Source organism: Bubalus bubalis, chromosome 18 (genome assembly GCF_019923935.1).
Source record: "Bubalus bubalis isolate 160015118507 breed Murrah chromosome 18, NDDB_SH_1, whole genome shotgun sequence".
Classification (NCBI taxonomy): domain Eukaryota; kingdom Metazoa; phylum Chordata; class Mammalia; order Artiodactyla; family Bovidae; genus Bubalus; species Bubalus bubalis.
This window is the reverse complement of record NC_059174.1, coordinates 60,292,903-60,414,798: the sequence shown is the minus strand read 5'-3', so window position 1 is coordinate 60,414,798 and position 121,896 is coordinate 60,292,903. Positions and strand designations below refer to the sequence as shown.

The 121,896-nt window shown below is 42.1% G+C and overlaps 3 protein-coding genes and 1 pseudogene across 18 annotated transcripts in view; all 4 read left to right on the top strand.

Moving 5' to 3' along the window:
* The first annotated feature begins 4,064 nt into the window (after window positions 1-4,064).
* LOC123327518 (zinc finger protein 519-like) lies at window positions 4,065-39,877 on the top strand. Of its 4 annotated transcripts, none has more exons than XM_044931549.2 (4): window positions 4,065-4,926; window positions 5,076-5,200; window positions 13,706-13,832; window positions 20,180-23,647. In XM_044931549.2, the coding sequence occupies exons 2-4, from the start codon at window positions 5,186-5,188 to the stop codon at window positions 21,928-21,930; spliced, it is 1,893 nt and encodes a 630-aa protein (XP_044787484.2). In that variant the 5' UTR covers window positions 4,065-4,926; window positions 5,076-5,185; the 3' UTR covers window positions 21,931-23,647. The 4 variants fall into 4 exon arrangements, with proteins under 4 accessions (XP_044787484.2, XP_044787488.2, XP_044787485.2 ...); XM_044931553.2 differs by lacking the exon at window positions 20,180-23,647 and adding an exon at window positions 39,631-39,877 and having other exon boundaries at window positions 4,073-4,926; XM_044931550.2 differs by lacking the exons at window positions 4,065-4,926; window positions 13,706-13,832.
* Window positions 39,878-51,986: 12,109 nt separating this feature from the next.
* Window positions 51,987-108,966, top strand: LOC102402095 (zinc finger protein 724). Of its 11 annotated transcripts, XM_045163327.1 has the most exons (6): window positions 66,353-66,386; window positions 66,985-67,068; window positions 70,192-70,277; window positions 81,159-81,285; window positions 81,772-81,864; window positions 87,687-90,523. In XM_045163327.1, exons 3-6 carry the CDS (start codon window positions 70,263-70,265, stop codon window positions 89,504-89,506), a joined length of 2,055 nt encoding a protein of 684 aa, XP_045019262.1. In that variant the 5' UTR covers window positions 66,353-66,386; window positions 66,985-67,068; window positions 70,192-70,262; the 3' UTR covers window positions 89,507-90,523. The 11 variants fall into 11 exon arrangements, with proteins under 11 accessions (XP_045019265.1, XP_045019263.1, XP_045019260.1 ...); XM_045163325.1 differs by lacking the exon at window positions 70,192-70,277 and having other exon boundaries at window positions 66,249-66,386; XM_045163326.1 differs by lacking the exons at window positions 66,353-66,386; window positions 70,192-70,277 and adding an exon at window positions 66,415-66,696.
* Window positions 108,967-109,889: 923 nt separating this feature from the next.
* LOC123465119 lies at window positions 109,890-111,842 on the top strand (annotated as a pseudogene).
* Window positions 111,843-121,878: 10,036 nt separating this feature from the next.
* Window positions 121,879-121,896, top strand: part of LOC112580428 (zinc finger protein 345-like) — a 36,824-nt gene continuing 36,806 nt past the window's right edge. For 2 of the 3 annotated variants that reach the window (XM_045163308.1, XM_044930952.2), the window contains exon 1: window positions 121,879-121,896. This exon is cut by the window's right edge and continues 136 nt beyond it. The gene's annotated coding sequence lies outside the window, so the exon portion shown is untranslated. The other variant, XM_045163309.1, reaches the window with a different exon arrangement.

Sequence of the window (121,896 nt, the reverse complement as noted above, 5' to 3'; positions counted from 1 at the left end):
CACAGTGGGCCCCGAGTCGAGCTTTATGGCCCTTATGGAACCAGAATTGCCTCCATCCTCGAGATATACCAAGGAAGAAGATCAATGGGCTGTAAATGAAAGAAGAATAAAAGAAAAGGAGGGCCGCTGGAAGCTCCCAGACCAAAGACTCTTTGTCTCCAGTAATTCAGAAATCTAGCTGGTAAAACAACATCATGAGAAAACTTGTTTCCGAAAAAAGTGCGCTGGGGAGCTTTCTGGGCCGCTACTATTTCGTTTCTAAGCTCCCAGCCCTGTGTGTTCAGATCAGTCCTAGCTGTGTGACTTGTGCCCAGAACAACGCCAGCCAAGGATGAAGACCCAACCCAGGCATGCTGACCGTTGGGACACTGCCCTTTGAACATCTGGAAGTGGACTTTAATGATGTCAAGCCCTTTAGGGCCTGTAAGTATTTCCTTGAGGTAGTGTACACCTACTCGGGATGGGCTGAAGCCTACCCCACGTGCACTGAACAGGTACGAGAACTGGCCAAGGCCCTGTGAAGAGACATGATCCTGAGTTATGGCTGCCTCTCTCCATAGGGTCTGACGATGGGCCAGCTTTTGTGTCTCAGATAATCCAAACTTTATCCTGCACACTGGGACTCAAATGGAAGCTTGACACGTCTTACAGGCCTCAGAGCTCAGGAAAAGTTGAAAACATGAATTGTACCCTCAGCCCTACATTAGCTAAAGTCTGTCAGGAGACCAGTTATCTTGGGTCGACATGTTACCCCCAAGCTTTACTCCAAGCCCGTTGCACCCTAAGTCCTTAGGCTATTCTCCCTTTGAGATCTTATATGGGTGAAACCCCCAGTGACAGGAAAACTCAAGGGAAGCCCCCAGCAACTAGCTCACCTGGAGATGTCCCAACACCTTCAGATCCTGGGGAAAGTCTTCCACCATATCGCCTGAGAAACCCTAGAAAGGGCACCCATTCTTTTGGGCAATTGGGTTCATGCCTACCATCCAGGAGATGAGGTAAGGGTTGAGTATTGGGGAAAAGGGCCAAGTCAGCCAGTTGGGACAGGCCCTCACATGGTTGTCCGGGCAACCCTAGTGTTGTTAAAGTTACAGGCATCATCCCTTAGATCCACCTCACCAGAGTCAAGAAGGCAGCAACTTCCTGTAATGAGGACAGCTGGAAAACAGTTCAGGACCCCGGAAATCCCGTCAAGGTCTGGTTCCAAAAACAAGAGCCTCCACTCACCAAAGAGGCTGAGCCCTGCTGTCGTCGCTCCAGAAACTGACTAGTCCACGCACGGCAGACACTTGAGGATTCCTCAGCCTTGCTCCAGCCACACTGCGGCAGCTCGCTGGTCAAAGCTCAGCAGAAGCTTGAGGATCTGGCTATTCAGATATTAATGGATTTCTATTGTCAACCCTGGCCTCTATCCCTGATTGGTATTACTGCTGTGCTTTTCACTACAGGACTAGCTTCAGTCACAGTGCAAGTGTAGGATTTGGGTCAGAAGCTGCGGTTAGCTGTGTGTTACCTCACTGTAGTGGCAAGCTTCATTCTAGTCAGATGCTTCTTATGATCCATTCTCCCTACTGTCTAAATTGCTCACAGTATAGCTGACCCCCCTTCACGATAGGCTCCGCTGCTGTAGTGCTGACCACCCAAAGATGGGGAGAAAACCTTTTGCTAGGGCCAGTCACCTGCTTTGTGCAGGCTGCTTTGGAGCCCTTTGCTGTCCCTTGGCGTAACAAATGGAGCCGTTCCTTATCCATCAGGCACCTGTCAACATTACAGTCCACCCTTGGAAAATCGCCTATTCAACCATCAGCTAGAACAATGTATAGATAGCCTATCCTATAGGCTGATCACGTACTGCCTTTCTGATCAGGTGATGTATATCCAGGGTTCTGGTGCCAAAAATGTTTCTCAGTTATGTCCGCCACTGCCGCTGCCTTTTCCCCACCAGAGGATCCAAACCCCAGGTGGCATCCCTACACCATGGCATTGCCATCATGCTCCTGGGCCTCCGTCTACCCCAAATGCCCCGTAGATGTTACAACACAGAACAGCTGTCTGTCGGACAAATAAATGGAAAAACCTACTGGACAGGGACAATAATGCAGACAAATGAAACACGAACCAACTTTGCCCTTAAAAATCAGCCTCTGCCTGTTGGCAGTATGACCGAGGTTACAGAGTTAACTCCCCCTTAGACCTTCTTCTGTACCAGGTTCTCAACGCAACTCATCATCTTCTGAAGGACACCAACCCCCAGCTGGCAGGGATTGCAGGCTTTGCTTATCCTTAGGAGCTCCACAGTATTTAGCTACAGCAGTACCATGAAATTTTGCAACAGCCATGGGAACTCTTATAGATCCACCCTTACAAGGGCTAGTCTTAAGGGCCATTGAGTTAACTCAAAAGGCTCCAGATAATTTACAAATGATGAAGAACTGAAGCTGTAATCAATTTAGCCAGGGACGAAAGTAATCGAACTGTAAAAGGTGAGTGGCCCACTCATCTTCCCACAGACACAATATGGTGCCGCCCCCATCAAGGCCTTTTCTTGGTTTGTGGGACAGATGCTTACTTATGTCTACCAATCAATGGATGGGTATCTGCACCTTAGCTTTCCTCACTCCCCAGATGAATATTGGCCCTAACAACCAGACTCTCACCGTACCTCTGACAGCACACGTGCGGTCAAAAAGACCCATCCAGTTTATCCCCTAGTTTGGTTCCAAAATTTTGGCTGGGATAAGTATTGGAACAGGAGGATTGCTTCATCACTCACCTTCTCCCATATACTATCCAAGGACTTCACATGAAGGAGGAAACAGAACACGCTCTATCTTGAAAGCAGGACTCCATCTTGGGCTGGACTGTGGACCTTGAGCTATATGCCCAGTATCTATGGAAATGAAATATCCACTAGAAAACCAGGCCCCCTGGAAGGAAGAGGCCCAGGGCTCTCTGTGGCCTAAAAGAATGTCCTAATTTTCTGTGTAACTGAATAGAATCATACATTCTATTATCCTTACTGGGCTATGACCACAGGCTTACTGATAATTGTTGACTGTTAACTACCTAGGCTTAAGGCATATGATTGCGGGTTAACTTTGATTGTATCTTTCTTTTTCCTTTGTTCAAACTAGTTTCAGGGAACCTTATACACGTAGGGTATGTAAGGCTTTCACAAAAACTGGTCGGGGTGCTTGGCTAAGAGGAGACTCTGCCTTGAGCCTTCCGGTGTAATAAACTGCACTACACTATCTGCATTGTCTTTCTGAGTGAGTTCATTTCCCAGAATGCATGGCGACAACGCACAGACGACACTGAGAGAGCAGCCACATCTTTAGTGGCCTTACAGGACCAGCGAGATTATTTGGCTAAGGTGGCTTTACAGAATAGGAGAGGGCTAGACCTATTGACAGCTGAAAAGGCAGGCCTCTGCCTCTTCTTGAATGAAGAATGCTGCTTTTATATAAACCAATTAAGAATAGTAAGAGACATGGCCTAACAACTAAGGGAATGAATCATGAAAAGCAGAGAGGAACTAGAAAATTCCTGAAGTAATTGGAACAATATCTGGAGCTGGGCATTGTGGCTTCTCCCTTTAACCTGTCCTCTCTTCATGTTCTTAGAGGTGCTTTTGTTTGCCCCTTGTATTCTCAGAGATATTACCAGTTCATAACCTCTCGAATCCAGAAAGTTGCAAATGTTAATAGCTGAATATAGTCTCCTAACTGACCTGGAGCTCTGAATATCCTATCGAACATGAGATGATGCTTTCTGCAATGAGTGATAGAAGCATCAAGAGAGGGCAATGAAGAGGAAAATGTCAAATTTTTACATAACTTCCTGCTCCTTCTGCCTCTGTAACTCAGTTTGCTCTTTGCAAAGTCTTAATCACGTAGGTCTCAAAAAGTGGGGACTCAGAATACTAGGAACTGGAATTTATCTCACTCACCCTAGTCCTGTTCTTTGCAATTGCCCTAGCCCCTGCAAATCTCAAACTCTCTTAATCATGCCTGTCGAAGTATAAAAACTCTGTAACCCCTTTGTTTGGGGCTCAGAGCTGGGACTGTTAAGTTCTCGGGGCCCGCCCGCATAATAAACCTGAGTCCTCCAACTCTCGGAGTGAGGTGTTTGGTTTTGGCAACAATGGAAACACTTTCAGCCTCCTGGTCTCTGAAGTTGGAGGTCCCTTGCCTGCAGACAGGTGGTCACAGTGCAAATCATTTTGTGAAAACATGTTTCCTCAGGCTGCAGAGTGTAGTGAAAAACCCTAATTATTCAGGGCATCCTGTGGCTTCCAAAGTGGCACTAGCAGTCAAGAACCGCTTGGCAATGCAGGATACACCAGAGTGGTGAGTTCAATTCCTGGATCAGGAAGATCTCCCAGAGGAAGGCATGGAACCCATTCCTGTATTCTTTCCTGGAGAATCTCCATTGGCAAAAGAGCCAGGCGGGCTACAGTTTATGGGGTGGCAAAGAGTCAGACTTGGCACGCTAAAGGCAAGGAATCTTTGGCAAGAGTTCTGAGAACAAAGCTTTGCAGGAACCCAAGGCCCCCAGGTGATTCCCGCCAAGCACGCATTCCCCACCACCCCTCCCCCAAGGGCACAGGCAGAGGCGGTGGTGGGCCACACCCATCCTAGAAAGAGCCCTTCCCCAGGCAAGCAGCGCAGCAACCTTTCTTTCTCCAAGTTCCCGCCCTAATCCTCAGCTCCAGAAAGGTCTCAGGAGTGCGGAGTGTGAGGCTGCAGCGCAGGGCTCCTAAATGCGGTTCTTCACCCGCCAGGTTTCAAAACCCCTCATAATGTGTGTCAGCTAGCCCAGTGGTCAGGTCCAAAGTCTCCCGTGAATTGTACTGTGACCTGTTCTCTGTAATGCAAAAAGAAAGGAGAGCTCTCGGGGGTGGTCTGCAAAGAGAAATCACCACAGGTAAGCACCAAACACAAAATGTGATTAGCATATCAGATTAGTCTTGATTGCGGCCTACAGATCAGGAACAGGGGAAGCCAAAAAAAGGCTCCGAAAACGGCGGGGGAAACAAGAAGCTTCTTTCTCCAGTTTCACTTTATCGGTTGCAGGTGAAACAGCTGTGTGGATGCCTTCGAAGGTGTTTTCTCAACCTGTGGATGTGCGTTTTTGAAATAACATCCCCAGGAAAGACTCACGGCAGCAGGAAGAAGGGGAGGAAATGGCAGCTTCTCAGGTAAATGTCCTGTCCCGGGTCTGGGAATGTGTCTGCTTTTCCTCCTGAAATGCCTGGACTGAGAACCTGCAAACCTTTAGTTCTCTGAGTCTAAGTTTTCTCCCTGGGGGATTGGGTGTGGCCTTCTTCTTATTTTTCCCTTTTTTTCTTAAAATAGTGAAGAACTGGTCTTTAGATTGACTTCTCTGTTAAATCCCAGAGCCTGCTATCCATTGTCTGTATCCCAGCTTTCTCTAGAGCATGATGAATTCTCAAAATGAAATAGTGACGTTGAGTTGTTCACTATAAGCCGTTTGTGTGAGATCAACACGGGGAAGCACTGGTACCAGAGATTCCCACTGGGATGTGGTCTGGTGTTAGGATCATGGTGAAGTAGGGGAAATGCTGTGATGAGTTTACATATGGATGCAGCTTCAGCTCATTAGAACCGGAGTTACAGATTGTCCTTATCGAGTGAACTCAGTGGTCCACAGTTCTTCAGAAAAGTTTCAGAAATGAAAACGTTGCAGAGACTGCGCTCTATCGATAAGGGAAACTAGCTACTTAAATGTAGTTCAGTTCACTTGAGTGCAGTTCAGTCGCTCAGTCGAGTCGGACTCTTTGCGACGCCATGAATCTAAGCACGCCAGGCCTCCCTGTCCATCACCAACTCCCGGAATTCACCCAAACTCATGTCCATGGAGCTGGTGATGTCATCCAGCCATCTCATCCTCTGTTGTCCCCTTCTCCTCCTGCCCCCAATCCCTCCCAGCATCAGTCTTTTCCAATGATTCAACTCTTCACATGCGGTGGCCAAACTACTGGAATTTCAGCTTTAGCATCAGCCCTTCCAAAATTAGGCCACAGATCGGGAAAGGCATATATGAAGTGAAATTTGCTTATGACACATTTTAAAAATCTTTATTTATTCGGCTGCACTGGGCCTTCGTTGTGGGAGGTAGGATCTTCAGTCATCCTCGTAATTTTCAGGTTCTTTGATTGTGACATGTAAACTCTTAGCTACAACGTGTGGGATCCAGTTTCCTGATCAGGGAAAGAACCAGAGCTCTGTGCATCGGGATCTCAGAGTCTTAGTCACTGGATCATCACGAACTGCCCATACTAATATGTTTTAATGATAGATTGAGATCATAGTTTCCATAATAGTGCCAAAATACTCATGCAATGATAATGCATTCTTCCATGTACTTCTTACTCCATGACTCATGTTCATCGGTTTAGGTGTTTCTGTGAGATTCCCATGCTATGAATTTGTTTTTCTCCATTTGATTTGAACACTCACATGTGTTTAGCAGAGATACTGGTTTGGGGAGTGGCGGTTTTCATCCCAAGCCCAGGCCTGGTCTTTTCCAGTACACTCCATGCTCACATCACAGAGTCTCATCACAGCTTTGTATTTTCCAAAATGTTTACAAGAATCTTATTAGTCCTAATCTATGCTCAACTGTATTAAAATTTAAAATAGAGCTCATTGCTGTATTTTAAAATGTATTAAAACTACAGCACATTTTTAATCCATTCATAATTACGTGAGTTTAGTGACAGGAAACTTTTTTCTCTCTTCCTCCTAATGAGTATATACCCCTATTTGAGTGTATGTCTGTACTCAGTGGAGATGAGTTTGACTAGGCTCCAGGAGTTGGTGATTGACAGGGAAGCCTGGCATGCTATGGTCTGTGGGATCCTGAAGAGGTGACACGATTGAGCGACTGAACTGAACTGGACTGTATGTATCAAAATATTAGCATGACTTGATCAATTTTCTTTTCTTCTTCTTCTTCATCTTTTTTTTTTTTTTTTTTTTTGGTTAGTTTTTTTGAAGAACTCTGTGGAAGGCAATGACTACCCTGTCCAGTATTACTGCTTGGGAATTTCTTGGACAAAGGAACCTGGCAAGTTAGAATCTATGGGGTCACAAGAATTGGACATGACTGAGTGAATGCAACTTTTCTTGTCTTTAGTATTCTTTACAGTTACAAAATCTTCTCTCACCTTTTCTTAGAGCTGTCTCTGTGAATCTGTCATTAGTTAAAATTTTATTAGTTAAAAGCTAAAGTAAATAAACTGAAGTAAAGTTTAAGCTCTGCTATTTAATGGCTGTTTGATAAAATATGTGCCAAAAGGTATGAGAGCACCATTACTGATTTTGAGTTGTTTCAAGGGCATCCACCCCCAGCATGACAACTTCCGTCCACCGTGTCAGGAACATAGTAGTTGAGGCAAAACAGAGACCATTGTCACCTGGCCACCGCCTCCCGGATATATTCTACAGCCGATTCCTCAGCCTTCTTCCCTGTCGCTTTCACTTCTTTCCCTTTTGGTCCGGACTGATTTACAGGAGCCTGGGTGTTGCCTCTGAGCCATCCCAAGAGTGCCTTCTCTTTTCAGGGAATCACCAAATGGTGAGTCACCTGGTTGCTGCAGGGAATCTCTGTCTTTATCTGCCCGTGTCACCTGGTGGCTTAGCTGCAGGGTTCTCAGCGGTCACCTTTCACTGTGGGACTCGACTGTTGGGTCACTCGACCATTCTGTGCCATCAGTCGCTCGGAGAGACCACTGGGGAGAAAGGCACGCCTTTCTGTCAGCCAGTGCCTCTCAGTACTCCCATTCTATGGTAGGTAGGCGAAGAGTGGTTTCTGTTATATCCCAGGAGGCTCTCTCATACTCAAGCCTTGGCTACATTGTCAGAAACTGGAAAATTTTGACCCTCCAAAAGGCCTGGCTCCAATACAAATGGGGGACCCCCAAAAATGGCCTCTGAGTGGCACACTAGGTTTTGCCAAAAGATGGGAAAGGACTCAGAATTTCCTTCCGTTCTGTTGCCTCCCTGTCTCCTGTCCCTCTCTGTGTCTCTCCATCAGATTTCCTAGATGACCCCTACTCGGCCTTTCATATCCACAGGATCTCTGGGAAAGGATTCTGAGGTTCCCTTTGGTCCAGCTCTTTCTTCTACATTCAAAAGCCTGAAGGATCAAAAACTGCCCTAACATTCTAAAGAATCCCCTTCTAAGGAAGCTGATCTCTCAGGTGGAGAGGGAACCAAGCTTCCCCCACTCCTGAACATCCTAAAAAATTCCCTTCTGACTACTCCTGTTTCTCAGGCCTGGGAAGGACCAAGCTTCCCCCACTCCTGCAAATTCCCTTAACCCTTCAGATTCTTCTGATGGGCCAAAGACATCACTTCCCACCAGAGGGGCAGTCCAAAATTTTATCAGCTGAAAGATCAGAGACAATTGGAGCATTCGTTGGTCTATATTTTAGCTATAAAACTAAGACTACAGAAAGGGAAGATGTCTTTTTGACACAAGATGGCCCTGATAGTCTTTAGACTGGAGAAAACTGGTTAAAATGAAATTTTCTTTCCCTTGGAAACTGCAAAACTGGCTCTTTTTGCATATGCATTTACAAACAACTAGCTTGTTAAAAGGCCTGCCTAGGGAAAAGCTTGAAGTTAACCCCTTTCCATTGAAAAACACTGCCCACTTTGCCTTAGACCTGACTCACCCTTGGGCAAATCAGAACTTCAAGCCAAGCAAACAAACAAGCAAACAAAAAAGAGGGTCAAAGAGACATTTTAAATCTCAGGCAGGAAACTATGAGATCTCTGTCTATTGTCTGAATTTATGTATATCACAGTATGCACTCTTTTTTTTTTTTAATGCTGAAGTTGTAAATGAGTTCTAATTTAATTGGCCTAAAAGAAAGGAAACACTTAGAAATCAGACAATTCTAACTACAAGAGAAATTAAACTAAATGAATTTCATATTCTCGTGAACTGGGAAATATTCAATATTAAATATCCAGTATTAGTGTTTGTTTGCTAATCTGATGTAGATATGTCTAAGAGTCATTAGGCACAGTATTTTCATTGTGCCTAGGTTTATTATAAGTTAAATATATTTTAATATTTTTTATATCTGTTACAAGTTTGTCAACCAGCAAAGTACCTCTCGGAGAAGGCAATGGCACCCCACTCCAGTATACTTGCCTGGAAAATCCCATGGATGGAGGAGCCTGGTAGGCTGCCGTCCATGGGGTCTCTAAAAGTCAGACACGACTGAGCGACTTCACTTTCACTTTTCACCTTCCTGCATTGGCGAAGGAAATGGCAACCCACTCCAGTGTTCTTGCCTGGAGAATCCCAGGGACGGGTGACCGTGGTGGGCTGCCGTCTATGGGGTCGCACAGAGTTGGACAGGACTGAAGTGACTTAGAAGCAAAGTACCTCTAGTAAAGGAAAAGAAAAAAAGAGAAAAAACCTCAACGGAAATGTAAAAAAGATACGAGCTTTCAGAGAAACTCTTTTAAGAATAATTATATTTAAAAATGTCTGTCTAAAACATTCTCTAAATTTTGGTAACCTGAATTTCTGGGGCTGTGCTACACTAAGTGATGGAAGTTTATTTACTAGCTAGGTCATTTCCAAATAAAATAAGATCCTGAAACATTCATCACTGAGGATTAACTTCCTCTTACAGAGAAAGTAGAGATTTTGGACTATTCATGAATAATGCTTGATGCCATCCTGAGATGTTCTCTAGAAATGTTTTTATAAAAATTATCACGGGTATTTATGTTCACCAATCTATAGAATGCTTAAGTTCTTGGTTGCTTAAAGAAAGTAGGATGTGTATTTTCACTAAAGAAGGTATGAGGGATGAAATTACATTTTATGAAGGGAAAAGGAAATAGATCTGACTTACAGATGGCTGTTTCAGGATAGGAGAACAAAGTCATGGGTACAGAAAGTGATAAGAATATTTTATGGAAAGTGGACGCCAAGGGAAGAGTTTTGTGCATAAATACAAGTTTTCTTGAGATGTTGAGCTGCCTTTGATACTGGATTTTAAGTTTCTTTACCTCTGAAGGGATGTGTTCTGTTTACCTTTGAATCTTCATTACTTTGGCTAAGTGAATATAGTCTCCCAGTGATCTATATGATTGTATCTGACTGAGTGTTATAACCCCTTTTGAAATTTGTCCACAAAACTTCCTAAATAACTTGATTTCTAGCTGGCTTTGGAATGCTTCAGAGGGCCCCTGAGACATCCCAGGGAACTATTAAACTACCTGGGTTCATTGGACATGTTAAATTACATGGGAAGTACTGTTGAAGGGGTGATAAATCTCAGATTATGCTGTATGGTGGATGTTACTAATATAGACATCTTAAAATTATGTGAGTTCATATAGATCTGTGAAGTGAAGTGAAGTCGCCCAGTCATGTCCAACTCTTTGCGACCCCATGGGGTGTAGCCTATCAGGCTCCTCCGTGCATGGGATTTTCCAGGCAAGAGTTCTAGAATGGATTGCCATTTCCTTCCCCAGGCGACCTTCCCAACCCAGGAATCGAACCCAGGTCTCCCTCATGGCGGGCAGATGCTTTACCATCTGAACCACCAGGGAAGCCCAAATATTTATTTATTTGGCCGCGCCAGATCTTAGTTGCAGCATGCAGGATCTAGTTGCCCAACCAGGGTTCGAACCTGGGTCCCCTGCCTTGGGAGTTCAGAGTCTTAGCTGCTGGGCCACCAGGGAAGTCACCATAGATCTGATATGCCCTAATAAAATGTGGTCAACTATAATTCTACTTATCCTGTGAACGTGTTACAAGTCACAGCAGTGACCAGGTACACTGTCAACTGCAGTTTAATCAGATTTAAACATGCCTTCTATGGTTTCACTCTGGTGCCTTTGTAAGAATACTGCGACTTCATGATTTACGGAAAAGATTTTTCTAAGGTCAACCAATAAACAAGTCAGACTGGAATTTAGTTGAATCTCTATGTTAATAGAACAAAGTTTTCTTAGAATGCAGCTTTCAATAAGAGATTATGAATTTCTTTCCCTTTAAGGGATTTATATTCATTTTTAAAATCTTTTTTTTTACTTTGGTAAAGTGAATAAGCGTTCCTTAAGATTATGGTACATGTAGACAAAGCTGATTCTTCTTCTACAAAAATAACCCCTCATGCTTAGACGTTTGCCATCCTGATGTCCTTAAAACATGGCCATGGTCTGCTTGTCAATCAGGGAATTAAAAATGGGTGAACAATAGCTGTAAATCAAAGAGTCAGGGCTATGGGAAATCCAACATGGCTGCCTGGCTTTTCCCGGCTCCCTGACAAACCTCATTTCTATATGATGGGTTAAAGCCTTCCCGGGCTACAGGGTTAATGCCCTCATAATGAAAAAATTATGTTTCACTGAATATTAACTTTTTTTTCATTGCTAAAGTCAGTTTCTAGTTTTGTTAACTAAAGTCTAGTGTTCACTATGATTCACTTCTGAGATAGTTCCTTCTTCTGTTATATTTCTAAAAGATTTAATTGTGTTATTAAAAAGGATACTCTAAATTTGTTTCTAAAGCTAATCTCAGTAAGCAATCTTCAGATAAAGAATAGATGCTCCGTGATATACAACCAGGAGATTACCATCTGGCTAGTCATTTAACAAGAAAAGTCAGATGACCTGGAGTATACTGGGCTCTACCTAATGAAAGTTCTTGATCTTTCCTTCTTACTTAGTCCTGACTAATAATTGCTAGCTCTAGCTATATTATTTTCTATGTTGCTTGTTTCAGAGGATTGATTCTTATGTTACTCAATGTGTGGCTGAGCCTGTGATAAAATGCTGATATGCAGCTCCACATGCTCTCAATGATTGTAATAATGTAACTCTAGATATGGGAAGAAGGAAGAAAAGGGAATATTTTCCTGGACCAAGAGGCTACTTAGACAGGTATGGTCCAGAGATTTTGCTACTCACAAGGCCCGCTCTAGAAACAGCACATTGAGTGGCCTATCAATGGATCCTTCCCTAGACTTGGGAATGAGCCTACCCAGTGCCGCAGGACACAATGGCCAAGAAATGCCCCCAGAGCATGGTCAAATATGTGGCTATGAAGGGACTCTGCTGACTGGACTCTGCCAGCTGTCTCTACAAAGCTGACATCATGATTACTGTAAGCTCCTGACATTCAACACCCTGCAAAAGGAGTTCAGAGTAGAGATCAGAAATAAGGCACTCTGCTCTGGGAAAAACCCAGAACTGGCCTTCCGAGAGGGAGATGTTTTTAGGTAAAGATTTTCTGAGCCCCAGTGCAGGCTTCTCATACCTAGAGAAACACTAATGTCACGAACCAATGTCCAGTCCTGGTTTTCCTGGCTAGCCACTGAGCAGCTTTTCTACTTCTCTTCATCTTTGGGCCATGTACCTTTAACTTTCTTGTAAAGTTTGTTTCTTCTAAAATACAACAAGTTTCCAAGTGGTCCTGCAAGAATATTCCCTGACTAACACCTAGACAACGCTGAAACAAGTCACCTTATCATTCCATGGACTCTCATCTCCCTCCATAAATGCTCCCTGACAGAGTAGACAAAGGGAACCCAGAGCCCCATGGCCCTCTGTTCAGCCTGAAGAAGCCAGAGTGGTCTTTGCCCTCTTTTCCTGGAAACTGGATTCCCAAATGTGTGAGAAGGGAAATGGGTAGATAGTAAGACGTGACCAAGGTATCAACAAGGGCCAAAAAATTGGCCATAAAAAGAAAGAGGGAGATATATGGTGACACAGGGACTAAAGATCAGATAAAACAGAAGAGGGTCTTGGAATGCAGGAACGAAAAAACAAGACCCTTAGCATCGTTCCCTCCCCCATGTTGTAACTGTTGATGGATTTCAGGTCCTCCTGAGCAGTATAAACAGTCTCTCCTCCTACCCCATAAGCAGAAATTGTTTTTCTTACTCTTCCCCCACCCAGTATAGGTGCCTCATCCATTCAGCAAATGATCCGCAAGACCCCTATCCCATTCCTTGTACCCTGGCTATGAGTGGACTAAGGACCCCTGCCCAACATCCGTTCTCATTTGCGCTGGCCTGCTCTTCTAACAGCGTCCCCCATTCTAATAAATTTTACTTCCCTCTCATTTTGTCTCAAGTCTGGAAATTCTTTTCCAACACAACCCCAGACCACAAGAAAGGTTACTATCCTATTAGACCTGTTGAAGTGTGTAAAACAAAGTTCCAACTTAAGTATGAATTCTTACCTTAGTATTCTGTTTCATTGGGGTTCAAAATCCTCATTCATCGAGCAGAATTTTCAACATTACTAACTCAAATAACCTTGCTAAAAATGTGGCGATTTGGCCCCACTTCAGAACTCTTGGTTCAGAATACATTAAAAAAAAAAGTCCTATTTCTTTGATAAACATTTATACTGCGTTACACGAGTAGAACACTGAAGAATAAATATGCTCATACTGCCCTGATTATTCTATAATTGCTCTTTCAGATGAGAGTAGTTTCTCTAATGGCTTGTGGATCATCACTCATCCTCTTTTGTTCACATTAGAAATTGGGTAGAAAGGAGTACTGTGTAAAAAATATATTGTATAATACCAGCGAAGCCACTAAATCTCGACCAGGACTCTCAACTTGCCGTTTTCATCTTGGATCACATTAGGAAGACTTCCCACGGCCTATTGGTATCTGCACTTTGTATTTCAGGGATGGCTGACGTTCCAGGATGTGGCCATAGACTTCACTCAAGAGGAGTGGGAATGCCTGGACCTCGGTCAGCGGGAATTGTACAGAGATGTGATGTTAGAGAACTACGGGAACCTGGCCTCCTTGGGTGAGGACAACTGCCTTCCAGAATCCCTTATCTACCCACTGGGTTTTAGTTCCGTCATGTCAGGAATGTCTTCTGAAATTTTCTGCTTCCCACCGTAGTTTCAGATCTCTGCTTTCTAGGGCCAAAATGGGTATTTGTGAGTTTAGATAGAAAGGGGATGATTCATGATGATTCGTTATTCTGGTGACGTTTTTCTTCCTTGATATACTCTGCCTCCTTCCTTCCAGGTTCGTGGTAATTATGTAAGTTCTGTGGTATTAAATAGCTGCACCCTCTCTTAATTTCACACAAGGAGCAGCGAGGAACTCATCCTTCATCACATGGTTTTGGAAGATTTGCTTCAGTGAAAATGGTTTTCAGAAACCTGGGTTTGTGTTTGCTACTGTGATAGAAATGTATCACCTGCCCCATTCTGTCTCTTAAATCATTCGTGAATTTATCTCCAGTGATTGCTTTTTCCATCACAGTGTGAACTACAAGTCTCCTCTTGGCTTGTGACAAACTGCATTCATTCATTGTTTTTCGATTTCTTGGGGGCCCTAGGAAAACTCTGCCAATTTCTGAGTAACTGTATGAGAGTCCTTTTAAAGTTTCCTTCTACCTCTAGACAGAAATGTGTGTGGATTGGTAGACAAACTGCCAAACTTCTAGCGATACTGGGGATGGGTTTTTGTTCTCTGGTTTATAATTTCCTATCCACTGGGAGCGACACATCAGATCAGATCAGATCAGATCAGTCGCTCAGTCATGTTCGACCCTTTGCGACCCCATGAATCGCAGCATGCCAGGCCTCCCTGTCCACGACCAACTCCCAGTGTTCACTCAGACTCACATCCATCGAGTCAGTGATCCCATTCAGCCATCTCACCCTCTGTCGTCCCCTTCTCCTCTTGCCCTCAATCCTTCCCAGCATCAGAGTCTTTTTCAATGTGTCAACTCTTCGCATGAGGTGGCCAAAGTACTGGAGTTTCAGCTTTAGCATCATTCCTTCCAAAGAAATTCCAGGGCTGGTCTCTTTCAGAATGGACTGGTTGGATCTCTTTGCAGTCCAAGGGACTCTCAAGAGTCTTCTCCAACACCACAGTTCAAAAGCATCAATTCTTCAGCGCTCAGCCTTCTTCACAGTCCAACTCTGACATCCATACGTGACCACAGGAAAAACCATAGCCTTAACTAGACGAACCTTTGTTGGCAAAGTAATGTCTCTGCTTTTGAATATGCTATCTAGGTTGGCCAGAGAAGGCAGTGGCAACCCACTCCAGTACTCTTGCCTGGAAAATCCCATGGACGGAGAAGCCTGGTAGGCTGCAGTCCATGGGGTCGCTAGAGTCAGACACGACTGAGCAACTTCACTTCAATTTTCACTTTATGCATTGGTGAAGGAAATGGCAACCCACTCCAGTGTTCTTGCCCGGGGAATCCCAGGGACGGGGAAGTCTGGTGGGCTGCCGTCTATGGGGTCGCACAGAATCGGACACGACTGAAGCGACTTAGCAGCAGCGGCAGCATCTAGGTTGGTCATAACTTTCCTTCCAAGGAGTAAGCGTCTTTTAATGTCATGGCTGCAATCACCATCTGCAGTGATTTTGGAGCCCAGAAAAATCAATTTTGGAGCGACACATTGGACCTTCTAAATACATTTCAAATTCAAGTAATTTTTCACTGCTGAAAGCAAAACCTCGTGACAATGAAAGAATGCACATCTCAAGTTGACTTCAAAGTTTCTCTTTTCCTTATATGATCTCATATTAAATATCTGTAGTGTATTTGCCCCAATTCTAACATGTTAAAATACGTTATTCTTTTATTTTATTTTATTTTATTTTTAAACTTTACAATATTGAATTGGTTTTGCCAAATATCGAAATGAATCCGCCACAGGTATACATGTGTTCCCCATCCTGAACCCTCCTCCCTCCTCCCTCCCCATACCATCCCTCTGGGTCATCCCAGTGCACCAGCCCCAAGCATCCAGTATCCTGCATCGAACCTGGACTGGCGACTCTTTTCATATATGATATTATACGTATTTAAATGACATTCTCCCAAATCATCCCACCCTCTCCCTCTCCCACAGAGTCCAAAACACTGTTCTATACATCAGTGTCTCTTTTGCTGTCTCCTATACAGGGTTATTGTTACCATCTTTCTAAATTCCATATATATGCATTAGTATACCCTATTGGTGTTTTTCTTTCTAGCTTACTTCACTCTGTATAATAGGCTCCAGTTTCATCCACCTCATTAGAACTGATTTAAATGTATTAAATATGTTATTCTGTTAAGTCAAGAATTTTAAAATAAATTGACATAAAATCTTAGCACATTTTCCACTATATTGTTCTCGGTTGATTCAAACTATGACAATTTTTAAATTATATAAAGACATCGTTTTTAAAAGTTCTAATTGGAATATAGCTGTTTTCCAATTTTGTACTCCTATACAGCAAAGAGAATCAATTATACATATCCGTTCAGTTGCGTCGCTCAGTCGATTCTGAGTCTGCAATCATGATCTGCAGCAAGTCAGGCTTCCCTGTCCATCACCAACTCCCAGAGCCTGCTCAAACTCATGTCCATCGAGTCCACGATACATCCAACCATCTCATCCTCTGTTGTCCCCTTCTCTTCTCATCTTCAATCTTTGCTAGCATCAGGGTCTTTCTCAGTGGATCAGTTCTTCACATCAGGTGGCCAGAGTATCGGAGCTTCAGCTTCACCGTGTCCTTCCAATGAATATTCAGGACTGATTTCCTTTAGGATGGAGTGGTGTGGTCTTCTTGCGGTCCAAGGGACTCTTAAGAGTCTTCTCCAACACCACAGTTCAAAAGCATCAATTCTTCGGTGCTCAGCTTTCTTCATGGTCCAGCTCTCACATCCATACATGACTACTGGAAAAACCATGGCTTTGACTAGATGGACCTTTGTCAGCAAAGTAATGTTTCTGCTTTTTAATATGCTGCCTAGCTTGGTCATAGCTTTTCTTCCAAGGAGGAAGGGTCTTTTACTTTCATGGCTGTAGTCACCATCTACAATGATTTAGGAAGCCCAAAAGATAAAGTCTCTCAGTGTGGAAACAGTGTTTCTCCCGCCAATTGCGATGAAACCGATCTGACCGGTGCCATGATCTTCGTTTTTTGAAGGTTGAGTTTGAAGCCACCTTTTTCACCCTCTTTCAGTTTCGTCAAGAGACTCCTCAACTCCTCTTCATTTTCTTCTATAAGGGTGGTATCATCTGTATATCTGAGTTTATGGACATTTCTCCCTGAAATCTTGATTCCAATTTGTGCTTCATCCAACCCGGTATGTCACATGATGTACTGTGCATATAAATTAAATAAGCAGGCTGACAATACACAGCCTTGACGTACTCCTTTCCCAATTAGGAATCAGTCCATTGTCACATGTCCAGTTCTCACTGTTGCTTCTTGACATGCATACAGGTTTCTCAGGAGGCAGGTAATGTAGTCTGGTGTTCCCACCTGTTTAAGAATTTTCCACAGTTTCTTGTGATCCACGCAATCAAAGGCTGTGGTGTAGTCAATACAGCAGATGTAGTTGTTTTTCCAGAACTCTCTTGCTTTTTATATGATCCAAGGGATGCTGGCAATTTGATCTCTGGTTCCTCTGCCATTTTTAAATCCAGCTTCAAGAGCTGGAAGCTCTCAGTTCACGTGCTGTTAAAGCCTGGCTTGGAGAATTTTGAGCCTTTGCTATTGTTTGAAACGAGGGAAATTGTGTAGTAGTTTGAGCGTTCTTTGGCATTGCCTTTCTTTGTGATTGGAATGAAAACTGACATTTTCCCGTCCTGAGGCCACTGCTGAGTTTTCCAAATTTGCTGGCTTATGGAGTGCAGAACGTTAGCACTATCATCGTTTAACTTCAAATAGCTCAGCTGGAGTTCCATCACCTGCACTAGCTTTGTTGGTCATCATGCCTTCTAAAGCCGACTTGACTTTGGACCCCAGGATGTCTGTTACTAGGTGAGTGACTGTATCATCGTGGTTATTTCGGTCATTAAGTTTTTTTTTTTTCCTATAGTTCTTCCGTGTATTCCTGCCACCTTCTCTTAATATCTTTTGCTTCTTTTAGGTCCATCCTGTTTCTGTCCTTTATTGTTCCCATCTTTGCATGAAATATTCCCAGTACCTCTATTTTTCTTAAAGAGATCTCTAGTCTTTATTGCTCTTTTGATCTCCTTCCCATTTAGGTCCCACAGAGCGATGAGTAGACTTCCCTGTTTCAATCATAGTTTTAAAGTCTCTCTTCTTTTTGAATTTCTTAAAACTAGTACTGTATTAAGTTTATCTTATTTGTTTTCAGTTTCCTCAGACATTTTGCTGTGTCCTCTGTTTCTGATTAGTTCTCTGTCACTATCATTTATGATTTTTAGGTTGAATCATCTAATAGACCATTCTCAGAAACATGTGTGGCAAGAAGTGGAATTAAAAATTACTGGCACCTAGGATTTCTGAAAGTGAGTGTTTGGTGTCTCCACTTAAGATGACTAAAAGCAAGAATTAATCATTAGATTGCCTATCACGTCTTAATTCAGTGGTCCTTGGGGGTTTTCATCTTGTTTCTTCCCCTATAACCTATTTCTTTGCCATGTCATTTTGTTCAGCGTTCTGTTTGTGGTCTCTGTTTTGACGGGTTCAGAAACCTAGTTAGTCTTCCTTCTGGTATCTGTCCCTTGGTGGGTGAGGTTGGTCCAGACGTTTGTGGCCTTATCCTCTCTTGATCTGTGCTTTGATTGCTGGTAACTGTGACCAGAGCCCGCCGGGGATATTCAGGGCTGTTGTCCCCTTGTTCTGTGGTTGTTACTGCCTTGTCTCTGGTGGTGCCTGCTGCCTGCGTGGTGGAATAGGGCCCCTAGATCGGATTCTTAGCTGTGATTCTGATCTGTGGTACCACGCTGCTGGGACTGGAGCACACCCACTGGGAAAGAAGTCACTAAGTATTACTCTTCTGGGGATGTTCACCTCAGGGTGTGCTCTGTTGTCCCGTCTCATGCATTCTGCCAGCTCTCATGTTATGTAGTGTTGGCACTGCTCTTGGCCCCACCCTAAGTGAGGGCATGATGGCCCGTGGCCCTGTTGTCTCTCAGATGTTGTTTTCACAAGGTCACCAGCATAGATTCAGTGAAGTCAGGTCCTGGGATTGCATTCAACATGGAGCTGGAGCCACTGTGGCGCTATGGGGCAGCTCAGGCTCTGTCCTGGTTCAGCCCCTTTGTGTGGGAGCCCACAGAGTGTACAGCTGCCAAAGCTACACCTGCCATGAATGAGAGAGCCCTGGTATTTGATTCAGATGCTCCGTAGGGGCTAAGGTTACAAAGCCGGTTGTGAGTATAAGACCATGGCTTGTGTCGCTGGGAGGAGAGGTTTCAGCTTTTCTTCTTAATCCCTGGGGTTCAGCTGTATTTTCAGCTCCATCTGTGCATTTGGCCAACTCACAGGTTCTGGTCCTGAGGCTGCCCCAGAGCACAGGGGACTGTTGATTGTCGAGGAGGTCGATGGGGGAGGCTACGGCTGGGGGATCAAATGACCTACATGGATGCAGTTTTTCATAGTCCCTGCTGAGCAGGGGCCAGTGTAAGGGACAAGGGATATAATGGGCTTCCTGTTTGGGCATCAGTCACCACTGGCGCTCAGCTCTCTGGTGGTTCAGGCTTCGACCACAAGCATCCCGTTTGCAGAGCTCCTCCCTCACTCCCATCACTTCAGGCTGTTTCCTCACAGCCAACAGCAGTCGTCTGCCTCAATCTGCTCTCCAAACCCCACCTTTCAGCACCCAGCTCTTGTCTGCATTGGTGGAAAAGCCTCTAAGGCTGGATGGGCAAGGCTGAGGTCAGTACCCAGTGTGCAGGTCTCACTCTGTCCTGCTGCCACACGCTGGTGGCTGTGTTCTCTTCCCACAGAGAATGAGGCTCTCCTTCTGTCCACACTGAGCTCCCCCAGTGAGGGGCTTCCCGGGATATGGAGACCTCGCCTCACTTTCATCTCCCCACAGGGTTGCAGCCACCAGCCCACTTCCACTTCTCTTCCTTTTCCTTCTTCCTGCTCTCCTCTTCCTTTTGTCCTACCTGGCTCAGCAGGAATCTTTCTTGTCTTTTCAGATTTCCAAGAGCCTCTGCTAGTGTTCAGCTGTGCTGTGTGAGAATTGTTCCATTTCTCATTCATTTGTGGAGACAGAGATGAGCTCCACATCTGCCTAAGCCTCTGGCATCTTGATCTTTCGGTCTCTATTTTATTTTTAAACTAGCTATGGTCATCAGTTTTCTCTATTCTTTAAAGATATTCAATGAGAATAGCAGGGAAAATGACTTGTTATTTGGTATCTTTCAGCTATGTCTCCACAAGATTCCCAGGATTTGATGCCGAAGAATCCAGCATTAGAAGGTGTATTCCTCAAAGCAAACCTAGGAATATGTCAAACATTTCACCTCGGAAAGTTAAATTTAATGAAAGACAGGGAATATACGAGGGTGAATGAAAGACAGAGAGGATGTTTATATGGACATAAACAAATGGAGACAGTTATAAATAATGCTAATATTACTGCAAAAAGAAATGAGCAACGTGCGTCAAATTGGGAAAAACACCAAGTTCAGTCTTCAACGTCCGCTGAGAAATGTAAGTGTTTAAGAAAAGATGTCCATCCTTTTTTGAAACATACATGTTCTCTAAAAGGGAACAAGGAAAATCTGAAAGGCAATCTAGTCTCTACTGCAAAAACTGATTCAGATAATTCAGAACCTAGGCTTCGACTAAACATGCATTCAAGCACGTCTGAATACCTACAACTTAACACTGAGAGGACAAACTCACAATTTAATCAATTTGAGGGATCCGTGAGCAGGGAGTCATTTTTCTTCCCACAAGAGATATTTTCTCTCCATTCCAAGGTGTATAACGTTGACAATAATGAAAGAGATGCCATCCAGCCATCATTGTTCAGTACATATCGTGATGTGGTTACTACACAGCAGCTTTGCATGTATAATAAAATGAGTCAGACCTTAAGTAAGAGCTCCAGCTCCAATAATTACCAGAGTATTTATGGTGGAGTGAGAAGATATTCAGGCAGTGAAACTGGGTATACGGTTGAAGGAGACTCAAAACTTATGAAACATCAGGAACCTAAATCTTCAAACAAGGATTCTAAAAGTAATACATTTAGAAATACCTTTGATAAAATGGCAGGTTTTTGTCAAGATAAAAGTACTTGTAGTGAAGAGAGGACTTGTGAATATGGTAAGGTTTCTAATCAGTCTTCAGAACTTATTCAACAGCAGACTGTTCAGAATCCACAGAAAGAAAACAAGTGTAATATATGTGGGAAAGTCTTTAGTAAAGCATCCAATCTAAGTAAACATAGGAAAATCCATACAGAAAGGAAATCTTTCAAATGTACAGATTGTAGCAAAGCGTTTAACCGTCGTTCACATCTTACTCAACATCAGCGAATTCACACTGGAGAGAAACCTTATAAATGTACAGAATGTGGCAAAGCCTTTCCTTACAGTTCAAGTCTTACTGAACATCAGCGAATTCATACTGGAGGGAGACCTTATAAATGTACAGAATGTAGTGTAGCCTTTTTCTGTTCCTCACATCTAACCTATCATCTGGGAACTCATACTGGAGAGAAGCCTTATATATGTAAAGAATGTAACAAAGCCTTTCTTAGTCGCTCACTTCTTACTCAACATCAGCGAGTTCATTCTGGGGAGAGACCTTATAAATGTAAAGAGTGTAACAAAGCCTTTATTCAGCGCTCATATCTTGCTAAACATCAGCAAATTCATACTGGAGAGAGACCTTATAAATGTAAAGAGTGTAACAAAGCCTTTATTCAGCGCTCACATCTTACTAAACATCAGCGAATTCATACTGGAGAGAGACCTTATAAATGTAAAGAGTGTAACAAAGCCTTTATTCAGCGCTCACATCTTACTAAGCATCAGCGAATTCATACTGGAGAGAGACCTTATTGCTGCTCCCGAAGGAGGCTCGGCATACACAAAGGCGGGATCGAGCCTCACCTTATAAATGTAAAGAGTGTAACAAAGCCTTTATTCAAAACTCAGATCTAACCTATCATCAGCGAATTCATACTGCAGAGAGGCCTTATAAATGTAAAGAACTTATGAAAACCTTTATCCTTAGCTCACATGTTACCCAACATCAGCAAATTCATACTGGAGAGAAAACTTATTATTGTACACAGTGTGGCCAAACCTTTATTTCTCATTCAAGGTTAATTGTACATCATCAAATCCATACTAGGGAGAAACCATACAAATATAAAAAATGTGGCAAAGCCTTTTTTACGAGTTCGGACCTTTGTCATCATCAGTAAATTTATACCGCCAATAGACGTTATCAATGTACAGAATGTGGCAAGGCTTTTATTATGCGTTCTTGGCTTACTAGACATCAGCGAATACATACTGGGGAGAGACCATATTCATGTGTTGAATGTGGCAAAGCCTTTGCTTGCAACTCGACACTTACTCAACACTGGCGAATTCATACTGGAGAGAGACCTCATAAATGTAAAGAATGTAACAAAGCCTTTCATCGTCGCTCATTGCTGACTCAACATCAGCGAGTGCACTCTGGAGAGAGACCTTATAAATGTACTGAATGTGGCAAAGCCTTTGCTCGCTACTCAACGCTTTCTACACACCAGCGAATTCATACTGGAGAGAGACCTTATAAATGTACAGCATGTGGCAAAGCCTTTAGTTGGAGTAATCATCTCACGGAACATCTGAGAACACACACTGGACAGAAACCCTAGTAATGGCACAAGTGATGGAAGAGATTTTCCCTAAATGTGTATCAGAAAACACAAGAGTTTATACGAGAAACCTATGGAGATGATGTAACGAATATGCAGAAAGGTATTTAATCAAAAGTTAAATCGAAGTAAATATCAGAGATTGCATAGTGGAAGGCATTTCATCATTCCTCTTTTCTGAAGTTTCTCTGAAGGAGAATGACTGTAGGGAGTACTCCATAGTTAAAACACATGGAAAGTGGATATATTAGCATAAATCGTGAGATGAAGGTTGATGGTTAGAAAGTTACAATTCTTAGTAATATATATATGCTTTTTAATATTGACGTGATTTGAGATTATTTGAAGTGAATGTTATTAAGCACTCAAACCATCCATACTATGCTTTGTTTCTAGTGTGTTTGCAGACATAGATTTTTGATGGTTTATTAAAGATTAGCCTTTTTATATTGTGTTGCAACCATTTCTATCTATCCTCCATTAGAAGATGAAGGATACCGTACTGTAAAATGGACAATGGCCATCTAAATGGACGTGTTTTTCATTGATGTGAAATATCTGGAGGTTGCCATGATGTAAGTGATCATTTAACCTTTCCATGTTGTAAAGTAAGCAGAAGTTGGTTGTAAGGGTTCAATAGTAATATCCCTGATTTTAAGAAGAACACAATGACAGTTCACTGCAATATTGATGTATCTTTATAATATCAACACATGTCATGATTATTACTTGACACTGTTGAAATAAACACAGCTTTTGTGATAACCTCGAAATATATTAGAAACTCTTCCTGGAAAAGGCATGAAATTAGTGTATACCATGCTTGCTAAGTGCTTCCTAGCCTTTGTTTGGTAATCCATAAAAATCACAAGTCTCACATCATTATAACAGAGAAATGAATATCTTTCTCTGTACTTTTGATCTGTACTTAATCATGGATCATGCCGTGGATTGTAAAAGGTTTTATTTGAACTATGTATGCAATTAATACATCAAATCAGATCAGATCAGTCACTCAGTCGTGTCCGACTCTTTGCGACCCCATGAATCGCAGCACGCCAGTCCTCCCTGTCCATCACCAACTCCCAGAGTTCACTGAGACTCACGTCCATCGAGTCAGTGATGCCATCCAGCCATCTCATCCTCTGTCGTCACTTCTCCTGCCCCCAATCCCTCCCACCATCAGAGTCTTTTCCAATGAGTCAACTCTTCACATGAGGTGGCCAAAGTACTGGAGTTTCAGCTTTAGCATCATTCCTTCCAAAGAAATCCCAGTGCTGATCTTCAGAATGGACTGGTTGGATCTCCTTGCAGTCCAAGGGAGTCTCAAGAGTATTCTCCAACACCACAGCTCAAAAGCATCAATTCTTTGGCGCTCAGCCTTCTTCACAGTCCAACTTTCACATCCATACACGGCCACAGGAAAATCCATAGCCTTGACTAGACGGACCTTTGTTGGCAAAGTAATGTCTCTGCTTTTGAATATGTTATCTCGGTTGGTCGTAACTTTCCTTCCAAGGAGTAAGTGTCTTTTAAATTCATGGCTGCAGTCACCATCTGTAGTGATTTTGGAGCCCATAAAATAAAGTCTGACACTCTTTCCACTGTTTCCCCATCCATTTCCCAAGAAGTGGTGGGACCAGATGCCATGATCTTCGTTTTCTGAATGTTGAGCTTTAAGCCAACTTTTTCACTCTCCTCTTTCACTTTCATCAAGAGGCTTTTGAGTTCCTCTCACTTTCTGCCATAAGGGTGGTGTCATCTGCATACCTGAGGTTATTGAAATTTCTCCCGGCAATCTTGATTCCAGTTTGTGGATTATTAATAAAACTGAATGGCTTTTCGTGTTTCGGTGATTGTAATGACTGAAATGTTAACCCACTACCAACAGTAACCTCTCCCACCTTATTTAAGGCTGTAGTGAAGAGGCCACAATGAACTGTTTGGTAGCACAGAGAGATGTCATATGTGGAAATTACTTGACTCACTGGCTTTAAACTTCTCACAACCTCATATATATTCCCTCACTTCTATGTTGTACCTCCTCTCCCATTTTGTAACTACTTGGACACTGTGACGATTCTAATAAGAAGGATGATACAGAGTATTGTTGACAGTTTCCCTAAACTGCTCCGTGCTGTTGCTGCCTCAGCATCTGTCTGGGAGCAGGCAGCCTGCAGTTCCCTGAGCTCAGAGCAGCAGTCCTATGAGCACCTGCACGAGATGACCACCTTACTTGGGACCAGCGGTGTTGCTGAACCCCAGGGTCTATTCACAGACCCCTTCCATCCCACCGAGAGTCAATTTCTAGGCAGGTTTTTAAGTCTGGGTGTCCCCTAGGAGAGAAGGATCTGGAATTCTCAAGGAGGAAGAAAGCAAAAAGGTTCCCCCCCCCCCCTACATTTCTGAGGATTATATAACAATCATATATCCTGTTTGAGGACAGTCTCAGGAAAAAAAAAAAATTCTGGCCAATCGTGTTGTCTTACAATGTAAATTATTGGAGTGGATCTAGTGAGGTCTTTACAACCTTCGGACATTGTTTTGATTCACTGTAATAACTAATTAAAAGTATATAACTCCATTGCTGACACTGGCGAGGGGGCATTCTTTCTGCCACCTTCTGATGTCTATGTCAAAAGCTTTCTCTTTATTTATTAAAGTATAAAAGTATTCCACAAAAGCTCTGAACTATTAAGCCTCGTCTCTGGCTCCGAATAGTATTCTTCGTCTCAGAAGGCCAAGAATCCAGATTTATTTCGTGGTTCAGCAACAGCCTTTCATCTTGGGGGCTCGTCCGGGACTCTTCAGGACTAGGTGAGGATGCTTGGAGCTGTAGTTCTTTGTACTAATAGTGAACATGTCTTTTGCTATACTTCACTAACTCTACAGTGTGCTCGTGTGAATGAAGGAGATACCCTGCGTGAATCAACTGAGGAGCCCTGCTCTGCATTTCCTCGGTGACCTCATATGGCTTATGGCAGAAACCTGTACCAACGTGCCAATGCCAAGAGGCACCCAGTGTCTCTTTCGGGCACTGACTAGAAATGGGCAAAGCGTGTGGATCGAACTCTCATTTCTTGGTCAAACTTTCCAGTCTCTGACCATTTCATGACTTCTTTGGAATTAGAAATATTATCCTATCTGCCAGATGCTAGATTTTCAAGGGGCTTGTGATCTATGCCGTTACTGTGTAGTGTTACTTAGTTCTCCAGCTTGGATTGGTAGTCAGGAAGCGCCTAGCCTCGCTAGGTATGGAAAGTCAGGAAGCTAGATGGAGCTCTAGCTCCATGAGTATCTGAAGTTAACGGTTACTCAGAATGGAAGTGCAATGGGTTTCTTCCTTTGGCAACACTAGCTGTTAGTGGACCAGAGGCGGCTTTCCAGTAGCTTTTGTCCCAACTCTATTCTTTCTGTGCAATCTGTGAGAATGAACTGGAAGGACTGGCCCTAATAACTCGAGAACAAAAATCAGTTTTTCCTCACTGGCGAGCCCTTGCCCAGCTCTTTTGCTATCTCTTATACTGGGGTGGTGATGCTTGGAAGGGACATCTCAGCTTTACGTTTGTATCGGTCTTATTGTGGTCAGGAATATACTCAGGGTTGTGCACACGCACTCAGGTGACGAATGTTTCCCAAGCGGTCTTAGCTTGGGAGGCATTCCTGAAGGTTACTCGGATTGCACCCCAGGTGGCATCAGAGGCAAGCAAGGTTTTAATGGTGAGGAACTGGACATAGTCTGAGATGCCATCAGGTCTACCCCTGGTGCATCTCCAGCCCGTCTCGGTGGTAGAACCGGTAGGGACAAGTACGGCTCCTGCATTGGTAGGGACAGACTAAGTCCAACCAGGGAAGGAAAGCTTTGGTGTAACGTCTGTCTGCACCCCTGTCTAGAGCAAGGAGGGATGCCTCCGGTAGAAAGATGGCGCTTGTTGGTTTTTTCTCTCTTACAGAAGGGAGCTAACAATTGCAGCCTCACTCCTTTGAACTGTATGCAGAAAAACTGGGATAGATTTGATCCCCAGAGCTTAAAGAAGACACGCGTGATCTTCCTATGTGATACTGCATGTCCACGGTATCGGTGGGAGGATGGCGAACGGTGACCGGTTGGAGGGTCTCTGAATTATAAAAGTGTTTCACAATTAGACCAGTTCTGTAGAAAACAGGGGACATGGGTAGAAGTAGCATATGCGTTGCCCTTTTTCTCTGCGAGGTATGCCGGACTTATGTCCTAAGAGTATAGATTTGACTGTGAAACCTTCAGCTCTCTCCTGTCCTCCTTTGTCCCCATACCCGGGACTCCCAACTGAACACACTGAGAGTCAGTGAACCGCCCCCCACCCCCACCCCAGGAAGGGTTGCCTTGGTCTCAGTAAAAACCCAAGCACAATCTGGAATCAAGATTACTGCAGGAAATATCAATAACCTGAGATATCCAGATGACTCCATCCTTATGGCAGAAAGTGAAGAGGAACTCAAAAGCCTCTTGATGAAAGTGAAAGAGGAGAGTGAAAAAGTTAGCTTAAAGCTCAACATTCAGAAAATGAAGATCATGGCATCTGGTCCCATCCATTCATAGGAAATAGATGAGGAAACAGTGGAAACTGTCAGACTTTATTTTTTGGGCTCCAAAACCACTGCAGATGGTGATTACAGCTATGAAATTAAAAGACGCTTACTCCTTTGAAGGAAAATTATGACCAACCTAGATAACATATTCAAAAGAAGAGACATTACTTTGCCAACAAAGGTCCGTCTAGTTAAGGCTCTGGTTTTTCCAGTGGTCATGTATGAATGTGAGAGTTGGACTTTGAAGAAGGCTGAGCTCCGAAGAATTGATGCTTTTGAACTGTGGTGTTGGAGAAGACTCTTGAGAGTCCCTTGGACTGCAAGGAGATCAGCGCTGGGTTTTCTTTGGAAGGAATGATGCTTAAGCTGAAACGCCAGTACTTTGGGCACGCCATGCGAAGAGTTGACTCATTGGAAAAGATGCTGATGCTGGGAGGGAGTGGGGGCAAGAGGAAAGGGGGACGACAGAGGATGAGATGGCTGGATGGCATCACTGACTCGATGGACGTGAGTCTGAGTGAACTCCGGGATATGGTGATGGACAGGGAGGCCTGGCGTGCTGCAATTCATTGGGTTGCAAAGAGTCGGACACGACTGAGCAACTGAACTGAACTGAACTGAACTGAGGAGCGTTCCATCGTTAGGGCTGCCAGATGAGACATGGGACTTGACCCTCTTTGTACATGAAAAAAATCACACTGTACTGGGGATCCTCACAGAAACAGTTGGGACATCAGCACCCAGTCGCATGCCTGTGCAAAGCACTGTATCCAGTGGTCTAGGGATGGCCACAATGCCTCCAGCCATTAGCTGCCACTGTGATTCTGGCCAGAGAAGCAGGTAAGCTTACACTAGAACCAACTGTAAATGCAGAGGTTCCCCATGCTGTTACTGCCCTGATGAAAAGGGCACACAAGTGGCTGGCCAACTCCAGGATGATTCACTATCAAGAACTGCTTTGCAAAAACCCACGGGTCCAACTCGAGACTGTGAGGACACTGAACCCCACCACTTTTTCCCTACAGAATAGGAACCCCTATCATAACTGTGAGGAGCTCATAGGTGAGATTTACTCGAGCGGGCTGCACCTGATGGGCATTCCTTTCTAGAACCCGGAACTGGAACTGTTCACTGACAGAAGCAGTTTCATCCAAGACGGGCAGCACAAAGCAGGCTCAGGCATAACAACAACTGATGAGATAGGAAGGCTGAGGCCTGGCCACAACGGTGGGCAGCACAGCGGGCGGAACTCTGTGCACTCTCCTAGGAACTAAGGCACACCGAAGGGAAACAAATCAACATCTATACCGAGGCAAGGATTGCCTTTGCTATTTACATGTACATGGAGCCATTTATCAAGAAAAGGGACTATTGAAAGCAGGAGGAAAGGAGATTAAAAAACAAAAATGAAATCCTTCGGCTGTTAGAAGCACTCAGGAAGTCTTTCCAAGTGGCAGTCATCCGTAGTAAAGGCCATCATCAAGGAACTGATCCAATCACCAAAGGGAATTAGGGGCTGACCAGGCTGCCAAGGAGGTGGCGACCCAAAGGAGCCCCACAGTGGGCCCCGAGTCGAGCTTTACGGTCCTTATGGAACCAGAATTGCCTCCATCCTCGAGATATACCAAGGAAGAAGATCAATGGGCTGTAAATGAAAGAAGAATAAAAGAAAAGGAGGGCTGCTGGAAGCTCCCAGACCAAAGACTCTTTGTCTCCAGTAATACAGAAATCTAGCTGGTAAAACAACATCATGAGAAAACTTGTTTCGGAAAAAGTGCGCTGGGAAGCTTTCTGGGCAGCTACTATTTCGTTTCTAAGCTCCCAGCCCTGTGTGTTCAGATCAGTCCTAGCTGTGTGACTTGTGCCCAGAACGCCAGCCAAGGATGAAGACCCAACCCAGGCATGCTGACCGTTGGGACACTGCCCTTTGAACATCTGGAAGTGGACTTTAATGATGTCAAGCCCTTTAGGGCCTGTAAGTATTTCCTTGAGGTAGTGTACACCTACTCGGGATGGGCTGAAGCCTACCCCACGTGCACTGAACAGGTACGAGAACTGGCCAAGGCCCTGTGAAGAGACATGATCCTGAGTTATGGCTGCCTCTGTCCATAGGGTCTGACAATGGGCCAGCTTTTGTGTCTCAGATAATCCAAACTTTATCCTGCACACTGGGACTCAAATGGAAGCTTGACACGTCTTACAGGCCTCAGAGCTCAGGAAAAGTTGAAAACATGAATTGTACCCTCAGCCCTACATTAGCTAAAGTCTGTCAGGAGACCAGTTATCTTGGGTCGACATGTTACCCCCAAGCTTTACTCCAAGCCCGTTGCACCTAAGTCCTTAGGCTATTCTTCCTTTCAGATCTTATATGGGGGAAACCCCCAGTGACAGGAAAACTCAAGGGAAGCCCCCAGCAACTAGCTCACCTGGAGATGTCCCAACACCTTCAGATCCTGGGGAAAGTATTCCACTATATCGCCTGAGAAACCCTAGAAAGGGCACCCATTCTTTTGGGCAATTGGGTTCATGCCTACCATCCAGGAGATGAGGTAAGGGTTGAGTATTGGGGAAAAGGACCAAGTCAGCCAGTTGGGACAGGCCCTCACATGGTTGTCCGGGCAACCCTACTGCTGTTAAAGTTACAGGCATCATCCCTTGGATCCAGCACACCAGGGTCAAGAAGGCAGCAACTTCCTGTGATGAGGACAGCTGGAAAACAGTTCAGGACCCCAGAAATCCCGTCAAGGTCTGGTTCCAAAAACAAGAGCCCTCACTCACCAAAGAGGCTGAGCCCTGCTGTCGTCGCTCCAGAAACTGACTAGTCCACGCACGGCAGACGCTTGAGGATTCCTCAGCCTTGCTCCAGCCACACTGCGGCAGCTCGCTGGTCAAAGCTCAGCAGAAGCTTGAGGATCTGGCTATTCAGATATTAATGGATTTCTATTGTCAACCCTGGCCTCTATCCCTGATTGGTATTACTGCTGTGCTTTTCACTACAGGACTAGCTTCAGTCACAGCGCAAGTGTAGGATTTGGGTCAGAAGCTGCGGTTAGCTGTGTGTTATCTCACTGTAGTGGCGAGCTTCATTCTAGTTAGATGCTTCTTATGATCCATTCTCCCTACTGTCTAAATTGCTCACAGTATAGCTGACCCCCCTTCACGATAGGCTCAGCTGCTGTAGTGCTGACAACCCAAAGATGGGGAGAAAACCTTTTGCTAGGGCCAGTCACCTGCTTTGTGCAGGCTGCTTTGGAGCCCTTTGCTGTCCCTTGGCGTAACAAATGGAGCCGTTCCTTATCCATCAGGCACCTGTCAACATTACAGTCCACCCTTGGAAAATCGCCTATTCAACCATCAGCTAGAACAATGTATAGATAGCCTATCCTATAGGCTGATCACGTACTGCCTTTCTGATCAGGTGATGTATATCCAGGGTCCTGGTGCCAAAAATGTTTCTCAGTTATGTCCGCCACTGCCACTACCTTTTCCCCACCAGCGGATCCAAACCCCAGGTGGCATCCCGACACCATGGCATTGCCATCATGCTCCTGGGCCTCCGTCTACCCCAAATGCCCCGTAGATGTTACAACACAGAACAGCTGTCTGTCGGACAAATAAATGGAAAAACCTACTGGACAGGGACAATAATGCAGACAAATGAAACACGGACCAACTTTGCCCTTAAAAATCAGCCTCTGCCTGTTGGCAGTATGACCGAGGTTACAGAGTTAACCCCCCCTTAGACCTTCTTCTGTACCAGGTTCTCAACGCAACTCATCACCTTCTGAAGGACACCAACCCCCAGCTGGCCAGGGATTGCAGGCTTTACTCATCCTTAGGAGCTCCACGGTATTTAGCTACAGCAGTACCATGAAATTTTGCAACAGCCATGGGAACTCTTATAGATCCACCCTTAAAAGGGCTAGTCTTAAGGGCAATTGAGTTAACTCAAAAGGCTCCAGATAATTTACAAATGATGAAGAACTGAAGCTGTAATCAATTTAGCCAGGGACGAAAGTAATCGAACTGTAAAAGGTGAGTGGCCCACTCATCTTCCCACAGACACAATATGGTGCCGCCCCCATGAAGGCCTTTTCTTGGTTTGTGGGACAGATGCTTACTTATGTCTACCAATCAATGGATGGGTATCTGCACCTTAGCTTTCCTCACTCCCCAGATGAATATTGGCCCTAACAACCAGACTCTCACCGTACCTCTGACAGCACACGTGCGGTCAAAAAGACCCATCCAGTTTATCCCCTAGTTTGGTTCCAAAATTTTGGCTGGCATAAGTATTGGAACAGGAGGATTGCTTTATCACTCACGTTCTCCCATATACTATCCAAGGACTTCACATGAAGGAGGAAACAGAACACGCTCTATCTTGAAAGCAGGACTCCATCTTGGGCTGGACTGTGGACCTTGAGCTATATGCCCAGTATCTATGGAAATGAAATATCCACTAGAAAACCAGGCCCCCTGGAAGGAAGAGGCCCAGGGCTCTCAGTGGCCTAAAAGAATGTCCTAATTTTCTGTGTAACTGAATAGAATCATACGTTCTATTATGCTTACTGGGGTATGACCACAGGCCTATTGATAATTGTTGACTGTTAACTACCTAGGCTTAAGGCATATGATTGTGGGTTAACTTTGATTGTATCTTTCTTTTTCCTTTGTTCAGACTAGTTTCAGGGAACCTTATACACGTAGGGTATGTAAGGCTTTCACAAAAACTGGTCGGGGTGCTTGGCTAAGAGGAGACTCTGCCTTGAGCCTTCCGGTGTAATAAACTGCACTACTATCTACATTGTCTTTCTGAGTGAGTTCATTTCCCAGAACATGTGGCTACAACACAGAGACGACATTGAGAGAGTAGCCACATCTTTAGTGGCCTTACAGGACCAGCGAGATTCTTTGGCTGAGGTGGTTTTACAGAATAGGAGAGGGCTAGACCTATTGAGAGCTGAAAAGGCAGGCCTCTGCCTCTTCTAGAATGAAGAATGCTGCTTTTATATAAACCAGTTAGGAATAGTAAGAGACATGGCCTAACAACTAAGGGAATGAATCATGAAAAGCAGAGAGGAACTAGAAAATTCCTGAAGTAATTGGAACAATATCTGAAGCTGGGCTTCGTGGCTTTTCCCTTTAACCTGTCCTCTCTTCATGTTCTTAGAGGTGCTTTTGTTTGTCCCTTGTGTTCTCAAAGACATTATCCAGTTCATAACCTCTCGGATTGAATCCAGAAAGTTACAAATGTTAATAGCTCAATATAGTCTCCTAACTGATCTGGAGCTCTGAATATCCTATCGAACATGAGATGATGCTTTCTACAATGAGTGATAGAAGCATCAAGAGGGGGCAATGAAGAGGGAAATGTCAAATTTTTGCATAACTTCCTGCTCCTTCTTCCTCTGTAACTCAGCTTGCTCTTCGCAAAGTCTTAATCACGTAGGTCTCAAAAAGTGGGGACTTAGAATACTAGGAACTGGAATTTATCTCACTCACCCTTGTCCTGTTCTTTGCAATTGCCCTAGCCCCTGCAAATCTGCAAACTCTCTTAATCATGCCTGTCGAAGTATAAAAACTCTGTAACCCCTTTGTTTTGGGCTCAGAGCTGGGACTGTTAGGTTCTTGGGGCCCGCCCGCATAATAAACCTGAGTTCTCCAACTCTCCTAGTGCGGTGCTTGGTTTCTGCAACAATGGAAACACTTTCAGCCTCCTGGTCTCTGAAGTTGGAGGTCCCTTGCCTGCAGACAGCTGGTCACAGTGCAAATCATTTTGTGAAAACATGTTTCCTCAGGCTGCAGAGGGTAGTGAAAAAACGCTAAGTACTCAGGGTATCCTGTGGCTTCCAAAGTGGCACTAGCGGTCAAGAACCGCTTGGCAATGCAGGATACATCAAGAGAGGTGAGTTCCATTCCTGGGTCATGAAGATCCCCCGGAGGAGGGCATGGAACCCATTCCTGTATTCTTCCTTGGAGCGTCCCCATTGGCAAAAGAGCCAGGTGGGCTACAGTTCATGGAGTGGCAAAAAGTCAGACTTCTCACGCTAAAGGCATGGCATCTTTGGGAAGAGTTCTGAGAACAAAGCTTTGCAGAAACCCAAGGCCCCCAAGTGATTTCTGCCAAGCACTCATTCCCCACCACCCCTACCCCAAGGGCACAGGCAGAGGCGGTGGTGGGCCACACCCATCCTAGAAAGAGCCCCTCCCCAGGCAAGCAGCCCAGCAACCTTTCTTTCTCCAAGTTCCCGCCCTAATCTTCAGCTCCAGAGAGGTCTCAGGAGTGCGGAGTGTGAGGCCGAAGCTCGGGGCTTCTAAATATTAGTCTTCACCCTCCATGTTTCAAAAACCCTCAAAATGTGTGTCAGCTAGCCCAGTAATTGGGTCCATCTTGTTCAGTCGCTCAGTCGTTTCCGACTCTTTGCGACCCCATGAATCGCAGCAAGCCAGGCCTCCCTGTCCATCACAAACTCCCAGAGTTCACTCAGACTCAAGTCCATCGAGTCAGTGATGCCATCCAGCCATCTCATCCTCTGGCGTCCCCTTCTCCTCTTGCCCCCAATCCCTCCCAGCATCAGAGTCTGTTCCAGTGAGTCAGCTCTTCACATGTGGTGGCCAAAGTATTGGAGTTTCATGTTTAGCATCAGTCCTTCCAAAATTAGGCCACAGATCAGGAAAGGCATATATGAAGTGAAATTCACATAAAACACTTTTAAAAATTATTTATTTATTTGGCTGCACTTGGTCTTCCTTGTGGCAAGTAGGATCTTCAGTCATCCTTGTTGTTTTCATGTTCTTTGGCTGTGACATGTAAATACTTAGCTACAGCATGTGGGATCTAGTTTGCTGATCAGGGAAAGAACCAGAGCTCCCTGCATTGGAAGCTCAGGGTCTTAGTCACTGGATCATCACAAAGTCCCCAAACTAACATTTTTAATGAAAGATTCAGATTATAGTTTCCATAATAGTGCCAAAATGCAGTGATTATGCATTCTTCCATGTACTTCTTACCCCATGACTCATGTTGACTGGTTTAAGTGTTTCTGTGAGATTCCCATGCTATGAATTTGTTTTTTTCCATTTGACTTGAACAAGTGTCTTGGAAAGAAAAAGTGAGGGATGTCTCTAAACTATCACAATTAACGGAGTGATTTCATGTCTTCTTTCTTTCTTTTGCTTTGTAAAATAAACACTCATGTGTGTTCAGTCAAGATACTGGGTTTTGGGAGTGGGGGTTTTCATTCCAAGCCCAGGTCTGATCTTTTCCTGTACAGTCCATGCTCACATCACAGAGTCTCACAACAGCTTTGTATTTTCCAAAATGTTTACAAGAATCTTATTAGTTCTAATCCATGCTCAATTGTATTAAAATTTAAAATACAGTCAGTGCAAATAAAGAATATCATCCTTAAACATTATATACATTTTTAATCCATTCAAAGTTTCCTGAGTTTAGTGACATGAAACTTACTCTTAATGAGCATATAGCCCCATTTGAGTGTATGTCTGTACTCAGTGGAGATTAGTTTGCATAGTCTCTGGGAGTTGGTGACGGACAAGGAGGTCTGGCATGCTGTGGTCCATGGGGTCACGAAGAATCAGACCTGACTGAGTGACTGAACTGAACTGGACTGTATGTGTGAAAATATTAGCATGACCTGATCAATTTCTTCTTCTTCTTCTTTTTTTTTTTTTTTCCTTATTCATTTTTTGGAAGAACTTCTGTGGAAGAGAATGACTAACCGCCCTGGTATTCCTGCTTGGGAATTTCTTGGATAGAGGAACCTGGCAAGTTAGAACCATGGGGTCACAAAAATTGGACGTGACTCAGTGACTAAAAGCTTTTGTCTTCAGTATTCGTTACAGTTACAGAAGCTTCTATCACCTTTTCGTAGTGTTGTCTCTGTGAATCTGTCTGTGTTTTATTAGTTAAAATCTGAACTACATAAACTGAAGTAAAGTTTCAGTTCAGTTCAGTCCCTCAGTCGTGTCCAACTCTTTGCGACCCCATGAATCGCAGCACGCCAGGCCTCCCTGTCCATCACCATCTCCCAGAGTCCACTCAGACTAACATCCATCAAGTCAGTGATCCCATCCAGCCATCTCATCCTCTGGCGTCCCCTTCTCCTCCTGCCCCCAATCCCTCCCAGCATCAGAGTCTTTTCCAATGAGTCAACTCTTCGCATGAGGTGGCCAAAGTACTGGAGTTTCAGCTTTAGCATCAGTCTTTACAAAGAAATCCCAGGGCTGATCTCCTTTAGAATGGACTGGTTGGATCTCCTTGCAGTCCACGGGACTCTCAAGAGTCTTTTCCAACACCACAGTTCAAAAGCATCAATTCTTCGGCACTCAGCCTTCTTCACAGTACAACTCTCACATCCATACATGACCACTGGAAAAACCATAGCCTTGAGTAGACGGACCTTTGTTGGCAAAGTAATGTCTCTGCTTTTCAATGTGGTATCTAGGTAGGTCATAACTTTCCTTCCAAGGAGTAAGGGTCTTTTCATTTCATGGCTGCAGTCACCATCTGCAGTGATTTTGGAGCCCAGAAAAATAAAGTCTGACACTGTTTCGACTGTTTCCCCATCTATTTTCCATGTAGCGATGGGACCAGATGCCATGATCTTCGTTTTCTGAATGTTGAGCTTTAAGCCAACTTTTTCACTCTCCACTTTCACTTTCATCGAGAGGCTTTTTAGTTCCTCTTCACTTTCTGCCATAAGGGTGGTGTCATCTGCATATCTGAGGTGATTGATATTTCTCCCGGCAATCTTGATTCCAGCTTGTGTTTCTTCCAGTCCAGCATTTCTCATGATGTATTCTGCATATAAGTTAAATAAACAGGGTGACAATATACAGCCTTGACGTACTCCTTTTCCTATTTGGAACCAGTGTGTTGCTCCATGTCCAGTTCTAACTGTTGCTTCCTGACCTGCATACAGATTTCTCAAGAGGCAGGTCAGGTGGTCTGGTATTCCCATCTCTTTCAGAATTTTCCACAGTTTATTGTGATCCACATAGTCAAAGGCTTTGGCATAGTCAATAAAGCAGAAATAGATGTTTTTCTGGAACTCTCTTGCTTTTTCCATGATCCAGCAGATGTTGGAAATTTGATCTCTGGTTCCTCTGCCTTTTCTAAAATCAGCTTGAACAGCAAGAAGTTCATGGTTCACGTATTGCTGAAGCCTGGCTTGAAGAATTTTGAGCATTACTTGACTAGCATGTGAGATGAGTGCAGCTGTGTGGTAGTCTGAGCATTCTTTGGCATTGCCTTTCTTTAGGATTGGAATGAAAACTGACCATTTCCTGTCCTGTGGCCACTGGTGAGTTTTCCAAATGTGCTGGCATATTGAGTGCAGCACTTTCACAGCATCATCTTTCAGGATTTGAAATAGCTCCACTGGAATTCCATCACCTCCACTAGCTTTGTTCATAGTGATGCTTTCTAAGGCCCACTTGACTTCACATTCCAGGATGTCTGGCTCTAGGTCAGTGATCACACCATCGTAATTATCTGGGTTGTGAAGATCTTTTTTGTACAGTTCTTCTGTGTATTCTTGCCACCTCTTCTTAATATCTTCTGCTTCTGTTAGGTCCATACCATTTCTGTCCTTTATCGAGCCCATCTTTGCATGAAATGTTCCCCTGGTATCTCTAATTTTCTTGAAGAGATCTCTAGTTTTTCCCATTCTGTTGTTTTTCTCTATTTCTTTGCATTGCTCGCTGAAGAAGGCTTTCTTATCTCTTCTTGCTATTCTTTGGAACTCTGTATTCAGATGCTTATATCTCTCCTTTTCTCCTTTGCTTTTCACTTCTCTTCTTTTCACAGCTATTTGTAAGGCCTCCTCAGACAGCCATTTTGCTTTTTTGTATTTCTTTTCCATGGGGATGGTCTTGATCCCTGTCTTCTGTACAATGTCACGAACCTCCATCCATAATTCATCGGGCACTCTATGTATCAGATCTAGGCCCTTAAATCTCTTTCTCACTTCCATTGTATAATCATAATGGATTTGATTTAGGTCATACCAGAATGGTCTAGTGATTTTCCCTGCTTTCTTCAATTTAGGTCTGAATTTGGCAATAAGGAGTTCTTGATCTGAGCCACAGTCATCTCCCAGTCTTGTTTTTCCTGACTGTCTAGACCTTCTCCATCTTTGGCTGTAAAAAATATAATCAATCTGATTTCGGTGTTGACCATCTGGTGATGTCCATGTGTAGAGTCTTCTCTTGTGTTGCTGGAAAAGGGTGTTTGCTATGACCAGTGTGTTCTCTTGGCAAAACTCTATTAGCCTTTGCCCTGCTTCATTCCGTATTCCAAGGCCAAATTTGCCTGTTAATCCAGGTGTTTCTTGACTTCCTACTTTTCCATTCCAGTCCCCTATAATGAAAAGGACATGTTTTTTTGGGTGTTAGTTCTAAAAGGTCTTGTAGGTCTTCATAGAACAGTTCAACTTCAGCTTCTTCAGTGTTACTGGTTGGGACATAGACTTGGATTACTGTGATATTGAATGGTTTGCCTTGGAAATGAACAGAGATCATTCTGTCGTTTTTGAGATTACATCCAAGTACTGCATTTTGGACTCTTGTTGACCATGATGGCTACTCCATTTCTTCTGAAGGATTCCTGCCTGCAGTAGTAGATATAATGGTGATCTGAGTTAAATTCACCCATTCCAGTCCATTTTAATTCGCTGATTCCTAGAATGTCGACATTCACTCTTGCCATCTCCTGTTTGACCACTTCCAATTTGCCTTGATTCATGGACCTGACATTCCAGGTTCCTATGCAATATTGCTTTTTACAGCATCGGACCTTGCTTCTATCACCAGTCACATCCACAACTGGGTATTGTTTTTCCTTTGGCTTCATCCCTTCATTCTTTCTGGAGTTATTTCTCCACTGATCTCCTGTAGCATATGGGCACCTACTGACCTGGGGAGTTCCTCTTTCATTATCCTATCATTTTGCCTTTTCATACTGTTCATGGGGTTCTCAAGGCAAGAATACTGAAGTGGTTTGCCATTCCCTTCTCCAGTGGACCACTTTCTGTTAGACCTCTCCACCATGACCCGTCTGTCTTGGGTGGCCCCGCCTAGCATTGCTTAGTTTCATTGAGTTAGACAAGGCTGTGGTCCGTGTGATCAGATTGACTAGTTTTCTGTGATTATGGTTTCAGTGTGTCTGCCCTCTGATGCCCTCTCATAACACCTACCGTCTTTCTTGGGTTTCTCTTACCTTGGACATGGGCTATCTCTTCACTGCCGCTCCAGCAGAGCGCAGCCGCTGCTCCTTACCTTGGACGAGGGGTATCTCCTCACCGATGCCCCTCCTGACCTTGAACGTGGAGTAGCTCCACTTGCCGCCACTCCTTGGATGTAGGGTTGCTCCTCTAGGCCACTGCCCCTCACCTCGGATATGTAATAGCTCTTCTTGGCCACTGCCTCTGACCTCGGACATGGGGTAGCTCCTCATGAAAAGTAAGCACTTACAAATCAGACAATTCTAACTACAAGAGAAATTAACCTAAATGAATTTCAGATTCACGTTAACTGGGAATTATTCAATATTAAATATCTAGTATTAATGTTTGTTTGCTAATCTAATATAGATATGTCTAAGAGTCATTAAGAATAGTATTTTCATTGTGCCTAGGTTTATTATAAGTTAAATATTGTTATAGTGTTTTATCTGTTGCAAGTGTGTCAACCAGCAAATTACGTCTAGTGGGGAAAAAAAAAAAAAAAAACCTTCAAAGAAAATGCAAAAGAGATATGAGCTTTTAGATACACTCTATTAAGAATAATTATACGTTAGAAATGTCTGTCTAAAACAGTCTCTAGATTGTGGTAACCTGAATTCCTAAGGCTGTGCTAAACTAAGTGATGGAAATTTATTAAACAGCTAGATGATTTCAAAATAAAATAAGATTCTGAAACATTCCTTACTGAGGACTAACTTCCTCTTGCAGAGAAACTAGAGATTTTGGACTATTCATGAATAATATTTGATGACATCCTGAGATGTTCTCTAGAATTATTTTTAGAAATTATCACTGGTATTTATGTTCACCAATTTATAGAATGCTTAAGTTCTTGATTGCTTAAGGAAAGTAGCATGTATATTTTCAGTAAAGAAGGTATGAGGAATGAAATTACACTTTATGAAGGAAAAAGGAAGTAAATCTCACTTATAGGTGGCTGTTTCAGGATGGGAGAAAAAAGTAATGGGTACAGAAAGTGATAAGAAGGTTTTATGGAAAGTGGACGCCAAGGGAAGAGTTTTGTGCATAAATACAAGTTTTCTTGATATGTTGAACTGCCTTTCATGATGAACTTTAAGTTTCTTTACCTCTAAAGTGATCTGTTCTATGCTTACCTTTGAAATCTTCGTTGGCCTTTTACCTCGTTGCAGCCGAGAAAGCAACAGGGGTCACCAGCAGCTGTACTGGAGCCATCCGAGAAAATTCCTCCAGGGTTCTCGCTCTTGTCGGGTCTGCTCAAACCGGCACAGTCTGATCCGGAAATAAGGCCTCAATATGTGCCGCCAGTGTTTCCGCCAGTATGCGAAGGACATCGGCTTCATTAAGTTGGACTAACCGAACTTCCTTAGATGGCTCATCCAGCACATCAACCTTAGGCGGAAATAATACTAGCTCTTTATATATAAAATAAAAGTTTTCAAAACTTAAAAAAGAAAAGAAAAGAAATCTTCTTTGTTACTTTGGTTAAGTGAATATATTGTTTCCCAGTGATCGATATGATTTATCTGACTGAGTGTTATAATCCCTTTTGACCTTTGTTGACACAACTTCCTAAATAACTTGACGTCTAGCTAACTTTGGAATGCTTCAGAGGGCCCCTGAGACATCCCAGGGAGCTATTAAACTACCTGGGTTCATTGGACATGTTAAATTACATGGGAAGTACTGTTGAAGGGGTGATACATCTTCTCAGATTGTGCTGTATGGTGGATGTTACTAATATAGATATCTTAAAATTATGTGGAGTTCATATAGATCTGATACGCCCTAATAAAATGTGGTCAACTATGATTCTACTTATTCTGTGAAAGTGTTACAAGTCACAGCAATGACCAGGCTACATTGTCAACTGCAGGTAATCAGAATTAAACATGGAAAAACAAGAGAGTTCCAGAAAAACATCTATTTCTGCTTTATTGACTATGCCAAAGCCTTTGACTGTGTGCATCACAATAAACTGTGGAAAATTCTGAAAGAGATGGGAATACCAGACCACCTGATCTGCCTCTTGAGAAATTTGATTGCAGGTCAAGAAGCAACAGTTAGAACTGGACATGGAACAACAGACTGGTTCCAAATAGGAAAAGGAGTATGTCAAGGCTGTATATTGTCACCCTGCTTATTTAACTTACATGCAGAGTACATCATGAGAAACGCTGGACTTGAAGAAACACAAGCTGGAATCAAGATTGCCGGGAGAAATATCAATCACCTCAGATATGCAGATGACACCACCCTTATAGCAGAAAGTGAAGAGGAACTAAAAAGCCTCTCGATGAAAGTGAAAGTGGAGAGTGAAAACGTTGGCTTAAAGCTCAACATTCAGAAAACGAAGATCATGGCATCCGGTCCCACCACTTCATGGGAAATAGATGGGGAAACAGTGGAAACAGTGTCAGACTTTATTTTTCTGGGCTCCAAAATCACTGCAGATGGTGACTGCAGCCATGAAATGAAAAGACGCTTACTCCTTGGAAGGAAAGTTATGACCTACCTAGATACCACATTGAAAAGCGAGACATTACTTTGCCAACAAAGGTCCGTCTACTCAAGGCTATGGTTTTTCCAGTGGTCATGTATGGATATGAGAGTTGTACTGTGAAGAAGGCTGAGTGCCGAAGAATTGATGCTTTTGAACTGTGGTGTTGGAGAAGACTCTTGAGAGTCCCTTGGCCTGCAAGGAGATCCAACCAGTCCATTCTGAAGGAGATCAGCCCTGGGATTTCTTTGGAAGGAATGATGCTAAAGCTGAAACTCCAGTACTTTGGCCACCTCATGCGAAGAGTTGACTCATTCGAAAAGACTCTGATGCTGGGAGGGATTGGGGGCAGGAAGAGAAGGGGACGCCAGAGGATGAGATGGCTGGATGGCATCACTGACTCGATGGACATGAGTCTGAGTGGACTCTGGGAGATGGTGATGGACAGGGAGGCCTGGCGTGCTGCGATTCATGGGGTCTCAAAGAGTCGGACTCGACTGAGGGACTGAACTGAACTGTATGGTTTCACTCTGATGCCTTTGCAAGAATACTGCTATTTCAAGATTTATGGAAAAGATTTTTCTTTTTACTTTTTTCCTGATAAACAATTTTGTCTGTTTCTTATCTGGTCGGCTGGTACCAGACTGAAATTTAGTCTAATCTCTATGTTAATAGAACACATTTTTTTATAATGCAGCTTTCAAGAAGACATTATGAATTTCTTTGCCTTTAAGTAATTTATGTTCATTTTTAAAATATTTTTTTTTTACTTTGGTAAAGTAAATAAGCATTAGTTAAGATTATGGTACATGTAGACCAAACTCATTCTTCTTCTACAAAAATAACCCCTCACGGTTAGATTTTGCTGTCCTGATGTCATTAAAACATGGCCTTGCTGCTGCTGCTGCTGCTGCTAAGTCGCTTCAGTTGTGTCTGACTCTGTGTGACCCCATAGATGGCAGCCCACCAGGCTCCCCCATCCCTGGGATTCTCCAGGGAAGAACACTGGAGTGGGTGCCATTTCCTTGTCCAATGCATGAAAGTGAAAAGTGAAAGTGAAGTTGCTCTGTCGTATCTGACTCTTTGCGACCCCATGGACTGCAGCCTACCAGGCTCCTCCATCCATGTGATTTTCCAGGCAAGAGTACTGGAGTGGGGTGCCACTGCCTTCTCCTAAATTGTGGATTTAAAAATGAGTGAACAATAGCTGTAAATCAAAGAGTCAGTGCTTTGGGAAATCCAAGATGGCTGCCTGGTTTTTCCCGGCTCCCTGACAAACTTCATTTCTATTTGATGGGTTAAAACCTTCCCTGGCTACAGGGTTAATGCCCTCATAATGAAAAAAATATGTTTTATTGAATATTAACGTTTTTTCATTGTTAAACTAAGTTTCTGGTTTTGTTAATTAAGGTCTAGTGTTTACCAAGACTCACTTCTGAGATAGTTCCTTGTTATGTTATATTTCTAAAACATTCAATAAGTTATTAAAAAAGGACCCTGTTTGTTTCTAAAGCTAATCTCAGGAAGCAATCTTCAGATAAGATGAGATGGTCCATGATGTACAAACAGGAGTGTAACACCAGGCTTTAGTGCTTTAACAAATGAAGTCAGATGACCTGGGGTATACTGCTATACCTAATGAAAGTTCTTGACTTATCATTCTTACTTATGACTTTCTAATAACTTAATAATAACTTACTAATAACTGCTAGCTATCGCTATATTATTTTCTATGTTCCTTCTTTCAGAAGATTGTTTCTTATGTTACTCAATGTGTGACTGAGCCTGTGGTAAAATGCTGACATGCAGTTCCAAATGCTATCAATGATTGTAATAATGTAACTTTAGATACAGGAAGAAGCAAGAAAAGGGAATATTTTCCTGAACCAAGAGGCTAATAAGACAGGTATGGTCCAGAGATTTTGCTACTCACAAGGCCCGCTCTAGAAACAGCACATTGAGTGGCCTATCAGTGGAACCTTTCCTAGACCTGGGAATGAGCCTTCCCAGTGCCTCAGGACACAATGGACAAGAAATGCCCCCAAAGCATGGTCAAATTTGTGGCTCTGAAGGGACCCTGCTGACTGGACTCTACCAGCTGTCTCTACAAAGATGACATCATGACCACTGCAAGCTGCTGACCTTCAACAGCCCCCGAAAGGAGTTCAGAGTAGAGATCAGAAATAAGGCACTCTGTGCCCTGGGAAAAAACCAGAACTGGCCTTCCGAGAGTGAGATGTTTTCAGGTAAAGATTTTATGAGCCCCAATTCAGGCTTCTCGTACCTAGAGAAACACTAACATCACAAACCAATGTCTGGTCCTGGTTCTCCTGGCTAGCCCCTGAGCAGCTTTTCTACTTCTCTTAATCTTTGGGCCATGTACCTTTAACTTTCTTGTACAGTTTGTTTCTTCTAAAATACAATAAGTTTCCAAGTGCTCGTGCAAGAATATTCCCTGACTAACACCTAGACAATGCTGAAACAAGTCACCTTATCATTCCATGGACTCTCATCTCTCTCCATAAATGCTCCCTGTCAGAGTAGACAAAGGGAACCCAGAGCCCCATGTGCCCCTGCTCAGCCTGAAGAAGCCAGAGTGGTCATCACCCCGTTTTCCTTGAAACTGGATTACCAAATGTGTGAGAAGTGAAATGCGTAGTTAGACATGACCAGGGTATCAACAAGGACCAAAGAATTGGCCCTAAAAATAAAGAGAAGGAGATATGTGGTGACCCAGGGACTAAAGAGCAGATAAAACCAAGGAGGGTCTTGGAGTGCAAGAACAGAAAAACAAGACTCTTAACATCTTTCCTTCCCCCATGTTGTAACTATTGATGGATTTCAGGTCCTCCTGAGCAGTATAAACTCTCTCCCCTCCTACCCCATAATGAGAAAGTATCTTTCTTACTCTTCCTCCACCCATTATATGTGCCTCATCCATTCAGCAAATAATCTGCAAGACCCCTATCCCACTCCTCATACTTTGGCTAGAAAGTGGACTAAGGACCCCTGTTCAACATCTGTTCTCCATTGAGCTGGCCTGATGTTCTAACAGCATCCCCCATTCTAATAAACTTTATTTCTCTCTCATTTCCAACACAAGCCCAGACCACATGAAAGGTTACTATCCTATTAGACCTGTTAAAATATGTAAAACAATTAAAGTTCCAACTTAAGTATGAATTCTTACCTTACTATTCTATTTCATTGTGGTCCAAAATTGTCATTCATCGAGCAGAATTTTCAACATTAGTAACTCAAATTAGAGTTGGACTGTGAAGAAAGCTGAGCACTGACGAATTGATGCTTTTGAACTGTAGTGTTGGAGAAGACTCTTGAGAGTCCCTCGGACTGCAAGGAGGTCCAACCAGTCCATCCTAAAGGAGATCAGCCATGGGTGTTCATTGGAAGGACTGATGCTAAAGCTGAAACTCCAGTACTTTGGCTACCTCATGTGAAAAGTTGACCCATTGGAAAAGACCCTGATGCTGGGAGGGATTGGGGCCAGGAGGAGAAGAGGACAACAGAGGATGAGATGGGTGGATGACATCACCGACTCGATGGACATGAGTTTGAGTGAACTCCAGGAGTTGGTGATGGACAGGGAGGCCTGGAGTGCTGCAATTCATGGGGTCGCAAAGAGTCAGACACGACTGAGCAACTGAACTGAACTGAACTCAGGTAGGTATGAATGGATGGAGATGATGATTCAGAGAGGTCCAAGGAGCAGCGAGGAATTCATCCTTCGTCACATGGTGTTGGAAGATTTGCTTCAATGGAAATAGTTTTCGAAAACCTGGATTTGTGTCTGCTACTGTCATAGAAATGTATCACCTGCCCTATTCTGTCTCTTAAATCATTCATGAATTTATCTCCAGTGATTAATTTTCTCCATCACAGTGTGAACTAAAAGTTTCCTCTTGCCTTGTTACAAGCTGCATTTTTTCATTGCTCTTGGATTTCTTGGGGGCCCTAGGAAAACTCTGCCCATTTCTAAGTAACTGTATGACAGTCCTTTTAAAGCTTCCCTCTACCTCTAGACAGAAATTTGTGAGTGGAGTGGTAGACAAACTGCCAGACTTCTAGGAATACTGGGGACAGATTTTTGTTCTCTGGTTTATAGTTTCCTATCCACTGGGAGCAACCCATAGGACCTTTTAAACAAATTTCAAATTCAAGTAATTTTTCACTACAGAAAGTAAAACCTGGTGAAAATGAAAGAATGGACATCTCAGGTTGAGTTCAAGCTTTCTCTTTTCCTTATAAGATCTCATATTAAATATCTTTAGTGTATTTGCCCCAATTCTAACATGCTAAAATACTTTATTTTATTGTTACCTCAGAGAATTTTAAAATAAATTGACATAAAGTCTTAGCACATTTTCCACTATATTATTAATCGTTGATTCAAACTATAACAATTTTTAGATTATATAAATAAATCTTTTTAAAAAGTTCTAATTGGAATATAGCTGTTTTCCAATTTTGAACTCCTATACAGCAAAGAGAATCAATTATACATATCAGTCAGTTCGGTTCCATCGCTCAGTCGCTTCTGAGTCTGCGATCCATGGTCTGCAGCAAGCCAGGCTTCCCTGTCCATCACCAACTCCCAGAGCCTGCTCAAACTCATGTCCATCGTGTCAGTGATGCCATCTAACCATCTCATCCTCTGTCATTCCCTTCTCCTCCCATTTTCAATCTTTCCCAGCATCAGGGTCTTTCTCATTACATCAGTTCTTCACATCAGGTGACAAAGAATCGGAGCTTCCACTTTAGCATCAGTCCTTCCAGTGAATATTCAGGACTGATTTCCTTTAGGATGGAGTGGTGTGATCTCCTTGCAGTCCAAGGGACTCTCAAGAGTCTTCTCCAACACCACAGTTCAAAAGCATCAGTTCTTCGCCACTCAGCTTACTTCATGGTCCAACTCTCACATCCATACATGACTACTGGAAAAACCTTAGCTTTGACTAGACGGACCTTTATCAGCCAAATAATGTTTCTGCTTTTTAATGTGCTGCCTAGGTTGGTCATACCTTTTCTTCCAAGGAGGAAGCATCTTTTACTTTCATGGCTGTAATAACCATCTGCAGTGATTATGGACCCCCAAAAATAAAGTCTTTCACTGTTTCCACTGTTTCTCCCACTGTTTGTCATGAAATGATCTGACCAGTGCCATGATCTTCGTTTTTTGAAGATTGAGTTTGAAGCCAGCTTTTTCTCCCTCTTTTCAGTTTCATCAAGAGACTCCTCAGTTTCTCTTCACTTTCTACTATAAGGGTGGTGTGCTTTCTGCTATAAGGGTGGTGTCATCTGTATATCTGAGATTATGGATACTTCTCCCTGAAATCTTGATTCCAATTTGTGCTTCATCCAACCTGTTATGTCTCATGATGTACTGTGCATATAAGTTAAATAAGCAGGGTGACAATATACAGCCTTTTCCCCACCTTAACCATGGGCATGATGGCATATGGCCCTGGTGTCTCTCAGATGTTGTTTTCACAAGGTCACCAGCATAGATTCAGTGAAGTGAAGTCCTGGGATTGCATTGAGTGTGGAGCTGGACCCACTGTGGTGCTACGATTCAGCTCATGCTCTGTCCTGGCCCAATTGCCATTTATAGGAGCCCACAGAGTCTATAGCTGCTAAAGCTATACATGCCATGACTGGGAGAGCCCTGGTTGTTGATTCAGATGCTGTGTAGGGGCTGAGGTTACAAAGCTGGTTGTGGGTGTAAGACCATGGCTTGTGTTGCTACAAGGAGAGGTTTCAGCTTTTCTTTATCCCTGGGGTTCAGCCGTCCTTTCAGCTCCATCTGTACATGCAGTCAACTCACAGGTGTCTTCTCCTGACGCTGCACCAGAGCACAGGAGTCTGCTGATTGCGGAGGAGGTGCATGGGGGGAGGCCATGGCTGGGGGCTCAAAAGACCTACGTGGGTGGAGTTCTTCGTAGTCCCTGCGGAGCAGGGGCTGGTACAAGGGACAAGAGATGAAATGGGCTTCTTCTTTGGGCATCACTCACCAATGGCACTCTGCTCTATAGTGGTTCAGGCTTCCACCTCAAGCATTGCCGTTTGCAGAGCTCCTCCCTCACTCCCATTCCTTCAGGATGTTTCCTTATAGCCAACTGCAGTCCTCTGCCTCAGTCTGCTTTCCAAACCCCATGTTTCAGCACCCAGCCCTTGTTTCATTGGTGGACGTGCCTCTAAGGCTCTATGGGCAGGGCAGCTGTCAGCAGCCTGTGTAAAGGTCTCACTCTGTCCTGCTGCCACAGGCTGGTTGCGCTTTTCTCTTCCCACGAGAATGAGGCTCTCCTTCTGTCCAAACTGAGCTCACCTAGTGAGGGGCTCCCCCAGATATGGAGACCTCTTCTCAGTTTCATCTCCCTGCAGGGTTGCAGGCCCCAACCCACTTCCTCTGCTCTTCCTTTTCCTTTTTCTTTCTCTTGCCCTACCTAGCTCAGCAGGAATCTTTCTTGTCCTTTCAGATTTCCAAGGGCCTCTACTAGTGTTCAGCTGGGCTCCGAGAGAATTGTTCCATTTCTCATTCATTTGTGGAGAGAGAGAGTATCTCCACATCTGCCTAATCCCCTGCATCTAGATCCTTCCGTCTCTATTTTATTTTTAAACTAGCTATGGTCATCAAACTTCTTTAAATCTTTAAAGATATTCACTGAAAATAGCAGGGAAAGTTAGTTGTTATTTGGTATCTTTCTGCTATGTCTCTACAAGACACCCAAGATTTGATGCTGAAGAATCCAGCATTAGAAGATGTATTCCCAAAAGCAAACCTAGGAATATATCAAACATTTCACCTCAGAAACTTAAATTTAATGAAAGACAGGGAATATACGGGGGTATATGAAAGACAGAGAAGATGTTTATATGGGCATAAAGAAATGGAGACAGTTACACATAATGCTAATATTACTGCAAAAAGAAATGTGCAACATGAGTCAAACTGGGAAAAATACCAATTTCAGCCTTCAACATCTGCCGAGAAGTATAAGAGTTTAAGAAAAGATTTCCATCTTTTTTTGAAACATACATGTTCTCTGAAAGGAAACATTGAAAATCTGAAAGATAATCTAGTCCCTACTGTAAATACTCATTTAGAAAATACTGAACGTATGCTTCGACCAAACATACATTCAAGCAAATCTGAACACCTAAAATTTAATAATGAGGGGGAAAACTCACAATATAATCAATTTGAGGGATCCATGAGCAGGGGATCATTATTCTTCCCCCAACAGATATTTTCTGTCCATTCCAAGATGTGTATTTTTGATAATAATGGAAGAGGTGTAATCCAACCATCATTGTTCAAAACATATTGTGATATGCTCAATACAAAACAACTTTCCATGTGTAATAAAATGAGTCAGACCTTAAGTAAGAGCTCCAGCTGCAATAATTACAAGAGTATTTATGGTGGAGTGAGAAGGTATTCAGGCAATGAAACTGGGTATACGGTTGAAGGAGACTCAAACCTTAAGAAACACCAGGGACCTGAATCTTCAAACAAGGACTCTAAAAGTAATAAATGTAGAAATATCTTTCATCAAATGTCAGGTTTTTCTCTAGATAAGAGTACATGTACTGGAGACAGGACTTATAGTGAATATGGTAAGGTTTCTAGTCAGTTTTCAGAACTTATTCAACAGCACACTATTCAGAATTCACAGAAAGAAAACAAGTGTAAGATATGTGGGAAAGTCTTTAGTAAGTCATCCAATCTAAGTAGACATAGGAAAATTCATACAGGAAGGAAACCTTTCAAATGTACAGAATGTAGCAAAGCATTTAACCATCGCTCACATCTTACTCAACATCACCGAATTCATACTGGAGAGAAACCTTATGAATGTATAGAATGTGGCAAAGCCTTTATTGGTTACTCATTTCTAACCTATCATCAGTGAATTCATACTGGAGAGAAGCCTTATAAATGTAAAGAATGTAACAAAGCCTTTAGCTTTTGCTCAGTTCTTACTCAACATCAGCGAATTCATTCTGGGCAGAGACCTTCTCATTGTACAGAGTGTGGCCTAAGCTTTATTTGTTGTTCAAAGTTAATTGTATATCAGCGAGTCCATACTGGGGAGAAACCGTACAAATGTAAAGAATGTGGCAAAGCCTTTATTTCGAGTTTGGCCCTTACTCACCATCACCGAATTCATACCAGGGATAGATGTTATAAATGTACAGAATGTGGCAAGGCCTTTATTAAGGGTTCTAGTCTTACTCAACATCAGTGAGTGCATACTGGAGAGAGGCCTTATAAACGTACTGAATGTGGCAAAGCCTTTAGTTATAGTGGTTATCTCACTAAACATCTGATAACACAGTGGAGAGAAACCCTAGTAATGGAACAAGTGATGGAAGAGGTTTGCCCTAAACATGCATCAGAAAACACAAGAGTTTATACAAAAACCTTTGGAGATGATGTCACATATATGTAGAAAAGTATTTAATCAAAAGTTAAATCCAAACAAATATCAGAGATTGCATACTAGAAGACATTTCATCAATCTTGTTTTCAGAAGTTTCTCTGAAGCAGAATGACTGTAGGGAGTACTCCATAGTTAAAACACATAGAAAATGGATATATTAGCATGAATTGTGAGATGAAGGTTGATAGTTACAAAGTTACAATTCTTAGCAATGTATGTATGCTTGTTAATAATGACATGATTTGAGATTCATTGAAGTGAATGTAATTCAGCACTCAAATAATCCATACTAAGCTTTCTTTCTAGTGTGTTTACAAACATTGGTTTTTGATGGTTTATTAAAGATTAGCCTTTTTATAATGTTTTGCAACCATTTCTATCTATTCTCCATTAGAAGATGAAGGATACCATAGTGTAAAATGTACAATGACCATCTAAGTGGAAGTGTTTGTCATTGATGTGAAATATCTTGAGCTTGCCATGATGTAAGTGATCATTTAATCTTTCCATGTATTAAAATAAGAGAGAAATTGGTTGTAAGGTTTCAATAGAAATATCCTTGATTTGCAAGAAGAACACAATGACAGTTCACTGCAATATTAATGTATCTTTATAATATCAACACAAGTCATGATTATTACTTGACAGTGTTGAAATAAAGACAGTGATAACCTAGAAAGGTATTAGAAACCCTTCCTGGAAAAGGCATGGAATTGGTGGATATCATGCTTGCTAACTGCTTCCTAGGCTTTGTTTGGTAAGCTGTAAAAGTCACAAATCTCACATCATTAATCAAAAAATGAATACAGTTCTCTGTACTTTTGATCTGTATTTAATCATGGACCATACCGTGGATTGCAAAAGGTTTTATTTCAACTATGTGTGAAATTAATACATGGTTATTAATAAAAGCGAATGGCTTTTAGTGTTTCAGTTGATTGTAATGAATGAAATGTTAACCTACCATCAACATCAACCTCATCCACCTTATTTAAGGTTGTAGTGGAGAGATCACAATGAACTATTTAAAGACAGAAGTTGGTTGTAAGGTTTCAATAGAAATATCCTTGATATGCCATAGAGATGGCATATGTGGAAATTAGTTTACTCACTAGCTTTAAATTTCTCATAACTTCAGATATATTCCATCATTTCTATGTTGTATCTTCTCTCCCATTTTGTAACTACTTAGACACTGGGATGGTTCTAATAAGAAAGATGATACAGAGTATTGTTGACAGTTTTCCTGAACTGCCGTGCTGTCGCTGCCTCAGCGTCTGTCTGGGAGCAGGCAGCCTGCAGGTCCTTGAACTCACACCAGCCAGTCCTGTGAGCACCTCCACTAGATGACCCCGTTCCTTGAGACCAGCAGTCTTGCTGAACCCCAGGGTCTACTGCACAGGCCCCGTTCAATCACACTGAGAGAGTCCATTTCTAGGCAGGTTGATAAGGGGTCCCCAAGGAGAGAGTGGTCTGATTCTCAAAGAAGAAGAAAGCACAAACTTTTTTCCCCCACTACATTCCTTAGGATTATATAACAAATTATCCTGCTTGAGGACAGTCTCTGGAGAAAAAAACCTTCTGGCTCATCCTTATCTTAAAATGTAAATTATGGGAGTGGGTCTAGTGAGGTCTTTACAAACTCCAGACATTCTTTTGATTCACTGTAATAATTAAAAGTGTATAACTCCAACACTAACAACGGGGGCACGCTTTCTGCCCTCTTCTGATGTCTATGTCAGAAGCTTTCTCTATCTCTTTTATGCTTTAATAAAACTTTATTACACAAAAGCTCTGAGTGATCAAGCCTTGTCTCTGGCCCCAGATTGAATTCTTCTCCTCCAGAGGCCGAGAATCTCAGTGTCTTTCGTGGTTCAGCAGCAACCTTTGAACACCCTCGCAGCGCTCACCAGAATTCTTGTCTTGGTTTGAATTCAGCAATCCACACTCCGCCTAGGGAGCCCAGAGCACTTCACCAGGGTAACTTCTAAAGGCTGACCACAAGAACTGGTGTTTTCTCTGCCTGATTCTAGCTGTCACCTCTCTCAGACATTCCTGCCCTAAATCCTCCCCTACAGAGAGGTCTTACAGGTGTGGTCAGTGTGAGGCTTTGAGATCAGGACTCCTGAACAGTAGTTTGGGGGAAGAAACATCAGAAAAAAACAGGATTTGCTGATGACTCCTTTCATGGCCCTACTGTAGACCTGGAGATTCATAAGTTCTTGGAGTGGGGACCTGACCACCAGGGATTTGTATTCTTTGAAATGGTTCAGAAAGAATCTTTAGCCACGTGGTTTCCATCGGTTTTCTATCAGGATATGTGACAAGTGTCAGGAAATGACCTCACTGATGCCCTCCAAACAGAGTTTTGTGTTGGTCCTAGGGGAGCATCAGTGTGGTTTGTAGAAAGTGTTCCAGGAGATTCTAAGCAGAGGCCTGGGTTAAAGACGTGGCTCCTGGTCCATCTGTGATAGCTGAGCCCTGGCGTCAGTCTGAGGAGAGGCAGCAGGGTTGGTCTAGCTGGATTTAGACCAGGGAAGTCAGTCAGCTCACATTGTCTGTGTGAGCAGAGTGTTAGGAGCTCTCTACAGAGAGAACAATAAAGAAATTGGTTCATAGGCTGGTCTCCATGTATGAATTGATTGTTCCTGAGTCTCTCCTGAGATAGGACAGGAGATATCAGTCTTCTCAGCTTTTCAAGGTCTTTCTCTCTGTAGGAGCAGTGGTTGCAGATTAAAGAGCTGTGTTGATGCCTTCCAAGGTATTTTCTCAAAACTCAGAAGTGCATTTGCAGCATAACATCCCCAGAGAAGACAGAGCAGGAGGAAGAAGAGGAGGAAATGGCAGCTTCTCAGGTAAATATCCTATCCTGGGTCTCGGGCTGTGTCTGCTTTTCCTCCTGAAATGCCCAAATGAGAATATGCAAGCCTTTAGCTCTCTGGTCCTAATTTTTCTTTCCAGCATTTCTTGTCATCTTATTTTTTCCCCTTTCTTCTTATAATAATGAAGACCAGCCCTTTAGACTACTTCCTTGTGTCCCAGAGCCTTTTCTCTGTTTGCATTCTCGCTTTCTATGGAACATGATGAATTCTCAACATGAATCAGTGACTTCAACTGTTGAAAATATTCCTTTTATGAGAGATCAGCATCGGGAGTCACTCCTATCCTCACTCCCACTGGGATGTGGTTTGGTATTGGGATTTTAGGGACGTTGGGAAATACAGTGATGACTTAGCACCTGGATGCAATTTAGATATTTAAATCAGAGTTTGAAAATGCCATTATATCTAGAAGCAACAGAAGAGATCTGTCCATGGGGTTTTCCGGGCAAGAATTCTGCAGTGGGTTGCCATTTCCTCTTCTTTGGGATTCTCGCCATCCCGAAACTGAAGCCTCTTCTCCAGCATTGGCAGGCAGATTCTTTACCACTGAGCCAGCTGAGAAGCCCAGTGACTCAACTCAGTGATCCAGAGTTTTTCAGAAATTTTTCAATGGGCATTGTACAGGGATGTGTTGTTAGAGAACTATGGGAACCGGGCTTTCTTGGGTGAGGACAACTTCCTTCCAGAATCCCTTATCTACCCACTGGGTTTTGATTCCATCATTTCTAGAATGTTTCTGAGATTTTCTGCTTCCCACAATAGTTTGAAATCTCTCCTTTCTAGGGGAAATGGGTATGTATGAGTTTAGAAAGAAAGGCTTCAGGATAATTCATTATGCTTGCAACCTTTTTCTTCCTTGATGTACTCTGCCTCCTTCTGTGAGAATCAATTCACAGGCAGGTTGATAAGAAGTCTGGGATCCCCGAGGAGGAGAAGGGGGATCTGGGACTCTTGAAGAGGAGATAGGGGTCTGGAATTCTCAAGGAGGAGGAAAGGACAAACACCTTTTTTCCCTCTACATCCCTTGGTCTTAGACACATAAAATGACTTTTTAATGTCTTTATGTGTCTTAGACACATGACTTTTTCTTTAAGCCCAGATATAAGGATTAAACAACAAAAAAAAAAAAACTAGATTTAAACTCTGTACTAGGAATTGTATGGAGAAGGCAATAGCAACCCACTCCAGTACTCTTGCCTGGAAAATCCCATGGGTGGAGGAGCCTTGGTAGGCTGCAGTCCATGGGGTCGCTAGGAGTCAGATAAGACTAAGCGACTTCATTTTCACTGTTCTGTTTCATACATTGGAGAAGAAACTGACAACCCACTCCAGTGTTCTTGCCTGGAGAATCCCAGGGACGGGAGAGCCTGGTGGGCTGCCGTCTATGAGGACACACAGGGTTGGACACGACTGAAGTGACTTAGCAGCAGTAGCAGCAGGGATTGTATAACAACAATGTATCCTGGTTGAGGACATTTTCTCCTTCCTTAAAACTTTCTGACTAATCCTTATATCTTAGAATTTATATTATGGGAGTGGGTCTGGTTCAGTTTAGTTCAGTCACTCAGTCCTGTCTGACTATTTGTGACCCCGTGGATCGCAGCACACCAGACCTGCCTATCCATCTCCAACTCCTGGAGTTTACTCAAACTCATGTCCATTGGGTCGGTGATGCCATCCAACCATCTCATCTTCTATCGTCCCCTTCTCCTCCCACCTTCAGTCTTTCGCAGCATCAGGATCTTTTCAAATGAGTCACCTCTTCGCATCAGCTGGCCAAAGTATTGGAGTTTCAGCCTCAGCATCAATCCTTCAAAACAATATTCAGAACTGATTTCCTTTAGCATGGACTGGTTGGATCTCCTTACAGTCCAAGGGACTTCCAAAAGTCTTCTCCAACACCACAGTTCAAAACCATCAATTCTTCTGTGTTCAGCTTTCCTTGTGGTCCAACTCTCACTTCCTTACATGCCTACTGGAAAAACCATATATTTGACTAGACGGACCTTTGTTGGCAAAGTAATGTCTCTGCTTTTTAATATGCTGTCTAGATTGGTCATAACTTTTCTTCCAAGGAGCAAGCATCTTTTAATTTCATTGCTGTAGTCACCATCTGCAGTGATTTTGGAGCCCCCCCCCCAATAAATAAATAAATAAATAAAGTCTATCAACGCTTAGTTTCCCCATCTATTTGCCAAGAAGTGACATGACCAGATGCCATGATCTTAGTTTTCTGAATGTTGATTTTAAGCCAACTTTTTCACTCTCATCTTTCAGTTTCTTTTTTTCTTTCTTTCTTTTTTTTTCTAGAAAGAAGAACCTTTATTTACATTGAGTTGAGCTCTTCTTCCAAGAAATAAAACAGCATGTCTTATATTTAGTTTGTCCTGAATTCTTTTCTTAATTGAAGTATAGTTGATGTACAATGTTACATTAATTTCAGGTATATACCATATTGATTCAGTATTTTTACAGATTATACTCCATTAAAAGTTATCACAAGATAATGGGTATAATTCCCTATGCTATAGAATATATCCTTGTTACCTATCTCTTTTACGCATAGTAATTTTTTAAAAATTTATTTATTTTAATTGGAGGCTAATTACTTTACAATATTATAGTGGTTTCCTCTTTCAGTTTCATCAAGAGAGTCTTTAGTTCTTCTTCGCTTTCTGCCATAAGGGAGGTGTCATCTGCATATCTGAGGTTATGGATATTTCTCCTGGCAATCTTGACTTCAGCTTGTGCTTCATCCAGCCCAGCATTTTTCATGATGTACTGTACATATAAGTTAAATAAGCAGGGTGAAAATATACAGCCTTGAGTAGTCCTTTCCCAATTTGGAACCAGTGTGTTGCCCCATGTCCAGTTCTAACTTGCTTCTTGACCTGCATTCAGATTTCTCAGGAGGCAGGTCAGGTGGTCTGGTGTTCCTATCTCCTGAAGAATTTTCCACAGTTTGTTGTGATCCACACGGTCATAGGCTTTGGCATAGTCAATAAAGGGGTCTGGGTCTGGTAGGATCTTTCTATTGTTAAGTTCTAATCCTGTTATCCTCAAACGTAAATTGTCGGAGTGGGTCTGTTAAAATTTTTACAACCTTGAGACATTCTTTTGATTTATTGTGATTACTGATTTAAAAAGTATATAGCTTCCTTGCTTAGACTAGCAAGGGGGGCACTCTCCGCCCCCTTCTCATGTTTATGTCAGAAGCGTCTCTGTCCCTTTTTCACTTTAATAAAACTCTGCTACACAAAAGCTCTTGAGCGATCAACCCTGGTGCCTGGTCCCTGGTCCCGAAGTTAAATCTTGTTTGGAGATCATGAATCTGACACCCTTCACTGTAACCTATCACTGCATTCTAGGTTAGTGGTAATTGTATAAGCTCTGTAGTATTAAATAGGCACACCTTTTCTTAATTTCACAGTTACACACTTACCTTGCCTTCGAAGTACTTGATCAGTATCTCAGGATCTGATGTTATGTGTTTGTTAGTGTTAAATAGGTGATTTGAATAAAGACTTTGGGGAAATAATTTTCCAGGTTGTATTAACATTCTTCCTTGCATTCTCATCTCAACTGAATACATATTGGATAGGACACTGATGAACCTCTGACAACACAAATATTCCTTTCTCTGATGAACAGGTCTTGTGGTCTCTAAGCTGGACCTGATCACCTTTCTGGAGCAATTGAACGATCCCAGGAGTATAAGGAGAATGGAGACAACAGCCATATTCCCAGGTAGGTATGAATGGATGGAGATGATGACTCAGATAAGAGGTCCAAGGAGCTAGAGGAAGTTATCCTTCATCGGGTGGTTTTGGAAGATCATCTTCAGTGGAAATGATTTTGGAAAATCTGGGTTTGTGTCCACTGCTGTAATAGAAATGTATCACCTGCCCTAGTCTGTCTCTTAAATCATTCATAAATTCATCTCCAGTGATTACTTTCCTTCATCACAGTGTGAACTAAAAGTCTCCTCTTGTCTTGTGAGAAACTGCATCATTGGTTGCTCTTCCATTTCCTGGGGGTCCTAGGAAAACTGTGCCCATTTTGAGTAACTGTATGACAGTCCTTTTAAAGTTTCTTTGTACCTCTAGGCAAAAATGTGTGAGTGAAGTGGTAGACAAACTGCTAAATTTCTAGGAATACTGGGGACAGGTTTTTGTTTTCTGATTTATAACTTATCCAGTGGGAGCTAGAGATAGGACCTTCTAAATAAATTTCAAACTCAAATACTTTTTTCACCACAGAAAGCAAAACCTCCCCAAAATGAAAGAATGCACATCTCTCGCTGACTTCAAAGTTTCTCTTTTCCTTATATGATCTCATATTAAATATTTTAAATGTATTTGCCCCAATTCTAAAATGCAAAATATTTAATATATTCAATTATCTCATAGAATTTTAAAATAAACTGGCATAAATGCTTACACATTTCCCACCATATTATTAATAGTTGATTCAAGTAATAACAATTTCTAGATTATATAAAGAAATCAGTTTAAAAAGTTCTAATTGGAATATAGCTGTTTTACAATTTTGTACTACTGTACTGCAAAGAGAGTCAATTATACCTACCAGTCAGTTCAGTTCCGTCGCTCAGTCGTGTCCAACTCTTTGGGACCTCATGGACTACAGCATGCCAGACTTCATGATGATTTATTATGATTCTAATTTATTTCATTCTTGATGGAATCTGCCTGCTTCCTCTAAGTTAGTGCTAATTCTGTACATTCTGTGGTATAAAATGATGCTACCTTCCTCTTCAAATCAAATTTCCACTACTTACATTTGCCTTGTAGCACATTACCAGAATTTCAGAATTTGACTTTTATGTAGTGTTGTATGATGCTACTGCTGCTAAGTCACTTCAGTTGTGACTGACTTTGTGCGACCCCACAGATAGCAGCCCACCAGGCTCCCCCATCCCTGGGATTCTCCAGGCAAGAACACTGGAGTGGGTTGCCATTTCCTTCTCCAGTGCATGAAAAGTGAAAGTGAAGTTGCTCATCGTGTCCAACTCTCCATGACCCCATGGACTTTAGCCTACCTGGCTCCTCTGTCCATGGGAATCTCCTGGCAAGAATACTGGATTGTGTTGCCATTTTCTTCTCCCTACCGTTGTATAGGTGCTTTCAATAAAGTATTTGAGAAAATCACTTTCTAGACTGTCTTAACATTCTACAATACATTCTCTCATTACCTAGATACATACTAGATTGGAAAGTAAAGAATCTCTAGCAAAACATATATTCCTTTCTCTGATGAACAGGTCTTGTGGTTTCTAAGCTGGACCTTGTCACTTTTCTGGAGCAAATGAAGGAGCCCAGGAATATAAGGAGAATGAAGACAGTGGCCGTATACCCAGATATGTGTGAATGGATGGAGCCGGTGAGAGGTCCAAGTGTCAGTGAGGAAGTCATTCTTTGCAATGTGGTTTGGGAAGATCTCCTTCATTGGAAATCATTTTGGAGAAGTCTGGATTTATTTCTGTTGCTGACATAGACAGCTGTCACCTGCCCCATTCTGTCTGTTAAACCGTCATGAATTTTTCTGTGTTGATCACCTTTCTCTTTCACAGTGAGAACTAAAATGCCCTTCTTGGATTATGACAACTTGCATGAATTGGTTGCTGTTTCATTTCTTGAGGGCCCTAATAAAACTGTGCACATTTCTGAGTAAATATGATGCTTCTTTTAAAGTTTGTTTCTACCTCTAGACAGAAGTGTGTGGTTATAGACAAACTGCGAAGAGTCTAGGAGTACTGGGGACAGATTTTTGTTTTTCTGATCTATAATTCCTAAAACACTGGAAGCTACAGATATGACTTGACAAATTTTAGACTCAAGTCACTTATTTGCTGTATAAAGCAAAACCTCCCTAAAATGGGCTTCCCTGGTGGCTCAGAGATAAAGAATCTGCCTGCATTGCAGGAGAACTGGCCTTAATCCCTGCACTGGGAAGATCCCCTGGAGAAGGGAATGGCAACCCACTCCAATATTCTTCCTTGGAAAATTCCATGGAGAGAGGAGCCTGGAAGTCTGCAGTCCATGAGGTCACAAACAGTTGGATGTGACTGAGGGACTAACACTTTCACTTTCTTTTCCCTAAAATGGGAGAATCCAAACCTCAGGGTTACTTTCAAGTTTCACTTTTCTTTATATGAACTCATGTTAAATATCTTAAGTGCATTTGCCCTAATTCTTCAATGCTAAAATACTTTAATATATTCAGTTAACTCAAAGAGTTTTTAAATAAATTCTAATGAGATCCTAGAAGATTCTCCACCATATTTTTAATTGTTGTTTCTGACTCTTAAGATTTTTAGATTATATGAAGACATCTTTTTTAAAAGTTCTTACTGGAATATAACTGTTTTACAATGTTGTCCTGCTGTACATCAAAGAGAATCAGTCATATGTATATATATTTCAACTCTCTTTTAGATTTCCTTGCAGTTAGGACTCCACACAGCATTGGTGGACTTCCCTAGGTTCTCACCATATTTTCAGAGTCCCATGTCTTAAGTACTGCTGCATTATTAAGGTTATCTTGTTTGTTATCAGCTTCCCCTGCCTTTATCCTATATGTCCTCACTTTCTGATTCGTTGTATGTCAATATCATTTATGATTTTTACATTCAAATATCCAATAGAATATGCTCAAATAAGAACAGAGGTGGGAAGAAGTGGATTAAAGAAACATTAGGCACCTACTGTTTGTCAAAATGTTTGTTGCCAAAAAAAAAAAAAAAAAAAGTTTGTTGCCAGCACAAGCTGGAATCAAGATTGCCAAGAGAAATATCAATAAGCTTAGATATGTAGATGACACCGCCATTATGGCAGAAAGTGAAGAGGAACTAAAGAGCCTGTTAATGAAGGTGAAAGATGAGAGTGAAAAACCTGGCTTAAAACTCACCATTCAAAAAAGTAAGATCCTGGCCTCTGAAAAAGCTGGCTTAAAACTCACCATTCAAAAAAGTAAGATTGTGGCCTCTGATCCCATCTTTTCATGGCAAATAGATGGCAAAACAATGGAATCAGTGAGAGAGTTCCTTTTCCTGGGCTCCAGAATCACTGCAAGTGGTGACTGCAGTCATAAAATGAAAAGATGCTAACTCCTTGGAAGAAAAACTCTGACAAACCTAGACAGTGTATTAAAAAGCATAGACATTACTGACAAAGGTCCATATATTTAAGGTACGTATTTTTCAGTAGTCATGTATGGATGTAAGAGTTAAACCATAAAGAAAGCTGAGCACCAAAGAATTGATGCTTGTAAATTGTGTGGTTGGAGAAGACTCTCAAGAGTCCCTTGGACTGCAAGGAGATCCAACCAGTCAATGCAAAAGGACATCAGTCCTAAATATTCATTGGAAGGACTGATGCTGAAGCTGAAGCTCCAATACTTTGGCCACCTGATGCAAAGAAGTGACACATTGGAAAAATCCCTAATGCTGGGAGAGACTGAAGGCAGGAGGAGAAGGGGACGACAGAGGATGAGATGGTAGGATGGCATCACCGACTCAATGAACATGAGTTTGAGCAAGGTCCGGGAGTTGGTGATGGACAGGGAAGCCTGGCGTACTGCAGTCCACGGGGTCACAAAGAGTTGGACATGACTGAACAGAGACGGGGGAGCCTGGTTGGCTACCGTCTATGGGGTTGAACAGAGTCGGACACGACTGAAGCGACTTAGCAGCAGCAACAGCAGAGCGACTAAACTGAATTGAAGGGGAAAGTTAATGATTATACTGACTAATATCGCCTCTTCATATATTGGTTCCTGCAGGCTTTTATCTTGTTCTTTCCTCTACAGCGTATTTCTTTGTATAATCATTTTGTGCAATTTTCTATGTTTGTGTTCTGTGTTATTCAAGCTGCAGATTCCTAGTTTTTCCTTCTGGTGTCTGTCCCCTGGAGTGTGAGGTTGGTCCACAAGCTTGTGTCCTTTTCCCCTTGATAGGGGGTGTGATTGCTGTTATTTTGACCCGAGCCTGCCCTGGATATTGAGGGGAGTTTCCCATTGCTCTCTGGTTGTCACTGCCCTGTCAGGGGTGGAGTCTGCTCCCTGGTTGGTGGAATAGAGCCCCCAGATCTGTTTCTTCACTGTGTTTCTGATCTGTGGTGGAGGCAGGTAGGATTGGAGCACACGCACTGGGAGAGAAGCCACTGAGTATTGCTCCTCTGGGGATGTTCACCTCGGGGAGTGTTCTGTGTTTCACATTTCATGCCTTGTGCGACCTCTCATGTGACCCTGGTCAGCACTGCTCCTGGCCCCACCTTAACCATGGGTACCCCGGCACATGGCCCTCAGGTCTCTCAGATGCTGTTTTCACCAGGTCACCAGCATAGACCCACTGAAATCAGGGGCCAGGATTGCATTCATCATGGAGCTGGATCCACTGTGGTGCTGTGGGGGTAGCTCAGACTCCGGCCTGGCCCCATCCCCTCATGTACGAGCCCACAAGGTCTACAGCTGCGAAAGTTACACCTGCTGTGACGTAGTGGGTGGGTGGGGCCCTGCTTTTCCATTCAGATGCTCTTCAGGGGCTAGGGTTACAAACCGGTTGTGGGTATAAAAGCATTGTTTGTGCAGCTGTGAGGAGAGATTTCAGCTTTTCTTCCTTAACCCTGGGGCTAGCTGTGCTTTCAGCTCCCTCTGTGCATGTGCCCTACTCACAGGTGTCTGCTCCAGAGGCTGCCCAGAGCACAGGAGTCTGCTGATGGTGGAGGAGGTCCATGGGAGGAGGCCGTGGCTGGGGCTCAATAGAGCTCACCTGAGTGAGAGCCCTTCCTGGATGCTGGCGAGGCAGGGGCCAGCACAGGGGGAGAGGGGCTACGGTGGGGTTCTTCTTTTGTCATCACTCAACAATGCAGCTATACTGTATGGCGGTTCAGCCTTCTGACACAACATCCCCATTTATAGAGCTCCTCGCTCCCTGCGTTTCCTGCAGGATGTCTCCTCATGGCCCACAGCAGTCCTCTGCCTGGGTCTGCTCTCCAGATGCCACATTTCAGCACCCAGCCCTTTTCTGCAGCAGTGGACACTCTCTCAGGCTGGGTGGGCAGGGCAGGGGTCAGTACCCTGTGTACAGGTCTCACTCTGTCCTGCTGCCACAGACTGTTGGCGTGTTCTCTTCCCACAGAGAATGAGGCTCCCCTTCTGTCTCATCTGGGCTCACCCCCCCAGTGAGGAGCTTCCCCGGATGTGGAGACCTCTCCTCTCTTCAGATCCCCCCAGGGTTTGCAGGTCCCACTCCACTTCCTTTCCTGTTCCTTTTCCTTCTTCTTTCTCTTGCCCTACCTGTCAAAGCAGGAATCTTTCTTGACCTTTTCTTTGTCTATGGCTTGTGTTCACCCGGGGCTCTGAAAATTCTTCCATTTCTGATGTATTCTTGTTGTGTTTGTGGAGAGAGATGAACTATCTCTGCCTGATCCTCTGGCATCTTGATCCTCTGTCTCTATTTTATTTTTAAACAAGCAAAGGATTCATCATTTTTCTCTAAATCTTTAACGATATTCACTGAGAATATTAGGTAAAATAACTTAGTATTTGGTATCTTTCAGCTTTGTCTCCTCATGACACCCAGGATTTGATGCCAAGAATCCAGGGTTAGAAGATGTATTTTCAAAAGCAAACCTAGGAAAATATAAAGTATTTCACCACAGAAATTTACATTTAATGAACAACTGGCAACATACGAGGGCATAAGAAAGACAGAGAGGATGTTTATATGGACATAAAGAGACTGAGTTATACATAAGACAAACATTACTGCAAAAAGAAATGAGCAATACAAGTCAAAATGGGGAGAAAACCAACTTCAGTCTTCAACATCTGATGAGAACTGTAAGTTTTTAAGAAAAGATTTCCATCCTTTTTTGAAACATACCTGTTCTCTGAAAGGAAACATGGAAAGCCCAGAAGGTAATCTAGTGTCTACTACGAATACTCATTCAAACAATATTCAATATAGCCTTATATTAAGCAAATATTCAAGCATGTCTGAACACCGGAAATTTAAAAATGAGGGGGAAAACTCACAATATAATCAATTTGAGGGATCTGTGAGCAGGGGGTCATTATTCTTCCACCAACAGATATTTTCTCCCCATGCCAAAATGTGTAATGTTGATAATAATGGAAGAGATATAATCGAACCATCTTCAATACATCCCATTATATGGTTAATGTGGAAGAACTTTCGATATGTAATAAAATGAAATGAGTCAACCTTTAAGTAAGAGCTCCAGCCCCAATAATTGCAAGAGTATTTATGATGGAGTGAGAGGGTATTCAGGCAATAAAACTGGGTATAAGGTTGAAAGAGACTCAAAACTTATGAAACATCTGGGACCTGAATCTGCACACAGGGATTCAAAAAGTAATAAATGTAGAAATATCTTTTATCAGATGTCAGGTCTTTCTCTATATAAGAGTACTCATACTGGAGAGAGGACTTATAATTGTAGCGAATATGATAACATTTCTAATCAGTCTTCGGAACTGGTTCAACATCAGACTATTCAGAAGTCACAGAAAGAAAACAAGTGTAAGATATGTGGGAAAGTCTCTAATAACTCATCCAATCTAAGTAGACATAGGAAAATTCATACAGGAAGGAAACCTTTCAAGTGTACAGAATGTAGCAAAGCATTTATCTGTCGCTCACATCTTACTCAACATCAGCGAATTCATACTGGAGAGAAACCTTATAAATGTACAGTATGTGGCAAAGCCTTTAATCAGAACTCAACTCTTACTCAACATCAGCAAATGCATACTGGAGAGAAACCTTATAAATGTAAAGAATGTGACAAAGCCTTTATCCATTGCTCACATATTACTCAATATCAGTGAATTCATACTGGCAAGAGACCTTATCATTGTACAGAATGTGGTCAAACCTTTATTCGAAGTTCAACACTAACTGCAAATATTCGAATCCACACTGGGGGGAAACCATACAAATGTAAAGAAAGTGGCAAACCTTTATTACAAGTTCAAATCTTACTCAACATCACCGAATTCATATGGGGGAGAGATGTTTTAAATGTATAGAATATGGCAAGGCTAAAGGCCTTTATCCCGGAGTTCACTCAGACTCAAGTCAATCAAGTCAGTGATGCCATCCAGCCATCTCATCCTCTGGTGTCCCCTTCTCCTCTTGTCCACAATCCCTCCCAGCAGCAGAGTCTTTTCCAATGAGTCAACTCGTCGCATGAGGTGGCCAAAGTACTGGAGTTTCAGCTTTACTATCATTCCTTCCAAAGAAATCCCAAGGCTGATCTCCTTTAGAATGGACTGGTTGGATCTCCTTGCAGTCCAAGGGACTCTCAAGAGTCTTCTCCAACACCACAGTTCACAAGCATCAATTCTTCGGCGCTCAGCCTTCTTCACAGTCCAACTCTCACATCCATACATGACCACAGGAAAAACCTTAGCCTTGACTAGACGAACCTTTGTTGGCAAAGTAATGTCTCTGCTTTGAATATGCTATCTAGGTTGGTCATAACTTTCCTTCCAAGGAGTAAGCGTCTTTTAATTTCATGGCTAAAGGCAAAGCCTTTAGTCATGGTCATCTCACCAAACATCTCAGAACACACGCTGGAGAGTGATGGAACAAGTGATGGAAGACGTTTGCCCTAAACATACAACAAAAAACAAGAGTTTATACAAGAAACCTATGGAAATGTTGTAACAAATATGTAGAAAAGTAATCAAAAATCAAATTGAAATAAATATCAGAGACTGCATACTAGAAAGTATTTCATCAATCCTCTTTTCTAAATTTTTCTGAAGGAGAATTACTGTAGAGAGCAATCCATAGTTGTAAGCATATCTCTGGTTACAATTACTGAGGCTTCCTCCTGTTAGGTAGGTGGAATAGAAAACAGGAGTACAAAATGGTGGTGGAAAAGCCAGAGGAACCAGAGATCAAATTGCCAACATCCGCTGGATCATGGAAAAAGCAAGAGAGTTCCAGAAAAACATCTATTTCTGCTTTATTGACTATGCCAAAACCTTTGACTGTGTGGATCACAATAAACTGTGGGATATTCTGAAAGAGATGGGAATACCAGACCACCTGACCTGCCTCTTGAGAAATCTGTATGCAGGTCAGGAAGCAACAATTAGAACTGGACATGGAACAACAGACTGGTTCCAAACAGGAAAAGGAATATGTCAAGGCTGTATATTGTCACCCTGCTTATTTAACTTACATGCAGAGTACATCATGAGAAATGCTGGACTGGAAGAAACACAAGCTGGAATCAAGATTGCCGGGAGAAATATCAATAACTTCAGATATGCAGATGACACCACCCTTATGGCAGAAAGTGAAGAGGAACTAAAAAGCCTCTTGATGAAAGTGAAAGAGGAGAGTGAAAAAGTTGGCTTAAACCTCAACATTCAGAAAATGAAGATCATGGCATCCGGTCCCACCACTTCATGGGAAATAGATGGGGAAACGGTGGAAACAGTGTCAGACTTTATTTTTCTGGGCTCCAAAATCACTACAGATGGTGACTGCAGCCACGAAATGAAAAGACGCTTACTCCTTGGAAGGAAAGTTATGACCAACCTAGATAGCATATTCAAAAACAGAGACATTACTTTGCCAACAAAGGTTCGTCTAGTCAAGGCTAAGGTTTTTCCTGTGGTCATGTATGGATGTGAGAGTTGGACTGTGAAGAAGGCTGAGCGCCGAAGAATTGATGCTTGTGAACTGTGGTGTTGGAGAAGACTCTTGAGAGTCCCTTGGACTGCAAGGAGATCCAACCAGTCCATTCTGAAGGAGATCAGCCTTGGGATTTCTTTGGAAGGAATGATGCTAAAGCTGAAACTCCAGTACTTTGGCCACCTCATGCGAAGGGTTGACTCATTGGAAAAGACTCTGCTGCTGGGAGGGATTGGGGGCAGGAGGAGAAGGGGACGACAGAGGATGAGATGGCTGGATGGCATCACTGACTCGATGGACGTGAGTCTGAGTGAATTCTGGGAGTTGGTGATGGACAGGGAGGTCTGGCGTGCTGCGATTCATGGGGTCGCAAAGAGTCGGACACGACTGAGTGACTGATCTGATCTGATCTGATCTGAAAAGACAAGGAAGGGAAAAGCCCATTAAAATAGAACAAAGGAAGGTCTGAGGACTGGTGTGTGGACTTCAGGTAGAACAGCACCTCTGGCTAAGCCCAATTTGCATAGGGCAGGACCAGGGGTTAGAATAAAAAAAAAAAAAAAAAAAAAAAAAACATAAAAGGAAGGGCAAAGGGCTCTCTCTCTCTCCCACGCCCTGGGGCGCTCTTCTCTTTGAGTCTTTGGGTCAACACGCCCTCACGCCTCAAAGATGGATTTTCCTGCTATTATCTAATTAAAACAGAGCTGTAACACTGATTTGTCTAGGAGCCAGAACACTGTCCGTTGGAGACCTGAGAGCTATAACAGGATCTGTCCAAGACCCGAGAGCTGTGACACGCCGAGGGGGGTTTAATGTCCGTCACTCCAAATCTTTGTTGTGACGAGACAGAATCGAGGAGTATACACTCGCGTGACACTCCCAACGGATCATCTGAGTGATTACATTCTACTTTTCGTAACTGAGGAGACACCCATCCTCACACACTCACACAATGGGCTTTTGAATTTTCCCCGTTTTTCAACTTGCTGAAAACATCTCCGCTTCCAATAGAGGCAGCTCTCAAAATTCTTCTCTTTTGCCTTAAGTTGCGTGAAACATTAACTTAGAACAAGCAGGAAGCAGGTCTGCTCCAGAGGAAATCAAAGAGATTTAAAGGCATCAAAAGGCAGAGAAACTGAAGCACAGCTGGACTGAAGGACCAACAGACCAAAAACTGACAGGGACGCGGTGAGTTGAGGTAAAGCTCCGCCCCCACTGGCCCCGCCCCTACGTACATGCGCTTCCGGCCTCGTCCCACCCTCTCCCCTTACGTCGCCTCTCGTTGTTCGTGGCGTAGCGCACCCACCTTCCTTTGTTACGGATCTTCCGCCCGCGCGTGCGCAGTATCCTGCAGACCCGGAATTGAGTTTAAATGAGCGACAGCGTTCTGGTGAGTTTGTTTATTTAAAACCCGGATTTCGTAGTCCCACAGCCTGTTGTCCTTCACACGTGGCTTTCGGGGGTCTCTGTGGACGTTCAAACTACCGTCCCCATTTTCCCGTCCCCAGTGTGTCCTCGCATCGCCGTGAGAGATTCTGAAGTCCTTTAGCTTAGCTGCCGGGTCCTTGGGGCCCACGTCCGCTTCCTGTCAATATCGTTTAAGAGTCCATGTCCTTCTCTGGCAGGTCTACCTTCTGACTTGTAGAGACCGCTGCTTAAAGTCCTGCATTGCCCAACCCCTAGGTCCCTGATCCGCAGAGGTGAAGGAGGCTCTATTCTGTATGGAGTTTGGTCAGGGTCTCGCCTAAGGTTTGAAGGGGAGGGTCAACCTAGAACGTGTGGTTTTCACAGGAAGGGCCGCGAGTCCTGAAGAAAAGAATAAAACTAAAAACACCTCGTTTGATTCTGTGTTCCAAAATCCCTGCTGTGTCAGTGGCCGTAGAGGATTTTGTTTTGTACCTGTTGAGATCCTCTCTCTGTGTGGGGCTGTGTTACAGGGAGCTCGGTGTGTTTTTCTAAGTATTAAACAGCCTATTCTCAATACTCAGGGGTCACTTCCCAAGACTGATCTTACCTGAGAAGGAAGCCCAGAGGAAGAGGAAAGCAAGGAATCAGAAATGACTCATTTCGAGGTAAGAGGCATAGTCCTTTTGTTTGTTTGCTCCGTCTCTTTCTTGAAATGCTGCTTCTTTGGACTTGATAAGCTCCTTAACTTCTGAACGGGTTTGTTTGAACTGACCCATTGTCATCATCCCAAGGGACCCATTGCCTTCCTGGCACATCAGTCTGACAGAAAACAGAGTATTGCCAGCCAGAGAAGCTCACTCAAGTTTTTATTGCAGTTTAGCCACATAGTCGGGATTGATAACATCTCCAGCATTCTCCCCTCCTTAGAGGTTGGGCTAATAAGCCCACCTGGCTCAAAGCCCCAAACCTCTAGTCACATCCTTGGTCTTTGTGAAATGTCCAGCCTCACAACCTGAGTCATCCCATTATTAAACTAGGGGCCCACTGTAGGTCATGTTGGTGCATAATTAATCAGGGCCCACGAAGAGTAATAAAGCTACTTCAGTCACTAAGGAAATTCCAAAAGAAAAAAAACACTTAAATTCCAAATTAATAAACTTGGAAGTAGTTAACTAGTTAATTACAAGTAGTTAAGAAACTTCCACAACCTGGGGACCAAAGCCTGCCAAATTCTTTTTTTTTTTTTTCTTTTAGTTTAGTATTTATTTAGTTTTGGCTATACTGGGATTTTGCTGATGCACTTGGGTTTTCTCTGTTCTGATTAGGAGGACCTGTACTATCTTGTTGTGGAGCTGTGGGTCCAAGGCACGGGGTCAGTCGTTGTATTAATAACTGACAGGCTCTGGAGCAGGTGGGCTTCAGTAGTTGTGGCACACTAGCTTAGCTGCTTCAAGGCATGTGGGATCTTCCCTGATCAGGGATGGAACCCATGTCGTCTGCATTGACAGGCAGATTTCTACCCACTGGACCATCAGGCAAGTCCCTAAATTCTTTATTACACAATGCTGAAACCTAAATCTTTCTTTTATGCCCTTTGACTTTTTTTTTTACCCCCTCTGATTTTTGTTGTTACCTTGGAATACCTCAGCTGTTGCATTATTAAAAAATTATTTTGTTGTGTTTACCTTCTATTTTATTGTTAAAAATAATGTCTAAATCTCTCTTCAGGTATGCTTCTTTGGCTACCTTCTTGCTATTTTGCTTCATTTATTTTGAAGTTTCACTAGTCTGTACAGTGATAACTTCGTCTGTAATTTGGAAGAATTACAGATTTACAGATTGTAATTACAGAAATCTGTAATTGCCCTCTATTTAGGTTTTTTTCGTTTTTAAATTCAAAGTTATGTTGGCTTTCCTAGATACAGCTGTCTTATATTTGAAATATCCATGTTTGTTTTGAGTTTGAATTGTTCTGAATTTGCAGTCACTGAAGTCTTTATGTCACCACATCTTCCAAGTAAAACTTGTGATTTTCAGACATTATGTGCTTCAGTAAAGGTTTACAGTTTCTTCACATAGTCCTAGAAATGTGTTCTAAATAGGTAGGTGTCATGGTATATTTGCTAATAAAAATGTAGACTATTTCTCATATTGTGTTTTTGATTATTCTTACTAAAGAGAAAAAATTGTTTTCAGTGAACCCAGGTGGCTCAGTGGTAAAGAATCCGCCACCAATGCAGGAGAACTGGGTTTGATCTTTGGGTTGGGAAGGTCCCCGGTGAAGGAAATGACAAGCCCCTACAGTATTTTTGCTTGGGAAATCTCATGGACAGAGGAGTCTGGATGGCTACAGTCCATGGGGTCACAAAGTGTTAGACATGCTTGATGTAACTTAGCATGCATTCATGCAAAATTTGTAAATGTTTGTTTTACCATAAATGCTAAAATATACTTGAATTTTTTTAAAAAAAGGTGGATTAAAAATATTTCTTCCAAAAGATCTGTTACTTATGGACAGTTGCTTTTACCTGTAGTGTGTTTATGAGTGCATCTTTGTGTGCAGAAACCTAGGGTTTATAAAAGCCATCATCATTTCATGAATATTTTTATTTATTCTAACCTTTGAAAATTGTTCTTACATATTTTCCATGGCCTTAGATTGGTTCATTTTAGTGAAATAAATATATAGTTCCATTTTAATATATGTATGCATGAAAATGTTCATATGATTTAATCAGTTATTTTTCTTGTATTTTGTATTCTTCACAGTTAGAGAAACTTCTATGAACTCTCTTTAGAGTTGTCCCTATCTGTTTGTCTGTGTATTATTAAAGTTTAGAGTACATAAAGTGAGGTAAATTTAAGCTATTTAAGGAATGTTTGGTACATATTTGCAAAAAGGTGGAACAACAACATAATTGATTTTAAATTATTTCCATTACACATCCAAGACTCTGTAAAAACTCTCAGAAAGATATGTAGTATATCCTAAATAGTTAAAATGATTGTTGCTACTGAGGATGCTATCATATTTGAACTGTAAAATTTGTAAAACACTTGACGTTCAAAAGTAAGTATGAATGTTTACCTTACTGTTGTATTTCGTTACTATTCAAAACAGTCATTCATGGAGCAGAATTTTGAATATCACTAGTTAAAAGAGGCTTGTTAACAATACTCTGAAAAAAATTAAGCTTGTTAAAATAAATGACACTTTTCTCCCACTCAAGAACTCTTGGGTCAGAGTATGCTTTTCAAAAATATTACCTGTTTCCTTGATAGACAATTCATCCTGTGTCATACCAATACAACACTCAAAAATAAATATGCCCATGTTGTTCTGATTATTTTATCATTTCTTTTCCAGATCAGAATAGTTTCTGAAATGGTGTGTGGGTCATTTCTCATCTTTTTTTGTTTTTGGATTACCATAGAAAATATTGCTGTGTAAAAGTCATATTATAGTACAATACCAGTTCAGTCCTGCTCCCAGAACTGAGATAATGAAATGGATTGTATGTATGGATTTCTTTCAGTAAATTCTTTCCCTTTGGTTACTCTGCCTAGTCACGACCCTCCCTGTTGAGATATGGGTTGTCTTCTGACCTTGTGACCATTGTTAATTCTTTGTTTCCTTGGTAGCGGTTACTATTCGTTTGGTTTTCTGATCTTTATCATTGTCAAAGAAATTCCTTAATAGCCTATATATGCTCACACAAAGATCATTAAAGCACCCTTATTCCATCAGAGCTTGGGTCCCCGTATCTTTCTTTCTTTCTCTCCCTCAGGTAATTCTCTGGAGCGTGGAATCCTGCCGAGCTCACTTTCTTTCCCGGGCTTTCCAGACCTCCTCGAGAGGATGCCCTGTGCTTTCGTGAGTGGTACAAGCCCTGTGTCAAGGGCTTTATTGGTTCTCTGCACAAACCAAGAAATATCAGCCCCTTTCTTTCTTTTACTTTCTTATTGTCGACTCCGACCACCAGATTCCGGTCCATTAAAGGACCGCAACGTTAGGCTACAGATCAGGGAAGGTATATATGAAGTGAAATTTGCTTACAACACATTTTTAAAATATTTATTTGGCTTCACTGGGTGTTCTTGTGGCAAGTAGGATCTTCAGTCATCCTTGTAATGTTCAGGTTCTTTGGTTGTGACGTGTAAACTCTTAACTATAGCATGTGGGATCTAGTTTCCTGATCAGGGAAAGAACCAGACCTCCGTGCATTGGGAGCTCATGTTCTTAGTCACCGAAGTCCCCAAACTAACATTTTTTAATGATAGATTCAGATCATAGTTTCCATACTAATGCCAAAATACCCATGCAGTAATAATGCATTCCTCCATGTACTTCTTACTCCATGACTCATGTTCACTGGTTTGTGAGATTCTCATGCTATGAATTTGTTTTTTTCCACTTGACTTGAACAAGTGTCTTGGAAAGAAAAAGTGAGGGATATGCCTAAACTATCACAATTAATGGAGTAACTTCATGTCTTCTTATTTTCTTTCTGCTTTGGAAAATGAACACTCCTGTGTATTTAGCAGAGATGATGGGTTTTGGGAGTTGGAGTTTTCATCCCAAACCCAGGTCTGATCTTTTCCAGTACACTCCATGCTTACATCACAGAGTCTCATCGCAGGTAATTATACAGGTGTTTGTATTTTCCAAAATATTTACAAGAATCTTATTAGTCCTAATCTATGCTCAACTGTATTAAAATTTAAAATACAGCTCAGTGCAAATGAAGAATATCATCCTCTAACATTATGTACATTTTACCCCATTCAAAATTACCTGATTTAGTGACATGAAAAATTTTGTCTCGTCCTCTAATTGAGCATATAGACCCATTTGAGTGTATGTCTGTACTTAGTGGAGATGAGTTTGAGTAGGCTCCGGGAGTTGGTGGAGGCCTGGCAAGCTGTGTGCCGTGGGATAGCAAAGAGTTGGTTATGACTGAGCAACTGAACTGAACCGTATGTATGAAAATATTAACATGACTTGATCAATTTTTTCTTATTATTTTCTTTTTGCTTTGTTTTCTTGGAAGAACTTCTGGGAGGGAATGATTACCCATTCCAGTATTCCTGCTTGGGAATTTCTAGGACAGAGGAATCTGGCAAGTTAGAGTCCATGGGGTCACAAAGAATGGGACATGACTGAGTGACTAAAACATTTCTTGTCTTTAGTATTCTTTACATTGCAGAAACTTGTGAAAGTGCTGCACTCAATATGCCAGCAAATTTGGAAAACTCTGCACTGGCCACAGGACTGGAAAAGGTCAGTTTTCATTCCAATCCCAAAGAAAGGCAATGCCAAAGAATGCTCAGACTACCACAAAATTGCACTCATCTTACATGCTAGTAAAGTAATGCTCAAAATTCTCCAAGCCAGGCTTCAGCAATACGTGAACTGTGAACTTCCAGATGTTCAACCTGGTTTTAGGAAAAGGCAGAGGAACCAGAGATGAAATTGCCAACATCCGCTGGATCATGGAAAAAGCAAGAGAGTTCCAGAAAAACATTTATTTCTGCTTTATTGACTATGCCAAAGCCTTTGAGTGTGTGGATCACAATAAACTGTGGAAAATTCTGAAAGAGATGGGAATACCAGACCACCTGACCTGCCTCTTGAGAAATCTGTATGCAGGTCAGGAAACAACAGTTAGAACTGGACATGGAACAACAGACTGGTTCCAAATAGGAAAAGGAGTATGTCAAGACTGTATATTGTCACCCTGCTTATTTAACTGATATTCAGAGTACATCATGAGAAGCGCTGGGTGGAAGAAGCACAAGCTGCAATCAAGATTGCCGGGAAAAATATCAGTAATCTTAGATATGCAGATGACACCACCCTTATGGCAGAAAGTGAAGAGGAACTAAAAAGCCTCTTGATGAAAGTGAAAGAGGAGAGTGAAAAAGTTGGCTTAAAGCTCAACATTCAGAAAACAAAGATCATGGCATCTGGTCCCATCACTTCATGGGAAATAGATAGCAAAACAGTGTCAGACGTTATTTTGGGGGGCTCCAAAGTCACTGCAGTTGGTGATTGCAGCCATGAAATTAAAAGATGCTTGCTCCTTGGAAGGAAAGTTATGACCAACCTAGATAGCATATTCAAAAGCAGAAACATTACTTTGCCAACAAAGGTCCGTCTAGTCAAGGCTATGGTTTTTCCAGTGGTCATGTATGGATGTGAGAGTTGGGCTGTGAAGAAAGCTAAGCGCCAAAGAATTGATACTTTTAAACTATAGTTCTGGAGGAAACTCTTGCTAATACCTTGGACTTCAAGGAGATCCAAACGGTCCATCCTAAAGGAGACCAGTCCTGGGTGTTCATTGGAAGGACTGATGCTGAGGCTGAAACTCCAATACTTTACCCACCTTATGCGAAGAGTTGCCTCATTGGAAAAGACCCTGATGCTGGGCAGAATTGGGGGCAGGAGAAGGGGACAACAGAGGATGAGATGGCTGGGTGGCATCACCGACTCGATGCACATGAGTTTGGGTGAACTCCGGAAGTCGGTGATGGACATGGAGGGCTGGCATGCTGCGAATCATGGGGTCGCAAAGATTCGGACAAGACTGAGCGACTGAACTGAACTGCAATGAACAGAAACTTCTATCAACTTTTCTTAGAGTTGTCTCTGTGAATCTGTCTGTCTTTTATTAGTTAAAATCGAAAGTACATAAACTGAAGTAAAGTTTCAGCTCTGCCACTCAATGGCTGTTTTTTAAAATATGTGCCAAAAGGAACAAGAGCAACATTACTGATTTTTAGTTATTTTTCTTACACTTTCAAGACTCTGATAAAAACAATCAGAAAGATATATAGAGTATATACTATATAGTTAAAATGATTCTTTCTACCAAGTTTGTGGTTACACAAAGAGTGAAGCGCAAATAAAACCAAGGAAGGTCTTAGAATGCAGAAACTGAAAAACCAGACCCATATTATCTCATGTCTGGAAATTATTTCCCAACCCGCAGCCAAACCATGACATTTTTGGTGGCTTGTTCAGGGACTTGGAGTCTCTTCCCACCATCTTTGCTTCTCCTTTCTCACAGGGACCCTCTGCCAACAGGCAAGTGCTGTGGCAGCAACGTAGGAACTCTAGCCAGGGTTCACCTCTGGTATGTTCAAAGGCCCCACTGCTCAGCGCACCCAAAGTAGCTGCAGCTTGAATGGGTGAGTGAAAGTGAAAGTGAAGTTGCTCAGTCGTGTCCGACTCTTTGTGATCCCATAGACTGTAGTCTACTAGGCTTCTCCGTCCATGTGATTTTCCAGGCAAGAGTACTGGAGTGGATTGCCATTTCCTTCTTCAGGGGATCCTCCTGACCCAAGGATGAAACCCAGGTCTCCTGCATTGCAAGCAGACGCTTTGCCCTCTGAGCCACCAGGGAAGCCCTGGTGAGGATCTCTCCTTTTTGTGAATGGCTGAGGGTCTCTCCTTTTTGTTTTTTCCGACTGAGGACTATGCCAACCAATATTGTGTGGGCACAGGGCAGACACATAAAACCCATTAGGGCACCTGCCAGAAAGACTCCCATGTGTGGATCGGGGGCAAACAGAACGGATCAGGCCACAAGGGCATCTGCCCCCAGCAAGATAACTTCCGTCCACTGTATCAGGTTGAAGCAAAACAGAGACCTTTGTCCCCGGGCTACTGCCTCCCAGATATATTGTAAGGCGGATTCCTCAGCCTTCTTCCCTGTCCTTTTCTCTTCTTTCCCTTTTGGTCCGGATTGATTTACAGAAGCCTGGGTGTTGCCTCTGAGCCATCCCAAGAGTGCCTTCCAGGTTTCAGGGAATCACCAAATGGTGAGTCACCTGGTTGCTCCCAGGAATCTCTGGCTTTCTTTGCCGGTGTCACCTGGTAGCTTAGCTGCACGGTTCTCAGAGGTCTGCTCTGACTGTAGGACGCGACTGTTGGGACGCTCGGCCATTTTGTGCATTAGTCGCACGGAGAGACCACTGGGGAAAAAGGGACGCCTTTCTGTCAGCCAGTGACTCTCAGTACTCCCATTCTATGGTAGGTAGGCTAAGAGTGGGTTCTGTTACATCCCAGGAGGCTCTTTCATAATCAGCCCTTGGCTACATTCTCAGAAACTGGAAAATTTTGACCATCCAAAAGGCCTGGCTCCAATATAAATGGGGGAACCCCAAGAATGGCCTCTGAATGGCACACTAGGTTTTGCCAAAAGAAACAAAAGGACTCAGAATTTCCTTGCCTTTTTTGCCTCTCTGTCTCTCTCCATCAGATTTCCTAGATGACCTCTATGCGACCTTTCATATCCACATGATCTCTAGGAAAGGATTCTGAGGTTCCCTTTGGTCCAGCTCTTTCTTCTGTATTCAAAAGCCTGAAGGATCAAAAACTGTCCTAACATTCTAAAGAATCCCCTTCTAAGGAAGCTGATCTCTCAGGTGGAGAGGGAGCCAAGCTTCCCCCACTCCTGAACATCCTAAAAAATTCCCTTTTGACAACTCCTGTTTCTCAGGGCTGGGAATGACCAAGCTCCCTTCACTCCTGCAAATTCCCTTAACACTTCAGATTCGTCTCATGGGACAAAGACCTCACTTCCCACCAGAGGGACAGTCCAAAATTTTTATGAGCTGAAATGCCCCTGATATCAGGGTTAATTTGAGCATTATTTGGTCTATATTTTAGCTATAAAACTAAAACTACAGAAAGGAAAGATGACTTTTTGACACAGGATGGCCCTGATATTCTTTAGACTTTGGAGAAAACTAGTTAAAATGAAATTTTCTTTCCCTTGGAATCTGCCTAACACTTTCTTTCTGCATATGTTTTTAAAAACAACTAGCTTGTTAAAAGGCCTGCCTAGGGCAAAGCTTGAAGTTAACCCTTTCCAGTCCTTGAAATACATTGCCCACTTTGCCTGAGACCTAACTCAGCCTTGGGCAAGTCAGAACTTCAAGCCAAACAAACAAACAAAAGAGGGTCAAAGAGAAGTTTTAAATCTCAGGTGGGAAACTATGAGATCTCTGTCTGTCTGGATTTATATATGTCTCAGTATGCGCTTTTTTTTTTTTTTTTAAATAATATTGCTGAAGTTGTAAATGAGTTCTAATTTAATTGGCCTAAAGGAAAGTAAGCTCTTACAATTCAGACAATTCTAACTATAAGAGAAATTAACCTAAATGAATTTCAGATTCACATGAGCTGGGAAATATTCAATATTAAATATCTAGTATTAATGTTTGCTTGCTAATCTAAAGTAGATATGTCTAAGAGTCATTAAGCACAGTATTTTCATTGTGCCTAGGTTTATTATAAGTTAAATATTATAATATTTTTATATCTGTTACAAGTTTGTCAACCAGCAAAGTACCTCTAGGAACGGGGGGGTGGGGGGGGTGGGGGGGGAACTTCAAAGAAAATGTAAAAGAGATATGAGCTTTCAGAGAAACTCTTATAAGAATAATTATACTTTAGAAATGTCTGACTAAAACTTTCTCTAGATTTTGGTAACCTGTACTTCTAGGGCTGTGCTAAACTAAGTGATGGAAGTTTATCGAATAGCTTGGTCATTTCCAAATAAAATGAGATTCTGAAACATTCATTACTGAGGACTAACTTCCTGTTACAGAGAAAGTAGAGATTTTGGACTATTCATGAAAAATTCTAGAGAACATCTTGATGCCATCCTGAGATGTTCTCTAGAATTTTTTTTTTTTTTTTTTAGAAATTATCACTCGTATATATGTTCGCCAATCTACAGAATGCTTAAATTCTTGGTTGCTTACAGAAAGTAGCATGTGTATTTTCAGTAAAGAAGGTATGATGAATGAAATTACATTTTATGAAGGGAAAAGGAGGTAGGTCTGCCTTACAGGTGGCTGTTTCAGGATGGGAGAACAGGGTAATGGGTATAGAAAGTGATTAAAATGTTTTATGGAAAGTGGACCCCAAGGGAAGAATTTTTTGCATAAATACATGTTTTCTTGAGATGTTGAGCTGCCTTTGATAATAGATTTTAAGTTTCTTTACCTCTGAAGTGATCTGTTCTAGGTTTACCTTTGAAATCTTCTTTGTTACTTTGGCTAAGTGAATATATTGTTTCCCAGTGATCTATATGGTTTTATCTGACTGAGTGTTATAACCTCTTTTGGTATTTGCCCACAAAACTTCCTAAATGACTTGACTTCTAGCTAACTTTGGAATGCTTCAGAGGGCCCCTGAGATATCCCAGGGGGCTATTAAACTACCTGGGTTCATTGGACATGTTAAATTACATGGGAAGTACTGTTGAAGGGGTGATAAATCTTCTCAGATTATACTGTATGGTTGATGTTACTAATATAGATATCCTAAAATTATGTGGAGTTCATATAGATCTGATACGCCCTAATAAAATGTGGTCAACTATAATTCTACTTATCCTGTGAAAGTGTTACAAGTCACAGCAATGACCAGGCTACATTCTCATTTGCAGTTTAATCAGATTTAAACATGCCTTCTATGGTTTCACTCTGATGACTTTGTAAGAATACTGCTACTTCATGATTTATGGAAAAGATTTTTCTTTTTTTTTTTTTTTTCGGGAAAGCAAATATATATTTATTATATATGTGTACTATTGTATATTTGTATAATTTGCATCTTTATTAAATATTATATATTTATGTGTATATTAACAGACATTAAGGGAAAATAGAAATACACGGTTATAATTGGGGACTTTACTATCCCACTTTCAACAATGGATAGATCATATAGACAGAAAATAAGGAAAAATTAGACTTAAAACTATGTATTACACCAAATGGACTTAACAGACATATACAGAACATTTCATCTGTAAACAGAATACACCTTCCGATAAACAAGTTTTGTTTGCTATCTGGTAAGCTGGTACCAGACTGGAATTTAGTCTAATCTCTATGTTAATAGAACAAAGTTTCCTTAGAATGCAGCTTTTACCGGGATCCAGCCCCAGTTGGATCCAGGGATTCCCTCGGGAGGTCGGCGTTGGCAATTAGAATAGCAAAGGCTGAGAGATTATAGAGGCTCAGTAATAACTGGTTTACACGGGAAATCAATAAAGTTCGTGGCACCGAACTTGCTCTGACTACGGAGGCCACAGGCACCCTCTCGAATAGTGGAAGGTGCCTCATCTTGGGCACCTTCTCGAGTGGGTCTTAGAAGCCCAGGCAAATAAGTAGTCTCAGAGGACCCCCATGCTCCAATTATTTTGGCCTGAAAAGATAGAGAAGAAAAGGAGAGAAAAGGAAGCAAGAAAGAATGACACGGGGAGACCAAGCCTGTTGAGCAAGGCCTGTAGCTTTATTTTCAAAGGGAGCTTATATACCTTAAGTTGTGCATAGAGGATAATAGGGGATGTAAAATCATGCAAAGTCAGCAGTCTTTGATCCTGATCGAGACCAGGCTTTCTTTTCTGCAAACTATACAAATGGTTTAGGTGATTTACATCATCTTCTGGCCAGAAGGCCTGTTAACATTTTATGACTCTGATAAAGGTTTGTCAACCATAAGACTTATTTTCTCTAAGAGTAATTATTTTAAAGTTTGGCGACATCGTCCGAAGGTGTTAGATAAAGTTGCATTCCTACAGGGCAGAGGTGCAGTGGGTTTACAACAAGGAAAGAATTTATTACCTTAAGGGTCTAAAGTTGTTAACACCAAGGCTACTACTTATTTTTCTATGTACCAACTATATTAATTAATACACTTTCAAGGATACAATACAGGGGATGTGGAAACTTGGCAGCAAGCATTGGCTCAACAATGAAATCTACTAGTTCTAACAATTTCTAACTTTCCAAGCGGCTCTATACTATTTGAATATTCTAAGCTTCCCGTGCCTTTTGCGGTTGGGAGACTGTAAACAATCCTATGCATAGCTGTAAGAGTCCCGGTAAACCTGTCAGGCAAGTTAGAGAGCAATCTGAGGGGTTTGGATTTAAACACTCCTGTTATGCCCAGGAGGCTAATTAGCTAGAGCTCTAAGTTTATTTCCTTCAGAGAAAGGTGGTCGGGGATAGCCCCCCCTTCCCCCCCCCCCATTAATGTCAGAGGAGTTGGTGAAAGTCGTAAAATAGTAAAACAGATTCTAGTTTTGGGGTAGATGCTCAGGCAGGTCCGGTGGGGGGCGTGGGGTGGGGAGGGGGGCGGGAGTCCTCACTTTGCGTATAAGGCCTCTCCGCATGACCTTTGTCATGGGTGGGAACTCCCGTGCTGGCTCCCTTTGAATAAGAGCTGGCAAGCTTTCAGTAAAAGATTATGAGTTTCTTTGCCTTTAAGTGATTTATATTCATTTTTAAAATCTAAGCATTACTTAAGATTATGATACCTATGGACAAAGCTCATTCTTCTTCTACAAAAATAACCTCTCATGGTTAAACTTTTGCCATCCTGATGTTCTTAAAATATGGCCATGGTCTGCTTCTCAATCAGGGAATTAAAAATGGGTGAACAATAGCTGTAAATCAAAGAGTCAGGGCTATGGAAAATCCAACATGGCTGCCTGGCTTTTCCCAGCTCCCTGAAAAACCTCATTTTTATTTGATGGGTTAAAGCTTTCCCTGGCTACAGGTTTAATGCCCTCATAATGAAAAACTTATGTTTAACTGAATATTAACTTTTTTTATTGTTAAACTAAGTTTTTAGTTTTGTTAATTAAAGTCTAGTGTTCACTAAGACTCACTTCTGAGATAGTTCCTTCTTATGTTATATTTCTAAAAGATTTAATTAAGTTATTAAAAAGGATATTCTAAGTTTGTTTCTAAAGCTAATCTCAGTAAGCAATCTTCAGATAAAGATTAGATGCTCCATGATATACAACCAGGAGATTACCACCAGGTTATAGTCATTTAACAAGTGAAGTCAGATGACTTGGGGAATACTGGGCTCTACCTAATGAAAGTTTTTGACTTTTCATTCTTACTTACATCCTGACTAATAACTGCTAGCTATAGCTATATTATTTTCTATGTCGCTTGTTTCAGAAGATTCTTATATTACTCAATGTGTGACTGAGCCTGTGATAAAATGCTGATATGCAGTTCCAAATGCTATCAATGATTGTAATAATGTAAATCTAGATATGGGAAGAAGGAAGAAAAGGGAATATTTTCCTAGACCAAGAGGCTAGTAAGACAGGTATGGTCCAGAGATTTTGCTACTCACAAGGCCTGGCCTAGAGTATAGATCAGAAATAAGGCAATCTGTGCCCTGGAAAAAACCCAGAACTGGCCTTCTGATAGTCAGATGTTTTCAGGTAAAGATTTTATGAGCCCAGATTCTGGCTTCTTCTCGTACCTAGAGAAACACTAATGTCACAAACCAGTGTCCGGTCCTGGTTCTCCTAACTAGCCCCTGAGCAGCTTTTCTTTTCTTTTTTCTTTTTTTTTTTTTTTTTTGTTCTGAACAGCTTTTCTACTTCTCTTAATCTTTAGGCCATGTAACTTTAACTTTCTCATAAGGATTGTTTCTTCTAAAATACCACAAATTTCCAAGTGGTCGTGCAAAAATATTCCCTAACACCTAGACAATGCTGAAACAAGTCACCTTATCATTCCATGGACTCTCATCTCTCTCCATAAATGCTCCCTGACAGAGTAGGCAAAGGGAACCCAGAGCCCCATGTGTCCCTGCTCAGCCTGAAGAAGCCAGAGCAGTCATCGCCCCTTTTTCCTTGAAACTGGATTCCTGAATGTGTGAGAAGGGAAATGGGTAAATAGTTAGACATGAGCAGGGTATCAACAAGGGCCAAAGAATTGGCCCTAAAAATAAAGAGAGGGAGGTATGTGGTGACCCAGGGACAAAAGAGTAGATAAAACCAAGGAGGGTCTTGGAATGCAGGAATGGAAAAACAAGACCCCTTACCATTTTTCCCACCCCCATGTTGTACGTATTGATTTCAGGCCCTCCTGAGCAGTATAAATGGTTTCCTCTCCTACCCCATAAGGAGAAAGTGTTTTTCTTACTCTTCCCCCACCCAGTATATGTGCCTCATCCATTCAGCAATCATCCGCAAGACCCCTATCCCCCTCCTTGTACCCTGGCTATGAGTGGACTAAGGACCCCTGTTCAACATCTGTTCTCCCTTGAGTTGGCCTGCTCTTCTAACAGCATCCCCCATTCTAATAAACTTTACTTCCCTCTCAGTTTGTCTCACATCTGGAAATTCTTTTCCAACACGAACCCAGATCACAAGAAAGGTTATTATCCCATTAGACCTGTTAAATCTCTAAAACAGTTCAAGTTCCAACTTAAGTATGAATTCTTACCTTACTATTCTATTTCATTGCTGTTCAAAATCATCATTCATTGAGCAGAATTTTCAACATTACTAACTCAAATATCCTTGCTAGAAATGTGGCTTTGGCCCCACTTCAGAACTCTTGGCTGAGAATATGCTTAAAAAAAAAAAAAAAAAAAAAAAAATTCCTGTTTCTTTGACAAACAATTTATCCCATGTCACACGAGTAGAACACTAAAGAATAAATATGCTAATGTTGCCCTGATTATTTTGTAATTGCTCTTTCAGATGAGAATAGTTTCTCTAATGGCTTCTGGGTCATAACTCATCCTCTTTTCTTCACATTAGAAATTGCATAGAAAGGATTACTGTGTAAAAAATATATTTTGTAATAACAGCCAAGCTACTAAATCATGACCAGGTCTCTGAACTTGCTCTTTTCATCTTGGGTCACATTAGTAAGTCTTCCCACAGCCACATGGCATTTATACTTTGTATTTCAGGGACGGCTGACGTTCCAGGATGTGGCCATAGACTTCACTCAAGAGGAGTGGGAATGCCTGGACCTCGGTCAGCGGGAATTGTACAGGGACGTGATGTTACAGAACTACGGGAACCTGGCCTCCTTGGGTGAGGATAACTGCCTTCCAGAATCCCTTATTTACCCACTGGGTTTTTGTCTGTCATGCCAAGAATGTCTTCTGAAATTTTCTGCTTCCCACAGTAGTTTCAGATCTCTGATTTCTAGGGGAAAATGGGTATTTGTTAGTTTAGAAAGAAAGCCTTCCTGATTCGTTATGCTGGTGACGTTTTTCTTGCTTAATGTACTCTGCCTCCTTCCTTCTAGGTTCGTGGTAATTGTGTAAGTTCTGTGGTATTAAATAGTTGCACTCTCTCTTAATTTCACATTGACACTACTTACTTTTGCCTTAGTACTACTTGACCAGAATCTCAGGATCTGATTGTTAGGTGTTTGTTAGTATTGTATAGCAGCTTAGAATAAAGTATTTAAGGAGATCGTTTTCTAGAACAAAATGCGTTCTCGTCTCACCTGAATAATATTGGATTCGATACTGATGAATCTGTAACACAAATATTCCTTTCTCTGATCAACAGGTCTTGTCTCTAAACTGGACCTGGTCACCTTTCTGGAGCAATTGAAGGATTCCAGGAATATAAGGAGAATGGAGACAACAGCCATTTACCCAGGTAGGTATGAATGGATGGAGATGATGACTCAGATGAGAGGTCCAAGGAACAGTGAGGAACTCATCCTTCATCACATGGTTTTGGAAGATTTGCTTCAGTGGAAATGGTTTTCAGGAACCTGGGTTTGTGTCTGCTACTGTCATAGGAATGTATCACCTGCCCCATTCTGTCTCTTAAATCATTCATGAATTTGTCACCAGTGATTATTTGTCTCCATCACAGTGTGAACTAAAAGTCTCCTCTTGGCTTGTGACAAACTGCATTCATCCGTTGCTTTTCGATTTCTTGGGGACCCTAGGAAAACTCTGCCCATTTCTGAGTAACTGTATGACAGTCCTTTTAAAGTTTCCTTCTACCTCTAGACAGAAATGTGTGAGTGGAGTGGTAGACAAACTGAAAAACTTCTAGGAATACCGGGGACGGGTTTTTGTTCTCTGATTTATAATTTCCTGTCCACTGGGAGCAACACATAGGACCTTCTGAATAAATTTCAAATTCAAGTAATTTTTCACTGCAGAAAGCAAAACCTCATGAAAATGAAAGAATACACAACTCAGGTTGACTTCAAAGTTTCACTTTTCCTTATATGATCTCACATTAAATATCTTTAGTGTATTTGCCCCAATTCTAACATGCTAAAATACTTTATTATGTTCTATTACTTCAGAGAATTTTAAAATAAATTGACATGAAATCTTACCACATTTTCCACTATATTATTAATGGTTGATTCAAACTATGACAATTTTTAGACTATATAAAAAAATCTTTCTTAAAATTTCTAATTGGAATATAGCTGTTCTACTATACAGCAAAGAGAATCAATTATACATATTAGTCAGTTCAGTTCAGTTGCTCAGTTGAGTCTGACTCTGTGATCCATGGTCTCCAGCAAGCCAGACTCCCTTGTCCCATCACCAATTCCCAGAGCTTGCTCAAACTCATGTCCATCGAGTCAGTGATGCCATGCAACCATCTCATCCTCTGTTGTCCCCTTCTACTCTCATCTTCAATCTTTCCCAGGATCAGGGTCTTTTTAAGTGAGTCTGTTCTTCGCATCAGGTGGCCAAAATATCGGATCTTCAGCTTCAGCGTGTCCTTCCAATGAATATTGAGGACTGATTTCCTTTAGGATGGAGTGGTGTGATCTTGCAGTCCAAGGGACTCTCAAGAATCTTCTCCACCACCACAGTTCAAAAACATCAATTCTTTCGCACTCAGCTGTTTTAATGGTCCAACTCTCACATCCATACATGACTACTGGAAAAACCATACCTTTGACTAGATGGACCTTTGCCAGCAAAGTAATGTTTCTGCTTTTTAATATGCTGCCTAGGTTGGTCATAGCTTTTCTTCCAAGGAGCAAGCGTCTTTTACTTTCATGGCTGTAGTCACCATCTGCAGTGATTTTGGAACCCAAAAAATTAAAGTCTCTCACTGTTTCCACTGTTTCTTCCGCTGTTTGTCATGAAATGATCTGACCGGAGCCATGATCTTCATTTTTTAAAGGTTGAGTTTGAAGCCAGCTTTTTCACCCTGTTCTTTCAGTTTCATCAAGAGACTCTGCAGTTCCTCTTTGTGACAGAGTCATTTCCTAGGCAGGTTGATAAGAAGTCTAGGGGTCCCCAAGGAGAGAGGCTTAAAGCTCAACATTCCAAAAACGAAGATCATGGCATCCAGTCCCATCACTTCATGGGAAATAAATGGGGAAACAGTGGAAACAGTGTCAGACTTTATTTTTTTGGGCTCCAAAATCAGTGCAGATGGTGACTGCAGCCATGAAATTAAAAGATGCTTACTCCTTGGAAGGAAAGTTATGACCAACCTAGATAGCATATTCAAAAGCAGAGACATTACTTTGCCGACAAAGGTTTGTCTAGTCAAGTCTATTGTTTTTCCTGTGGTCATGTATGGATGTGAGAGTTGGACTGTGAAGAAGGCTGAGCACCGAAGAATTGATGCTCTTGAACTGTGGTGTTGGAGAAGACTCTTGAGAATCCCTTGGACTGCCAGGAGATCCAACCAGTCCATTCTGAAGGAGATCAGCCCTGGGATTTCTTTGGAAGGAATGATGCTAAAGCTGAAACTCCAGTACTTTGGCCACCTCATGCGAAGAGTTGACTCATTGGAAAAGACTCTGCTGCTGGGAGGGATTGGGGGCAGGAGGAGAAGGGGACGACAGAGGATGAGATGGCTGGATGGCATCACTGACTCGATGGACGTGAGTCTGAGTGAACTCTGGGAGTTGGTGATGGACAGGGAGGCCTGGTGTGCTGTGATTCATGGGGTCGCAAAGAGTCTGACACGATTTAGCAACTGAGCTGAACTCAACTGATAACAATAATGTATCCTGCCTAAGTCAGTCTCTGGACTAAACCTTTTATCTAATCCTGTTATCTTAAAATGTAAATTATGGGAATATGTCTGGTGAGATCTTTACAACCTCCAGACATTCTTTGGATTCATTGGAGAGTATACAACTCCATTGCTAAGACTAGCAAGGGAGTACTCTTTCTACACACTTCTGATGTCTACCCCCTTCTTTTTCTAGAAGCTTTCCCTATCTCCTTTATACTTTAATAAAACTTTATTACAAAAAGCTCTGAGCAAACAAGCATCGTGTCTGGCCCCGAATTCAATTCTTCTCCTCCGGAACAAGAATCCCAGCGTATTTGCATGATTCAGCAACAACCTTTCATTCACTTTGTGCTATAAGGGTGGTGTCATCTGTGTATCTGAGATTATGGATATTTCTCCGTGAAATCTTGATTCCAATTTGTGCTTTATCCAGCCTGGTATGTCACATGATGTACTGTGCATATAAATTAAATAAGCAGTGTGACAATATATAGCTTTGACGTACTCCTTTCCCCATTTGGAATCAGTCCATTGTCACATGTCTAGTTCTCACTGTTGCTTCTTGACATGCATACAGATTTCTCAGGAGGCAGGTAAGGTAATCTGGTGTTCCCATCTCTTTAAGAATTTTCCACAGTTTCTTGTGATCCACACAACCAAAGTCTGTGGTGTAGTCAATAAAGCAGATGTAGTTGTTTTCCCAGAACTCTCTTGATTATTCTGTGATCCAAGGGATGTTGGTAATTTAACCTCTGGTTCCTCTGCCATTTCTAAATCCAGCTTGAAAATCTGGAAGCTCTCGGTTCATGTACTGTTAAAGCCTGGCTTGGAGAATTTTGAGCCTTTGGTATTGTTTGAAACGAGGGAAATTGTGTAGTAGTTTCAGAGTTCTTAGGCATTGCCTTCCTTTGTGATTGGAAGGAAAACTGACCTTTTCGCATCCTGTGGCCACTGCTGAGTTTTCCAAATTTGCTGGCTTATCGAGTGCAGAACTTTAGCATTATCTTTTAGGACTTGAAATAGCTCAGCTGGAGTTCCAACACCTGCACTAGTTTGTTGGTTGTACTGCCTTCTAACACCGACTTTACTTTGGATGCCAGGATGTCTGTTACTAGGTGAGTGATCACACCATCGTGGTTATGTTGGTCATTAAAATCTTTTTTGTATAGTTCTTCCATATATTCTTGCCAACTTCTCTTAATATCTTCTGCTTCTTTTAGGTCCATCCCATTTCTGTCCTTTATTGTTCCCGTCTTTGCATGAAATATTCTCAGTACCTCTAATTTTCTTAAAGAGATCTCTAGTCTTTACCGTCCTATTGATTTCCTTCCCATTTAGGTCTCCACAGAGCAATGAGTAGAGTTCCCTCTTTCCATCATAGTTTGAAAGTCTCTCTGTATTTGATTTCTTAAAACTAATATTTTATTAAGTTTCTCTAATTTGTATTCAGCTTCCTCAGACAGCGCCTTATGTCTCCTCAGTTTCTGCTAAGTTCTCTGTCACTATCATCTATGACTTTTAGATTGAAAGATCTAATAGAACATTTTCAGAAACATGTGTGGCAAGAAGTGGATTTAAGAATTACTAGGCACCTAGGATTTGTGAAAGTGCTTGGTGTCTCCACTTAAGATGACTAAAAGCAAGAAGTAATCATTAGATTGCCTGTCAACTCTTAATTCAGTGGCCCTTGGAGGTTTTTATCTTGTTTCTTCCCCATAACCTATTTGTTTGCCATCTCATTTTGTCCAGCGTTCTGTTTGTGGTCTATGTTTTGAAGGGTGCAGGAACGTAGTTAGTCTTCCTTCTGGTATCTGCACCTTGGTGGGTGAGATTGGTCCAGAGGTTTGTGCCCTTATCCTCTCTTGATCTGTGCTCTGATTGCTGTTAACTGTGACCAGAGCCTGCCGTGGATATTCAGGGCTGTTTCCCCCTTGTTCTGTGGTTGTTAATGCCCTCTCTCTGGTGGTGCCTGCTCCCTGCGTGGTGGAATAGAGCCCACAGATCTGAGTCTTAGCTGTGATTCTGATCTGTGGAGCCAGGCAGGTGGGATTGGAGCACACCCACTGGGAGAGAAGTCACTTAGTATTACTCCTCTAGGAATGTTCACTTCAGGGTGTGTTCTGGTGCCCCCTCTCATGCGTTCTTCAAGCTTTTATGTTATGTAGTGTTGGTACTGCTCTTGTCCACCTTAACCATGGGCATGATGAACTGTGGCCCTGGTGTCTCTCAGCTGTTGTTTTCACAAGGTCACCATCATAGATTCAGTGAAGTCAGGTCCTAGGATTACATTCACCGTGGAGCTGGACCCGCTGTGGTTCTATGGGGCAGCTCATGCTCTGTCCTGGCCCAGCTCCCTTCTGTAGGAGCCCACAAAGTCTATAGCTGCTAAAGCTATTCCTGCCATGACTGGGAGAGCCCTGGTTGTTGGTTCAGACGCTCTGTAGGGGCTGAGGTTACAAAGCCGGTCATGGGTGTAAGACCATGGCTTGTGTTGCTTCAAGGAGAGGTTACAGCTTTTCTTCTTTATCCCTGGGGCTCACCTATGCTTTCAGCTCCATCTGTGCCTATGGCCAACTCACAGGTGTCTGCTCCTAAGGCTACCCCCAGAGTACAGGAGTCTTCTGATTGTGGATGAGGCCAATGGGGAAGGCCATAACTTAGGGCTCAAAAGACCTATGTGGGTGGAGTTCTTCATAGTCCCTGTCGAGCAGGGGCCAGCACAAGGGACAAGGGATGCAGTGGGCTTCTTCTTTGGATATCACTTACCAATGGCATTCTGCTCTCGAATGATTCAGGCTTCCACCACAAACATCCTGTTTGCAAAGCTCCTCCCTTACTCCCATCCCTTCAGGATGTTTCCTCATTGCCAATTATAGTCCGCTGCCTGGGTCTGCTCTACAAACCCCACATTTCAGAACGCAGCTCTTTTTTCTTCATTGGTGCACATGCCTGTATGGCTGGGTGGGCAGGGCTGGCATCAGTGCCCTGTGTTCAGCTCTCACTCTGTCCTGCTGCCACACCCTGGTTGCCATGTTCTCTCCTCACAGAGAATGAGACTCTCCTCCTGTCCAAACTGACTTCACCCCACTGAGGGGCTTCCCCCGATATGGAGACCTCTCCTCAATTTCATCTCCCTGCAGGGTTTCAGGCCTGAATCCACTTCCTCTCCTCTTCCTCTTCCTTCTTCTTTCTTTTGTCCTACCTGGCTCAGCAGGAGCCTTTCTTGTCCTTTCAAATTTCCAAGGGCCTCTACTAATGTTCATCTGGGCTCTGTGAGAATTGTTCCATTTCTCATTCATTTGTGTAGAGAGAAATGAGTCCACATCTGCCTAAGCCTCTGGCATCTTGATCCTTCCGTCTGTTTTATTTTTAAACTAGCTAATGGTCATCAATTTTCTCTAAATCTTTTAAAGATATTCACTGAGAATAGCAGGGAAAATTACTTGTTATTTGGTATCTTTCAGCTATGTCTCTACAAGACACCCAGGATTTGATGCCGAGGAATGCAGCGTTAGAAGATGTATTCCCAAAAGCAAACCTAGGAATATATCAAACATTTCACCTCAGAAACTTAAATTTAATGAAAGACAGGGAATATACAAGGGTAAATGAAAGACAGAGAGGATGTTTATATGGACATAAAGAAATGCAGACAGTTACACATAATGCTAACATTACTGGAAAAAGAAATGAGCAACGTGAGTCAACTTGGGGAAAACAGCAACTTCAGTCTTCAACATCTACCGAGAAGTGTAAGTGTTTAAGAAAAGATTTCTATCCTTTTTTGAAACATACATGTTCTCTGAAAGGAAACGTGAAAAATCTGGAAGGTAATCTAGTCCCTAGTGCAAATAGTGATTCAGGCAATTCTGAATGTAGGCTTCGACTAAATACGCATTCAAGCATGTCTGAACACCTACAATTTAACAGTGAGAGGGCAAACTCACAATCTAATCAATTTGAGGGATCCGTGAGCAGGGTGTCATTTTTCTTCCCCCAACAAATATTTTCTCTGCATTCCAAGATGTATCATGTTGATGATAATGGAACAGACACAATCCAACCATTATTGTTCAATACATATTGTGATATGGTTAATACTCAACAACTTTCCATGTTTAATAAAATGAGTCATACCTTAAGTAAGAGCTCCAGCTCCAATAATTACAAGAGTATTTATGGTGGAGTGAGAAGGTATTCAGGCAATGAAACTGGGTATACGGTTGAAGGAGACTCAAACCTCATGAAACATCAGGGATCCGAATCTTCAGACAAGGATTCTAAAAATAATAAATGTAGAAATACCTTTGACCAAATGTCAGGTTTTTCTGTAGATAAGAATACCTGTACTGAAGAAAGGATTTGTACTGAATATGGTAAGGTTTCTAATCAGTCTTCAGAACTTATTCAACAGCACACTGTTCAGAATCCACAGAAAGAAAACAAGTGTAAGATATGTGGGAAGGTGTTTAGTAAGTCATGCCATCTAAGTAGACATAACAAAATTCATACAGGAAGGAAACCTTTCAAATGTACAGAATGTAGCAAAGTGTTTAACCTTCGCTCACTTCTTACTAAGCATGAGAGAATTCACACTGGAGAGAGACCTTATAAATGTACAGAATGTGGCAAAGCCTTTACTTACAACTCACATCTTACTCAACATCTGCGAATTCATACTGGAGAGAAACCTTATAAATGTACAGAATGTGGCAAAGCCTTTATCTGTTACTCACATCTCACCTATCATCAGCAAATTCATACTGGAGAGAGACCTTATAAATGTACAGAATGTAGCAAAGCCTTTATCTGTTACTCACAGCTAACCTATCATCAGCGAATTCATACTGGAGAGAAGCCTTATAAATGTAAAGAATGTAACAAAGCCTTTCATCGTCTTTCACTTCTTACTGGACATCAGCGAATTCATTCTGGGGAGAGACCTTATAAATGTAAAGAATGTAACAAAGCCTTTATTCAGTGCTCAAATCTTACTCGACATCAGCGAATTCATACCGGAGAGAAGCCTTATAAATGTAAAGACTGTAACAAAGCCTTTCATCATTGCTCAGTTCTTACTCGACATCAGCGAATTCATTCTGGGGAGAGACCTTATAAATGTAAAGAATGTAGTAAAGCCTTTATTCAGTGCTCACATCTTACTCAACATCAGCGAATTCATACTGGAGAGAGACCTTATAAATGTACAGATTGTGGCAAAGCCTTTAGTCATAGTAGTAATCTCACTAAACATCTGAGAACACACACTGAAGAGAAACCCTAGTAATGGAACAAGTGATGGAAGAGGATTGTCCTAAACATGCATTAGAAAACACAAGAGTTTATATAAGAAACCAATGGAAATGATGTAACAAATATGTAGAAAGGTATTTAATCAAAAGTTAAATTGAAGTAAATATCAGAGGTTGCATGCTAGAAACCATTTCATCAATTTTGTTTTCAGAGGTTTCTCTGAAGTACAATGACTGTAGGGAGTACTCCATAGTTAAAACACATAGAAAATGGATATATTAGCATGAATCGTGAGATGAAGGTTGATGCTTAGAAAGTTACAATTCTTAGTAATGTATGTATGCTTGTTAATAATGACGTGATTTGAGATTATTTGAAGTCAATGTAATTCAGCACTCAAATAATCCATACTATGCTTTGTTTCTAGTGTTTTTGCAAACATAGGTTTTTGATGGTTTACTAAAGATTAGCCTTTTTATATGTGTTGCAACCATTTCTGTCTATTCTCCATTAGAAGATGAAGGATACCATAATATAAAATGGACAATGAACATCTAAATGGAGGTATTTGTCATTGATGTGAAATATCTGCAGGTAGCCATGATATAAGTGGTCATTTAATCTTTCCATGTATTAAAGTAAGACAGAAGTTGGTTGTTAGGTGTAAATAGTAATATCCTTGATTTGTAAGAAGAACACAATGACAGTTCACTGCAATACTGATGTATCTTTATAATATCAACACAAGTCATGATTATTACTTGACACTGTTGAAATAAAGACAGTGATAACCTAGAAACGTAAGAAACCCTTCCTGGAAAAGGCATGGAATTAGTGTATACCATGCTTGTGAAGTGCTTCCTAGGCTTTGGTAAGCCATAAAAATCACAAATCTCACATCATTTTATCAAAAAATGAATATATTTCCCCATACTTTTTATCTGTATTTAATCATGGATCATACTGTGGCTTGTAAAAGGTTTTATTTCAACTATGTGTGAAATTAATACATGGTTATTAATGAAAGTGAATGGCTTTTAGTGTTTCAGTTGATTGTAATGAATGAAGTGTTAACCCACCACCAACAGTAACCTCGCCCACCTTATTTAAGGTTGTAGTGAAGAGACCACAATGAACTATTTGGTAGCACAGAGAGATGGCATATGTGGAAGTTAGTTTACACACTAGCTTTAAATTTCTCATAACTTCAGATACATTCCATCATTTCTATGTTGTATCTCCTCTCCCATTTTGTAACTACTTGGACACTGGGATGGTTCTAATAAGAAAGATGATAGAAAGTATTGTAGACAGTTTCCGTGAACTGCTCCGTGCTGTTGCTGCCTCAGCGTCTGTCTGGGAGCAGGCAGCCTGCAGTTCCCTGAACTCACACCAGCCAGTCCTGTGAGCACCTGCACTAGATGACCACCTTCCTTGAGACCAGCAGTCTTGCTGAACCCCAGGGTCTATTCACAGGCCCCCATTCAATCACACTGAGAGAGTCAATTTCTAGGCAGGTTGATTGATAAGTCCTGCGATCCTCAAGGAGAGAGGGGTCTGGAATTCTCAAGTAGGAAGAACTTTTTTTTCCCCCCTCTACATTTCTTAGGATTATGTAACAAATTATCCTGTTTGAAGATAGTCTCTCGAAAAAAAAAAACCTGGCTAATCCTGTTGTCTAAAAATGTAAATTATGGAAGTGGTTCTAGTGAGGTCTTTACAACCTCCAGACATGCTTTTGATTCACTGGAATAACTAATTAAAAGTATATAGCTCCTTTGCTAACACTAGTGAGGGGGCACTCTTTCTGTCCCCTTCTGATGTCTATGTCAGAAGCTTTCTCTATCTCTTTTATACTTTAATAAAACTTTATTACACAAAAGCTCTGTGCGATCAAGCTTCATCTCTGGCCCCAGTTTGAATTCTTTTCCTCAGGAGGCCAAGAATCCAGGCATATTTTGTGGTTGAGCAGCAACCTTTCATGCCTTGTAGAGGGAAATGGCAACCCACTCCAGTGTTCTTGCCTGGAGAATCCCAGGGAGCCTGGTGGTCACACAGAGTCGGACAAGACTGAAGCGACTTAGGAGCAGTAGCCGCAGCGGCAACCTTTCAACACTGTCACAGTGCTTACCAGAATCCTTGTCTTGGTTTGAATGGATTAATTCACACTCAGCCTAGGGAGCCTAAGACACTTCACTCAGGGTAACTGGAAAGCTGAACTGCAAGTTCTCCTGTTTTCTCTGCCTGATTCTAGCTTTAACCTCTCAGAAATTCCTGCCCTAAATCCTCCCCTACAGAGAGGTCTTAGGTGTGGTGAGTGTGAGGCTTTGAGCTCAGGACTCCTGAACGTTGGTTTGGGGGAAGAAACATCAGAAAAAATGGGATTTGCTGATGACTCCTTTCACGGCCCCACTATAGACCTGCAGATTGATAACTTCTTGGAGTGGGAACCTGACCACCAGGGATTTGCATTCATTGAAGTGGTTCAGAAAGAATATTTAGCCATGTGGTTTCACATCAGGAAAACGTGACCAGTGTCAGGAAATGACCTCAATGATGCCCTCCCAACAGACTTCTATGTTGGTCCTTTGGGAGCATCACTGTGGTGTGTTGGAAGTGCTCCAGGGGATTGTAAAGGGAGGCCCGGGTTAAGGACGTGGCTCCTGGTCCATTTGTGAGACCTGAGCCCTGGCGTCAGTCTGAGGAAAGGGAGCAAGGATGCTCTAGCTCCATTTGGATCAGGGAATTCAGTCAACTCACATTGTCTGTGGGAGCAGAGTGTTAGGAGCTCTCTATGAGGAGAGAACAATCAAGAAATTACTTCACAGGCTGGTCTCCACATAGGAATTGATTGCTCCTGAATCTCTCCTGATACAGGACAGAAGAGGTCGGTCTTCTCAGCTTTTCAAGGTCCTTCTGTCTGTAGGAGCGGTGGTTACAGGTTAAAGGGCTGTGTTGATGCCATCAAAAGTATTTTCTCAAAATTCAGAAGTGTGTTTGCAGCATAACATACCCAGAGAATTCAGAGCAGGAGGAAGAAGAGGAGGAAATGGCAGCTTCTCAGGTAAATATCCTGTCCTGGGTCTAGGGCTGTGTCTGCTTTTCCTCCTGAAATGCCCCAACAACAATCTGCAAGCCTTTAGCTCTCTGGTCCTAATTTTTCTTCCCAGGCATTTGTTATCTTATTTTTTTCCCATTTCATCTTATAATAGTCAAGACCTGGCCTTTAGACTACTTCCTTGTGTCCCAGAGCCTTTTCTCCCTTGTCTGCATCCTCGCTTTCTATGGAGCATGATGAATTCTCAACATGAATCAGCGACTTTCAACTGTTGAAACTATTCTTGTGAGAGATCAGCATGGGGAGTCACTCCTATCCTCACCCCCACTGGGATCTGGTTTGGTGTTAGGAATTTAGAGACATTGGGAAATGCAGTGATGACTTAGCACCCAGATGCAATTTAGATATTTAAAATAGAGTTTGAAGTGCCATTATACATAGAACCAACACTCTTCTGTCCATGGGATTTTCCGGGTAAGAATTCTGCAGTGGGTTGCCAATTCCTCCTCCCCGGGATTCTCTCCACCACGAGACTGAAGCTGCATCTCCAGCATTGGCAGGCAGATGCTTTACCACTTAGCCAGCTGGGTAGCCCAGTGACTCAACTCACTGGTCCAGAGTTTTTCAGAAAATTTTCAACGGGCATTGTACAGGGACGTGTTGTTAGAGAACTATAGGAAGCTGGCCTGCTTGGGTGATGACAGCTTCCTTCCAGAATCCCTTATCTACCCGCTGGGTTTTGGTTCCATCATTTCTAGAATGTTTCTTAAATTTTCTGCTTCCCACAATAGTTTGAAATCTCTCCTTGAGGGGAAATGGGTATATATGAGTTGAGAAAGAAAGGCTTCAGGATAATTCATTATGCTGGTAAGCTTTTTCTTCCTTTGTATACTCTGCCTCCTTCTGTAAGAAACAGTTCGTAGGCAGGTTGATAAGAAGTCTGGGATCCCGGAGGAGGGGGCGTGTCTGGGACTCTCGAAGAGAAGATAGGGGTCTGGAATTCTCGAGGAGGAGGAAAGGACAAACACCTTTTTTTCCTCTACATTCCTTGGTCTTAGACACATAAAATGACTTTTTTATGTGTTTATATATCTTAGACATGACTTTTTCTTTAATCCCAGAACTAATGATTAAACAACAAACAACTCGGTTTAAACTCTGTCCTAGGGATTATATAACAGCAATGTCTCCTACAGTGGAAGTGAGAAATAGATTTAAGGGCCTAGATCTGATAGATAAGAGTGCCTGATGAACTATGGAATGAGGTTCGTGACACTGTACAGGAGACAGGGATCAAGACCATTCCCATGGAAAAGAAATGCAAAAAAGCAAAATGGCCGTCTGGGGAGGCCTTACAAATAGCTGTAAAAAGAAGAGAAGCGAAAAGCAAAGGAGAAAAGGAAAGATATAAGCATATTAATGCAGAGTTCCAAAGAATAGCAAGAAGAGATAAGAAAGCCTTCCTCAGTGATCAATGCAAAGAAATAGAGGAAAACAACAGAATGGCAAAGACTAGAGATCTCTTCAAGAAAATTAGAGATACCAAGGGAACATTTCATGCAAAGATGGGCTCGATAAAGGGCAGAAAATGTATGGACCTAACAGAAGCAGAAGATATCAAGAAGAGGTGGCAAGAATACACAGAAGTGTACAAAAAAGATCTTCATGTCCCAGATAATCACGATGGTGTGATCACTGACCTAGAGCCAGACATCCTGGAATGTGAAGTCAAGTGGGCCTTAGAAAGCATCACTACGAACAAAGCTAGTGGAAGGTGATGGAATTCCAGTGGAGCTATTTCAAATCCTGAAAGATGATGCTGTGAAAGTGCTGCACTCAATATGCCAGCACATTTGGAAAACTCCGCAGTGGCCACAGACTGGAAAAGGTCAGTTTTCATTCTGATCCCAGAGAAAGGCAATGCCAAAGAATGCTCAAACTACCGCACAATTGCACTCATCTCACATGATAGTAAAGTAATGCTCAAAATTCTTCAGGCCAGGCTTCAGCAATACATCAACCGTGAACTTCCTGATGTTCAAGCTGGTTTTAGAAAAGGCAGAGGAACCAGAGATGAAATTGCCAACATCCGCTGGATCATGGAAAAAGCAAGAGAGTTCCAGAAAAACATCTATTTCTGCTTTATTGACTATGCCAAAGCCTTTGAGTGTGTGGATCACAATAAACTGTGGAAAATTCTAAAAGAGATGGGAATACCAGACCACCTGACCTGCCTCTTGAGAAATCTGTATGCAGGTCAGGAAGCAACAATTAGAACTGGACATGGAACAACAGACTGGTTCCAAATAGGAAAAGGAGTACATCAAGGCTGTATATTGTCACCCTGCTTATTTAACTTATATGCAGAGTACATCATGAGAAACGCTGGACTGGAAGAAACACAAGCTGGAATCAAGATTGCTGGGAGAAATATCAATAACTTCAGATATGCAGATGACACCACCCTTATGGCAGAAAGTGAAGAGGAACTCAAAAGCCTCTTGATGAAAGTGAAAGTGGAGAGTGAAAAAGTTGGCTTAAAGCTCAACATTCAGAAAACGAAGATCATGGCATCCGGTCCCAACACTTCATGGGAAATAGATTGGAAACAGTGGGAACAGTGTCAGACTTTATTTTTTTTGGGCTCCAAAATCACTGCAGCCATGAAATGAAAAGACGCTTACTCCTTGGAAGGAAAGTTATGTCCAACCTAGATAGCATATTCAAAAGCAGAGACATTACTTTGCCAACAAAGGTCCGTCTAGTCAAGGCTATGGTTTTTCCTGTGGTCATGTATGGATGTGAGAGTTGGACTGTGAAGAAGGCTGAGCGCTGAAGAATTGATGCTTTTGAACTGTGGTGTTGGAGAAGACTCTTGAGAGTCCCTTGGCCTGCAAGGAGATCCAACCAGTCCATTCTGAAGGAGATCAGCCCTGGGATTTCTTTGGAGGGAATGATGCTGAAGCTGAAACTCCAGTACTTTGGCTACCTCATGCGAAGAGTTGACTCATTGGAAAAGACTCTGATGCTGGGAGGGATTGGGGGCAGGAGGAGAAGGGGACGACAGAGGATGAGATGGCTGGATGGCATCACTGACTCAATGGACGTGAGTCTGAGTGAACTCCGGGAGTTGGTATTGGACAGGGAGGCCTGGTGTGCTGTGATTCATGGGGTTGAAAAGAGTCGGACACGACTGAGTGACAGAACTGAACTGAACTGATCCTGCTTGAGGACTCTTTCTCCTTCCTGAAAGCCTTCTGGCTTATCCTGATATCTTAGAATTTATATTATAGGAGCGGGTCTGATTCCGTTCAGTTCAGTCGCTTAGTCCTGTCTATTTATGACCGCGTGGACCACAGCACACCAGGCCTCCCTGTCCATCACCAACTCCTGGAGTTTCATCAAACTCCTGTCCATTGTGTCAGTGATGCCATCCAACCTTCTCATCCTCTGTCATCCCCTTCTCCTCCCGCCTTCAATCTTTCCCAGCATCACGGTCTTTTCAAATGTGTCAGGTCTTCACATAAGCTCTCCAAAGTACTGTAGTTTCAGCTTCAGCATCAGTCCTTCCAATGCATATTCAGAACTGATTTCCTTTAGGATGGACTGGTTGGATCTCCTTAGAGTCCAAGGGAGTTCCAAAAGTCTTTTCCAACACCACAGTTTAAAAGCATCAATTCTTTGGTGCTCAGCTTTCTTTGTAGTCCAACTCTCATATCCATACATGACTACTGGAAAAACCATGTCTTTGACTAGACAGATCTTTGTTGGTAAAGTAATGTCTCTGCTTCTTAATATGCTGTCTAGGTTGGTCATACCTTTTCTTCCAAGGAGCAAGCGTCTTTTATTTTCATGGCTGCAGTCACCATATGCAGTGATTTTGGAGCCCCCGCCCCCAAATAAAATCTATCACTGCTTAGATTGTTTCCCCAACTATTTGCCAAGAAGTGATGGGACCAGATGCAGTGTTCTTAGTTTTCTGAATGTTGAGTTTTAAGCCAACTTTTTCACTCTCCTCTTTCAGTTTCTTTTTATTTTTTTCAAGAAAGAAGAACCTTTCTTTACATTGAGTTGAGCTCTTCTTCCAAGGAAAAAAAAAAAAAAAAAGTGTTCTCATATTTATTTTGTCCTGAATTCTTTTCTTAATTTAAGTATAGTTGATGTACAGTATTACATTAGTTTCAGGTATATACCATAGTGATTCAGTATTTTTACAAATTATACTCTATTAAAAGTTATCACAAGACAATGGGAATAATTCCCTAGGCTATACAATATATCTATGTTACTTATCTATTTTATACATAGTAGTTTTTTTAACTTATTTATTTTAATTGGAGGCTAATTACAATATTGTAGTGATTTCCTGTTTCAGTTTCATCAAGAGAGTCTTTAGTTCTTCTTCACTTTCTGCCATAAGGGAGGTGTCATCTGCATATCTGAGGTTATGGATATTTCTCCTGGCAATCTTGACTCCAGCTTGTGCTTCATCCAGCCCAGCATTTTTCATGATGTACTGTACATATAAGTTAAATAAGCAGGGTGAAAATATACAGCCTTGAGTAGTCCTTTCCCAATTTGGAACCAGTGTGTTGCCCCATGTCCAGCTCTAACTTGCTTCTTGACCTGCATTCAGATTTCTCAGGAGGCAGGTCAGGTGGTCTGGTGTTCCCATCTCCTGAAGAATTTTCCACAGTTTGTTGTGATCCACACGGTCATAGGCTTTGGCATAGTCAATAAAGGGGTCTGGGTCTGGTAGGATCTTTCTATTGTTAAGTTCTAATCCTGTTATCCTCAAACATAAATTGTCGGAGTGGGTCTGTTAAAATTTTTACAACCTTGAGACATTCTTTTGATTTCTTTTAATTACTGATTTAAAAAGTATATAGCTTCCTTGCTTAGACTAGCAAGGGGGGCACTCTCCACCCTCTTCTGATGTCTAAGTCAGATGCTTCTCTGTCCCTTTTTCACGTTAATAAAACTCTGCTACACAAACCTCTTGAGTGATCAAGCCTGGTGCCTGGTCCCTGGTCCCGAAGTTAAATCTTCTTGTTTGGAGATCATGAATCTGACACCCTTCACTGTAACCTATCACTGCATTCTAGGTTAGTGGTAATTGTGTAAGCTCTGTGTTATTAAATGCTGCTGCTGCTAAGTTGCGTCAGTCGTGTCCGATTCTGTGCGACCCCATAGAAGGCAGCCCACCAGGCTCCCCTGTCCCTGGGATTCTCCAGGCAAGAACACTGGAGTGGGTTGCCATTTCCTTCTCGAATGCATGAAAGTGAAAAGTGAAAGTGAAGTCGCTCAGTCGTGCCCGACTCTTAGCGACGCCATTGACTGTAGCCTACCAGGCTCCTCTGTCCATGGGATTCTCCAGGCATGAGTACTGTAGTGGGGTGCCATTGCCTTCTCCGATAGTATTAAATAGGCACACCTAGCATTAAATAGGTACACCTTTTCTTAATTTCACAGTTACACACTTTGCCTTCGTAGTACTTGATCAGTATCTCAGGATCTGATGTTATGTGTTTGTTAGTGTTAAATAGGTGATTTGAATAAAGATTTTGGGGAAATCATTTTCCAGGTTGTATTAACATTCTCCCTTGCATTTTCGTCTCAACTGAATATATCACTCTTCGTGATCCTAGGGACTATACAATCCATGGAATTCTTTAGGCCAAAATATTGGTGTGGGTAGCCTTTCCCTTCTTCAGGGGATCTTCCCAACCCAGGGAACGAACCGACGTCCCCTGCATTATGTACTCTGCATATAAGTTAAATAAGCAGGGTGACAATAGGCAGTCTTGACAGATTCCTTTCCAAATTTGGAACTAGTCCATTGTAAAATGTCCAGTACTGTTTCTTCTTGACTTGCATTCAGATTTGTCAGGAGGCAGGTAAGGTGGTCTGGTATTCTCAACTTGTTAAGAATTTTCCACACTTTGTTTTCATCCACACCATCAAAAGCTGTGGCATAGTCAATAAAGCATAAGTAGATATTTTTCTGGAACTGTCTTGCTTTTCCTATGATGCAACGGATGTTTGCAATTTAATCTCTGGTTCCTCTGCCTTTTTTAAATCCAGCTTGAACATCTGGAAGTTATCAGTTCACATACTGTTGATGCCACACTTGAAGAATTTTGAACCTTACTTTGGTAGTATGTGAAATGAGTGCAATTGTGCGGTAGTTTCATCTTCCTTTGCCATTGCCTTTCTTTGGGATTGGAATGAAACCTGACCTTTTCCAGTCCTGTGGCCACAGCTGAGTATTCCAAATTAGATGGCATATTGAGTGCAGCACTTTAGCAACATCATCTTTTAGGACTTGAAACAGCTCAATGGGAATTCTATCACCTCCACTAGCTTTATTCATACTGATCCTTCCCATGGCCCACTTGACTTCAAGCTCCAGGATGTCTGCCTCTAGGTGAGTCATCACACTGTCCTGGTTATATTAGTCATTAAGATGTTTTTTATATTCTCTTCTGTGTATTCTTCTCCCTTTTTCTTAATGTTTTGCACTTCTGTTAGGTCCATACTATTTCTGTCCTTTATTTTCCCATCTTTGTATGAAAAGTTCCCTTAGTATATCAATTTTCTTGAAGGGATATCCAGTCTTCCCCATTCTGTTGATTTCCATCCCACATTGGTCTCCACATAGCTATGAGTACACGTCCATGTGTTTCTACTATATTTTTAAAAGGCTGTCTTCTTATTTAATTTCTTAAGAACTAGAACTTTATTAAGTTTATCTTATTTGTAATCCACTTCCTCGGACACTGTCTTATGTGTCCTCAGTTTCTGATTAGTTTTCTGTCACGATCATCTATGATTTTTAGATTGAAACATCTAATAGGACATTCTCAGAAACATGTGTGAGAAGAAGTGGATTAAAGATTTATCAGGAGCCTAGGATTTGTGAAAACATCTGGTGTCTCCATGCAAGACGACTAAAAGCAACAAGTAATCATTAGATTGCCTATCTCCTCTTCATTTCATGATTCTTGAAGGGTTTGATGTTGCTTCTCTCTATATAACCTATTTCTTTGCCATCTCATTTTGCCCAGTTTTCTATCTGTGATCTCTGTTTTGAAGGATACAGGAACCTAGTTAGTCTTCCTTCTGGTGTCTGCAACTTGGTGGGTGAGGTTGGTTCAGAGGTTTGTGCCCTTATCCCCTTGATCTGGGCTTTGATTGTGTTCCTATGACCAGAGCTTGCCCTGGATATTGAGGGGAAATTCCCCATTGCTCTGTGGTTTTCACTGCCCTCTCTGTGGTGATACCTGCTCCCTGGTTGGTGGAATAGAGCCCCAGATCTGTTTCTGAGCTGTGTTTCTGATCTGTAGTGCGAGGCTGTTGGGATTGGCACACACCCACTGGGAGAGAAGCCACTGAGTATTGCTCCTTTCATAATGTTCACCTCAGAGCGTGCTCTATGTGTCACCTTTTATTCTCCAGCAAGGTCTTGTGTAATCCTATTATTGGCACTGCTTTTGGCCCCAGCTTAAGCATGGGTCAGAGAAGGCAATGGCACCCCATTCCAGTACTCTTGCCTGGCAAATCCCATGGATGGAGGAGCCTAGTAGGCTGCAGTCCATGAGGTCGCTAAGAGTCAGACAGGACTGAGCGACTTCACTTTCATTTTTACTTTCATGCATTGGAGGAGGAAATGGCAACCCACTCCAGTGTTCTTGCCTGGAGAATCCCAGGGACAGGGGAGCCTGGTGGGCTGCCATCTATGGGGTCGCACAGAGTCGGACACGACTGAAGTGTCTTAGCAGTAAGCATGGGTTACCCAGCTTTTTTAACTCATATGCAAAGTGTATCATGAGAAATGCTGCACTGGATGAAGCACAAGCTGGAATCAAGATTGCCAAGAGAAATACCAATAATCTCAGATATGCAGATGACACGACCCTTAGGGCAGAAAGTGAAGAAGAGCTAAAGAGCCTCTTGATGAAACTGAAAGAGGAAGAGTGAAAAAGTTGGCTTAAAACTCAACATTCAGAAAACTAAGATCATGGCATCTGGTCCCATCACTTCTTGTCAAATAGATGGGAAACAATGTAAACAGTGACAGACTTTATTTTTTCAGGTTCCAAAATAACTGCAGATGGTAACTGCAGCCATGTAATTTACGGATGTTTATTCCTTGGAAGAAAAGATATAACCAACCTAGACAGCATATTAAAAAGCAGAGATATTCGCCTACAAAGGTCCGTGTAGTCAAAGGTATTATTTTTCCAGTAGTCATGTATGGATTTGAGAGTTGGATTATAAAGAAAGCTGAGCACTGAAGAATTGATAAGATACTGAAAGAGTAACTCCCCAGGTCGGTAGGTGTCCAATATGCTACTGGAGATCAGTGGAGAAATAACTGCCAAAAGAATGAAGGGATGGAGCCAAAGCAAAAAGAAAAAAATACCCAGTTGTGGATGTGACTGGTGATACAAGCAAGGTCAGATCCTGTAAAGAGCAATATTGCATAGGAACCTAGAATGTTAGGTCCATGAATCAAGGCAAATTGGATGTGGTCAAACAGGAAATGGCAAAAGTGAACATCGACATTCTAGGAATCAAAGAACTAAAATGGACTAGAATGTGTGAATTTAACTCAGATGACCACTATATCTACTACTGTGGGCAGGAATCCCTTAGAAAAAATGGAGTAGCCATCATAGTCAACAAAAGAGTCCCAAATGCAGTACTTGGACGCAATCTCAAAAACGACAGAATGATCTCTGTTTGTTTCCAAGGCAAACCATTCACTATCATGGTAATCCAAGCCTATGCCCCAACCAGTAACACTGAAGAAGCTAAAGTTGAACGGTTCTATAAAGACCTATGAGACCTTTTAGAACTAATACCCAAAAAAGATGTCCTTTTCATTATAGGGGACTGGAATGCAAAAGTAGGAGGTCAAGAAACACCTGGAGTAACAGGCAAATTTGGCTTTGGAGTACGGAATGAAGCAGGGCAAAGGTTAATAGAGTTTTGCCAAGAGAACGCACTGGTCATAGCAAACACCCTCTTCCAACAACACAAGAGAAGACTCTATACATGGACATCACCAGATGGTCAACACCGAAATCAGATTGATTATATTCTTTGCAGCCAAAAATGGAGAAGCTCTATACCATTAGCAAAAACAAGACCAGAAGCTGACTGTAGCTCAGATTATGAACTCCTTATTGCCAAATTCAGACTTAAATTGAATAAAGTAGGGAAAACCACTAGACCATTCAGATATGACCTAAATCAAATCCCTTATGATTATACAGTGGAAGTGAGAAATAGATTTAAAGGACTAGATCTGATAGACTGCCTGATGAACTATGGAATGAGGTTCGTGACATTGTACAGGAGACAGGGATCAAGGCCATCCCATGGGGAAAAAAATGCGAAAAAGCAAAATGGCTGTCTGGGGAGGCCTTTAAAATAGCTGTGAAAAGAAGAGAAGTGAAAAGCAAAGGAGAAAAAGAAAGATATAAGCATATTAATGCAGAGTTCCAAAGAATAGCAAGAAGAGATAAGAAAGCCTTCCTCAGTGATCAATGCAAAGAAATAGAGGAAAACAACAGAATGGCAAAGACTAGAGATCTCTTCAAGAAAATTAGAGCTACCAAGGGAACATTTCATGCAAAGATGGGCTCAATAAAGGAAAGAAATGGTATGGACCTAACAGAAGCAGAAGATATTAAGAAGAGGTGGCAAGAATACACAGAAGAACGGTACAAAAAAAAAAAAAAAAAGGCTTCATGACCCAGATAATCACGATGGTGTGATCACTGACCTAGAGCCAGACATCCTGGAATGTGAAGTCAAGTGGGCCTTAGAAAGCATCACTATGAACAAAGCTAGTGGAGGTGATGGAATTCCAGTTGAGCTATTTCAAATCCTGAAAGATGATGCTGTGAAAGTGCTGCACTCAATATGCCAGCACATTTGGAAAACTCCGCAGTGGCCACAGACTGGAAAAGGTCAGTTTTCATTCTGATCCCAGAGAAAGGCAATGCCAAAGAATGCTCAAACTACCGCACAATTGCACTCATCTCACATGTTAGTAAAGTAATGCTCAAAATTCTTCAGGCCAGGCTTCAGCAATACATCAACCGTGAACTTCCTGATGTTCAAGCTGGTTTTAGAAAAGGCAGAGGAACCAGAGATGAAATTGCCAACATCCGCTGGATCATGGAAAAAGCAAGAGAGTTCCAGAAAAACATCTATTTCTGCTTTATTGACTATTCCACAGCCTCTGACAGTGTGGATCACAATAAACTGTGGAAAATTCTGAAAGAAAAGGGAATACCAAATCACCTGAACTGCCTCTTGAGAAACCTATAGGTCAGGAAGCAACATTTAGAACTGGACATGGAACAACAGACTGGTTCCAAATAGGAAAAGAAGTACGTCATGGCTATATGATCACCCTCCTTATTTAACTTATATGCAGAGTACATCATGAGAAACGTTGGGCTGGAAGAAGCACAAGCTGGAATCAAGATTGCCAGGAGAAATATCAATAACCTTAGATATGCAGATGACACCACCCTTATGGCACAAAGTGAAGAGGAACTAAAAAGCCTCTTGATGAAAATGAAAGAGGAGAGTGAAAAAGTTGGTTAAAGCTGAACATTCCAAAAACTAAGATTATGGCATCTGGTCCCATCACTTCATGGGAAATAGATGGGGAAACAGTGGAAACAGTGTCAGACTTTATTTTTGGGGGCTCCAAAATCCCTGCAGATGGTGATTGCAGCCATGAAATTAAAAGATGCTTACTCCTTGGAAGGAAAGTTATGACCAACCTAGACACCATATTCCAAAGCAGGGACATTAATTTTCCAACGAAGGTCCATCTAGTCAAGGCTATGGTTTTTCCAGTGGTCATGTATGTATGTGAGAGTTGGACTGTGAAGAAAGTTGAGTACCAAAGAATTGATGCTTTTGAACTGTGGTGTTGGAGAAGACTCTTGAGAGTCCCTTGGAAGGCAAGAAGATCCAACCAGTCCATCCTAAAAGAAATCAGCCCTAAATATTCATTGGAACGACTGATGCCGAAGCTGAAACTCCAATACTTTGGCCACCTGATGCGAAGATGTGACATTGGAAAAGACCCTGATACTGGGAAAGGTTGAAGACAGGAGCAGAAGGGGACAACAGAGGATTAGATGGTTGGATGACATCACTGACTCAATGGACATGATTTTGAGTAAACTCCGGGATTTGCTGATGGACAGGGAGGCCTGGTGTGATGCGGTCCATGGGGTCCCAAGAGTCAGACAGGACTGAGGGACTGAACTGAACTGAATCACTCAGATGACTGCTAGGAGGAAACCTCAGTAATTGTAACTAGAGACCTGCTTACAACAGGGCAGCTGGTTTTTCTCTTAGGAAGTGAGTCCAGAAAGAATGAGGGAGACCTGAACCCGCATTGTCGTTTATAATATAACCACAGAAATGACATACTGTTACTCCTGCCAGAATCTGTTGATACACATATTGATCCTGTTAATTGTTGCTGCTGCTGCTGAAGTGATTATGTTCTACTTTTCGTCACTGAGGAGACACCTGTCTTCATACACTCACACAAAGGGCTTTTGAATTTTCCTCTTTTTTCATCTTGCTGAAAACAGCACGGCTTCCCAGAGGCAGCTCTCAAAATTTTTCTCTTTAGCCTTAAGTTGTGTGAAACATTAACTTAGAACAGGCAGAAAGCAGCTCTGCTCCAGAGGAAATCAGAGAGATTTACTGACATCAAAATGTAGAGAAAGGAAGCACAGCTGGACAGAAGAACCAACAGACCCAAAACTGACAGGGGCGGGGGTGAGGGGAAGCAAGGCTCCGCCCCCACTGGCCCCCTGCTACGTATCTGAGCTTCCGCCCTCGTCCCACCCTCTCCCCTTACATCCGCTCTCGTTGGCCTCGGCGTAGCGCATTCACCTTCCTCTGTACCGGATCTTCCGCCCGCGCATGCGCAGTATCCTGCAGACCCGGAATTGAGTTTAAATGAGCGATAGAGAGTTCTGGTCAGTTTGTTTGTATGTTTGTTTGTTTAAAATCTGGATTTCGAAAAATAAAAAATAATAAAAAAAATAAAATCTGGATTTCGTAGTCCCACAGCCTGTTGTCCTTCACACGTGGGTTTCCGGGGTCTCTGTGGACGTTCAAACTACCATCCCCATTTTCCCGTCCCCAGTGTGTCTTCAGATCGCGAGAAAAGTTCTGAAGTCCTTTAGCTTAGCTGCCGTATCCCTGGGGCCCAGGTCCGCTTGCTGTTAATATAGTTCTAGAGTCCATGTCCTTCTCTGGCAGTTCTGCCTTCTAACTTGTAGAGACCGCTGCTGAAAGTCCTGCATTGCCCAACCGCTAGGTCCCTGATCCACGAAGAGGTGAAGGAGGCTCTATTCTGTATGGAGTTTGGTCAGGGTCTCGCCTAAGGTTTGAAGGGTGGGTCTGCCTAGAACGTGTGGTTTTCACAGGAAGGGCCGCGAGTTCTGAAGAAAACAATAAAACTAAAAATATCTCGTTTGGTCTCTGTTCCAGAATCCCTCCTGTGTCAGTGGCCGTAGAGGATTTTGTTTTGTACCTGTTGAGATCCTCCCTCTGTGTGTGGCTGTGTTACAGGGACCTCAGTGTGTTTTTCGAAGTATTGGACAGCCTATTTTCAACACTCAGGGGTCACTTCCCAAGACTGATCTTACCTGAGAGTGAAGCCCAGAGAAAGAGGAAAGCAAGGAGTCAGAAATGACTCGTTTCGAGGTAAGAGCCATAGTCCTTTTGATTGTTCTGTCTGTCTTTCCTGAAATGCTCTTTTTTTGGACTTGATAAGCTCCTTAACTTCTGAACGGGTTTGTTTGAACTTACCCATAGTCTTCATCCGAAGGGACCCGTTGCCCTCCTGGCATATCGGTGTGTCAGAAAATCGTATCGCCAGCCAAAGAAGCTCACTCAAGCTTTTAAGTCCCGAGTTTTTATGGGGGTTTAGCTACATAGGCATGGTTGATAACATCTCCAACATTCTGCCCTCCTTAGAGGTTGGGTTGGGCTAATAAGCCCACCTGGCTAAAAGTCCCGTACCTCTAGTCACTTCATTGGTCTTTGTGAAATGACCAGCTTCACAACCTGAGTCATTCTCTTATTAAACTATGAGCCAACTTGTAAGTCCTCTTGTTAGCATAAAGTATCAGGGACAACGGAGAGTAATAAAGCCACTTCAGTCACTAAGGAAATTCCAAGAGGGGAAAAAACTTAAATTCCAAGAGTAAAAGCTAACTTTCAGAACCTGTGGACCAAAGCCTGCTAAATTCTCTTATTCTTTTGAAATTTTAATATTTATTTAGTTTTGGCTATAGTGGGATTTTGATGATGCACTTGGGCTTTCTCTGTTGTGATTAGGAGGAGCTACTATCTTGTTCTGGAGCTCTGGCTCTAAGGCACGGGTTTAGTTGTTGTATTAATAACTGGCAGGCTCTGGAGCAGGTGGGCTTCAGTAGTTGTGGCACACTAGCTTAGTTGCTCCGAGGCTTGTGGGATCTTCCCTGACCCAGGATGGAACCCGTGTCCCCTGCATTAACAGGCAGATTTCTCACCACTGGAGCATCAGGCATGTCCCTAAATTCTTTATTACACAACATTGAAACCTAAATCTTTCCTTTATGCCAAGTGGTATTTTTTCCTCTCTGATATTTGATGTTGCTTTGGAATACCTCACCTCTTACATGATTACAAAATATAATGTTGTGTTTCATCCTACTCTTTTATTGTTCAAAATAATGTCCAAGTCTCTCTTTAGGTGAGCTTCTTTGGCTACCTTGTAGCTATTTTGCTTCATTTAGTTTAAAATAATTTGAACTAGTTAATACAGTGATAGCTTCATATGTAACTTGGCAGGTTCCCTCTATTTAGGCTTTTTTGGTTTTTATATTCAAAATTATGTTAGCTCTCTAGATACAGCTGAGACTTAACATTTGAAATATCCATGTTTGTTTTGAGTTTGAATTGTTTTGAATTTGCAGTCACTGAAGTCTTTGTGTCACTACATCTTCCAATTAAACTTGTGCTTTTCAGAGTTTATCTCTGAAACTCAAAGTGTTTTCAAATAAATTCTCATGAGATCCTAGAAGATTCTCCATCGTATTTTTAATTGTTGTTCCTTGCTCTTAAAATTTTTAGATTATACAAAGACATCTTTTGTAAAAGTTCTTATTGGCATATAACTGTTTTACAATGTACATCAAAGAGAATCAGTCGCATGATGTATTTGAGCAAGGTCTGGGAGTTGGTGATGGACAGGGAAGCCTGGCGTGCTGCCATCCACAGGGTCGCAAACGGTTGGACATGACTGAGCAACTAAATTGAATTGAAGGGGGAAATTAATCATTATACTGACTAATATCCCCTCTTCATTTATTGGTTCCTGTAGGCTTTTATCTTGTTCCTGCCTCCACAGCATATTTCTCTGTATGATCATTTTGTGCAATTTTCTGTGTTTGTGTCCTGTGTAATGAAAGTTGCAGAATCCTAGTTTCTCCTTCTGGTGTCTGTCCCCTGGAGTGTGAGGTTGATCCACAGGCTTGTGTCCTTATCCCCTTGATAGGGGGGTGTGATTGCTGTTATTGTGACCCGAGTTTTCCCTGGATATTGAGGGGAGTTTCCCATTGCTCTCTGGTTGTCCCTGCCCTATTAGGGGCGGAGTCTGCTCCCTGGTTGGTGGAATAGAGTCCCCAGATCTGTTTCTTCACTTTGTTTCTGATCTATGGTGGAGGCAGGTGGGATTGGAGCACACCCACTGGGAGAGAAACCACTAAGTATTGCTCCTCTGGGGATATTCACCTCTGGGTGTGCTCTGTGTGTCACCTTTTGCACATTGTGTGAGTCTCATGTGACCCTGTGTTGACATTGCTTCTGACCCCACCTTAACCCTGGGTATGCCGGCACATGGCCCTGGGGTCTCTCAGATGTTGTTTTCACCACGTCACCAGCATAGATCCACTGAAATCAGGGGCCAGGATCGTATTCATCATGGAGCTGGACCCGTTGTGGTGCTGTGCGGGCAGCTCAGGCTCTGGCCTGGCCCAGTCCCCTCATGTATGAGCCCACAAAGTCTACAGCTGCTAAAGCTAAACCTGTTGTGACTGGGTGAGGGGGGTGGGGTCTGCTTTTCCATTCAGATGCTCTTAAGGGGCTGAGGTTACAAAGCCGGTTGTGGGTGTACAAGCATTGTTTGTGCAGCTGTGAGGAGAGATTTCAGCTTTTCTTCCTTAACCCTGGGGCTAGCTGTGCTTTCAGCTCCATCTGTGCATGTGGCCAACCCACAGGTGTCTGCTCCAGAGGCTTCCCCAGAGCACAGGAGTCTGTTGATGGTGGAGGAGGTGTGTAGGGGGAGGCTGTGGCTGGGGCTCAATAGAGCCGACCCGGGTGGTGGCCCTTCCTGGATGGTGGCGAGGCAGGGGCCAGCACAGAGGGAGAGGAGCTGCGGTGGGCTTCTTCTTTGGTCATCAGTCAGCAATGGTGCTATGCTGTATGGTGGTTCAGGCTTCTGCCACAACATCCCCATTTATAGAGCTCCTCCCTCTCTGTCTTTCCTGCAGGATGTCCCCTCACAGCCCACAGCAGTCCTCTGCCTGGGTCTGTTCTCCAGACCCCACATTCCAGCACCCAGCCCTTGTCTGCAGTGGTGGACACCCTCTCAGGCTGGGTGGGCAGGGCAGGGGTCAGTACCCTGTGTACAGGTCTCACTCTGTGCTGCTGCCACAGACTGTTGGCGTGTTCTCTTCCCACAGAGAATGAGGCTCCTCTTCTGTCCCAACTGGGGTCCCCCAGTGAGGGCCTTCCCTGGATGTGGAGACCTGACCTGTCTTCAGATTGCCCCAAGGTTCAGGTCCCACTGCAATTCCTCTCCTGTTCCTTTTCCTTCTACTTTTTCTCGTCTTATCTGTCAACACAGAAATCTTTCTTGACCTTTTCATTGTCCAAGGCCCTCTGCATGTGTTCACCAGGGGCTCTGTGAAAATTCTTCCATTTCTGATGTATTCTTGTTGTGTTTGTGGAGAGAGATGAACTCCCATCTCTGCCTGATCCTCTGGCATCTTGATCCTTCTGTCTGTTTTTTATTTTTAAACAAGCAAAGGAGTCATCATTTTTCTTTAAATCTTTAAGGATATTCATTGAGAATAGTAGGTAAAATAACTTGTTATTTGATATCTTTCAGCTCTGTCTCCTCAAGATACCCAGGATTTGATGCTAAAGAATCCAGGGTTAGAAGATGTATTTCCAAAAGCAAACCTAGGAAAATATGAAAGATTTCACCTCAGAACATTTAATGAATGACTGGGAACATACGAGGGCATATGAAAGACAGAGAGGGTGTTTATATGGACATAAAGAAACTGAGACAGTTAACATAAGGTACACATCACTGCAAAAAGAAATGAGCAATGCAAGTCAAATCGGGGAAAACACCAACTTCAGTCTTCAACATCTGATGAGAACTGTAAGTTTTTAAGAAAATATTTCCATCATTTTTTGAAACACATGTTCTCTGAAAGGAAACGTGGAAAGCCTGGAAGGTAGTCTAGTCTCTACTACAAATACTCATTCCAACAATACTCAATGTAACAGATTAAAAAATCATTCAAGCGTGTCTGAACACCGGAATTTTAAAAATGAGGGGGAAAACTCACAATATAATCAACTTGAGGGATCTGTGAGCAGGGGGTCATTATTCTTCCACCAACAGATATTTTTTCCCCATGCCAAAATGTATAATGTTGATGATAATGGAAGAGATGTAATCCAACCATCATTGTTTAATACATCCCATGATATGGTTAATATGGAAGAACTTTCCGTGTGTAATAAAATGAGTCAACCCTTCTGTAAGAGCGTCAGCCCCAATAATTGCAAGAGTATTTATGATGGAGTGAGAGGGTATTCAGGCAATAAAACTGGGTATAAGGTTGAAGGAGACTCAAACCTTATGCAACATCAGGGACCTGAATCTTCAAACAAGGATTCTAAAAGTAATAAATGTAGAAATATCTTTTATCAGATGTCAGGTCTTTCTCTATATAAGAGCACTCATACTGGAGAGAAGACTTACAATTGTAGTGAATATAGTAAAATTTCTAATCACTCTACAGAACTTGTTCAACAGCAGACTATCAGAATTCACAGAAAGAAAACTAGTGTAAGATATGTGGGAAAGTCTTTGTAACTCATCCGATAGAAGTAGACATAGGAAAATTCATACAGGAAGGAAACCTTTCCCATGTACAGAATGTAGGAAAACATTTATCTTTCACTCACATCTTACTCAACATCAGCGAATTCATACTGGAGAGAAACCTTACAAATGTACAGATTTATTTGCAAAGCCTTTAATCACAACTCAACACTTTCTCAACATCAGCGAATGTATACTGCAGAGAAACCTTATAAACATACAGAATGTAGCAAAGCCTTTATATGTTGCTCACATCTTACCCAACATCGGCGAATTCATACTGGGGAGAGACCTTATAAATGTACACAATGTGGCAAAGCCTTTAATCAGAACTCAGGTCTTATTCAACATCAGCGAATGCATACTGGAGAGAAACCTTATAAATGTAAAGAATGTGACAAAGCCTTTCATCGTCTCTCACTTCTTACTGGACATCAGCGAATTCATACTGGGGAGAGATCTTATAAATGTAAAGAATTTGACAAAGCCTTTATCCGTTGCTCACATCTCACTTGACATCAGCGAATTCATAGTGGCAAGAGACCTTATCATTGTACAGATTGTGGTAAAACCTTTATTCGGAGTTCAACTTTAGCTGCACATCATCGAATCCATACTGGGGAGAAATGATACAAATGTAAAGAATGTGGCAAAACCTTTATTACAAGTTCAAGTCTTACTCAACATCACCAAATTCATATGGGGGACAGACGTTATAAATATACAGAATGTGGCAAGACCTTTATTAACAGTTCTTGTCTTACTAAACATCAGCGAATCCATACTGGGAAGAGACCGTATCAATGCACTGAATGTGGCAAAGCCTTTAATCGGAATTCAATTCTTACTACACATTTGCAAGTTCATGCTGGAGAGAAACCTTATAAATGTACAGAATGTGGCAAAGCCTTTAGTCATGGTGGTCATCTCACTAAACATCTCAGAACACATGCTGCAGAGTGATGATACAAGTGATGGAAGGCGTTTGCCCTAAATATACATCAGAAAACAAGAATTTATACAAGAAACCTATGGAAATGTAACAAATATGTAGAAAAGTAATCAAAAATCAAATTGAAATAAATATCAGAGACTGCATACTAAAAAGTATTTCATCAATCATCTTTTTTTTTAAATTTTCTCTAGTAGGAGAATTACTGTATAGAGAACAATGCATAGTTTAAAAACATAGAAAATGGATATTTTAGCTAGGATCATGAGACGAAGGTTGATTGTTAGAAAGCTACACTTTATAGCAATGTGTCTTTGTTTACAATGACTTGATTTGAGATTGGTTGAAAAGCAAAATGAATGTAATTCAATGCTCAAATCCATACTATGCTTTGTTTCTAGTGTGAATGAAAACAGGTTTTTGACGGTTTATGCTTCAAAGATTATCCTTTTTATGTTGTGTTGCAACTATTTCTATCTATTCTCCATTAGAAGATGAAGGATACCTTAACGTAAAATGTACAATGAACATCTAAATGGAGGTGTTTGTCATTGATATGAAGTATCCTGCGAGGTTGCCCTAATGTAAGTGATCATGTAATCTTCCAATGTATTAAAGTAAGGCAGAAGATGGTTCTATTTTTTTAAATATTTATTTATTTGGCTGCATCAGATCTTAGTTGCAGCATGTGGGATCTAGTTCCCTTACCAGGGATTGAACCCAGATCCCTGCATTGGGAATGCAGAGTCTTAGCCACTGGACCACCAGGGAACTTCTCCAAAAGTCGGTTCTAAATTTTCAATAGTTATATCACTTGAGTTGTAAGAACACAATCACAGTTCACTACAATATTGATGTATCTTTATAATATCAGCATAAGTGAAGTATATGACTTGACAATGTTGAAATAAAGACAGCGTCTGTAATAACCTAGAAATGTATTAGAACCCTTTCCAAAAAAGGCATGTAATTAGTGTATTTCTTGTTTACTGTTTCCTAGGCTTTGTTTTGAAAGTCATAAAAATAATGATCCTCACATCCTTTTATCAGAAAATGAGTATCTTTCTCTGTACTTTTAATCTGATTTAATCATGGATCATACTGCGGCAATGGCACCCCACCCCAGTACTCTTGCCTGGAAAATCCCATGGACGGAGGAGCCTGGTGGACTGCAGTCCATGGGGTTGCGACTGAGCAACTTCACTTTCACTTTTCACTTTCATGCATTGGAGAAGAAATTGGCAACCCACTCCAGTGTTCTTTCCTGGAGAATTCCAGGGATGGCGGAGCCTGGTTGGCTGCTGTCTATGGGGTCGCAGAGTCAGACGCAACTGAAGCAACTTAGCAGCAGCAGCATATTGTGGATTGTAAAATGTTTGATTTCAACCTTGTGTGACATTAATACATGGTTATTAATAAAAGTGAATGGTTTCTAGTGTTTCAATTGATTGTAATGAATGAAGTGTTAAGACTGTGATCAGCAGTCTTACTCAACCCCAGGGTCTACTTCAAAGGCCCCCTTCAATGACACCCTCACAGAGTTCACCAGAATCCTGCACGTCTTGGTCTGGGATCAATCCACCTTCAGTCTGCGGAGCCCAGAGCACTTCACCCAAGGTCACTTATAAGCCTGAACCCTACGTACTAGCACTTTCTGTGCCTGTTTCTAGCCTTGACCTCCCACAATGTCCCTCAATGCTTGCTATGAATTCTTTCACAAACTCACCGGCTTCAATTTTCCTTTTTTCTTCTGTTGAACTAAGACTTTACATGTGATCATTTTAGCAAATGTAAATTTAACAAAGTCACAGGAAGAATAATTAAAAAGCGTGATTGCAAAATTCTGAACTAAGATTCATAAAATTTTACCCCATGTAAAATTCTCAGCACGTCTCTCGTCTGGGCTTAAAGGAACTGTTTTCTCATGCCTTTGACATACATTGAATGCAATATATAAATATCTGAAGGTACATACATTAGCAGTGAGAAAACTAATATAGAATGTGCAAGTGTAGGAGTTTTAGTGCATATTTATTTAAAGAATTTGGGAATGATAGGTCAAAAGGGAGAATTTCAGCATTGCAGATGATTTACCAAGAACTTACAGATTTGGCAACTAATCTGTTTTGTCGACTTTTCATAGAATTTATTTCCTTACATGTCAGGAGGTTACATTTGTTAAGGAATTTTCCACACTGTCCTCCCTAGTGGCTGCACCAGCTTCCATTCCCTTCAGTCATGTAGGAGGTTCCCTGATCTCCATAGCCTCTTCAGCCTTTATTTTATCTTTAGTGGGCATTTTGATAATGGTTATTCTGACTAGAATGAGGTGATACCTCATTGTAGTTTTGTTTTCCATTTCTTAATAAGTACTGATGTTGAGTGTCTTTCATTTGCATCTTGCCCATCAAAATGTCTTTTTTGGAGATATGAGGTCTTGGTCCAATTTTTGATTGAGTTATTTTTGTCCCTGATATTTTAAACATTTTAAAAATTTTTGTTGCTGTGTGCAGGCTTCCTCTAGGTGTGCTGCATGGGCTTCTCATTGCAGTGGCTTTTTCTGTGAAGCACGGCTCTAGGCGTCAGTAGTTGCAGCACACAGGCTCAGTAGTCGTGCTGCACAGGCTAAGTTGCCCTGCAGCGTGTGGAATATTCCTGGGCCAGGGTTCAGCCCCATATCCCCTGCACTTGCTGGCAGATTTGTATCCACTGTGCAATTGTTTTAAAATTTTTTGTAAAAATAGAAGTTTTTTTTCTTTTGAAATGTATATACTTTTAGTTTTTGAGTTTTTTAATCTTTTTAAAATGTTTCCATTGAAGGATAATTGCTTTATACAATTTTGTTGTTTTCTGTCAAACATGAACAAGAATCAGCCATAGGTACACCCGTGTGCCCTCCCTTCTGAGCCTACCTCCCACGTCTCTCCCCATCCCACCTTTCTACATTGTTACAGTGCTGTGTTCCTTTCTGCTGTACAACATTGTCAATCAGCCATAAGTGTTGAGGCAGTCTGAGTGCGGGTTGGAAAAGGATTTCCAGACACAGGGCATTTCAGAAAGGAGTGAGTTTATTAAAAACAAAGGGCAGAGATAAAGCAGGCACTGTGAGTACAGTGGGCCCACATGTGCACAGACCAGGGGATGCCGACAGTTTCCATGAGCTAATAGCCAATTTTTACAGCCTCAAAGCAAAATTGCTGCTGGATGGTTGATGTTAGGTGATTGGTTGAGGCACTATAGGGTGCTTACTGGAGTGGGCATCTTTGCCCCACTGGGAATCAGGAAGCCTGGTATGACTATCAGTGGGCTTTTAAAAAGGTTTCAGAGGGGCTTAGTCAGCTTTGAAAGTGTCCTTGATTCTGAGCTCCTCTTCTGTGTTCTTGGTGCAAGGCTTCACATCTGTGGCCTTGGGGCAGCACGCCACAAATAACAGTAGCCATGATCTGTATTCTCTGTGTTGATTGTGTCCTTCCACTTGGCAGTCATTTAAAATGGAAGCAAAATACTGAGAATCATGCTGAAGATCCAGCAGAGGATACTGAAGGTGCCCACATATTTGGGAGCTTTTCTCTTAAGCTCTGCCCACCTGGAGTCACTGGGAATGATGATCACCTGAAAGGCACTCAAGAGGAAGATGGTGCCAATGGACACATCTCTGCCAACTCTTGGAACGGAAAAAGCAAGTGTGCATCCAAAGCTGCCAGTGTTACAGGAATTCCTTTCAAATGAACAACTAAGAGTTTGGCGAGAGTCACGTGCTTGAGAATCCAGTCTGTGGACCGACATTTGCCTCCTGCGAAATAAAGGGAGCAAAAATGGTAAACAAGACAGAAATTCCCCATAATCCCTGCCGTAGTCTACAATAAAAAGATCACTCCTATTGCCAAATCCTCGGGGGCCATTCTGTCAAATCCCGGGAACTAACAATCTTCTTCTGAGCCAGAGAATCCTGCATGAGAAAATGAGGCAGAACTCTGTACCATATCAACTGGAATTGATACTCTTAAGAAGCCTTCATTTACCTTAGATGCCACTGAAAAAGAAGTATTTATATTTCTTCCTGTAAAACAAGTGTCTGATATTTGAATGTGTAACAGTGAAAAAACTTAAAGGAATATCAATGTGGATTTAAAAGTCATACCCTGGTGGTTCAATGGTAAACATTCCACCTGCCAAGCAGGAGACAAGTGTTCGATCCCTGGGTAAGGAACAAATGAGTGTAATATCAGTAAAGATATCATGATTATATTCTAAACTACACAAGATGATTTTTAAGTTCACACAGGGTAAAGATAAACTAAGAGTAAAAATATTCAGGAAACAATATTAAAGCATACCATTTATTTACAATAAATGAAAGTTTGATAATAAAGTAGAAATAGGTGGATGTGAATTGATAAGTTCAGTGCAATGGTGGGAAGGAGGATAAATACTGCATTACAAAGCAGTAGTGAAAAGATGATTTTTTTTTTTTTTTCAACAAATAGTGAATCAAAGTTTTTAAAAATCTTGGTAAAATGCCAGGAGCCAGCACGGGAGTTACCACCCATGACAAAGGTCATGTGGAGAGGATCTGACATGCAAAGGTGAATCAGAACTCAAGAGGCCCCCCTGGACCTGCCCGAGCATCTACCCCAAAACCAAAATCTGTATGTTTTACTATTTCTCAACCTTCACCAACTCTTCTGACATTAACAGGGGGCTATCCCCGACCACCTTTCTCTAAAGAAAATCAATTTAGAGCTCTAGTTAATAAGTCTCCTGGGCATAATAGGAATGTTTCAATTCAAACCCCTCTGATGACTTTCTAGCTTGCCTGACAGGTTTGTTCAGATTCCTGCAGCTACACATGTGATTGTTCACAGCCTCCCAACCACAAGAGGCAGGGAAGCTTAAGACATTCTAACAATGCAGAGCTTCTCAGAGAGTGAAAATTGTTAGAAGAGAACTAGTAGAGGATTTCTTTGTTGAGCTGATGCTTGCTGCCAAGTTTCCATATCTCTTACCTATTGTGTCCCTGGGACTGTGTTGATTAATCTAGTTGGTATATAGAAATGTAAGTAGTAGCTTTAATGTTTGTAACCTTGGACACTTGGGTTAATTCTTTTCTTGTTATAGCCCACCACACTTTTGCCCTATAGCAATGCAACTTTATCTAATGCTTTCAGAGGGTGGTGCCTGACTTTAGAATAATCACCTTTAGAGAAAAATAAGTTTTCTGAAGAAAGGGTCATCAAATGTTAACAGGCCTCCTGGCCAGAAGATGATGTAAATCACCTAAAGCTTTTGCACATGATAAGTTTGCAGAAAGAAAGCCTGGCTTCGATAACGATCAAGCACCGCTGACCTTGCATGACTCTACCCCACCCCCATTATCCTCTATGCACAACTTAAGGTATAAAAACTACTTTGGAAAATAAAGTGTGGGCCTTGCCCACCAAAGCTTGGTCTCCCCATGTCGTTCTTTCTCTTTCCTTTTCCTTTTTCAGGCTGATTCCCTGCAGCGCAGGGGCCCTCTGTGTTCACTTTCCTGCCTGGGCTTCTAAGACCCACTCGAGAAGCCGCCTAAGGCGGGGCACATTCAGCTATTCGAGAGGGTGTCTGCGGCCTACATGAACACAGCAAGTCTTGTGCTGGGGCTTTATTGGCTTTCTGCGTAAACCAAGGAATATCAGCCTCTTTTCTCTCCTCTATTTTCTTAACTGCAAAATTCTTTCTTATCCCTTTATTTCTCTCAGTCCCTGACGCCGTCCTCCCGAGGGAATCCCTGGATCCAACCGGGGCTGGACTCTGGCTGTAAAACATACATAAGTTAAAATTATAAAAATAAATAAAATTCATGTCTATAATACACGTTTATATACATCAAAATTCATGCCAGGATGAGTATTTTCATGGAACCATAAGTAGCAATGAGCCTAATACAGGTTACAGATTTGTAAAAATGGAAAGTCTTTTTATTAAAAAGGTGAAAAGTAGAACTTAGTTCAGTTCAGTTCAGTTGTGACCACTCTCTGCAACCCCATCGAATGCAGCATGCCAGGCTTCCCTGTCCATCACCAACTTCCAGTGTTTGCTCAAACTCGAGTCCATTGAATCAGTGATGCCATCCAACCATTTTCATCCTCTGAGGTCCCCTTCTCTTCCTCTCTTCAATCTTTCTCAGCATCAGGGTTTTTTTCAATAAGTTAGTTCTTCTCATCAGGTGGCCAAAACTATTTGAGCTTCAGCTTCAGTATCAGTCTTTCCAATGAATATTCAGGACGGATTTCCTTTAGGATTGATTGCTATGATCTCCTTGCTGTCCAAGGGATTCTTGAGAGTCTTCTCCAACCACAGTTGAAAAGCATCAATTCTCCAGCGCTCAGTTTACTTTATGGTCTAACTCTCACATCCATACCTGACTACTGGAAACACCATAGCTCTGACTATACAGACCCTTGTTAATAGAGTAATGACTTCAATTTTTAATATGCTCTCTAGGTTGGTTATGGCTTTTCTTCCAGGAAACAAGCGCCTTTTAATTTCATGGCTGCAGCCAATATCTCTAGTGATTTTGGAGCCCGAGAAAATAAAGTCTGTCACTGTTTGCATTGTTTCTCCACCTATTGAAGTCCATCCCCTGAAGTGATGGGACTGGGTTTCATGATCTTCATTTACTGAATGTTGAGTTTGAAGCCAGCTTTTTCAGTCTCCTCTTTTACTTTCATCAAGAGATTCTTTAGTTCCTCTTCACTTTATGTCCTAAGGGTGGTGTCATCTGCATATCTAAGGTTATTGATATTTCTCCCAGCAATCCTGATTCCAGTTTCTGCTTCATCCAGCTGCGCATTTAGCTTAAATACTAAATACTCTGCATTTAAGTTAAATAAGCAATGTGAGAACATACAGCCTTGATGTACTCCTTTTGAAATGTGGAACCAGTCTGTTCCATGTCCAGCTCTAACTGTTGCTTCTTGACCTGCATCCTAATTTTTCAGAAGACTGCTAAGGTGTTCTGGCTTTCCCATCTCTTTAAGAATTTCCCACAGTTTCTTGTGATCCACACAAATGCTTTAACATAGTCAATGAAGCAGAAGTAGAGGTTTTTCTGGAACTCTCTTTTTCTATGATCCAAGAGATGCTGTCAAGTTGATCTTTGTTTCCTTTGCCTTTTCGAAATCCAGCTTGAACATCTGGAAGTTCTTGGTTCACATACTATTGAAGCCTGGCTTGGAGAATTCCGAGCACTACTTTACTAGCATGTGAGATGAGTGCAACAACTGTGCTTCAGTTTGACCATTCTTTGGCATTGCCTTTCTTTGAGATTTGAATCAAAACTGATATTTTCCAGTCCTGTAGCCAGGGCTGAATTTCCCAAATGTGCTGGCACATTGAGTGCAGGATTTTGAACCTGAAACTCCAATACTTTGACCACCTGATACCAAGAGCTGACTTATTGGAAAAGACTCTGACACTGGGAGGTATTGGGGGCAGGAGGAGAAGGGGACAACTGACGATGAGATGGCTCGATGGACATGAGTTTAAGTGAACTCGGGGAGTTGCTGATGGACAGGGAGGCCTGGCCTGCTGCAATTCATGGGGTCTCAAAGAGTCAGACACGACTGAGCGTCTGAACTGAACTGAATTTCAAATCACAAACTAATCTGTTAATTAATGTGACATTAAAAGTATTGAGTGGAAGTCAAGATATCTGAAACATTAATATATCACATTTAAAGAAAATGACATTTTAAGAAAGTGATTTTTATTTTGTAAAATGAAGTTATACAACTATAAATTTTGAGAATATTTTCAAATCAGAGAATAGGACACACTAGGCTTTTATGCCTGAGAGCCGCCATCTGAAACCCATTTCTGAAGTTACTTTTGGAAAATGGTCTGACACAAATCACCCAATTATGGATGTTTTGTATAGGAAACAATGTCTCTGTTAAGCGCTTTATAAATTCCAGAGTCAGAGAAGGTATTTCTACTGCTTTCTGGTAGTTCAGATGGTAGAGAACCTGCCTACAATGCAGGAAACCAGGGATCGATACCTTGATCAGAAAGATCCCCTGGAGAAGGATATGGCTAGCCACTCCACTATTCTTGCCTGGAGACTTTCATGGATAGATGAACCTGGCTGTCTACAGTCCATGGCGTTGCAAAGAGTCAGACACGTCTGATGGACTAAGCACACTATTGTCAAATGTATACACTGTTTCTAATAAATATCATTCCTATAGATTTATTGCTCTTGGGGGTACTGTTGGCACACATATCATAACCCCCAAAATGTATGATTTCTGTAAGGTACTCCATGATTTCCCATATATCTCTGCAATTCCAGTCATCAGTTATACTAAGCATTAGGTTTCATATCGCTTGGATTCTAAAATAACAATCACTGTCAAAAAAAATTACACTGTGATTGCCTTGGTGGTCCAGTGACTAAGACACCTGGCTCTCAATGCTAGCTTCACCGAGGGAGGGGGTGGGGTGGGGGGGTCAGGACTTGGGGGAGGTGCCTAGGTTTGATCCCTAATCAGGGAACTAAATCCCATATATAACAAGTAAGATCCTGTTGCTACTTCTGCTAAGTCACTTCAGTCGTGTCTGACTCTGTGCGACCCCATAGACGGCAGCCCACCAGGCTCCCCGGTCCCGGGGATTCTCCAGGCAAGAACACTGGAGTGGGTTGCCATTTCCTTCTCCAATGCTTGAAAGTCAAAAGTGAAAGTGAAGTCGCTCAGTCGTGTCCCACTCTTTGCGACCCCACGGACTGCAGCCCACCAGGTTCCTCCGTCCATGGGATTTTCCAGGCAAGAATACTGGAGTGGGGTGCCATTGCCTTCTCCCAAGATCCAGTACAGCCAAATAAGTAAATATTTTTCAAAAAGAATTACACTAAGATATGTTAGGAGGCATTGCGAATTGACATCTGGTAGCATCTAATCTCCCTTTAATAGCTCTATTACATTTTTTGAATTATTCTTCCTTCCAGTGTTGCTTTGGCACTGCATTACTTTGAGTCAGAACACTTCATTTTTCCTGAATGGTCACCAACCCAGACTCCTGAAAGCACCTGTTTCTTGCAGATTCTTGCTCACAAGCTGAAACAGAAAATACTCACTTGGTATTCTCACATAGCCCGGATATTGGGTTCAGAGTATTGGTCATGTCAAGCTGCTCCTGTGACAGGGAGGGAGGCAGCCAGACCCCTAGATAGGGGTTTGTGATCCTGTGACCTCATGTCCCCTCAGAACTGCAATTATCTTTTCACCTGTATCTGCGATGTGAGACTGGCTTGGAGAACTGAGATTATTTGTGAAAATCTTTATTGCTCAGTTGCTAATTATAAAACAACAATTAAAAGTTTGAACCGATCATCTCCAAAGGGACTCTTGAAATGCTTGAGGAAGGTTCTATTCCCTTTGGTCCCTGGATATAGACAGGGACTCTCAAGGAACCTGTAGTAAATACTGAGGTCTGACAAAGGAAGGGAATTTCATGTGTCTGCTTGTATAGTTTGTATCCATGAGAAGTGTTTCTACCAAAAACGAGTTATTTCCTATTCTTGAGACCACTGAACTGTGCCTCCATTAAGATTATGAGTAGACAAATGGAGCCAAAGCACCTGAGAGGGGTTTTCAAGAATTTCTCCATCTGTCATTTTACAAAGGTGAAATGTTCATACCTCATTGTCTGAAATGTCATAGAACTTCTCAAAAGTATCTTGAGGCAAATACCCCCTGTTTATAGTTAGGATTCAATGTCTGATAGATAGAAATTCCTGCATAATTTCCACTGTAGTCTGCAATAGCAGTACACCTTAGTGCCAACTCCCTAGAGAATATTCTCCTAGTTCTTCGTGACCAAAGTCATATTCAGAACCAGAGGTTCCAGCAGGGAACCGTGAGATTTGACCTACTGATACTTTTATCATGAAAATCAGTATCAATATCCTCTACTTAGAATTTGTCCCCACTCACAGATACTTAAGAAACATATTTTCTTTTCATTTTGTTCACACCCCAAAACATGTGGGATCTTAGTTCCCTGGCTAGGGAAGGAACCGCAATGCTGCATCGGAAGGTGGGGTCTTAACCACTGGGCTGCTGGGGATGCTCCTAAACACATTTTCTTTAATAAGTAATTTATTACCTTGACATACATTTTTCTTTATATTGTAATGATTAATGCTTTCTGTGTAAGAAATGATTAAAACTTCAACTCTGAGATCTTAACTCCCCGAGTCGGGATTGAACCCAATAACCTGCAGTGAAAGCACAGCATCTTAACCACTGGACTACCAGGGAAGTTGCTAATCTCACATTTAAAGAGAAAGGTGTACTCTCCTGGGATACAATGGTCTGTAGGCCCCTCACTATTTTTCCTGTCTTGTGTTAGCGCTTCTCCAGATTATCCTTTCAAGGACTGGGTGAAGAGGAGGAGGTTAGGAAAGAAAGCCAACAGTGGGGGAGGGTGTTTGGGAAGCTAAGTGCAGAGCAGTCGATGTGATCCACGCGTCCCATTTCCCTAGATTCCTGCCCACTTTTAGCACAAAAAGTCCTGCTTCTTGGGAACGTGTTCAGTCCTGGAAGAAGCAGGGCAATTGGTTGCTTCAGAAGCAGCAGCAACAATTAACAGAGGCAATCTGTGTATCAACAGATTCTGACAGGAGTAACGGTATGTCATTTCTGTGGTTACGTTATAAACGACAATGTAGATTCCGGTCGCCCTTTTTCTTTCTGGAATCACTTCCTAAGAGAAAAGCCAGCTTCCCTGACGTAAGCAGGTCTCTGGTTACAATTACTGAGGCTTCCTCCCAACGGATTTTCTGACTGGTTACATTCTGCTTTTCGTCACGCAGGAGACACCCATCTTCACACACACACACAAAGGGCTTTTGCATTTTCCCCGTTTTCAACTTGCTGAAAACATCTCGGCTTTCCACAGAGGCAACTCTCAAAATTCTTCTCTTTTGCCTTAAGTTGTTTGAAACACTAACTTAGAACAGGCAGGAAGCAGCTCTGCTCCAGAGGAAATCAAAGAGATTAAAGGCATCAAAAGGCAGAGAAAGGAAACACAGCTCGACAGAAGGACCAACAGACCCAAAACTGACAGGGGCGGGGTGAGGGGAGGTAAGGCTCCGTCCCAACTGGCCCCGCCCATTAGTACCTGCGCTTCCGGCCTCGTCCC

Excerpts from the sequence above, each read along its gene's own strand:
- LOC123327518 (XM_044931549.2), top strand. Across the intron at positions 13,833-20,179 it reads CGGGAACCTGGCCTCCTTGG|CTATGTCTCCACAAGATTCC; the intron begins GTGAGGACAACT and ends GGTATCTTTCAG.
- LOC102402095 (XM_045163324.1), top strand. The coding sequence starts at position 70,924 with ATGAACACTCCTGTGTATTTAGCAGAGATGATGGGTTTTGGGAGTTGG. Across the intron at positions 81,286-81,771 it reads CGGGAACCTGGCCTCCTTGG|GTCTTGTCTCTAAACTGGAC; the intron begins GTGAGGATAACT and ends TCTGATCAACAG. Across the intron at positions 81,865-87,686 it reads GACAACAGCCATTTACCCAG|CTATGTCTCTACAAGACACC; the intron begins GTAGGTATGAAT and ends GGTATCTTTCAG.